At 47.3% G+C, this 144179-nt stretch overlaps 1 protein-coding gene and 1 long non-coding RNA gene across 5 annotated transcripts; one reads left to right on the top strand and one right to left on the bottom strand.

Annotated features, from left to right (window-relative positions):
- Positions 1 to 44210: 44210 nt before the first annotated feature.
- LOC142277317 (uncharacterized) lies at positions 44211 to 45956 on the bottom strand. Its single transcript, XR_012740493.1, has 2 exons — positions 45871 to 45956; positions 44211 to 44513 (listed from the first exon to the last, which is right to left on the bottom strand). It is a non-coding gene; the product is annotated as an uncharacterized LOC142277317 (long non-coding RNA).
- A 31-nt stretch (positions 45957 to 45987) lies between these two features.
- On the top strand, positions 45988 to 90403 carry LOC142277315 (uncharacterized). Of its 4 annotated transcripts, none has more exons than XM_075332624.1 (4): positions 45988 to 46069; positions 70245 to 70307; positions 79440 to 79540; positions 88680 to 90403. In XM_075332624.1, exons 3-4 carry the CDS (start codon positions 79462 to 79464, stop codon positions 90341 to 90343), a joined length of 1743 nt encoding a protein of 580 aa, XP_075188739.1. In that variant the 5' UTR covers positions 45988 to 46069; positions 70245 to 70307; positions 79440 to 79461; the 3' UTR covers positions 90344 to 90403. The 4 variants fall into 4 exon arrangements, with proteins under 4 accessions (XP_075188739.1, XP_075188742.1, XP_075188741.1 ...); XM_075332626.1 differs by lacking the exon at positions 45988 to 46069 and adding an exon at positions 48619 to 48680; XM_075332625.1 differs by lacking the exon at positions 45988 to 46069 and adding an exon at positions 48704 to 48776.
- Positions 90404 to 144179: the final 53776 nt, after the last annotated feature.

Below are 144179 nucleotides of genomic sequence, written 5' to 3'. Positions count from 1 at the left end.
TTCTGTGGCACATAAAAAAAATAAACGTTTATACTCCCCTCACCTTACCTCACTCCCTGCAGCATCGCTCGTCCTCCCGTCTGTGTCAGCGGCAGCGCCACTGAATGGAGCCGTCCCCGTTACCCTGCTGCATCGCGATCATCTCCTGTGTCTGTGCCGGCGGCTGCGTGTGGATGCGTGCGCACAATGATGACGTGATCACTGTGCTAGTCTCCACCCAGCCGCCGGCACAGACACAGGAGATGATCGCGATGCAGCAGGGTAACGGGGACGGCTTCATTCAGCGGCGCTGCCGCTGACACAGACGGGAGGACGAGCAATGCTGCAGGGGATTGGTGAGTACTGTACACTGATTCACTGCTCCCCGCGCTGATGATGATGCACGGGGAGCAGTGAATACAGCCGCACATGATCACTCCAGGCCGTAGTTGCCAGGGGTGATAATGCGGGCCGGCTGTTTATCCCCCGCCCATCATCCCGCCCACCTGTCAGTGCCTGCTTCAGCGCTGAGGGATGATGGGCGGGGGATGGGCGTGCATATTAAATGAGCGGGTCCACGTGGTCACGGCAGGCTGCTACAGCCTGCTCGTGCCCCCGATGACCCGCTCCACCGCAGCACCCACATTCCCCGCAGCCCCCATCAGACCATAAGATGCACCCCCACTTTCCCCCAACATTTGGGGGGAAAAAAGTGCGTCTTATGGTCCGAAAAATACGGTAAATGATATGTGAGTGTGATCAGTGAGTGGTGATATATGAGAAGGTCACTGCTCAGGTCTCAGACATCAGACTGAGAATTGGCTAGACTGCTGAGACCATACTACCCTCAAACCAAACCCTTCCATGTCCGATTAACCACTCCGAGACAAGTTAACCAAAAATACAAACTTTATTAGGAGAGCTTTATAAAATCAGTAAACAACTCTCATCTTTTGTTGTGGATGGAGGTCGGTCACAGCACAATTAACCATTATAAATAACCACTTTCAAAACGAAACTTTGTGCCAGGCCGGACTTACGGCGCACTTTAGCTTTCGTAATTTAACTGTGTTCCTTGAAACCGCTGTGACTGTAAAAGAATAACCAAAAACTAGGGAGGGAGGATGGGACAGCACCGTCCGGATCTCACAAGGTGAGGAGAGACCGGATACAGGAAAAGAGGGAATATTTATAGGGGGAAAGAAAGGGATTATGGGAACATCCCCATTGGATAAACCCCTTGGAAGGGGAGGAGGGAGAATCGGACATGAGAGGGGAACATTAACCCCTTACTAACCGGGCACAGCAGTCAGGGTGCATTCAGTAAAACACTGACATGCCCCTGAAGACTGCTGAGACCATACTACCCTCAAACCAAACCCTCCCATGTCCGATTAACCACTCCGAGACAAGTTAACCAAAAATACAAACTTTATTAGGAGAGCTTTATAAAATCAGTAAACAACTCTCATCTTTTGTTGTGGATGGAGGTCGGTCACAGCACAATTAACCATTATAAATAACCAGTTTCAAAACGAAACTTTGTGCCAGGCCGGACTTCCGGCGCACTTTAGCTTTCGTAATTGAACTGTGTTCCTTGAAACCGCCACGGAGGAGCAGAGGCCCTAGACTGTGCTCCGACCCCCACCCATAATGAACAAGGCCTGCTCAATACCATCTTGCAGGCCTGATAAAAATATGTCTAGGCCAATGTTATTCAAATGAACGCCATCGTTCAACATCAGGGAGGAATTATCCCCTTCCAATTGCCAGTGTCTAACGACGATCCCTGCCTTAAAGCGGACAAAACGCGAAATACGTGAGTTGAGTGTCCGCCTCGAACGCTCCAGAGCCGCAGCTCCTTGAGCCCCTCGCCAAACAGGCCGGGAAATGACCTCGGACCAAACAAGGACAAGTTCAGGAAAAAAGGCATGAAACTTGTCCACGTCAGACCTCATTGTGGTGATAAGCTCCGCCAAACGGCGGGCACCGAGGTCATTACCCCCAGCGTGAATGACGAGGACCACTGGAGCTAAAGCAGACCTCGCAATGTCCACAACCTCCGGTATAACTTGAGGCCATATGAGACCCCTGACGCCTCTCCAATTGACTTCGAAGCCACGAAAGCCAAGGGCACGTCCTCCAGGTCGATTCTCAGCCCGCTGTCCTGCCCAGAAAATATAGGAGTGTCCCAATAGCCAAATGACAGGCTTGGCAGCTCCTAGAAGAAGAAAACTGTCAGTGACACATGTACAAGAAGGCAAACCTGTGCAAAAGAAATGGATTAATGAAGCAGTAATTCTGGTCTAATATATCTCGCAAAACACGCAGAACGCCACCGGCCTATGCGTTGAATGACTTCATTAGGCAATCCTGCCCGGGCGGCCTCAGTTGCCGCCTCAATCCGGAAGGAGTGAGTACCAAATTCGCCGGCAGGAAAGCCGAGGAACCTTAAACATTTACGGAAAACAGCTAAAAATTGGAATCTCGTCAGAGGGGAACCATCTTCATGTACTAGGAAGGAAGAACTACCATGGCGCAAAGCGATATAGTTAAGCGTCAATGTAACAGGGCACACTGGGCCATGAATGGCAAACAAAGATATCCAGAAGCCATTTCCGGTTTGATCGGTCTTAGATTTCCGAATTATAATCCTTAAACCCCCATTACACAATGCGACGTCGTCGTGCCGAAGGCCCCCATGAGTGCCTCTGGCAGGAGAAACCAACTCGCTAATGCGCAATGCGCCAAAAAAGGCAATAGCAAAAGAGGCGGAGAAAAGAGCAGACTCAAAAGGAGGGGGACAAACAGCAGAGATATGTCCGATGATACGAGAAAGAAGGCTAAAAGAAACCGGCCTTCTACACTCCCTTCTGGGCTGCCCCCTACCCCACCCCTTAACTGCTTGCTGGACTATAAAAAACTTAGTAACGTCCGACCAACCTCGAAGCTTGAAATGAAAGGCAAGTCCAGACAATCGGTTCCGCGCTACCGCGCAGGAAGCACCTTTATTATACAGATGATACAAATACCGGCAGGTAACGTCCAGTCTGGCAGAATCAGAGGTGGAAACCGGATAATTAGCTGCAACAGATAGCCATTCCTCCCATGCCTTACCGTAAGCCAGCCAAGTCCTCGGGGCCAGTGAAGACGTCACCAAAGGCATCAGCTGCATTCCAGCAGGTCCCATATGCTGGGTGGACACGACATTCCCTCTGGTTGTGCCCGAGGACACAGCTGTCGAAATTTCTGAAATTGAAAACGGGAAAGTGAGTCAGCGATAGCGTTGTACCTGCCAGGCACATGGCGAGCCCTAAACCACATATTGAGCTCGAGGCAATGCAGCACAAAAAATCTAAGTAACTTTAGGACTGGCAAAGAGGATGAAGTCAGATGGTTTATCGCGTGAACCACGGACATATTATCAGTCCAAAATAAAATCCGTTTATTTCTGAAAGCTGGGCCCCAGATCACAACAGCTGTTACAATGGGAAACAATTCAAGGAGGGCCAGGTTGGACACGAAACCTCTAGCGTGCCAAGATTGAGGCCATTGCTCAGCACACCACTGATCGCCAAAAATAACGCCAAAACCCAAAGATCCCGATGCATCGGAAAAAAGTGATAGTTCTTCATTGGAAATAACGTTATCCTGAAAACAAGTTTGACCATTATACCTGGATAGAAAATCATTCCAGATAAACAAATCAGCTTTCAAGCAGGGGGTAAGCCTGATGCGGTGATGAGGAAGGCGAACCCCTTTAGTGGCAAGTGATAACCTCCGGGAAAAAACTCGTCCCATTGGCATGACACGACAGGCAAATACAAGAAGGCCCAGCAAAGATTGCATCTGACGAAGGGTCACACTACGAACTGAACAGAAACCCATAATCAGCGAGCGCAGCTTTTCTACTTTGTCATCCGGAAGGCGAAATAGCATTGCATTGAATCTATTTCAATACCGAGGAAGGAAAGAACCTGGGAGGGGCCGACTGTTTTCTCCCTCGACAAAGGGACACCAAATCTGGACATCAAACTGCAAAACGTATCCAATAGAAGCTGGCAATGAGTGGAATCTTGAGGGCCAACAAAAAGGAAGTCGTCAAGATAATGAATAATAGATTGGGAACCAGATTCAACCTTCATGACCCATTCTAAGAAAGAACTGAATAGCTCAAAATAGGAGCAAGAGATCGAACAACCCATGGGAAGGCATGTATCGTAATAATAAAAACCATCTACGAAACATCCCAACAGATGGTAGCAATCCGGGTGGACCGGGAGTAGGCGGAAAGCCGACTCAATATTTGACTTGGCCATCAAAGCCCCCGGTCCCGCTCGCCTAACTAACGCAACAGCTTTGTCAAAAGAGACATACGTGACAGACGCATCCGATTCGGGTATACCATCATTGACGGATAAACCCTTCGGATGGGAAAGGTGATGAATTAATCGAAATTTCCCAGGCTCCTTCTTCGGAACAACCCCCAGCGGGGACACCCGTAAGTTGTAAAAAGGAATCGAATCAAAGGGTCCCTTTAATCTGCCTTTTGCTAACTCACAGGTTATTTTATCCAATAAAACTTCGTGAAGCTCCGTCGCAGACTTTAGGTTACGGGCAAAAAGGGGGTGTCTATTAAGTTTAAAAGGTATAAAGAAACCAAAAGAGAAGCCGAAGCGCAGATGCGCGGCCGCATCCTTATTGGGGTACCGGTCGAGCCATGGCCCCATCTCGGCCACGCTCACCGGCGTCCCGATTCTCAGGTGGGTTTGACTGCTTTGTTGGCAATTTCGCCGAAGGGCGGGGGCATTTGGCCGCTGCATGGGAGCCTCCGCAAGCAGAACATTCATGTTTATATCTGCAGAGACCAAAGAATCGGCAGTGCCCTTCGTTGAATTGCCAACATGTGCCGGGTCTACGAACGGCCACTGAACTGGAACCGGCGGAGTTGCCAGGGGCCGCGGCATGAAAGGGGGCTTTAGGAGTCATCATGAGACGCAACCAGGAATCAGTAGCTTTAACCCCCCACCCTAAGTGAGGTTGTAGGGCCAAACGACGCCTGAAATCCTCATCATAACGCCACCACGCAGATCCGCCGTGTGCTTTGTATGCGTTATAAATGGAATCAACATATATAAAAAGTTCCGAACAGCGTTCGGGATGTTTCTGACCCATAACACCTCCCAATACAAAAAAGGCTTGCAGCCAGTTATTGATAGTTTTTGCGACCCTGTGTTTTTTGTCAAAGGGGCGTTCAGCGGAGCGCCTCTCTTTGTCAATCGTAAATTGGTCAGTGGAAACCAGTGACCAAATGTCTACGTAATCATTAGCCCATATCTTGTTAACCGTCTCTGGGTCAAGGTGGGATCCTAAAGGGGACATACCACAAAAGAATGTGTCCTTATGTATATCAGCCCGAGGAGGAGGCTGAAATCTCTTCTCGGGCTGATTTCCAAGTAAGAGAGGGTTAACCAGAATTTTATTACCCGGGGTATTTAAATGAGCTAACAGAGCTTTTAACGACATAGCAGTATTATCAGCGGCTCCCCACACCCCAGAATAGTTGTACTCACCGACCGCTGGAGCATCTGTGGGAGTCACCGATACTTGTGGAGCCGGTACCGAGTCGGCAGCCTGCGGTTGAACCAAATAGGGTTCGGCATCTCTCCGGCGGCGTAATGTGCGACGAGAGCGCCTGCTGGATGTCATGGAGTCACCGGATGACTCAGCCGTGGTTGATGGCGAACGCCATCTTGATGAGTGAGACCTAAGGCTTCTTCGCGATGAACGTGACCGCCGCTCAGGATAAGCTGAGCGGCGACTGCGGTCCCTACTGTATCTCCTGCGCCTATATGGGCTGCGAGAGCGTGAGGAGGAGTCGGAGGCAGCGGAGCGGTTTCCGCGCCCGCGGCGTCGCCTACCGTGGGCCGTGCTTCCAGCATCCGCTGCATCCTGAACAGGGAGGACCCGTGGTAGGTTCTGCAGCTCAGGGGGCACAGCCATCGCCGGTTGTACTGCGGCTGGTAATGCCATCGCCGGAGGCGCAGCCGTCTGGAACGGCAGCACCTGCGGAGCCACAGGAGGCAACGCCATACCCACCTGAGCTGCAAAAGGCAAGGCCATCACTCCAGGGGCTGCAGGAGGCGCAGCCGTCACTGCAGCCGCTGCCGGAGGCAAAGCCATCACCGCGGCAGCCGCAGGAGGTAAGGCCATCACTGCAGCTGCGGCAGGAGGCAAAGCCATTCCCCCCCCCCGGGTCCATGGACAGTTGAGATATATGGGAAGGTATGAAACTGTTGGAGGGAGCAGCAGCCCCCACCCTGCACACTTCTGAAGTAATGCAGTGTGACAGGGAAGGTGACATATTAGATGGTGGGGGCTGCAGAATGTCAGCAGGCTCCTCAGCCGATGAGGAGCTGCGGCTCTGATTCCCTCCCATCAGATAAGGTGCGGGCGCTAAGCAGAGAGGAGGGGTAAGCTGGAGCAGCAGGGCTGGGGGTGCAGGTTGGTTTTGGCGCGCAGGGATGGCGTGATTTGAAACAAGCGGCGCCGCTTTGCCTGAGGGACATGAAAGGCTTGCGGCCGCCGCGTTCACTGTTGGGGGCGTGTGTAGGGACGTTGCAAGGCGATTCGCGCGCGCCCGTCGTGCACGAGGGTCGCGCGCGCGCCCCGCGCGCATGCGCAGTAGGGAGTTATATGCTGGGCTGAGACGCTCCGGAGGGCGGATTGTGCGAGCAGGCCTCCTGCCGACCGGAGCCTGTGGTTGAGCCTCAGGGGGAGGGGAACGCTGCTCACCTAATATAGCAGCAAGCCACACGTCTCCCTCCCTCCTGATTCTGTCCCTGACAGCTTGGTGTAGTGTGTCGGTCATCTCTCACCGGGAAGGCTAAGGACAGCACCGTCCGGATCTCACAAGGTGAGGAGAGACCGGATACAGGAAAAGAGGGAATATTTATAGGGGGAAAGAAAGGGATTATGGGAACATCCCCATTGGATAAACCCCTTGGAAGGGGAGGAGGGAGAATCGGACATGAGAGGGGAACATTAACCCCTTACTAACCGGGCACAGCAGTCAGGGTGCATTCAGTAAAACACTGACATGCCCCTGAAGAGCAGAATATTTGCTTGGTTAATCTCATAAGGCAAGAAAGCCTCCCCCATGTCTCCAGGGAATGGCGAGGGGTAAAGTTGCTGCCTCTGGAGAGTGGTTCCTCGGTTCCATCCCAGGAGTGGAAAAATAAAATGTAACTCTTTTTAAATTCTCCTGTTTGTGTGGATCTGCAGTAATGGCTGATCTGTGCCCGTGCAGAAGTCACATCTCACACAGCAGAGTGACTTATACACAGTGTTTGCATGTTTATCCTCATAACTAGGGAAAATCACATTCTCGTATCGCTTTGTCCTGTGGAGCAGTGGTTAAGGGCACAGGGTGGAAAGTGTCCAGAGAATCTTGTTTACATCTGTGCAGGAGTCTTCTGCGCATGCACAGAGCGAGTCTGAAGCAGAGACGTGAGCACCATAATGACGACTGCAGGAATGGTGAGTGCGCACGCGCGGGATCTGCAGATGCTGATGGTGACGTCGCACATGTAAATCCATTGTATCACGCACACAGGGGCATGATACCATGGAATACATGCAAATGCCCACAGGGCGATGTGACGCCCATGGAGCTAGAGACCCTGCTCATTTACATAGCAAATATGTAAGTAATAAAACGTTTATTACTTTCATATTCCACAATATTACAAGAAAGGGATGGGTAGGAAGGAGGTATTAGGCTACAGGACACCCTGCTTATAGGTCACAATGCATATGAGACCTGACAGGTTCCCTTTAAGATGGCAGAATGACAATCAGAATGTCAGATATTACATGGGAGACATTACTGGACTTTGTGTGCAGCAGAATATAAACAATTAAAAGCTCCGGCTTCTGGGATTTGAACCCAGAAAACAAGATTCTCTGGAGACTTTCCACCCTGTGCCCTTAACCACTGCTCCACAGGACACAGCGATATGAGAATGTGATTTTCCCTAGTTATGAGGTTAAACATGCAAACACTGTGTATAAGTCACTCTGCTGTGTGAGATGTGACTTCTGCACGGGCACAGATCAGCCATTACTGCAGATCCACACAAACAGGAGAATTTAAAAAGAGTTACATTTTATTTTTCCACTCCTGGGATGGAACCGAGGAACCACTCTCCAGAGGCAGCAACTTTACCCCTCGCCATTCCCTGGAGACACGGGGGAGGCTTTCTTGCCTTATTACATTAACCGAGAAAATATTCTGCTCTAGTCCTGATTGTCAGTCTGATGTCTGAGACCTGAGCAGTGATTATCTCATACATCACCACTCACTGATCACACTCACATATCATTACATTTGGCTGGAGGAGGGCAGTGGGAAAGGCCAGAGCTCTGGGTTCTAGCCCCCCTAGTGGATGGGGGTATTTTTTTTTTTTATTTGAAAGTATAATGCTGTGTGTGACACAGATGCCTTACCATTAAGCTATAGGTTCATTATTTATAGGATTTCATTTTTAAGGAAGAAATATATCATAGGAATAAAAAAGTCAGGTATCAGAAGTCAGTGATCAGGTGTCAGTGATCAGGTATCAGTTGTCAGTGATCTGGTATCAGTTGTCAGTGATCTGGTATCAGTTGTCAGTGATCTGGTATCAGTTGTCAGTGATCTGGTATCAGTTGTCAGTGATCTGGTATCAGTTGTCAGTGATCAGGTATCAGTTGTCAGTGATCTGGTATCAGTTGTCAGTGATCAGGTATCAGTTGTCAGTGATCAGGTATCAGTTGTCAGTGATCAGGTATCAGTTGTCAGTGATCAGGTATCAGTTGTCAGTGATCTGGTATCAGTTGTCAGTGATCTGGTATCAGTTGTCAGTGATCTGGTATCAGTTGTCAGTGATCTGGTATCAGTTGTCAGTGATCAGGTATCAGTTGTCAGTGATCTGGTATCAGTTGTCAGTGATCTGGTATCAGTTGTCAGTGATCTGGTATCAGTTGTCAGTGATCAGGTATCAGTTGTCAGTGATCAGGTATCAGTTGTCAGTGATCTGGTATCAGTTGTCAGTGATCAGGTATCAGTTGTCAGTGATTAGGTATCAGTTGTCAGTTCTCAGTGATCAAACAAGGTATTTCTGATGTTTGACACTGATATATGATCATGTCCTAAAATGAACACTGTATATTTGAACGCAGCTCAAAAAAGCTACAAGTAGCGTTTTTGAAAAAAGTTAAAAAAACTGCAAGTCGCTGGATCCTCACTAAACTGCACACAAACGCATGTGAATGCATGTTGACGCGAGTCCATTGCAAATGCATTGAAATGAAAACGCATTTGCACTGGATCCGTTTTTGCATTAAAAAAACGTACAGGACACATGTTAAAAAAAACGTAGTGTGAAAGCAGCCTAAGGCCTAAGAGAGAGAGAGAAAGAGAACAAGAGAGAGGAAGAGAGAGAGAGAGAAAGAGAGAGAGAAAGAGAGAGAGAAAGAGAGAGAGAAAGAGAGGGAGAGAGAGGAAGAGAGAGAGAGCGAAAGAAAGAACGAGAGAGGAAGAGGGAGAGAGAGAAAGAGAACAAGAGAGAGGAAGAGGGAGAGAGAGAAAGAGAGGGAGAGAGAGGAAGAGAGAGAGAGAAAGAGGGAGAGAGAGGAAGAGGGAGAGAGAGAAAGAGAGGGAGAGAGAGGAAGAGGGAGAGAGAGAAAGAGAGGGAGAGAAAGAGAACAAGAGAGAGGAAGAGAGAGAGAAAGAAAGAGAGAACGAAAGAGAGAGAAAGAGAGAGAGAAAGAAAGAGAGAAATAAAGAAAGAAACAAACTCACTCTCTGGTGTACTGAGCATGCCCAGAAACCACAAACAGGATCCTGTTTATCAGTATACCACCGTTCACATGCGTTTGCGTGCAGTTTTGTCAGAATCCAGCGTCTTGCAGTATTTGGACGCAGCTCAAAAATGCTACAAGTAGCGTTTTTGAACAATGATAAAAAACTACAAGTCGCTGGATTCTGACAAAACTGCACGAAAACACATGTGAACGCATGTTGACGCAAGTCCATTGCAAATGCATTGAAATGAAAACGCATTTGCACTGGATCCGCTTTTGCAGCAAAAAAGCGTTCAGGACGCATGTTAGAAAAACCTAGTATGAAAGCCGCCTTAGAGAAGACATTCACCGAATTGATTGGGACAATGTCCTCAAAAATAGGAGCACAGAAAATAAATGGGAGATGTTTAAATCGGTATTAAACACCCACTGCGAGCGAGCCATACCGTACGGAAATAAAAGGGCTAGGAACAGGAGAAAACCAATGTGGCTAAATAAGGATGTAAAAGGGGCAATAAATAATAAGAACAAGGCATTTAAGAAGCTAAAACAAGAAGGCAGCGAAGAAGCATTAAAAAGATATAGAGAAAAATAAAATGTGTAAAAAACAAATACATTTAGCAAAAGTGGAAACTGAGAGCCTCATTGCTAAGGAAGGCAAAAGAAATCCCAAACTATTCTTTAATTATATAAACAGAAAAAAGATTAAAATTGATGGTGTCGGCCCTTTAAAGAACAATGAGGGTAAAATCATAGAGAGCGATGTGGGAAAAGCAAATGTTTTAAATACTTTTTTCTCAACTGTGTTCACACAGGAAAAGGATAATCCAGGGGAAATGCAGAGTGATAATGTAAACGCCCCATTAAGTATGACCTGCCTAACCCAGGAAGAAGTGCAGAACCGACTTAGTAACATTAAAAGTGACAAATCACCAGGCCCTGATGGCATTCACCCTCGGGTATTAAGGGAGTTAAGTAATGTGGTAGACAGGCCTCTATTCCTTATATTTAAAGACTCTGCAGAAACCGTGTCTGTTCCACTGGATTGGCGGCTAGCAAATGTGGTACCAATATTCAAAAAGGGGTCTAAAAGGGAACCTGGAAACTATAGGCCGGTAAGCTTAACATCTGTTGTGGTTAAATGTTTGAAGGGTTTTTAAGGGATGCTATTATGCAATATCTCAATGTTAATAAATGTTTAACTCCATATCAGCATGGATTTATGAAGGATCGCTCCTGTCACACTAACCCGATCAGCTTCTATGAGGATGTAAGCTCTCAAATGGACCGAGGAGAATCATTGGATGTCATTTATCTCGACTTCGGTAAAGCATTTGACACTGTCCCACATAAAAGATTGATAAGTAAAATGAGAAAGCTTGGGCTCGGGGAAAATAAGTGTAGATGGGTAGGTAGCTGCTTAGTGATAGAAAACAAAGAGTGGTTATTAATGGTGCATTCTCAGATTGGGCCACAGTTACTAGTGGGGTGCCACAGGGGTCTGTATTGGGCCTCCTACTATTTAATATATTTATTAATGATCTGGAGGATGAGTTACAGAGTAAAATATCAGTATTTGCAGATGATACAAAACTATGTAAGATAGTTAACACAAAGGAGGACAGTTTGTAACTACAGATGGATTTGAGTAAATTGGAGAATTGGGCTGAAAAATGGCAGCTGAGGTGTAACACAGATAAGTGTAAGGTTCTGCACATGGGAAGGAGAAACAGATGCTACGATTACTTACTAAATGGGAAACCGCTGGGGAAATCAGACATGGAAAAAGGCTTAGGCATCTTAGTCCATAAGAAGCTAAATTGGAGTGCCCAGTGTCAGGCAGCTGCCACCAAAGCAAATAGGGTCATGGGATGTATCAGAAGAGATCTGGGGGCACGAGATGAAAACATCATTCTCCCTCTGTATAAATCACTCATCAGACCACACTTGGAGTATTGTGTGCAATTTTGGGCGCCGGTGCTCAAGAAAGACATAACTGAACTTGAAAGGGTTCAGAGGCGGGCTACTAAAATAATAAATGGAGTAGGAGCATTACAATACCCAGAAAGGTTATCAAAATTAGGTCTATTTACTCTAGAAAAGAGAAGACTTAGAGGAGACCTAATAAATATGTACAAGTGTATCAGAGGGCAATACAGAGATCTCTCCCATGATCTTTTTGTACCAAGGACTGTGACAAGAACAAGGGGGCATTCTCTTCGTTTGGAGGAAAGAAAATGTCTACATCAGCATAGAAGAGGGTTCTTCACGGTAAGAGCAGTGAGGCTCTGGAACTCTCTTCCTGAGGAAGTGGTTATGGACAACTCACTGAATGAATTTAAGAGAGGAATGGATGCTTTTCTTGAAAGCAACAGTATAGAAGGTTATGAATAACATAATATTACAGGTAGATAGTTGACTCAGCTTAGGAGTCGGGAAAGAATATTTTCCCTATGAAGAAAATTGGCTCCTACGCTGTGGGTTTTTACCTTCCCTGGTTCAGCACTGCAGAATAGCTGCACTAAAAATAGGCTGAACTAGATGGACATAATGTCTTCCTTCCGCCTTACAAACTATGTTACTATGTTAACGCAAAAGGCCTCAACACACCAGAGAAGCGAGCGCAAATCCTCTACCACTTTCACACATTGTAAGGTTCAATTGATATGCTTCCAAGAAACTCACTTTAAACAGGGACACCCACCCGCAATCAAGAACAAATATTACACAACCTAGTTTTTAACAAACAACCCTAATTCCCATTCCAAGGGTGTAGCGATAGCCAAACACAAATTACTACCCCACCAGGTGCTGGATTGTAGGGTGGACAGTGAGGCCAGATACATTATCCTCTCTTTAATTGTTGGTAGCCAAACTTCCAATTATTAATACCTACGCTCCCAACCAACACCAAGATCATTTTATCTCCAAATTAGTAGGCACCGTAACCCCCCCCCCCCGGTACGAGGCTTAGTCTTACTATGCGGGGACCTAAATGTTACCCTAGACCCAAGGCTTGACAACTCCAAAGGTGAATCCAGCACCCCTTACACGACCATCAAGCGCATCAAAAAAGCATAATTGCAACTACAACTCTATGACACATGGAGAATCCAGCACCCATCTGATAAAGACTACAGTTTTTACTCACCCCCAGGACTCGTACAGTCGATTAGATTACATCCTTATACAGCACAGTGCACTCCCTTGGCTCTCATCCACTGGGATTGGTAACATTATATTATCTGATCACGCGCCAGCCTATTGTGCCATTAAAGTCCCCTCCCTGCCAAAAATGAGGGGGTCGTGGCAACTCAATGAGTCCTTGCTCCTGGATGAACTCTGTATGGTGGATGTCCACGCTACAATTGACCACTTTATCACTGATCACTCGCGGCATGACATGGCGCATGCTTATAAATGGGTGGCTCTTAAATGCGTCCTTCATGGTACGTTTATCAAACATGGATCACGTATTAAGAAGGACAGGGCTGTTGCCCTTAAGGTGGCTCTACAATTGGTCACCAACCTAGAGCTGCTCCATAAAAAAGCCTTGTTGCCCGCAACCATACAAGCAAACAGCTGCTGGACTCCTCCTATCAGCGCCTACTCCAGTCGGGAAGGGGTAAATGTTATGAGTTTGGGGACAAACCGGGCAGTATGCTGGCTGATGCCTTGAGGTCCAAAAGAACCCAGACCCTGATACCCTGTATTAAAAATACACATGATAAACTGTCTTACACCACCCCTGACATTTCAGACACCTTCCACTCATATTACACTAAACTTTAGAATTTGTCCCCCAGACCCCCTACCAACCCAAATATAATTCCTGCCCCATCCTCCCCCTTCAAAAAGCTCAATGGGGTCCTGGTGGATGAGCTGGAGAGTCCTTTTACATTGGAGGAACTTCAGTCTGCAACCCGTGACTCACCCAGAAACAAAAGCCCTGGTCCAGATGGCTTCCTGGCCAAGTTTTATAAATCTTTTTCTGAACAATTAGCGCTCATCATGCTTTAAATTTTTAATTCTATCTCAGAATCCACACTCTTCCCAGCTGACTCTACATTAGCACACATAGCTCTAATTCTTAAACCCGGGAAGGACCCCAACTGCTGCAGCAGCTACAGGCCAATTTCTTTGCTTAATGAAGATTAAACTCTATGCCAAACTCCTCGCTAATAGATTGAACCCTCTCCTCCCTGGTCTGATACACCCGGATCAAGTGGGTTTTCTCGCTGGCAGGGAGGCCAGACACAACACTCTGAAAACTATCGATCTGGTCCAACACGCACGCACTCAGAAAATCCCCATGATGATCCTGTCGTTTGACGCTGAAAAGGCTTTTGACAGGATATCTTGGAGCTCGGTTTTACAGGCACTGCACAATATAGGACTGGGTCCTATTTTCAGGTCAAAAATCCTCGCCCTCTACCGCTTGCCATCTGCACAATTAAAAATCATTGGTTGACTCAACCTCTGTCGTGTGTCCTTGTGTGTACCACATTGAGCATGGAGAAAAGAAAGAAGACCAAAGAACTGTCTGAGGACTTGAGAATCCAAATTGTGAGGAAGCATGAGCAATCTCAAGGCTACAAGTCCATCTCCAAAGACCTGAGAGTTCCTGTGTCTACGGTGCGCAGTGTCATCAAGAAGTTTAAAGCCCATGGCACTGTGGCTAACCTCCCTAGATGTGGAAGGAAAAGAAAAATTGACGAGATATTTCAACGCACGATTGTGCAGATGGTGGATAAAGAACCTCGACTAACATCCAAACAAGCTCAAGCTGCCCTGGAGTCCGAGGGTACAACAGTGTCAACCCGTACTCTCCATCGGCGTCTGAATGAAAAGGGTCTCTATGGTAGGATACCCAGGAAGACCCCACTTCTTACTCCGAGACATAAAAAAGCCAGGCTGGAGTTTGCCAACACTTGCCTGAGAAAGCCTAAAACGTTTTGGAAGAATGTTCTCTGGTGAGATGAGACAAAAGTAGAGCTTTTTGGGAAAAGCCATCAACATAGAGTTTACAGGGGGAAAAAAAGAGGCATTTAAAAAAAAGAACACGGTCCCTACAGTCAAACATGGAGGAGGTTCCCTGATGTTTTGGGGTTGCTTTGCTGCCTCTGGCACTGGACTGCTTGACCGTGTGCATTGTATTATGAAGTCTGAAGACTACCAACAAATTTTGCAGCATAATGTATTGCCCAGTGTAAAAAAGCTGGGTCTCCCTCAGAGGTCATGGGTCTTCCAGCAGGACAATGACCCAAAACACACTTCAAAAAGCACTAGAAAATGGTTTGAGAGAAAGCACTGGAGACTACTAAAGTGGCCAGCAATGAGTCCAGACCTGAACCCCATAGACCACCTGTGGAGAGATCTCAAAATGGCAGTTTGGAGAAGGCACCCTTCAAATCTCAGGGACCTGGAGCAGTTTGCCAAAGACGAATGGTGTAAAATTCCTGCAGAGCATTGTAAGAAACTCATTGATGGTTACCGGAAGCGGTTGTTCGCAGTTATTTTGGCTATAGGTTGTGCAACCAAGTATTAACCCCTTCACGACCGGCCGATTTTTCGCTTTCCGTTTTTTTTTTCGCCATTCTTTTTCTGAGAGACGTAACTTTTTTATTTTTCAATCAATATGGTCATGTGAGGGCTCATTTTTTGCATAACGAACTGTACTTTTAAATGAAATCCTCAGTTTTACCATGTAGTGTACTGGAAAACGGCAAAAAAATTCCAAATGCAGAAAAATTGCAAAAAAAGTGCAATAGCACTATGGTTTTTGAGATATTTTATTCACTGTGTTCATTATATGGTAAAACTGATGTGTGGGTGTGATGCCTCAGGTCAGTGCGAGTTCGTAGACACCAAACATGTATAGGTTTACTTTTATATAAGGGGTTAAAAAAAATCAGAAGTTTGTCCGAAAAAAGTGGAGCACGTTTTACGCCATATTCCGTGACCCGTAGCGTTCTCATTTTTTGGGATCTATGGCTCAGTGACGGCTTATTTTTTGCGTCTCAAGCTGGCGTTTTTAACGGTACCATTTTTGCGCAGATGCTACGTTTTGATCGCCTCTTATTGCATTTTGTGCAAAAGTTGTGGCGACAAAAAAACGTCGTTTTGGCGTTTGGAATTTTTTTGCCGCTACGCCGTATACTGATCAGATTAATTGATTTTATATTTAGATAGATCGGGCGTTTCTAAACGCGGCGATACCAAATGTGTGTATATTTTTTATTTTTTTAACCCTTTAATTTTCAATGGGGCAAATGGGGGGTGATTTTAACTTTTAGGTTTTTTTGTTTTTTTTTAATTTTTTAAAACTTTTTTTTAACTTTTTTTTTTTATTTTACTAGTACCCCTAGGGGGCTATTGCGATCAGCATTCCGATCGCTCTGCAGTATCTGCTGATCACAGCTACAAGGCTGTAAACAGCAGATACGCTCTCTTTCTCTTTAGCTGTGCCGCGGGCACAGCGAAAGTGAAAGCAAGTCAGGTGTAGTACAGGAGTCATCACATGACCCTGTGCTACCATGACAACTATTGGGAGTCACGTGATCGCGTCACGTGACTTCCGGTATCGGCGGTAAGTAAAATTTTACCGCGATCGTGCTTATAATGGCGCTGTCACATATTGACAGCGCCATATAAGGTGTTAAACGGCACGAGCAGATAACGATTCTGCTCGTGCCTAGCAGGCACACATCTCAGCTGTGAAAATCAGCTGAGATGTGTGCCGATCGCAGCATGATGCTGCCGGCAGACCGCGGGCAGTAAGGTTATGACATTTAGGACGTAATTTTACTGCCCGCGGTCGTGAAGGGGTTAAGCTAATGCGGGCGTCACACGAGAAGATCTATCGTCGGGGTCACGGTTTTCGTGACGCACATCCGACATAGTTTGCGACATCGTTTCGTGTGACACTTAAATCGGTCACAAATCGTGAGTCGTGTACACGTCGCTTATTTTTAAAAAAATGTTTATTTTTCATGGCGCCGGTTGTTCATCGTACCCGAGGCAGCACACATTGCTCCGTGTGACACCCCGGGAACGATGAACACAGCTTACCTGCGTCCCGTGGCACCCGCCGGTTATGCAGAAGGAAGGAGGTGGGCGGGATGTTTACGTCCCGCTCATCTCCGCCCCTCTGCTTCTATTGGCCGGCGACTGTGTGATGTCGCTGTGACGCCGAACTTTCCTCCCCCTTCAGGAAGAGGATGTTCACCGCCCACAGCGAGGTCGCTCAGCAGGTAAGTACGTATGATGGCGGTTTAACGACTTTGTGCGACACGAGCAGCGATTTGCCCGTGACGCACAAACGACGGGGGCGGGTACGATCGCTCGTGCAATCGCACGATAGATCGTATCGTGTGATGCCTGCATAAGGGTGCCAATACTTTTGTCTGGCCCATTTTTAGAGTTTTGTGTGACATGATCAATGATTTGATTTTTGTTTCATTCTCTTTTGTGTTTTTTTATTGCAAGCAAAATAAATGAAGATAATAATACCAAAGAATTTGTGATTGCAATCATTTTCAAGAAGAAACTGAGTATTCTCTGACAGAATTGCAGGGGTGCCAATACTTTTGGCCAGCACTGTACTTATTTTCCCCACTGTATATTTTTAGATAGCAATAAAACAAACTTTGCACAAATCTATAGTACAGATGACAAATATAGAGTTTGTAAAATATGTCATGAGATAGATTTACTTTGATTTTTCCCTTTCGCCCATGACAGCACCACCTGAGAGATAGGTTCCGCCCACATCAGGTCAGGAAACCCACTGATAAAAAGGCGGTACCTCTCCTCCACATCAGTTTGGTTTCCTGTGCTGATGGGACAACCCATGGATTCTCCCAGGTCTGACCCGGAGTGGAAGTTTGGTTTCTTACCAAAAGCCGGCATTCGGGCCTGGATGCACCTCCCCAGGGCTTCGGCTGTCTGCGGTGGTGGGGCGCGGGCGCTCGGCTCTGCGTCGCCCCAGGCTATGTGATCCTCACACGGAGCCCGCGAGACGGGCGCCCTGCTGACGGAACGCCGGGGTGAAAAGGAAGTGACGCGGCACCCGGAAGTTCATCACCTGTGCATGTGCAAGGTGTTCCAAGATGGGGGCGCCCAGTAAACGGATTTCAGGTGGGAAATTTGAACTAAGGAGGTATGAGGAGTCACCTTCGCTGCATTCTGGTGAGTATGACTTCTCCCCTATTCAGGATGGAAGACAACTCTCCTCCAGAGCAGGATGTGCTGGAACAGCATACAGATTCCCAGGGCAGCGAGGGGAGCGCTCCTCCGGCAGGGCTAGTCCGTCCAGTCCGGCAAGTCGACATTCCAGGGGATCTGAGAAATCCAAATCTGGAAGTCATAAACTGCCTCCGAAACTGGTACCAGATCTGCCATCTTGGGGGGTGAGTGTCTGCTGCAGCAGCATTTCATTGTTTAAAAGTCCCCCCTATGTTCCCTTCTTTCTTCAGGAGGTACCTCTAACAGGAATCCTAGGAATTGTGGGGTTTACAAGGACAGTCTATCCTCAGATTACCAAGGGGGCCTTGTCCCACCTGTCTCAGACCCGCAACACACATCCGTTTTTTTTGTACGTGTGCAGTACGTATTTGCACGTACCGGAGACACGTACACACGGAGACCCATGTTATTGAATGGTAGATGGCACACACACGTAAAATCACACGGAACATGTGTCCGTGTGATAAGTACGTGTGTGCACTTTTCTGCACGGACGACATGTCCGTTTTTGGCCGGCAGCACGCAAGCACGGACCCACTAAAGTCTATGGGTCCGTGCCTGCACGGACCGCACACGGAGTATGTCCGTGTTCAGCACGTTTCGTGCATGTGCGTTTTTACACTAGCGATCTTATTTTTATTTTTTTTTAAATTAAATTCCATATACTTACCTTTTTTTTCTGCTGTTCTCAGTCATACTTACATTGGCGCTCGGTTTTGTTCTTCCCCTGGCTCATACCGCTCCCCGATCACCAGCGCGGCGAGGAACAGCTGTGCAGAGAATACGCGGCAACAATTACATTGAATATGCCGGCCGCTCATTAATCAATCTCGTATTCCCTGCTTTCCCCACCCACAGACACCTGTGATTGGTTGCAGTCAGGCACGCCCCCCACACTGAGTGATAGGTGTCTCACTGCACCCAATCACAGCAGCCGGTGGGCGTGTCTATACTGTGCAGTAAAATAAATAAATAAATAAAAAAATGGCGTGCGGTCCCCCCCAATTTTAATACCAGCCAGATAAAGCCATACGGCAGAAAGCTGGTATTCTGAGGATGGGGAGCCCCACGTTATGGGGAGCACCCAGCCTAACAATATCAGTCAGCAGCCGCCCAGAATTGCCGCATACATTATAAGCGACAGTTCTGGGACTGTACCCGGCTCTTCCCGATTTGCCCTGGTGCATTGGCATTCGGGGTAATAAGGAGTTTTTGGCAGCCAATAGCTGCCAATAAGTCCTAGATTAATCATGTCAGGCGTCTCCCCGAGATACCTTCCATGATTAATCTGTAAATTACAGTAAATAAACACACACACCCGAACAATCCTTTATTAGAAAAAACCCCACTAACAAATTGCCTTGTTCACCAATTTTATAAGCCCGAAAAAGCCCTCCATGTCCGGCGTAATCCAGGATGGTCCAGCGTCGCTTCCAGCTGTGCTGCATGAAGGTGACCAGAGCTGCAGAAGACACCGCCGCTCCTGTCAGCTCCACGCAGCTGTCACTGAGGTTACTCGCGGCCAACGCTGAATACAGCTGATCGCGCTATTCCCTTCATTAGCTGCGTGGAGCTGACAGGAGCGGCAGTGTCTTCTGTTATAATATGGGGGAACCACATCCACTATTCTCTATTGTTAACCTTGCATACAAATCAGAGTGAAGAGGGGGTTAATGCCGCGCATCAGCCAAAATGAAGATGTAGCACGTTGATGTTATAAACGTATTCTTTTATTCCATCGGTCTACGTGTTTCGAGGATATACCTCTTCTTCAGGACCAGTGCATCAACATAGTATCTACTACTGTTACTATGTTGATGCACTGGTCCTGAAGAAGAGGTATATCCTCGAAACGCGTAGACCGATGGAATAAAAGAATACGTGCTACATCTTCATTTTGGCTGATGCGCGGCATTAACCCCCTCTTCACTCTGATTTGTATGCACATCCACGTGGGGCTGCAGCAGACGCCATCATCCTATGCTTTATCAGTGGTTGTGACTATCACAACCTTTTCAGGTGAGTGTATTTTTCCTGATCTACCTCACTGATCTGTTGGTATTACACTATCAGCGCTCCTTATTTTTCAGTTTCTATTGTCAACCTTAACAGGCTAGGTAAGAAACTATTGTAATATGGAAACTAACGTCTATTGTTCTCTGTTCTCAGCCATTCAAGCTGGGAAAAAAAACAACGGGGTAATCTTAGTAGAAGGAAACTGCATCTCTTACTCTTTGGTTTTGGCTTATGTATGGAAGCACCAAGCCTCAAGGCTGAGTTGAGAGATATTAGCCGTGCTGAAGTCAGGGAAACACATAAACAATCCACTAGGAATGATGGGGGAACTTCAGATAAATCAGGCGGCTCTGAACGGGGTTCCAGAAAATTTTCACCTGCCTCTTCCTCAGCCTTGGATTCCTCATCTTCCTCAGACGTGGACGGCAGACTATGCTTCCCATCCTCTGAGGTGACACCCCTAGTGGAAGCTGTCCACTCCACTATGGGGCTGGTGGATGATAAAGATCCTGAATCCACACAAGACCTCATGTTGGAGGCCTGGAATGCAGGTCCGTGGTACCTGGAAGGCTGCAGCAGGGGCTCTTCGCCCGGCGGTGGCAGGTACATGTGTAACAAGGTCCATAATGGTCTGGGTCCAACAATTAGAAGACTAACTTAAGGGTACCGTGTCTAGTAAGGACATTATTTCCTCATTTCCACGTATACAGGGGGCGGCAGACTTCTAGCGGATGCTTCCATCGACTCGCTCAAATTATCTGCAAAGGTAGCAGCTCTTTCCAATTCAGCGAGAAGGGCCCTCTAGTTGAAATGCTGGAAGGGAGACGTACAGTCCAGGAACAGACTATGCAGGATACCTTGTGAAGGAGACTTTTTGTTTGGATCACAACTGGATGACCTTTTGTCCAAAGTGGCAAACAATAAACAAGGATTTCCAGCTGTACAAACTCCATTCCATCGTAGCTGTCCGTTTCAGAGGAAGCAATTTTCCATAAGGAGCCTCCCAGAGACCAGAACTCCTGGAAGGATAGATGGAGGGGTCCTCAGGATTATGTTTGATCCATCATCCTCTACCAAGCCACGAGGCCTTCAATGACTCCACCATCCCAGTGGGGGGGAGGCTCTCCCTCTTCCTTGAGACTGTTTCCTCCAGCCCGTGAATTCTACAGCTCATTGCAAAAGGGCTGACATTACAACTGGAGTCGCCCCCTCGGGGGTATTTTATTGTAACATCTACAGTGCCTACAAGTAGTATTCAACCCCCTGCAGATTTAGCAGGTTTGATAAGATGCAAATAAGTTAGAGCCTGCAAACTTCAAACAAGAGCAGGATTTATTAACAGATGCATAAATCTTACAAACCAACAAGTTATGTTGCTCAGTTAAATTTTAATACATTTTCAACATAAAAGTGTGGGTCAATTATTATTCAACCCCTAGGTTTAATATTTTGTGGAATAACCCTTGTTTGCAATTACAGCTAATAATCGTCTTTTATAAGACCTGATCAGGCTGGCACAGGTCTCTGGAGTTATCTTGGCCCACTCCTCCATGCAGATCTTCTCCAAGTTATCTAGGTTCTTTGGGTGTCTCATGTGGACTTTAATCTTGAGCTCCTTCCACAAGTTTTCAATTGGGTTAAGGTCAGGAGACTGACTAGGCCACTGCAACACCTTGATTTTTTCCCTCTTGAACCTTGAACCTTGAACCAGGCCTTAGTTTTCTTGGCTGTGTGCTTTGGGTCGTTGTCTTGTTGGAAGATGAAATGACGACCCATCTTAAGATCCTTGATGGAGGAGCGGAGGTTCTTGGCCAAAATCTCCAGGTAGGCCGTGCTATCCATCTTCCCATGGATGCGGACCAGATGGCCAGGCCCCTTGGCTGAGAAAAAGCCCCACAGCATGATGCTGCCACCACCATGCTTGACTGTAGGGATGGTATTCTTGGGGTCATATGCAGTGCCATCCAGTCTCCAAACGTCACATGTGTGGTTGGCACCAAAGATCTCGATCTTGGTCTCATCAGACCAGAGAACCTTGAACCAGTCTGTCTCAGAGTCCTGCAAGTGATCATGAGCAAACTGTAGACGAGCCTTGACATGCTTTGAAAGTAAAGGTCCTTACGGGCTCGTCTGGAACGGAGACCATTGCGGTGGAGTACGTTACTTATGGTATTGACTGAAACCAATGTCCCCACTGCCATGAGATCTTCCCGGAGCTCCTTCCTTGTTGTCCTTGGGTTAGCCTTGACTCTTCGGACAAGCCTGGCCTCAGCACGGGTGGAAACTTTCAAAAGCTGTCCAGGCCGTGGAAGGCTAACAGTAGTTCCATAAGCCTTCCACTTCCGGATGATGCTCCCAACAGTGGAGACAGGTAGGCCCAACTCCTTGGAAAGGGTTTTGTACCCCTTGCCAGCCTTGTGACCCTCCACGATCTTGTCTCTGATGGCCTTGGAATGCTCCTTTGTCTTTCCCATGTTGACCAAGTATGAGTGCTGTTCACAAGTTTGGGGAGGGTCTTAATTAGTCAGAAAAGGCTGGAAAAAGAGATAATTAATCCAAACATGTGAAGCTCATTGTTCTTTGTGCCTGAAATACGTCTTAATACTTTAGGGGAACCAAACAGAATTCTTGTGGTTTGAGGGGTTGAATAATAAATGACCCTCTGAATAAACTTTTCACAATTTAAAAAAAAAATAAAAAAAGAAATAACATTCTTTTTTGCTGCAGTGCATTTCACACTTCCAGGCTGATCTACAGTCCAAATGTCACAATGCCAAGTTAATTCCGAATGTGTAAACCAGCTAAAACTGCAGGGGGTTGAATACTACTTGTAGGCACTGTATATGACAGGGAGAGAAAAGAATAGTGATCTCCATCTTAGAGCACTTAGGGTGGATCATAAAACAGGAAAATCTAGAACACAAACCTCAACAGTGTCGGTCTTTCTTGGGGCTGATCCTGGATTCAGTCGCTCAGAAGTCTTTTCTCCTGGAGGAGCAGATACTGAAGTCTCAATCCCTGGTCACCTTGGCGATTGAAAAACCAGTCATGACCCTCAGACAGGCTATGTCTCTTGTGGGGACCCTCACATCCTGCATCCCCACGGTTCTTTGGGCTCAGATAGATACGAGATCCCTTCAGATGGAGGTCCTGGTCTGACAGCAACAGTCAGGAGGCTTCTTGGATTTGAGACTCCGCTTGGATCCAAAGGTGTTGCTTTCTCTGTCCTGGTGGCAGGACTTAACTCTATTGTCCGCAGGGGTGTCCGGGTGTCCCAACATCACGGATATCATCCCAACAGATGCAGGTCACTTAGACTGGGGAGCTTACCTGAGAACTCACCTGTTACAAGGACTATGGGACGATCATGTGAGGACTCAGTCCTCAAACTTCAGTGAACTAACTGCAATAAAATCAGCCAGGGATCATCCCATGACAATAGATGCAATGCCGATCTCCTGGTCACAGGGTCTTCTATATGCCTTTCCACCCCTGGTTCTTCTTCCGGCGGTGCTTAGGAAGGTTCGGGAAGACAAGGCCCTCATTATCCTCATAGCTCACTTCTGGCCAAAAAGAGCCTGGTTCTGTTGGCTCCAAAGACTGGCAATATCAGACCCTTGGATACAACCGGACAGGACAGATCTACTAGTCCAGGGACCAATGTGCCAACCCAAGGCTCCTACCCTCCACTTGACAGCGTGGCATTTGCAAGGCGGCTGCTCCTAGCACAGGGATTCCCCTGAGAATTTAGTAAAACTCTCCTTAAAAGTAGGAATCCGGTCGCCACTGGTATTTATTGAAGGGTCTGGTGAAAAATCCAGCAAGTTTCCTGGGCACAGATTGGGGGTCCCCCTCTCTTCCCGGCCATCCTGGAAATCCTTCAGTAAGGGTTGGATTGAACTTATCCACTAGCACCTTGAAGGTACAAGTTTTGGCCCTAGGAGCCCTCTATAAACATAACCTCAGAGAATAGATGGATTAGCAGGTTCATTAAATCCTGTGCTAGAGCGACTCCTGTCCCTTCTCCTTGCATGCCTCCCTGGGATTAAATCTTGTCCTTGATGCCCTTATAGACACCCCATTGAGCCCCTTTCAGATGTTCCCTCCAAGACCCTGAAGGTGGTACTACTCATTGCTTGACGTCCTCTAGACGGGTGGGTGACCTACAGGCGCTCTCGATTGTCCATCCATATACCCAAATTTTGGTCGGTAAGGTGGTATTGCGTACAGATCCCTCATAGCCTAAAGTGGTCAAGCCCTTCACAGGTCCCAGAAATTTATACTGCCTTCCATTGTGACCCTCCTTCCAATGACAAAGTGGACAGGCTCCATAACTTGGATCCCCCGGACTTTCCCTAGAACGTATCTACAAGCACCTTGGCTAGGTGAGCCCGGGATGCTATGTCACTGCCCTACTCAGCTAAGGGGGTGCCAGTTCCCCTGCAGATTAGGGCCTTTCCACTGGGTCACTTTCTACTACTTGGGCTGAGCGGGCAGAGGTGTCTATTGATCATATATGCAGGGCCGCCACTTGGTCCTCTTCCTCTACCTTTTTCTGTCACTATAGACTTGACTTGTCCTCCACGGCCGACCCTTCTTGGTAGACGGGTATTACAGGCGGTGGTCCCTCCCTTAGGTGATTGGTCTCTAGAATCTCTCAGGTGGTGCTGTCATGGGCGAAAGGGAAAAATCTTAATTACTTACCGGTAATGGGATTTTCAGAAGCCCATGACAGCACCCTTAGTTCCCCCCTATGCACTGGTTATGGGAACCCTTCGGGGAGTGTTAGAGTTAATGGTGTATTCCTTTGGTGGTGGTGTGATTAACATTTTTGTTTGTGTTTTGCTGGTCCTCTCTGGCTCCGTAAACCTACTGATGTGGAGGAGAGGTACCGCCTTTTTATAAGTGGGTTTCCTGTCCTGGTGTGGGCGGAACCTATCTCTCAGGTGGTGCTGTCATGGGCTTCTGAAAATCCCATTACCGGTAAGTAATTAAGATTTTCCAATCTCAGGCTTTTCTTAGGTACAGCTCACTAAATGTTTCACATCAGATTGCTTCAGTCTATGAAGAGGGGGGGAGGGAGGGAGCAAGTTTGTGGTGTATCATATATGCTCCAGGGACAAAGAAACTGATAACAGAGCTAATAACTTGATGTTTTGGCTTCTATACCTATACAAGTCCTCATATAAGTCCTCATCAATCCTGTTGATGTATTTTCCCTGTATATTGTATGTATATTGTATAGAAGCTATCCTCCCAAAAGTACATGCGCTCAAAGAAAAAACAAGCATCAAGCATACAGAGGACATACAGTATACTGGACTATTTATTTATGCACAGTTTATTGAAAGTTTAAATATGCTTTAAGAAGTAATGACCTTAATCTTGTTATCCCGTTCACTCTAGCAGTCCTGAGATGAGTGCGGCCTTCCTTCTTTCTGAGTGTGGTTACTTTTTAGCCTTGCCTGTAGAGGAGGAGCTTCACTGGTGCTCAAGTGCAGCACAGACTTATCTCAGCTGAGACAAAGCCTAGATCCTCAGGCTACATACATTCACACACAGCGGTTTTGCGGATCCGTTTTTTGCAGTGAAATGCAGTGACTCTGGGCATCCCAGCAAAGTCAATGGGTTTCAAGATATGACATTCAGACACATCGTTTTGTGAGGATCTGTTTTTGGGCTCAAAAATGGATCCTCACAAAAAATGAGCATGTCAGATTGTGTGGCGTTTTTCTAATCTGCTTTTGCTATTGAAAACATTATCTATGAGCTCAAAAACTTTTCAGGTGATGCAGTTTTTTAAAAAGCTGATCTGCTTTTGCAGCTGAAAAACATATCCTCAAAAAACACAGCAAAAGCGCTGTGTGAATGTAGCCTTAAGGCTGCTTTACACGGTACGACCGATTGTAAACCAATTGTGACCAATTTCACAATCGATCGTACCCGCCCCCGTCCTTTTTGCGTCACGGGCAAATCGCTGCCCGTGGCGCACAAAGTCGGTAACCCCCCATCACACATACCTCCCGTCCGACCTCGCTGTGGGCAGCGAACGTCCACTTCCTGAAGGGGAAGGGACGTTCGGCGTCACAGCGACGTCACGCGGCAGCCGGCCAATAGAAGCGGAGGGGCGGAGATGAGCGGGATGTAAACATCCCGCCCACCTCCTTCCTTCCACATAGCCGGCGAGAGCCGCGGGTCGCAGGTGAGCTGCTGTTCATCGTTCCCGGGGTGTCACACGGAGCGGCGTGTGCTACTCCGGGAACGATGAACAATTAAATTAAACGATATTATGAAACCTAGCGACCAGTACACGACTCACGATTTGTGAGCGATACTGCGTCGCTAGGAGGTGTCACACAGGCCGGCATCGCAAGCAATGCCGGATGTGCGTCACAAAAACCGTGACCCCGACGATCTATCGCACGATAGATGATCTGGTGTAAAGCAGCCTTTAGATTAGGAATAGAACAGCCATTTATAGGACATTTCATAACTTTCCCAAATTCCTATGAAAAAATATTCAGCACATTCTGCATTGAACTACAGTACCAAATTTATTATATATTTTACGAGTCTGAGTCGGTCCATTTTATACAGATTCCACCAAAATGAACACCAACTCCGACTCCACAGCCCTGGGTGCATATCCCGGCATCCTTCTGGGTGAGGGTGCAGAAGTCATTTAACCAATTTGTTTGGTTCAAGGTTCGCTCCTGGCTTCGCAGTGGCATTCTCTCCAGACCAAAAGATGCGGGGGGGGGGGGGCTGACGGACTGTAGATGTTGCGCCCTGGCAGCCGCTCACGCAAGGATCCTGGACCTAATGCTCAATTTGGAGTGTAAACTATGGGTCCGACATGCTTGGGACTTATGTTCCCTTTCTGTGCCAACTCTCCCATGGACATGGCCCGTGCTCCCCCGTCACAACATTGCAATGTCCTACGCCACTGAGCAGACCTTGTTAACTGTCCATTCCCCCCAAACTAATAGGCCTTTGCTGCACCCTCTTGGGCCCCTGATGCCGATCACGGACAACCCGGGGTTTCTGCCTGGGGCTTCATCTAATTCTTTTTTGGGTGGCTCCAGACAGAACCCCTTACGTCTGCTTCATGTGGCCCCAGACGGGGTCCTACTCCCGCTCTCCATAATTATTGTGGTAAGATACCCAAAATGCATTATCATTTTGAATATGCTCAACTTCGACATTTCTGAAACTCACAGGTTTGGGCTGAGTCACCGGTGTCCACCATCTCCACCATCGAATCTCTGTGGTTGACACAACTTAGAACAACCAACATACACGGACATTTAAACCGTGCCATGATTTGTACATGGATCGAGCCATATACAGAACATAAATGCAAAGAAAGAAAAACTGTACAAAGGCAATTTATGAAAATTGTATAAATTTATTAAACAATTCAGAATAGACATACATAAATATAATCAAAAGATTAAAATAGAACTTTGGTGAGAGGACCAGCAGGTGGCGCACTCACTCCACAGCTCCGTGACCAAAGGTAACTAGATAGAGGTATTGAGAGGGGAAAATAGCTGCAGTAAAACACTACACAGAGATGTCCACTGATTACCAAATAAACAGATAAATAACTAAATATAGCTAGCTGCCTTAGTGCATAAAGCAAAAAGGGCAAAGTGTCCATACAGCAGCAAAGCATATAATAATCACTCCACGACTCAGGTATTATATATATATATATATCTTTTTTCTGTTTTGAGGAGTTTTTTTTGCTGCTGTGATTGCACTTACCTTTGTGTCCCCTGGCCCTGGTTATTATATGCTTTGCTGCTGTATGGACACTTTGCCCTTTTTGATGAGAATAATGGGGTTGGGGGAAAATATGTGTAACTGGGTTAAAAACTGGCTCAGTGATGGGAAACAAAGGGTGGTTATTAATGGTACGTACTTGGACTGGGTCTCAGTTCATAGTGGGGTACCACAGGGGTCAGTATTGGGCCCGCTTCTTTTCAACATATTTATTAATGACCTTGTTGGGGGCATGCGGAGTAGAATTTCAATATTTGCAGATGATACTAAACTCTGCAGGGTAATCAATACAGAGGAGGATAATTTTATATTACCGGGAGATTTATGTAAATTGGAGGATTGGGCTGAGAAGTGGCAATTGAAGGTTAATGTAGATAAATGTAAGGTCATGCACTTGGGTAGAGGAAATAACATTTATGATTATGTACTTAATTGTAGAACACTGGGTAAAATAGACACAGAAAAAGACTTGGGTGTATGGGTGGATGGTAAACTTAACTTTAGTGGCCAGTGTCAGGCAGCTGCTGCCAGGGCTAATAAAATAATGGGATGTATTAAAAGAGGTAGAAGTGTTCATGAAAAAAATATAGTTCTACCTCTGTACAAGTCACTAGTGCGACCGCACTTATATACTGTGTACAATTCTGGTCACCGATATATAAGAAGGACATAGCTGAACTGGAGAGGGTGCAGAGAAGAGCCACCAAGATTATTAGAGGAATGGGGGGGCTGCAATACCAAGACAGGTTATTAAACTTGGGGTTATTTAGTTTGGAAAAACGAAGGCTTAGGGGGGATCTAATCACAATGTATAAATATATGAGGGGACAGTACAGAGACCTTTCCATAGATCTTTTTACACCTAGGCCTGCGACTGGAACACGGGGGCATCCGCTACGTCTTGAGGAAAGAAGGTTTAATCATAATCACACACGAGGATTCTTTACTGTACGAGCAGTGAGACTGTGGAACTCTCTGCCGCATGATGCTGTAATGAGTGATTCACTACTAACATTTAAGCAGAGCCTGGATGCCTTTCTTGAAAAATTTAATATTACCAGTTATGTATATTAGATTTTATGACAGGGTGTTGATCCAAGGAACTAGTCTGATTGCCGGATGTGGACGAAGGAAGGAATTTTTTTCCCAATTGGAGCTTGTTTGCCACATTTTTTTTTTTTGCCTTCCTCTGGATCAACATGTTAAGCTATGGGTTGAACTAGATGGACTTTAGAGTCTCCCTTCAACGTTAAAAAACTATGGTACTGTGGCACTCCATTGCAGCCTTGAATATTGGGTTCCCTGGCGGTGTAAAGGTTAATCTCTGTGACACTCCACTCACTGCAGTCTTGAAAATTGTCGGGTTTCGCGGTGGGTGCATGACAGGCGGCGGGTGCGCGAAGCTCGGAAACGCAGCCAGGAGCAGGCGGGCTGATTAACAGGAGAGGAGGCGTGGCAGGAGAGGAGGAGGCAGTAGCGGCGCATGCGTAGTAAGCGATGCGAATTCTGGCCTGTCGATCATTTAGCCGCTAGTAGTGGCCAGAGGGTAGCGTCTACAATAGTTGATTTTTTTGAGGGAATGATGTCACCAGAAGGGGCGGGTTCTCCTCGTGCCGTGAAGATCTGTGAGCAGGAAGCAGCAGTGCTCGGGCTCGGTTGCGTCTAGTTCAGAGTTGATGTTTTGTGCTCCTCTGATCTAGCTGCTTCAGCAGTGAGCTGGCTATATCGGAGTTGATTTTTGGAGGTCTCATTTTCTCCACTCTGATCTAGTCGGTCACTACTGAAGTGTCTAGATCAGAGTGGGGTTTTTTGTGGTCCTCATTTTCTCCACTCTGCTATAGACGGTTCAGTGCTGAGGTGACTAGATCAGAGTGGATTTCTTGAGGCCTCGCTGTAGTCACATGTGTTTGATCACCTCATTTTATCCACTCTGTTCTAGCTGATTCACCAGTGAGGTGGCTAGATCAGAGTGGATTTTTTGATGATCTCTCTGATCTTTTCTCCATTCTACACAGTTCAGTTTCTACAGCGGGGTCTCCAGGCCTCAGAGCCGCACGCACTGCAGGTCTTCAGGATTTCCTCAGCATTGCACAGGGGCTGGAATCAGATTTATAATTGGAATGATTTCATGTTTTTATTTATTAGATAAACTGTTATATTTATTATTTTTTTTTCCAAAGGGCAAATTTTTATTTTCATTATTATTAAAACTTACATTGTATTATTGCTTTTTACAATATAAATAATGACACACAGCGCCGATTGTTCAGTTTTGGTAGAATTTTAATTTTACTATATTTCCACGAGTCGTGGCCGCAGGACTGACATTGAAAGAGTGGGCGGAGCCTCACAATGAAAAACGGAACCGCGCAGCTGACAGTCTTCATAACTTACCATATTGGGTCAGAGTGGATTTTTTGAGGATCTCCCTGTAGCCTTCATTCTGTACAGTTTGGTACTGAGGTGACTGGAATGGATTTTTTCAAAGAGTGGGAGGAGCCTCAAAGCAAAAAACGTAACAGAGCGCAGCCGAAAGTACTCATAATATACACATTGTATCGGAGTGGATTTTTTGAGGACCTCATCATAGCCTCCACTATGGACAGGTCGGTGCTAAGGTGACTAGAATGGATGTTTTTCTGAAGATTGGGCAGAGCCTCACAGGGAGAAGAGTACAGAGCGCAGCAGAGTCTTCACAATCTACAATATTGAATTGTAGTTGCTTTTTGAGGACCTCATTTTAGCAACTCCATTCTAGATGACTCACTAGTGAGCTGTCTAGATTGGAGTGGATTTTTTGATGATCTCCCTGTAGCCTCCACCAGGGGCATACCACCAATAGAGGCACCGCTATAAGGCCCGTGAGTCACTGGGGCCCGATGCCAGTGCTGGCATCGATTCCCCCCCTCCCGCGGGCCCCCTGCCGAGGATCGCACTTTCATTTATATCGGCATCACAGATGCCAATACAATTGAAAGGAATGATGAGAGAAGGAGCAGAGCACTCCCTTTCTCATCATTCTCCCGCTGTGTGTCTGTGACACTCTGATGTGTCAGCACAGAGGAGCGCGGTGACGTCACTACTGCGCGCTGATGTGCTAAAATGTCAGAGCGGCAGAACAGTGGACACACGCTGAGGAGACCGGGGCAGTGGCTGAATGAAAAGAAGTGAGTATATTTTTGTATTTAAAAAGGACAGCCAGAGGACTATGGGGAAGCATACTATTATATGGGGGTTGCAAAATAGTATATGGGGGTTGGATATAACTATATGTTGGTGCACAATATTATATTGGGGCACCCAATATGGTGGTACACTATATGGGGCTTGCATACTAGTATATGGTGGAATGTAAGGGGTGCATACTATTATATGGAGGAATATAAGGGGTGTATACTACTATATGGAGGAATATTAGGGGTGCATACTACTATATGGAGGAATATTAGGGGTGCATACTACTATATGGAGGAATATAAGGGGTGCATAATACTATATGGAGGAATATAAGGGGTACATAATACTATATGAAGGATCCCTTTTACATGGACTATAGGGGTACATTATAAATTGAGGACTATGGGGTTGGATAATCCAATATGAAGGACTATGGGGTGCTTTATAATATATATAGGACTATGGGGTTTGCATTATATGGAGAACTAATGGGGTTACCTTATACATGGACTATAGGGGTGCATTATATGTAGAGGATTATGGGGCTACAAAATACAATATGAAGGACACCTTATACATACAATGTGAAGGTGCATTAAACATGGAAAACTATGGGGCTGCATAATACCATATGAAGAACTATGGGGCTGCATTATAATACATATACAGTCAGGGCCAGAAATATTTGGACAGTGACACAAGTTTTGTTATTTTAGCTGTTTACAAAAACATGTTCAGAAATACAATTATATATATAATATGGGCTGGAAGTGCACACTCCCAGCTGCAATATGAGAGTTTTCACATCCTAATCGGAGAAAGGGTTTAGGAATCATAGCTCTGTAATGCATAGCCTCCTCTTTTTCAAGGGACCAAAAGTAATTGGACAAGTGACTCTAAGGGCTGCAATTAACTCTGAAGGCGTCTCCCTCGTTAACCTGTAATCAATTAAGTAGTTAAAAGGTCTGGGGTTGATTACAGGTGTGTGGTTTTGCATTTGGAAGCTGTTGCTGTGACCAGACAACATGCGGTCTAAGGAACTCTCAATTGAGGTGAAGCAGAACATCCTGAGGCTGAAAAAAAAGAAAAAATCCATCAGAGAGATAGCAGACATGCTTGGAGTAGCAAAATCAACAGTCGGGTACATTCTGAGAAAAAAGGAATTGACTGGTGAGCTTGGGAACTCAAAAAGGCCTGGGCGTCCACGGATGACAACAGTGGTGGATGATCGCCGCATACTTTCTTTGGTGAAGAAGAACCCGTTCACAACATCAACTGAAGTCCAGAACACTCTCAGTGAAGTAGGTGTATCTGTCTCTAAGTCAACAGTAAAGAGAAGACTCCATGAAAGTAAATACAAAGGGTTCACATCTAGATGCAAACCATTAATCAATTCCAAAAATAGACAGGCCAGAGTTAAATTTGCTGAAAAACACCTCATGAAGCCAGCTCAGTTCTGGAAAAGTATTCTATGGACAGATGAGACAAAGATCAACCTGTACCAGAATGATGGGAAGAAAAAAGTTTGGAGAAGAAAGGGAACGGCACATGATCCAAGGCACACCACATCCTCTGTAAAACATGGTGGAGGCAACGTGATGGCATGGGCATGCATGGCTTTCAATGGCACTGGGCCACTTGTGTTTATTGATGACATAACAGCAGACAAGAGTAGCCGGATGAATTCTGAAGTGTACCGGGATATACTTTCAGCCCAGATTCAGCCAAATGCCGCAAAGTTGATCGGACGGCGCTTCATAGTACAGATGGACAATGACCCCAAGCATACAGCCAAAGCTACCCAGGAGTTCATGAGTGCAAAAAAGTGGAACATTCTGCAATGGCCAAGTCAATCACCAGATCTTAACCCAATTGAGCATGCATTTCACTTGCTCAAATCCAGACTTAAGACGGAAAGACCCACAAACAAGCAAGACCTGAAGGCTGCGGCTGTAAAGGCCTGGCAAAGCATTAAGAAGGAGGAAACCCAGCGTTTGGTGATGTCCATGGGTTCCAGACTTAAGGCAGTGATTGCCTCCAAAGGATTGGCAACAAAATATTGAAAATAAAAATATTTTGTTTGGGTTTGGTTTATTTGTCCAATTACTTTTGACCTCCTAAAACGTGGAGTGTTTGTAAAGAAATGTGACAATTCCTACAATTTCTATCAGATATTTTTGTTCAAACCTTCAAATTAAACGTTACAATCTGCACTTGAATTCTGTTGTAGAGGTTTCATTTCAAATCCAATGTGGTGGCATGCAGAGCCCAACTCGCGAAAATTGTGTCACTGTCCAAATATTTCTGGACCTAACTGTAGGACTATGGGGGCTGCATTATATAAGGATTAATGGCGTTACCTTATACATGGACCATAGGGCTGCATTAGAATACATGAAAGACTGCCGAGACCCACCCACCGGTTCCCCCTCCCCACGGCGCAATGAATGAGACCACACATGGATTACCTTTTCTTTTGTACTTTATTGAAGGTATCCACCATTCAATGTTGATATAAAAGGGGGTTGCTTGTTATTTTGGCCACAGCTCTAAACACAGGCACAAATCCACCTTAAACCTGAGGGAGGAGGCTCGATACCTAAGGCCAACCGTGGCAGGTTGGCTCTCACCAAATCCTTCTTCCACCGGCTGTGACTTCTGAACTTGTAACAAAACCTTAATGGAGGGAGGGCGGGCGATGCTCACCCTGAGGGCAGATTGTTGTAAGAGGAAGGAGGGACTCCGGAGGCTGCTTATATGACCTGGAGGAGGTCCCAGCAAGGAAGGGGGGCATTGCACAGTGGGGAGGAGGGAGAGGTGACCGTGGAAGGACATAGCAAGGGGCTCAGCAGTAAGGGGCAGCGCCATCAGCCGCAGTGCCCTGCAGATTGCCGAGACCCACCCACCGGTTCTCCCTCCCCACCGTGCAATGAAGGAGACCACACATGGATTATCTTTTCTTTTGTACTTTATTGAAGGTATCCACCATTCAATGTTGATATAAAAGGGGGTTGCTTGTTATTTTGGCCACAGCTCTAAACACAGGCACAAATCCGCCTTAAACCTGAGGGAGGAGGCCCGATGCCTACGGCCGTCCGTGGCAGCTTGGCTCTCACCAAATCCCTCTTCCACCGGCCACGGAGTGGCGAAGGCCCAAGCCTGAGCTGCGACCCCCACACAGGGCCCTTATGGCCTGTTCGACCCCGTCCTGAATGTCCGACAGGAAAATATCTAGGCCTATATCATTGAGGCTAAAACCATCCTCTAACACCAATCGGCTGATATCTGACTCCAACATCTCGTGTTCCAGCACTATATCTCTTCCTACCGCTACAAATTTGGCGATCCGCATATTAACGTGCCGCTTTGACCGCTCCACAGCTGCTATATTCCTTGCCCCTGTCCAACTCAATCTCGGTAATATACTGGACCATACCACCACTGCGTTGCTGAAGAAACTGCTAAACCTATCCAGGTCCGCTTGCACGACCGCAAGCAGCTCCTGGATCCTTACGTTTACTAGGTCATTTCTACCCGCGTGAATAGCCAGCACTGCCGGGCCCGTGGCTATCCTTGATATGCTCACCACCTCGTGCAGGACCTGTGTCCAGGCCAGGCCCCGAACTCCTCTCCAGTGAAACTTGAGGTGACTAAATCCTAGCACGCTTCCACCCGATCTCGACTCGGCCCGCCGTGCTGCCCACAATATGTGGGAGTGACCTAGGATCCAGATGCTAGGTCTCGACGGATCTAGGAAGAAAACTGTTAGCTACTGTATCCAGCATTTTTTTTTTTTTTTTGCATAATGTCAGCGACCATCTTTGTATTTTATCTATTTATTTTTTGTGTACCATGACGTGATAAACAGTGCAAACCTGGTGGCGGGAACGAACGATTAGATATGATTAAAAATTGTTTAAAAAGAACTGAAGTCCTCAGTGGTTGATACCTTTCAATGGCTAACTGAAAAGTGGTAATAGCAGCTTTCGAGACTACTCAGGTCTCTTCATCAGGCATGGTATACATACGGTACAAAGATATATTTTACCTGTATTAGATATGATTAGTTATCTGATGGATGGGGGAAAAGGTATAGCAACGACCGTGACCGGTTCAAGGGTAAACTTTGTGGTTGGCATGGATCGGGGGTTAAATTAGATCTGGTCTGATATAGCGGAAGAAACAGTCGGATTTCCAACGCCCTATCTGCTGTATCTCCTCATTCGTGAAGCCGGCCCTCGCTGCCTCGGTTGCAGCGCCGATGCGGAAGGAGTGCGTGCTATAATCCCCTGGCTGTAAGCCCAGGCTGGAAAGTGACATTTTGAGCAAGGCCGAAAACTGTGTTGCCGTGAGCGTGGATCCATCCGCATGCTCTAAAAAGAATTTGTTGGGAACCCGAGACTCTAGGTAACGCTGCAAGATAAGGATGGGACAGAGGGGGCCGGGAAACGGGAAAATAGGGAACCAAACTCCTCGTCCGAGCTGATCTTTTTGCAGCGCCCTATGCGAACCCGTAACCATCATTGCAGATTATAACATTGTCGCGTAGCAGACCGCCGGGACAAACTGAGGATCTGCTGACTAATATGCAAATCCCCGAAGAATGCGAGCGATAAGGCCGCCAAGAGCAAGAGGACCTCGCTGTCATTGGTGCATACGTCGCCTAGCTGGTTTTTTATGCCTGAAAAGATGGCGAATGAAATGGGCCTCCCGCTTTCCGTGCACCGACGCTTCCGCTTCCAGCCTTTAACAGCCTGCGTGAACGGAAAGGCCTTGGTGACATAGGGCCATCTGCGAACCCGAAAGTGAAAGGCTATGCCTGCGAGCCGCTGCTGCGCTACTGTACCAGACACGCCGTTAGTATGCAAATTGCGCTATATACCGAGCAACGGCATTGCTGAGAAAAACGCGGTCACCAGGCTAGGCAGCGGTTGAGCTAGATTTAACCATTCTTTCCAAGCCTTACCGTACGAACGCCACGTTGATGGAGCTAGGGATGCCTGGACCAAAGGCATCAGCTGTTCTCGGGGACCGTCCAGAGGAACTGTGGACACTTTTGGCCATTGCTGTCCGCTTCTGGGTGCAATGCTTGGAACGTCTGAAATTCAAAACGCGATAAGGCATCAGCAATACTGTTATCGATCCCTGGCACGTGACGGGCCCTTAACCAGATGTTATGCTCGAGGCACTTGAGAACTGAGTACTGTAGTAAGCTGATCACTGAATATGAAGGACTATGGGGACTGCATTATAATACATGGAGGACTATGCGGTGCAGTATATGGAGGACTATGCGGTGCAGTATAATATACGGAGGACTATGCGGTGCACTATAATATACGGAGGACTATGGGGTGCAGTGTAATACATGGAGGACTATGGGGTGCAGTATAAAATATATGGAGTACTATGGGGTGAATTATACATAGATGACTATGGGGTGCAGTATATATAGGACTATGGGGTTCAGTATAATATACGGAGGACTTTGTAGGCTGCATTATAATACATGGAGTACTATGGGGAGTTCATTATACAGTAATGCATGGAGTACTATGGGGGCTGCATTATAATATATGCAGGATTATGGGGACTGCATTGTTATACATGGAGGCCTATGGGGTCTGCATTATAATACATGATGAGCTGTGGGGTGCATTATAATACATGCATGACTGGGGGCCTCATTATAATATATGAAGGTCTATGAGGGCTACCTTATCCATGGACTACAGGGGTGCATTATAAAACATGACGGACTATGGCGGTGCAGTATAATACATGCAGGACTATGGTGGCTGCATTATAATATATGGAGGACTATGTCATGCAGTATAATATATGGAGGACTATGGGAGTTGTATTATAATATATGGAGGGCTATGAGAGCTACCTTATACATGGAGGACTATGGGAAATGCATTATAATACATGGAGGACTATGGGGTGCATTCTAATAAAATGAAGGGTTACATGGGACCCAATACACTATATGGAAGGCTATGTGGGGGCCAATATAATATTTGGAGAACTATACAGTCATATGGAAAAGTTTGGGCACCTCTATTAATGTTAACCTTTTTTCTTTATAACAATTTGGGTTTTTGCTATTTCAGTTTCATATATCTAATAACTGATGGACTGAGTAATATTTCTGGATTGAAATGAGGTTTATTGTACTAACAGAAAATGTGCAATCCGCATTTAAACAAAATTTGACCGGTGCAAAAGTATGGGCACCTCAACATAAAAGTGACATTGATATTTTGTAGATCCTCCTTTTGCAAAAATAACAGCCTCTAGTCGCTTCCTGTAGCTTTTAATGAGTTCCTGGATGAAGGAATATTTGACCATTCCTGTTTACAAAACAATTCCAGTTCAGTTAAGCTTGATGGTCGCTGAGCATGGACAGCCGCTTCACATCATCCCACAGATGTTCAATGATATTCAGGTCTGGGGACTGAGATGGCCATTCCAGAACATTGAAATTGTTCCTCTGCATGAATGCCTGAGTAGATTTGGAGCAGTGTTTTGGATCATTGTCTTGCTGAAATATCCATCCCCTGCGTAACTTCAACTTCGTCACTGATTCTTGCACATTGTCAAGAATCTGCTGATACTGAGTTGAATCCATGCGACCCTCAACTGTAACAAGATTCCCGGTGCCGGCATTGGCCACACACCCCCAAAGTATGATGGGGCTCCACCAAATTTTACTGTGGGTAGCAAGTGCTTTTCTTGGAATGCCGTGTTTTTTTGCCTCCATGCATAATGCCTTTTTGTATGACCTAACAACTCAATCTTTGTTTCATCAGTCCACAGGACCTTCTTCCAAAATGTAACTGGCTTGTACAATTGTGCATTTGCATACCTCAGGCGACTCTGTTTGTGGTGTGCTTGCAGAAACGGCTTCTTTCCCATCACTCTCCCATACAGCTTCTCCTTGTGCAACGTGCGCTGTATTGTTGACCGATGCACATTGACACCATCTGCAGCAAGATGAAGCTGCAGGTCTTTGGAGGTGGTCTGTGGATTGTCCTTGACTGTTCTCACCATTCTTCTTCTCTGCCTTTCTGATATTTTTCTTGGCCTGCCACTTCTGGGCTTAACAAGAACTGTCCCTGTGTTCCTCATTTCCTTACTATGTTCCTCACAGTGGAAACTGACAGTTTAAATCTCTGAGACAACTTTTTGTACCTTCCCCTGAACAACTATGTTGAATAATCTTTGTTTTCAGATCATTTGAGAGTTGTTTTGAGGAGCTCATGATGCCACTCTTCATAGGAGAGTCACATAGGAGAACAACTTGCAAGTGGCCACCTTAAATACCTTTTCTCATGATTGGATACACCGGCCTATGAAGTTCAAAGCTCAATGAGGTTACAAAACCAATTTAGTGCTTTAGTAAGTCAGAAAAAAGTAGTTAGGAGTGTTCAAATCAAGACATTGATAAGGGTGCCCATACTTTTGCACCAGTCAAATTTTGTTTAAATGCGGATTGCACATTTTCTGTTAGTACAATAAACCTCATTTCAATCCAGAATTATTACTCAGTTCATCAGTTATTAGATATATGAAACTGAAATAGCAAAAACTCAAATTGTTATAAAGAAAAAAGGTTAACATTAATAGGGTGCCCAAACTTTTTCATATGACTGTACATACAAGGGGGCACAAAGACACAAGCTTGGGATGGGAAAGTTTTGTGCTCATGGAAAGAGGCTCTTTCCCGCAGCACCCAGCTTTCCAATGCTCTGATATGGGAAAGCTGGGTGCTGAGGACAAGATGGATAACAGAACATAGTAAAGCTGGGTGATTATAGAAAGAAGGATTTCAGATCATGGGAAACCTGGGTGCTGAGGGAAAGATCCAAGCGTTAACGTCATTATCCCATACCCCGAGTGTTAGCGTCATTATTCCATACCCCAAGTGTCTGTGCATTATCCCGTACCCCGTGTGTCTATGTTGGGGGGGGGGGGGCCCAGGTCCAAACTTTGCACTGGGGCCCATCAAACTCTAGTTACACCACTGCTCAGTACAGAGATGACTAGATTGCAGTTATTTCACTGAGGTTCAAGATTTCTGGGCACTGTACTGTCTATAAGGCCAGAGTCACACTGGCGTATGACTCGAGAAAATCTCGCATTGACCTCGGCTTCATGTTAGACAATGCTGTAGCACAGATCTGCGATCTTTTCTTCAGTCCCAATCGGACTGAGGAAAAAATGGCAGCATGCTGCGATTGCAGGGAGTCTGGACTCACTTGCACTCATACAAGTCTATGGGTGCGTGTGAAACATCGCACTGCGCTCGGATGACATCTGGATATTCGCAGAGAAAAGTAATGAAAAAGATGGAGAGATTAATTCCTCCCTCTCCCCTGCACCTGTGATCCGATCACTGGATAGGATCACAGTATAATGACACTCGACTCACACTCACAGCAGAACCTGATCCGAGTGCCATTAGCATATCTCATATGATGCCTTAAGCGGGATTTACACGCTACAATATATCTAACAAGATGTCGGCGGGGTCACGTCGTAAGTGACGCACATCCGGCATCGTTAGTGATATCGTAGCGTGTGACAGCTATGAACGAGCAGAAATACTCACCTTGTTGTTCATCGTTGACACGTCGCTCATTTTCTAAATATTGAACGTCCAGTTGTTCAATGTTCCCGAGGCAGCACACATCGCTCCGTGTGACACCCCGGGAACGATGAACACAGCATACCTGCGTCCCACAGCTCCCGTCGCCAATGCGGAAGGAAGGAGGTGGACGGGATGTTTACGTCCCACTCATCTCCGCCCCTCCGCTTCTATTGGCCGTCCGCTGTGTGATGTCGCTGTGACGCCGAACGTCCCTCCCACTTCAGGGAAGTGGATGTTCGTCGCCCACAGCGAGGTCGTTTGGAAGGTATGTATGTGTGACGGGGGGTAACAACATTGTGCGACACGGGAAACAAATTGCCCGTGCCGCAAAAACGATGGAGGCGGGTGCGATCGCACGACACATCGACACGTGTAAAGCAGGCTTTATGCTAGTGTGGCTCTTGCCTAAGGAAAACCCTCTGAACAGTAACTCCATTCTATCTCACTACAGAGGTGACTAGATCAGAGTTGCTGCACTGAGGCTCATGATTTCTGAGCCCACTGTACTGTCTATAAGGACGTCTGGTGTACATCAACTCCATTATAGATGTTTCAGTAGAGATGACAAGATCGGAGTTGTTGCAACGAGGTCCATGATTTCTGGGTACTGTCTATAAGGACGTCCTCCCTGCAGCAACTCCATTCTAGCTGTCTCACTACAGAGGTGACTAGAGCGACCTAGGTCCATCATTTCTGGGTACTGTCTATAAGGACATCCTCTGTACAGTAACTCCATTCTAGCTGTCTCACTACAGAGGTGACTAGAGCGACCTAGGTCCATGATTTCTGGGTACTGTTTATAAGGACGTCCTCTGTACAGTAACTCCATTCTATCGAACTACAGAGGTGACTAGATCGGAGTTGCTGCAGTGAGGTTCATGATTTCTGAGCTCACAGCACTGACTATAAGGACGGCCTCAGCCAGTCCATGCATTGTGTTCCGAGATTGTACTGACGTTCATAGATGTTTGAAAAAGCCCTTATACAGATTACATGAAAGCTCCCATACACATAGGGATAAAGTCGCCCGGATCAGACATCAATCCGATGAGTATTGGGGCTTCCCGACTTACCTCAAGAATGGATGTAAAGGGAGGGAAGGAACCAGCGTGTTGGAATTCCACTTGTTGATCCTTTTGTTCTCTTGAAAGATAATCCACCCCCAGAGGAGGCAACATCTGCTCTCAGAGAAGAAAAGATCATTTGACCGAGCACTCCTGTATGTGATAGGAGAGAGCTGTCAGCCAAATGACTGTAGGGATTGTTTACAGGCCTTAAAGGGATTGTTTAGTGAAAACAAGTTATCACCTATCCATGGGCCAGGTGATCACCTGCTGATCAGTGTCCAATCACTGGGACCCGCACTGATTGGGAAAACAGGGAATTTTTATCCATGTTTCAGGTATGTGTGACATCCATTTTTAACATGGATGCCACACGTACCCATGTTATCTATGGTGTTTCTCACACATGCATGTTTTTACATGGACCGTGTGGCCCCACATTTCGCTGCACGCAGACATGTCCGTTTTTTCTCCAGCAGCACGGGGGTCACACACTGATGTGATCCGTATGACACGTATGGGAGAAAATACGTGTCTATGAAATAAAATTATTTTTTTATACTCCCTTGTCTTCAGCCCTGCTGTCTTCGACTTCGGCTCTGCTGTCACTTGCTTCGGATCCCCGCTCATTATACTCAATGAATATGCACTGCACGGATTACCTAGAAGCAGCAGCACCAGAGACATCAGTGCCAGGGACAGCATCACTGGGGGCAGGTGAGTATCCAGCAGTGTGTGCGCAGTGAGGTCAGGAGTATTCAAGGAACTCTGATGATATCTTGACGATACCCACCCTACTGCAGGTGTAGTGACAGTGACTTCACGGGTTCATCAAAGTTCATTGGGTACTCCGATGAACCCATGACCTTACTGCCGCGACACCCACAGTACCACGGACGTCACAGGGATGTCATCCGAATTCATTGTGAACTCGGATTAACCCGTGACATCACTGCCGCGCCCGCACACATACTGCTGAGGTCGTCCCTGCGGTGACCTGAGCTCACCTTAGGATATCCAGGTCACCGAACGGAAGCATACACAGCAGTGTGTGCGCTCTCAAAATCAATGAGGAACGTTCTGTTCTCCATTGAATGAGACAGCAGTGTGGGATTGACGTGGCCACCCCAATTGGATTTTGGCAGACCAGGATTAGGGCTTTGATAGAGATTAATTTGAAAAAGAGGGTGTCTCGTCTTTATTTATTGAATGATTCTTTTTATGTCTTTCCAGGTTTGCTTTTGGGGAATGTCATGGGACCTCACCATGGATTACGGCGGAATTTTTATTTTTAAAAATCAAATAAATTGGTGAATGAGGGCCGAGTTGGAGGTTTTTTGCTCAAATAAACTTTGTTATTCCTATTTCAACTACTGGATTAGTAATGGCAGTGTCTGCTAGACGCCACCCATTACTAATACCAAGGCTTGATGCCAGCTGCAGCTGGCATCAATCCTACAATTACGCCATTTGCCATTGCACCAGAGCAACGGGAAGAGCAGAGTCCAGCACCAGAATTGGCGCCTCTAATGGATGTTCAACTTCTCAGGCGTTTGTGGGCTGCTATTGTAAGGGCTCATGCGCACGTAACTGCTGAATATTCGGCAGCGATTTGACAGCACATGTGCGCTTCAAATCGCTGCAGAAACACTGCATAATGTACGCCATTTTTTTGTTAAAAAAAGACTATTTCATGCGCACGGGGGATGCTGCCCCCACCATAGACAGAGCGGGAGCTGCATCCATAGCACACGGAATAATTGACATGCTGCTTTTATGAACGCACGGATTTGGGTCAAAATTTTAGCAACCAAATCGCGGCATTCAAAAAAGCAATGTGCGCACGTATCATGCACAATCTACATAGATTGTGCAGGCGACGCAGGACACATGCATTTACGCTGCAGTGCTATACGCAGCGTAAATGCATGTAAGTACGCAACGTGCGCATGAGTCCTTAGGCTGGAAAGGGCCAAAAAACCAAGGCCATTTCCACCCTAATAATATCATCCCACAGTTGTCTGCTGTACCATGGGCTGGTTTTTAATAAAATGGAGGGGACCCCACAACATTTTTTAAAATCTAAAAATTTAATAAATAAGCATGGGATCCTCTCTATTTTTCATAACCAGCCAAAAGGTACAGCAGACAACTGAGGGTTGCAGCCTGCAGCTGCTGCTGTTCCTGTGCTAGACATGAAAATTGGGGTACCTTGCGTCTTTTTTTTTTTTTAATTAAAAAATAAAAATGGTGTAAAACAGCTGGTCAAGCTAACTATCTCTATATCACTATTCTATCTGTTCTATTTATCTTTATATATGTATTTATAATTTTTCAGGCTTTACACATTAAAAAAAAAACCCCAAAAAAACACATTCATTTCAGTATGTTACTTTTTTTTACCAATACCACACGGACGACCATACCGGCACGTGTGACTTGCACCTGTTTAAACACGGACATCTGAAAGGGGCCTTATAGATACCCATCTACTGTATGTACTATCGTTTTGAGTTGCTGCAAATTATGATGTTCTCCTCCTTGGCTAAAAATACTTCTCAAAATTTCTAAGGAGTATTGTTACCCCTCTAAAATATGTAGTGTGACCTCTGCCAGAGCCTGTCCTATGGAACAGCGGTGGCACCAGCTTCAGACGCTCAGCAAAATGCAACTTACGTCCCTTTAAATAAAATAAAAGGTTTCGCCCCAAATGACCTGAATCAGGCGGTGTGAGCCTCATGGAGTTATGTCACCACAAAAGGAGGGAAACACCGAGAAACAGGACTGGGGCCTAATAAATGGGGGGCATAATAGGATCAGGGGGCTATTAAACACAAAATAAACTGTCAGCGAGATCTGAACAGTTTACTGTGGGTCTACATGTGAGGACTGGAAACTACCTCCAGCAATGTGTGACCGCAGCCCGATACAGATCCAACCGGCAATGTGTGACCGCAGCCCGATACAGATCCAACCGGCAATGTGTGACCGCAGCCCGATACAGATCCAACCGGCAATGTGTGACCGCAGCCCGATACAGATCCAACCGGCAATGTGTGACCGCAGCCCGATACAGATCCAACCGGCAATGTGTGACCGCAGCCCGATACAGATCCAACCGGCAATGTGTGACCGCAGCCCGATACAGATCCAACCGGCAATGTGTGACCGCAGCCCGATACAGATCCAACCGGCAATGTGTGACCGCAGCCCGATACAGATCCAACCGGCAATGTGTGACCGCAGCCCGATACAGATCCAACCGGCAATGTGTGACCGCAGCCCGATACAGATCCAACCGGCAATGTGTGACCGCAGCCCGATACAGATCCAACCGGCAGTGACTGATCACTAATGTCACACCGAGCGTTATCATTATAGAGATGAACATTCAGCCCATACGTCTACAACAGTTTTATTAAAACAAGTATCAATAATTCTAAGAGAAATATTTATAGTTTTATTTTTATAGAGAACCATAGATTCCATGCTGCACAAGTGAAGGGGTAACACAAAATACAGATATAAATTACAGTGAATAAACCAATCCTCACAGACGGGTGCTGAGGGGAGCCGTGCGTTTTAGGTGTAAAAATTGTATTTCTGCAGTTACCATAAAAATCCTCTTGTTGAATACATTGGAGGACACAGAAGGGTGACGTGGATTAGACCACACTGTTCTCTCCGTCTCTAAGGTGGGACGACGGGGGGCAATTACACCCAGTGCCGATAGCCACAAGCTGTATATGAAAAACAAAGGGAGAAGATTAATAACACACATAGTTCCCTGTGCGAGCCTCACCCCCCCCCCCACGTGCAACACGGCCCTCTGCAAGCCCCCGAAAGTGCTGCGTCACCCCCTACCTAGTGCGAGCCCCACTAAAATGTGCAGCCTCCCCCTGCGAGCCCCACACTACGCGCAGCCTCGCCCCGCTGCCCAGGGCGAGCCCCACACTACGCGCAGCCTCGCTCCGCTGCCCAGGGCGAGCCCTCACAACTCGCACCAACGCCCCGTGCGAGTCCCCCAAACGTGCAGCGTCACCCCCTGCGAGCTTAACCAAACATGCAGTATAGCCCCCTGCAAGCACTTTCAAACGTACAGTCCACCCCCTGCCCAGTGTGAGCTCCCCCCCCAAACGTGCAGTGTCACCACCTGCAAGCCCCCCCCCCCCCAAACGTGCAGTGTCACCCCCTGCCAGCCACCCCCCCAAACGTGCAGCGTCACCTCCTGCCAGCCCCCCCCAAAAGTGCAGCGTCACCCCGTCAGCCCCCCCCCCAAAACGTGCAGCGTCACCCCCTGCAGTGCCAGCCCCCCCAAAAACCGTGCAGCGTCACCCCCTGCCAGCCCCCCCCCAAAAAACGTGCAGCGTCACCCCCTGCCAGCCCCCCCCCAAAACGTGCAGCGTCACCCCCTGCAGTGCCAGCCCCCCCAAAAACCGTGCAGCGTCACCCCCTGCCAGCCCCCCCCCAAAAAAACGTGCAGCGTCACCCCCTGCCAGCCCCCCCCCAAAAAAACGTGCAGTGTCACCCCTGCCAGCCCCCCCCCCAAAACGTGCAGTGTCAACCCCTGCCAGCCCCCCCAAAACGTGCAGCGTCACCCCCTGCCAGCCCCCCCAAAACATGCAGCGTCACCCCCTGCCAGCCCCCCCAAGACGTGCAGTATAGCCCCCTGCAAGCCCCCCCAAACGTGCAGCGTCACCCCCTGCCAGACCCCAAACGTGCAGTATAGCCCCCTGCCCAGTTCCAGCCCCCACCAAACGTGCAGAGTCACTCCCTGGCAAGTGCAAGCCCCCCAAAACATTCCACATTGCCTCCTGCAAGCCTCACCCCAAACATACAGCGTCGCCTCCTGCCTAGTGTAACCCCCACACATTATGGAACCCGCCACAGCCTCGCCCCCTGCCCTGTGTAGCCCCCCATATCCCCCTTCCTTATGGAAGCCTCCACAGCCCTGTGCTGCAGCTTCAGCCCCTTCCCTGTGATATATACACGAGCTGCAGCCCCCGAGTAGTGACAGGAGACACTTTTATTTCTTCCCCCAAAATCCAGTGTGACCTCAGCTCTATAACTAATGAGGAAAAGCTGAATCTTCCCCACCTCAGGGTCAGGATCCGTCCGCTCTGCACAGGAGCCCGAGCACTGCTGCTTCCGGTCACAGATCAGGGGAGATGCTAGAGAATACAGGCTGCTTGCAGATTATGACGTCACTTCCGGGGCGTATTCAGGTACTGTTAGGGGGCGTGTCCTTTATTCAGCGCGGCCTGTAGCTCTAGGCTCAACCGATCTGGATTTTGGGGTAAGAAATAAAAGTGTCTCCTGTCACTACTGGGGGCTGCAGCTCGTGTATATATCACAGGGAAGGGGCTGAAGCTGCAGCACAGGGCTGTGGAGGCTTCCATAAGGAAGGGGGATATGGGGGGGCTACACAGGGCAGGGGGCGATGCTGTATATTGGGGGGCTACACAGGGCAGGGGGCGATGCTGTATATTGGGGGGGCTACACAGGGCAGGGGGCGATGCTGTATATTGGGGGGGCTACACAGGGCAGAGGGCGATGCTGTATATTGGGGGGCTACACAGGGCAGGGGGCGATGCTGTATATTGGGGGGCTACACAGGGCAGGGGGCGATGCTGTATATTGGGGGGGCTACACAGGGCAGAGGGCGATGCTGTATATTGGGGGCTACACAGGGCAGGGGGCGATGCTGTATATTGGGGGGGCTACACAGGGCAGAGGGCGATGCTGTATATTGGGGGCTACACAGGGCAGGGGGCGATGCTGTATATTGGGGGGGCTACACAGGGCAGGGGGCGATGCTGTATATTGGGGGACTACACAGGGCAGGGGGCGATGCTGTATATTGGGGGGCTACACAGGGCAGGGGGCGATGCTGTATATTGGGGGGCTACACAGGGCAGGGGGCGATGCTGTATATTGGGGGGCTACACAGGGCAGGGGGCGATGCTGTATATTGGGGGGCTACACAGGGCAGGGGGCGATGCTGTATATTGGGGGCTACACAGGGCAGGGGGCGATGCTGTGGAGGCTTTCATAAGGAATGTGAGAATAAAGGCCCTGTCACACACAGGTAAATCTGCGGCAGATCTGTGGTTGCAGTGAAATTGTGGACAATCAGTGGCAGGTTTGTGGCTGTGCACAAATGGAACAATATGTCCATGATTTCACTGCAACCACAGATCTGCCAAAGATTTATCTGTGTGTGACGGGGCCTTAACACTAGGCAGGAGGCGACGCTGCACGTTTGGGGGGCTTACACTGGGCAGGGGGCTATACTGCACATTTGGGGGGGCTCGCAGGGGGCGACGCACGTTTGGGGGGCTCACTGTGCATGGGGCTACGCTGCTTGTTTGAGGGGCTCGTAGGGGGGTGACTGTATGTTTGGGGGAGCTTGCACTGGACGGGGCGACACTGCACGTTTGGGGGACTCGCAAGGGGGTGGTGCTGCATGTTTGGGGGCTTGCAGGGGGTGACGCTGCAGTTTAGGGGGGGCTCACTCTGGCCAGGGGGTGACGCTGCACATTTGGGGGGTTTGGACTGGGCAGGGGGCAACGCTACATGTTTGGGGGACTCGCAAGGGGGTGGCGCTGCACGTTTGGGGGACTCGCAAGGGGGCAACGCTGCACGTTTGGGTGGATCGCAGGTGGCGACGCTGCACTTTCGGGGTGCTCGCAGGGGCGACGCTGCACGTTTGAGAGGATCGCACTGGGCAGAGGGCGATGCATGTTTTGGGGGGGCTCGCACTAGGCAGGGGGCGACTGCATGTTTGGGGGGGCTCACACTGGGCAGGGGGCGACTGCATGTTTGGGGGGGCTCGCACTGGGCAGGGGGCGACTCTGCACGTTTGGGGGGGCTCGCACTGGGCAGGGAGCGACGCTGCACGTTTTGGGGGGCTCGCACTGGACAGGGGGCGATGCTGCATGTTTGGGTGCGACGCTGCACTTTGGGGGTGTGCAGGGTGTGCTGAGCAGTTCGCCATGTTGCACGCTGGGGGGCTTACACTGGGCGATGCATGTTGTAGGGGGCTTACACTGGGCGATACTGAACATTGAGGGGCGTACACTGGCTGATGCTGCATGATGGGACCACATCGGGGGTGGGGAGTGTAGGAAGGATGGATGGGGCACATCGGGGGTGGGGACTGTAGGAAGGATGGATGGGGCACATCGGGGGTGGGGACTGTAGGAAGGATGGATGGGGCACATCGGGGGTGGGGGCTATAGAAGTCCATGGCTTATAGGGAACCTGTCACCACTTTTTTGGCGAATAAGCTGCGGCCACCACCGGGCTCTTATATACAGGATTCTACCATGCTGTATATAAGAGCCCAGGCCGCTGTGAGAACATAAACACTTTATAATACTTACCTAACGGTCGTGCGGTCGGCCATATGGGTGTCTCCGTTCTCCGGTGCCGGTGCCGCCTCTATCAGTCATCTTCGTCGTCTTTCTGAAGCCTGTGTGCTTGACGCGTCTACGTCATACACACTCGCCGATCCTGCGCAGGCGCACTACAATACTTTGATCTGCCCTGCTCAGGACCTGAATGCCGGCGAGTGTGGATGATGTTGGACGCGTCATGCACCGCGGCTAGAGAAGGAGGACGAAGATGGCCGAAAGGGGCGGCACCAGAGAACGGAAACACCCATATGGCCCACCGCACGACCGTTAGGTAAGTATTATAAAGTGTTTTTTATGTTCTCATAACGGCCTGGGCTCTTATATACAGCATGGTAGAATCCTGTATATAAGAGCCCGGTGGTGGCCACAGCTTATACGCCAAAAAAGTGCTGACAGGTTCCCTTTATCATATTTCCTCCAGCAGGATATATATTTTCTCTTCCTCCTTTATGGACCTGAAATCCCGGGAAGATATCATAGTCTCCTGAAGTGAGTGTCCCTCACTGCTGAGTGTCCCTCACTGCTGAGTGTCCGTCACTGCTGAGTGTCCCTCACTGCTGAGTGTTTGGTGCAGTGTAGCAGGAGGTGGGTTTCATCCTTCCTTGGCCTCCAGGTCAGTGTTGGCACAGTCTGTCCTCCCTGGGCTTGTAGCTCTGCTTGTGTGGGAATTGATGGCTAGACTGTGGGCACTGAGTCTATATTGGCTCATAGTCCTGCGGTCTCTGGGGTCTGGGGGTTTCTCCAGATATGGGGTCAGTCTGTAGTCTCTGGTACGTGGTCAGTTTCTGTGAGGTGTAGACATCGGTCCTCCAGTCACTGACACCTCTCCTGGCCCTCGTCTACCATCTTCCTGATTCTGGCTTTTGTCAGGCTGCTGTGATTGGTCATTTTGTCCTGTTGGGTTTGGGAGAGCTGTGCCAGGGGTCCTGGTCCATCTGGACCACCTATATGTATCAGGGCTTTATGGTGATGGGAGCGTGGATTGTTATTCTGTAGGTGAGACTGACATGACAGTGCCCTCTTCAGAACTGCTAGGTGTAGAGGGAATCTGCCCAGCTCGGCCTGACAGGCGCTGTTGGAGGTGCTTTGATGGACGTGGAGAAGGCGCCTACAAAATTCCAGGTTGAATATTTATGTTGGGCTGGAATCCCACCTTGATCAATCTGGGTAAGCCCGGTTTCACACATCCTTCTTTTTGCCGGTTTTGCGGATGCGGCGAACTCCCTACAGTGTATACAGTATAATGACAGCGCTGTAACGTCCGGGTCACATGCGCCGGTTACATGACAGCATGTGACCGGCGCTTGTCGCACTGCCACTGTACTGTATACACTGTACTGGCGTGCGCTGCATCCGCCAAACCAGCGAAAAGCCGGATGTGTGAAATCGGGCCAAGTGTGAGGGCCCCAGACTTCACTGCCGTACAGGAGGATTTCGGTGATGATGGAATTGAAGATTTTTAGCCAGACCCTCACTGGTGGCTTCAGATGATAGTTTCCTTCGGATGGCATAGCAATCTCTATTGCTTGTTTGAAGCTCCCTGACTGGTGAATTTCCAGGCCCAGGTAGGTGTATGTGTCCGTTCCTGTATGAATGCAGTTTTAAGACAAATGAAGGTGCTGGTCCGATCTTCATTTTTCTCTTCTGGAACTCTCTGATGTTGGCCTCTTTTTAGGTTGATTGGTAGCGTCCATGTAGAGCTGAATTTCTCCAAGATTTGTAGGTTGTCTTGGAGGCCTTTCTCAGTTGGTGTCAGCAGCAGGAGGTCATCTGCATAGAGAAAATGTCACCTGGGCGTCATGGAGTGTGAGACCTGAAGCTGTGGAACATTCCAGAGCAGTGTACGCTCATTGATAGAGATATTAAAGAGCGTTAAGGTGGCTTTACAGGCTACGACATCGCTAAAGTGATCTTGTTGGGGTCACGGAATTTGTGACACACATATGGCCGCTTTAGCGATGTCGTTGCGTGTGACACCTATGAGCAATTTTGAATCGTCGCAAAAACGTTCAAAATCGCTCATCGGTGACATCACCCCCTATTCCCAATTATCGTTGCTGCTGCAGTAACAATGTTGTTTGTCGTTCCTGCGGCAGCACACATCGCTACTTGTGACACCTCAGGAACGAGGAACATCTCCTTACCCACGTCCCGCCAGCAATGAGGAAGGAAGGAGCTGGGCGGGATGTTCGTCCTGCTCATCTCCGCCCCTCTGTTTTGATTGGGCGGCCGCTTAGTGACGTTGCTGTGACGCCGCACGAATCGCCCCTTAGAAAGGAGGCGGTTCGCTGGTCACAGCGACGTCGCTAGGCAGGTAAGTAGTGTGACTGTTCCTAGAGATGTTGTGCGCCACGGGCAGCGATTTGCCCGTGTCACACAACCGGTGGGGGTGGGTACGCACGCTACCGATATCGGTAACGATATCGCAGCGTGTAAAGCGGGCCTAAAGGCTGCTTTACACGAGTCGATCTATTGTGCGATGCATCGTTGGGGTCACGGATTTTGTGACGCTCTTCCGTCATTCGTAACGACATTTTCTCATGTGACAGCTCCTTGCGAGTCCAACCGATGCCTAATCGTTTGAAATTCGGCCATCGTGTACTCATCGTTTAATTCCATAAAATCGGTCAGTTTAGTCTTAATGAACGACACGTTGCAAAGTGTGACACCGTGTAATCGGCCATCCTCGTAGTTGTTTGTGACGTCAGTAAACGTTCAGGGCGTATTTGTGGTTTTAAATAATCACGCCTAATCTAATCGGATTGGTTGTAGCAGATGCGTTTTGATTGGTTATTACTGTTATAAAATACGGAGCTGTAGTCATGATGTCAACATTCAGCCTTGGCGTCATGCACAGTGTTTTATAGTGCATTACTCCTAATTTTTCTTACGTTTGTTTGTTCGCTGCCAATCGCCCCATTTTGTGACTCCTGAATGGAAAGCATACTTGTTGATGACCTTGGAATCTCATGATCTCTTGTGAAGTCAAGTAGATCAAAATACCACAGCCGTGGGACATAAAGATCGGCAGTCGCAGCCCCTGAACGTCGTGACTCCTCGACTTTATTGAGTTCCTTTTTATATACAGTGCGTATTCCTTGTATTTTTTTCTTGATAAGATTTACATCCACAGGCTCATTAGGAAAATGTTTTTATAGATAGTAATCGGATCCGCATAAGCTGCTTGTTTGATGCGTTTGTTACTATATTCAGGCGATTTAATTTTCAAAAGACAGGTTAATGTGCGATATTTTTCAATGAAATCACGCAAAAATAATTCGTTTTGATGAGCCGTCATCTGGGAATGAATATATGAGAACATTTTATTTGACACTGTTATAATAAACATGTAATCTTTTTTCTTTTTAAAAGAACAAAAAAGAAAAAAAAAAAAAAAAAAACATTGTGAACGGCTAAATGACAATAAATAAACCATACAAAACCAAATTTAACCCACCTTTGGAAGATAGATACTCTGAATTCGTCATAAACCAGACCACAAACAACAAACAAGATTGATGCTAAGGACACACGAGGCAACAAAGACAGACGCAGAAGAGAAACTATATATATGGTATGTAACCAATCAACCACATTAGCAGAACTGGATTGAGCAGGTCAGAAGAATTCAGGGCGTGCAACAATCCAGACAACGTCACGGAGGGCTGTATAGCGCCTAATTACGCCCATACAAAAGACAGATTGACCAAAGGAAAACATGTGTGAAGCCTTTTGGACATCCGCCATGGCCAATCAATATATCGATGAGCGCTTTGTGGTCGTTTTACAACACTCAACGTGTGACACATGGACAACTACCTATCAGCGATACAAACCAAAAAAAAAAATGACTTTGCCAAATAAATCGCACGATGGATTGACTCGTGTAAAGCAGCCTTTATACTTAGGCTGCAGCCCTGTCTGACTCCTCGGCTCTGCTGGAAATAAGCCATTCTTCTACCATTCACACTCACACTGCAGGGGTTCTCGGTTTAGGAGCTTTTGATGACATCGTAGGACTTTCCTACTATTCCGCTCTCCAGAAATTTCAAGAACAAGCCCGGGTGCCACACGGAGTAAAAAGCCTTTTTAACCCCTTCACGACCATGGACGGATATATCCGTCATGGAGCGTGTCCCGTTAAGCCCCGCCCCCTGCCTCGGGCAGGCGGCGGCGGTCGGCACACATATCAGCTGTTTTCAACAGCTGACATGTGTGCCTGCTAGCCGCTGGTGGAATCGCTTCCATCCGCGGCCATTAACCCCTTAAATCTTGCTGCCAAAGTCTGGCAGCAAGATCTAAATGCGCGCGGCCATGTTTTATACTTACCGCCGCCCCCACCGGAAGTCACGTGCGTGATCACGTGACTATCGGTGGTTGCCATCGTAGCACAGGGTCATGTGATGACGCCTGCAGCTATGATGTTTCAGTTTCGTTTTCCCTCGGCACGGATCAGAGGGAAAAAGAAAGTGACTGTATCTGCTGTTTACAGCTGTATAGCTGTGATCAGCAGATAGATAATAGCGATCGGATTGCTGATCGCTATAGCCCCCTAGGGGGACTAGTAAAATAAAAAAAAAAAGTTTTAAAAAATAAAAAAAACACAAAAAACCTAAAAGTTCAAATCACCCCCCTTTCCCCCCATTGAAAATTAAAGGGTTAAAAAATAAATAAATATACACATATTTGGTATTGCCGCGTTCAGAAATGCCCGATCTGTCAAAATATAAAATCAATTAATCTGATTGGTAAACGGCGTAGTGGCAAAAAAAATTCCAAACGCCAAAATTGCAAAAATGCAATAACAAGCGATCAAAATGTAGCATCTGCGCAAAAATGGTACCATTAGAAACGTCAGCTCGAGACGCAAAAAATAAGCCATCACTGAGCCATAGATCCCAAAAAATAAGAACGCTATGTGTTTCGGAAAATGGCGCAAAACGTGCACCACTTTTATTGGACAAACTTGTGAATTTTTTTAACCCCTTAGATACAAGTAAACTTATACATGTTTGGTGTCTACAAACTCGCACCGACCTCAGGCATCACACCCACACATCAGTTTTACCATATAGTGAACACCGTGAATAAAATATCCCAAAAACTATTGTGCCATCACACTTTTTTTGCAATTTTTCCGCATTTGGAATTTTTTTGCTGTTTTCCAGTACACCATATGGTAAAACTTATGGTTTCATTTAAAAGTACAACTTGTCCCGCAAAAAACAAGCCCTCATATGGCAAGATTGACGGAAAAATAAAAATATTACGGCTCTCGGAAGAAGGGGAGCAAAAAACAAAAACGGAAAGTGCCCCGGGGCTGAAGGGGTTAAAGTCCACAAAACAGGTGTATAACTTCACGTACTTTGTTTTGTGGATGTGGTTCTGAATGAGACTGTGCAGGGTGTAGATGTGATCCGTGGTGCGGTGGTTTGGCACGAAGCCTGGTTGGCTCTTGCTTAGGACATTGTGCTCGGTGAGGAAACTGAGGATCCTCTTGTTCAGGAGGCTGGTGAACAGTTTTCCCAGGTTCCTGCTGACACGTCTTCCTCTGTAGTTGGCAGGGTCATACCTGTCCGCACTCTTGTGGATGGGTGTGATAGACGCTTGCTTCCAGGTACGAGGGAAGAAACCGGCACTGAGCACAATATTGAACAGTTTAACCAATTCAGCTTGTATTTCCGGTGGGCTTTATTTCAGCATCTCTGGGGGGGTTTCCATCCGGACCACTGTTTTTTTTTTACACCTTATGGAAGAGATTCTTTCTGCAACTTCCTGTAATGTAATTGGTGTATCCAGAGGGTTTTAGGAAATTTTTTACTTTCTCCTCCATCGCCTTTAGTTTTTAAAACTTTGAATTTTTATTGAGATTTTCAATTTACGTTTTTCATACATAAAATAAAACATAAAATTCACAATTCTTATCGAACCTAGACAAACAATGACAGGACAGGTGAGGAGGGTTAGGAGGGGAGAGGAGAAATAGGAGGGAAGAGGGAAGGGTTTCAAGAGTCCATGCTCCTTCCATAGGACCCATAGGCCTCAGTCTCACAGATCCTCCTGTCCCGCAAAGTAGTCCCATGGTGCCCACACGGCCTGGAAACAGTCAACTGTGTCATGCAATAGTGCCGTGAGATGTTCCATGCGTCTAACGTCCAGTAATCTATACTTGAGGCTCTGGAGTGAGGGTGTCCCTGGCTGCCTCCAATTCTTTGCAATTAAGCATCTGGCCGCCGTAAGGATGTGGGACAAAAGCTTAGAGGCCGTTTTTCCCAATCCCCCATTCCCAAGACCCAGAACATAGATCAGGGGATCAAGATCAACCTCTATATATAGTACTTTATGGATCAACCCTCTAACCCGCTCCCAGAAGGGGACTATCCCTGGACAGGACCAGAATATGTGCAGAATGGTGCCCCTGCCTCCCCCGCATCTCCAGCAACAAGCCGGTATGGAGGGGTCTATGCCATGAAGGAAATCTGGAGTGTGGTACTAAAATAGCTAAATTTTATTGATATTTTCCTTATATAGTGTGCATATTGACGTCTTGGTGGCGTTTCCCCAGATTGCTGCCCATTCCTGAGGAAGTATCCGCCTTCCCAATAGAGACTCCCATTTCCGCATGTATGGAAAAGACCCCTCGGTCCCCTCCCGTGACTCAGAAAGCAAAATGTAAATTTCCGAAATCAGCCCCTTAGTATCAGTGCCCCTTCTGCAAATTTTCTCAAAATCTGTGGGAATCGAGGCCCCTTCCCTGCCAAACAAGGAGCCAGCCAAGTCTCTGATCTGCATATATTGGAAAAACTCTCGATTAGACAGAGAGAATTTATCTCTAAGGTACTCAAAGGAATGGATCTACATTGTACTTCCATCTATAATGTCTGCAAATCTGAATAGACCTGCCTTGAGCCAGGGGTGCACCATGTCCGACTCCAGACTGCTTGGGAGCAAGGGTTGGTATATGAAGGACACCAGAGGGGAGCAGGGGGATGCCAAAGGAAATCTTCTAATGCAAAATGCCCAGAGGTCCCTAGTGAACTGCATCGGTCCAAGAAGAGGGGGGGGCGAATCACACCGGGCCGGGGGCCACAGGAGCGCGTTTGGATGTATAGGCGCCAGCCAAAGTTTTTCAATCTCAGTCCACCTGTTTTATGCCCAAAGGGACACCCAACAGGGGATCCTCCTAAGATGGGCCGCCCAATAGTATTTTAGGATGTCCGGGACAGAAAGCCCCCCCCTGTTTCTCCGAGCCATCAACACCTCCCTGGCCACCCTATGAGATTTATTTGGTGTAACAAACGTAAGGATAGCCGCCTGAAGGGACTTCAGCTCCTTTATTGGTACCTTAACTGGGAGGGTTTCAAAGAAATATAATAATTTTGGGAGCAAGCTCATTTTAACCGCCGCAATGCGCCCCATCCACGAAAGAGGGAGGGGCAACCACTTGCTCAAAAGAGTTCTCAGCTCTCGGAAAAGGGGGGGGAAGTTAAGGTTATAGAGGGAATCATAAGTAGATGTGAGGTTAACCCCCAGTAACTTGACCGCATCCAACGAAACTTAAAATTCAAACGCAGGTAATCCAGGGCCACCGGGTCGAGATTCAAGGGCATTGCCTCCGTTTTGCTAGAGTTGATCTTATACCCCGAAAGGCTCCCGTACCTACCCAAGGTGCACATTAAAATTGGAAGGGACACATGGATGTTAGTAAGTGTAATGAGCACATCGTCGGCAAAAAGCGAGATTTTAAACTGTTTATTCCTGACCAGGACCCCCGAGATGTCTGGGTTGCTCCTGACCGAGGCCGCGAGGGGCTCTATGCATAGCGCAAAAAGGAGGGGGGACAGGGGGCACCCCTGCCTGGTGCCATTGGAGATGAGAAAAGGCTTAGAGATGTGGAGGGGGAGTTTGATAGAGGCCGTAGGAGCGCTATACAGGGACTTCAAGGCCCGCATAAAGCCACCCGAGATCCCAAACACCTCCATTGTCTTGAAGAGAAAAGGCCACGCAAGGCGGTCAAAAGCCTTCTCTGCATCTAGACTCAACACCAACGCTGTTGCTTCGTCCGATTTGCCACATCCACCAGGTCTATGACCTTCCTGGTGTTGTCCCCCCCCGACGGCAAGGGACAAAACCCACATGGTCTTTGTACACTAGTTGGGGCAACCATCGATTAAGCCTGGCCGCCAAGAGCTTGGTGAACATCTTCAAATCGGAGTTCAAAAGGGCTATTGGTCTATAATTAGCACAGTCCAATGGGTCCCTGGGTGGCTTGGGCAGGAGGATTAAATGGGAGTGTAGCATGGATGGAGGGATAGGGTCACCCTGAAGGAAAGAGTTAAACAAGGCGGCCATGTGTGGGAGGAGCTCCGCCGCAAACACCTTGTAATAAAAATAAGTAAAGCCGTCCGGGCCCGGTGACTTCCCGCCAGGCAGGGCTTCCAGAACTTGCTCCAGTTCCTCTGTAGTAATCTCTTCATTCAAAGCCGCGGCTGCTCCGCAAGGCAGTGAAGGGAGCTCAAGGGCCGAAAAATAGTCCCCAAGTGCCCCAGCCCCGCGCGAAGCCATGCCCGGGGGAACCGGAAGGTTATAAAGCTTGTTGTAGTAATTGAAAAAACTGTCAGCTATTGAAGCGGGGTGATAGTGGATAGTGCCCTTTTCGTCGCGCAGAGCCTGAGGGCTTGAGGATGTAGCACGCTCCTTAAGCTGCCTGGCGAGTAAGGTATGAGCCTTATTACTCCTTTCATAGTATCTTTGTTTGGAAAAGGTTAGCAATTTTTCTGCTCTGCCAATTGCCAAGTCTCTCAACTTTTCCCTAAGGCTGATGACTCTCCTAAGAATAGTCAGTGATGGGGCAGCCGCCAGTCTCCCCTCCTGTAGCTTAAGATGGGCCGTTATAGAGTCCCGCTGGCTTGTGGCATTCTTTTTAGCCCTGGCGCCCTTTCTAATGCATAGTCCCCTCATCACTGCCTTGTGAGCTTCCCAGAGTGTTGCCGGCGACGTGACCGTGCCCGTGTTCAACTGAAAGAATTCGACCAGTTGCTAATTTAAAAAGGCCCTAGTGTCGGGATTTTTGATCAGAGATTCATTAAGGCGCCAATGCTGAGGCCTAGGTCGAGGACCATCTTTCTTGAAGTCCATTATGAGTGGGGAATGGTCTGACCACGTAATGGATCCCATTTCCACCCTCTCAAGACGCCCCAGCAGCTGTGAGTCAATGAAAAAATAGTCTATTCTGGTGTGCGTCTGATGCGGATGCGAGTAGAAGGAAAAGGCCTTCTCTCCCGGGTGGTCCACCCTCCAAGCGTCGTATAAAGCCCCTGATCTAATGAGCCTACGAAAGTCCCGGGACAAATTTTTCAAAGCACCCGATGGAGGGTGTCCACCCACAGAGAGTCTGTCGGCCACCTCCGAAAAAGGGATGTTAAAGTCTCCCCCCAACACCGTAGAGGCCGGTGCCAGTCCGCCTATCAGATCGAGTATTTTCTTAAGAAAGCGTATCTGCCCTTCATTAGGTGCATAAATGTTGGCCAGTATGTGCGGGGATCCCCCCAGTTGGCCCTCCAGAATCACATATCTACCCTCTGGATCGCAGTGAGAACCCGTAATTTGTAGAGGACAACTGGAGGATATTAAAATAGCAACTCCCCCCCTCTTGGAGCCCGAGTAAGCCGAGTAATGGATGGGAAAGCGGTGGGACGCAAATTTGAAAGTGTTTGATTCCACAAAATGTGTTTCTTGGATAAAGGCTATGTCTGCACCTGATGTTTTCAGTTCCTGTAGCAGCAATTTCCTCTTACGGGGTGAATTCAGACCTTTTACGTTAAGAGAGATAATGCGGGTCATATCTAAAACTTAGAAGTAAGAAAAAGCTAATGGCACACCTATACCGTCGGGGGCATGACTTCCCCTGTGAAGCCGGCCAGAGGAGACGGTCCATACGACAAAGGGCCGCAGCTCCCAGGGACTCTAGAAGGGGTGGTACCTGAAAGGACACATAAGGAAAAAACATCGGGGAGGGGGGAAGACAAGGACAAACATAGAAATGAACATGAATTAAGAACATTAACCAAAATGCATAAACCTTACGCATAGATTCCCAGGGGGTCAACCCGGAAGGAAGAGACCTAGAGGGAGGTTCCCCAACCCGTCTGAGCTAGGAGAGCCACCCACCTCACTCCCCAGTAGCCCTCCCACGGGGGTCAGTCCAGTGGGCACGGGCCCGTGCCAAAAGGAAACAAGGAAAAAAAAAACCAAAAAACCTCAACCACTAACTCCAAGTAAGGGGACCGGGCTCCCGCCAACCCCCCTACCCCCCACGGCATCATTGTGGCTACAGCCCCCCCCCCTATGCAGCTTAACAGACCCAGAGGGCCGCAGATGACACAATGGACAGTCAGAGGCTTGCTGTAGAGAGAGTCACAGTATCACAAAGCATGCTCAGCCACTGGAACTCAGAGGGTATAAGAAATAGGCACCAACCAGGTTAAGAAGTGTCCTCAACGGTGAGCCGGGGAGGGGAGAGACCCGCGGCCCCTACCTCCTCTCCCCCCCAAAGCCCCACGCCCTCCACCCCTCACCTTGGACCACACGGGAGGGGGCGGCCCTTCCAACCTTTGCAAGTCCCAATCTGGGATACAGACCGCTGGAATGGCCAGTGCTTCACAGAACAGAGTGGTATCTGCTGGAGTGCGAAGGGTCGCCGATTTACACCCTCTGCGCGCTGTTAGTGCAAACGGGTAACCCCAGCGGTATGGAACCTGGTGCTCCTTCAGGCTCGTGAGGAGGGGTTTGAGGTGCCGCCTTTTCTGGAGTGTGATGCGAGAAAGATCCGGGAAAAGCTGGATTTCCTTGCCATTGAACACAGGTGCCGTGCGCCTCATTGTAGCCTTAGGCTATGTGCGCACGTTGCGTAAATTCATGCAGTTACGCTGCGCTTTGTAGCGCAGCGTAACTGCATGCGTCCTGCGTCCCCTGCACAGTCTATGGAGATTGTGCAGGGGCCGTGCGCACGTGGCGTTTTAGAGCGCAGCGCTTCGGCTAGTGCCGAAGCACTGCGCAAAAAGAAGTGACATGTCACTTCTTCCGTGCGCTTTGCCGGCAGCTCCTGCTCTGTCTATGGCAGGAGCTGCAGGCATAGCGCACGTTCTCGCCGGCACCATGCGCTTCAGAACGGAGCTTTTCAGCTGCGCTCTGAAGCGCACCTTTTACGGTGCTGGGCTAGTACGCAACGTGCGCACATACCCTTAGCCATGATCAATTCTTTGGTGGAGAAGTCGTGAATGCAACAAATGATGTCCCGGGGTTGGGTGGATAAATTCTTCGGCTGTAAAGCCCTGTGTGCCCTGTCCAGCTTGATGATGTTAGAAGGGGGAGCGTCCAACACTTCATTAACCCCTTAACGACCCATGACGTACTAGATACGTCATGGATCGTGTGCCGGTAAGCCCCGCCCCCTGCCGCCGGCGGGCGGCGGCGATCGGCGCACATATCAGCTGTTATCAACAGCTGATATGTGTGCCTGCTAGCCGCGGGTGGAATCGCTTCCACCCGCGGCCATTAACCCCTTACATTTCGCTGCCAAAGTCTTGGCAGCGATATGTACATGGGCGCCGCCATGACAGTGACTTACCCCGCCCCCACCGGAAGTCACGTGACATGATCACGTGACTTTCGGCGGTTGCCATGGTAGCACTGGGTCATGTGATGACGCCTGTAGCTAACATGAGTCACTTCCTCTCAATGCCGGAATACAGCCGGCATTGAAAGTGAAGCAGCAAATCTGCAGTTCTCAGCTCTGTAGCTGAGATCTGCAGATAGTGCAGAGCGATCGGATTGCTGATCGCAATAGCCCCCTAGGGGGACTAGTAAAATAAAAAAAAAAGTAAAAAAAAAAGTTTTAAAAAATTAAAAAAAAATAAAAAAACCTAAAAGTTTAAATCACCCCCCTTTCACCCCATTGAAAATTAAAGGGTTAAAAAAATAAAAAATACACACATATTTGGTATCGCCGCGTTCAGAAATGCCCGATCTATCAAAATATAAAATCAATGAATCTGATCAGTAAACGGCGTAGCGGCAAAAAAATTCCAAACGCCAAAATTACGTTTTTTGGTCGCCGCAAATTTTGCGCAAAATGCAATAACAGGCGATCAAAACGTAGCATCTGCGCAAAAATGGTACCGTTAAGAACGTCAGGTCGAGACGCAAAAAATAAGCCATCACTGAGCCTCAGATCCTGAAAAATGAGAACGCTACGGGTTTTGGAAAATGGCGCAAAACGTGCGCCACGTTTTTTGGCAAGCTTGTGAATTTTTTTTAACCCCTTAGATACAAGTAAACCTATACATGTTTGGTGTCTACGAACTCGCACCGACCTGAGGCATCATACCCACACATCAGTTTTACCATATAGTGAACACGGTGAATAAAATATCCCAAAAACTATTGTATTGTACAATCCCACTTTTTTTGCAATTTTTCCGCACTTGGAATTTTTTTGCCGTTTTCCAGTACACTATATGGTAAAACTTATGGTTTCATTTAAAAGTACAATTCGTCCCGCAAAAAACAAGCCCTCATATGGCAAGATTGATGGAAAAATAAAAAAGTTACGCCTCTCGGAAGAAGGGGAGCAAAAAACAAAAACGGAAAGTGCCCGGGGGCTGAAGGGGTTAAAGATGGATTGTAGTATGGAGTTTGTGTCCTCGGGCCCATCTGACTCTGGGACCCCCCTCACACGGACATTGCAACGGCGTCCTCTGTTGTCGAGATCCTCTATGTGAGACTGCATATCCTCCATAATTTTTTGTTGCGATGTTGCCAGTTTGTGTAATTCTGATACATGGGATCTGGTGATGTCATGCTCTTCCTCCAGGGATTCAATTCTGCCAGACAATTGCTGCAAATCTCTCCTCACTTCAGCTATTTCTGACCTGCAAGTTGCTTTAACCTCATGTATGAGGCATTGAAAGTCCTCTTTAGAAGGAAGTTTACTTATGAAATCATGCATGTCCTTATAGGAGGTGTCTGGCCCTTTAAGGTGAGCACCTGCAGTAATAGACGCTGGAGTTTTAGTCTGGTGCTGGGGAAGCTGGGGAGGTTGATCTCCACACCGAGGCCCAGAGGGGGGAAGCAGGCTGCTCTGTTCCCTGATATTACCAGCTTTGGCTGCAGTCCCTTCTTCTCCTGGCAGTGGGGAGGGCTGCCCCCCGACCTCCACCTTATCTCCCACCGCCACTATGTGCTCCTGGGCCTGCTGCTGCTGTGCCTGAGGATCCGATGCAGTGCAGGGCTGCTGAGCCAAGGCATCCCCTGTTGCAACTGCTGCAGGGACTCCTCCACTCCCCCCTGTGTCCCCGCTCACCCACTCCTCCTTCTCTTGCTGCTTAGCAGGCCGGGCCGTTGCCTCCATTTCCCCTCCATGCTCCTGGAAAGATGGCGTCCGGGCCTCCCCTGGACCCTGTTCCTGGTGTGCAGCGGGGGGGCCACCGATGCCTGCTGCGACGGTTTAATCCTCCGTGGTCCGATCCTGAGAGCCGGTGAGTAGGTTTGTGCTTATGATAAGTGCTGATTTAGCTGAGGGTCAACAGGAGCTCCTCTTCCCCACGTCCACTCAGCTCAGCATCCTGGACACGCCCCCCGCCTTTAGTTTTGATGTTCTGTTTTCCTGTTCTTGGCTTAGTCCTTCTTTTGGGACGTCTTTGTAGAGGTCTCTGAAGTAACCGGAGTGATGTCATCACAGCTCAGTCATTCTCTGCCTGAGGCTGGAGTCACACTTGCGTATGATTGCGTCCGATTCTCATGCCGGAGATTAGGACGATTGTTTGCCACTTGTCATCCTTGTGCTGTCCGTGTGCAATCTGTTTGTTTTCTCAGCAGCTTTTAGTCATTTACAGGACCTTTTATAGGAGCATTAAGGCCTTGTGCGCACGCTGCGGTTTTTGCTGCGGTTTTGCTGCATGAATTGCTGCAAAAAATGTTCATAACCTTTCTGCAGTCATTCCCCAGTAAAACCTATGGTAAAAAAAAAAAAAAGATGTGCGCACACTGCGTTTTTTCCCCTTCAGGTTCTGCTGCAGAATTTCTGCAGCAAAAAGAATGTGCATGTCACTCCTTTTCCGCAGATACCTGCGGTTTTTGCCATAGATAATGCTACAAAACCGCAGGGAACAACCTGCAGAAAATTCACAGCAATACCGCAACCAAACCGTGGTAAAACCGCATGCGGTTTTCAGGTGCGGTTTGCTGCGTTTTTTTTTACCACAGGTGCGGTAATCTTTCAGAAGGTGCAGAATTTGCTTAAGAATATTCCATTTTCTAGTGCGCACAGGGCAGTGTTTTCTGCTACATGATAGAATTGTATCCAGAAAAACGGATGTCACTAGGACGGTCCGTGTGACATTGTTTTTTTTTCTTGCACCCACAGATTTGCATTGGAGAGTCTCGAGCGAGATACCTGTGCAATCGCAGCATTCTGTGATTTTTTTTTTTTTTTTTTTATTTATTTATTTTATTTTTTTTCAGTCCAATTGGAGCTGAGAAAAAAAACGCAGATTGGAGCTGCCTTATTGATTAACTTTGTTTTGAGGCCAATGCGAGATTTTCTCACATTGCACTTGTGCGATTCATATGCATTCAGCATGAAGCCATGTTCTATGGCCACACGCTGTGATTTCAGATGTAGCAGAGATGCAATCGTCGTGGGACCTTGTGTGGATTATGTCGGTCCTGGGTGTATTGGGGGTTAATAAAGGGGTGCTTTTTTGTATTTTATTTTAGATAAAGGATTTTTTTGGTGTTTGTGTTTTTCTTTTCACCTACATATTACTAATGAGGGGTCTCATAAACACCTCCCCATTACTAATCCAGGCCCTAGTGGCAGCTCTGGGCTGCCATTAACCCCTGATTACATTGATTGTCAACAAACCAGGGCAATCGGGATGAGATGGGTAAAGTGCCAGGACTGGCGCATCTAATGGATCCAGCAATTCCAGGCGGCTACAGCCTATATTTAGGCCGAGGGGGCCCAATAAACATGAGTCTCCCCAGCCTGAAAATACCGGCTTCCAGCTGTGAGGTTTATCATGGCCGGGTATCAAAATTTGGGGGGAGGGGGCAGATTTTTTTTTTTTTTTAAATTTATATAATTTTAAATAAGCTGCATGCGGTTCTTCTTTTTTTTTTTTTTAAATTCACAGCCAATGTAAGGGTACGGCTGGGGGCTGCAGCCTGTAGCTGTATGCTTTATCTGTACTGGGTTTCATAATGAGTTGATGCTACACCAATTTTTTCTTATTTTTTTTATATATATTGCAGTCAGACACACTGTTACACAGGCTGGGGGCGCGTCTGACTGCAACCAATCAGAGACGTGGGGACTGGCAGTGGGCGGAGAAGCAGTGAATGTGTGTGAGGTTAATGAGGTTATTGCTGCATGGAAACTCACAGTATAATGTGTCTGCTCCAATGCCACTATCCCTTCTACCACCATTTTAAAGCACAGGACTCTGGTCCCCATAGACTTATATGGGGACCGCCATCCGGCCAGATATCTGGGATCAATTCCGGGTCCGAATCAGGTTTTTTATGTTAATCCCATATGGACCTGCTGTTACGGTTGCTGCGAGCACTGGAGACTATGTCCAGATTTCTTGCTACTGCACATGTGCGAGCGCTGGAGACTAAGTCCAGATTTCTTGCTACTGCACATGTGCGAGCGCTGGAGACTAAGTCCAGATTTCTTGCTACTGCACATGTGCGAGCGCCGGAGACTAAGTCCAATCTTGGAGCCATTGCACATGTGCGGGTGACATCATCGCTGACACGAGGTCACATGTCTCTGACACCTTCTATGCCGATTGGTCGCTGGTCATGTGCTTGTGACGGCTTGCTCGGTGATAGGCCAGCATGACGTCACTCCTGTCGTTCTGGCAGCGGATTGGCTCTGGTGTCCTCCATCTTGGATGAGGCACAGAGTCTATATAAGACCCTGACACACGCCGCATGGTGCTCAGTCCTCTTGGTTCATGCATATGAGTAGACGCTCTGTGCGCGTTCCTCTAGGCATTCCTCTGTCTATGCTAGGTGAGCGCTACCGGCAGGGTAGCGTTCTTATACCTTACAGCTTCGGCTGCTGTCCGTATCCTTACCTCTTAGGGGAGCGGACATAGGCAGGTGCCTGAGGCACATGGTCTGGCTGGGCCTTGTGATTCTACTCGTAGGTGGACGTTGCCGCTAGGGTAACGTTCCTTATACTGCGTCTGGCAGTTGTTCGTATCCTCGCACACTAGGGGAGCGAACAGAGGTAGGAGCTTTGTGCGGCTTACGCTGCTGTTCGTCTCTTTTGCACCACTAGAAGAGCGGACCTAGGCAGGTGCCATATCTAGTGGTTCGTGTCCTCGCACACTAGTGGAGCGAACGCAGGTAGGAGCTTTGTGCGGCTTACGCTGCTGTTCGTCTCTTTTGCACCACTAGAAGAGCGGACCTAGGTAGGTGCCATTTTGCACACATTGCATTTGTCTCTGTGATTATTAACAGAGATCATTCCACACACCCTCCAAGTAAGGGAGGAATTGCTTTACTTACTTATTATATCCTTCTGTGAGTTAACAGAGGTATTGCACTCTGCCATAGTCTGCAGCAGAGTCTTTGCACGGTGGACCCTGACTGTCTGATACTCCTTTAGGTTCTTATCAGATAGCCCCCCGTAACATTAGGACTGAGCCAAGGGTCTGGCAGTTATGGCAGAATATCAGCAGTTACACCGTTACATACAAGTACTTGAGTCACGGCTCAAGAGTATAGAGGATAAACCTCAGACCATGGTGACATCTGCACATGATCCTCGACTTGCTCTGCCAAACAGATATTCTGGCGATGCCAGATCATGTCGTGGTTTCATTAGTCAGTGTCAGATACACCTAGAGGTCAACTCTTCTCGCTTCTCTACGGAGAGGTCCAGAGTAGGCTTTATCATCTCCTTACTTCAGGACAAAGCCTTAGAATGGGCGACTCCCCTATGGGAGCGCTCTGATGTGGTTACTCTGAGACATCAAGACTTTCTTGATGCTCTTAAGGCGGTATTCATGGGTCCGCAGGTTACCCATGATGCGGCCCTGAGACTGTTAGATCTATCTCAGGGTTCGTTATCCACTAGTTCTTATGCCATTGCTTTTAGAACTCTGGTGGCAGAACTAGATTGGCCAGAGAAGGTGTTGATTCCTATCTTCTGGAGAGGGTTGGCAGGCTATGTCAAGGATGCCCTTGCTACTCGTGAGGTCCCTGCTTCTCTGGAGGACTTGATCACAGTAGCAACGAGGATCGATGTACGCCATAAGGAACGTAGACTCGAGGTCTCTTCCTCACGCCCTAAGCATCGGGCTATTCCAGTTGTTGAGGGTCCACTACCATCTTCCTCAGCATCTGAAACATCTCCCACTCCTATGGAGTTAGGTCATACGTTCTCCAGACTACGCAAGTCTGGTCCTCCTATATGTTACGTATGTCGTCAGGCTGGGCACTATGCCAACAAGTGTCCTAGTCATCAGGGAAACTCCCTGGCCTAGTAACCATTAGAGGGGGGTTACTAGAGACGTCTTCTGCACCCTCTAAGTGTTGTATCCCAGGTCAGCTCTCGTTATCTGAGAATACATGGCCTATTATGGCTTTTGTGGATTCCGGAGCTGACGGGATTTTTGTGTCCTCAGGATTTGTAAAGGGACACAATATTCCCTCTATCATGTTAGATGCGCCTATTCCTGTCCGTGTTGTTAATGGAACTATGTTGTCTGACTCCATTACATTGAGGACAGTTCCCTTGCGCCTTTCCCTGTCTCAGGGTCACATAGAGGAGATTTCTTTTCTTGTTTTGCCTGAGGGTATAGACGACGTCCTTCTGGGCCTTCCATGGCTTCGGACTCATGCTCCTCACATTGACTGGGAGTCTGACAGCATTATTAGTTGGGGTTCGAAATGTCAGTCCCGATGTCTTCCCTTACCACCTAAGGTCGTTGCGGTTGCATCAACTGATCTCTCTCCCATACCTACACCCTATTTGGATTTCGCTGACGTGTTCTCCAAACAGGGTGCTGAGGTTCTTCCACCCCATAGGCCGTATGACTGTGCCATAGACCTTATCCCAGGTTCGGTTCCACCTAAAGGCAGGGTTTACCCCCTGTCGATACCTGAGTCGGAGGCCATGTCGACCTATATAAGAGAGAGCTTAGAGAAGGGGTTCATTCGTAAGTCTGTCTCTCCCGCGGGAGCTGGGTTTTTCTTTGTTCGGAAGAAAGAGGGTGATTTGCGTCCCTGCATAGATTACAGGGGTCTCAACGCAATCACAATAAAGAACAAATACCCATTACCTTTAATTTCGGAGCTCTTTGACAGACTGAGAGGAGCTCAAGTTTTTACGAAGTTGGATCTGCGGGGTGCGTATAACTTGGTACGAATTCGAAGGGGTGACGAATGGAAGACCGCTTTTAACACCCGAGACGGTCACTATGAATACCTCGTCATGCCTTTTGGGTTATGTAATGCACCCGCAGTATTTCAGGACTTCGTAAACGATGTGTTCAGGGATTTACTGTTATCCTCAGTAGTGGTGTATCTGGACGACATCCTGATTTTTTCTCCTGATCTGGAGACTCATCGTCAGGATGTCGTTCGTGTCCTTTCCCGTTTAAGGGAGCACTCATTGTTTGCTAAACTCGAGAAATGTGTATTCGAGCAGTCCTCATTGCCTTTTTTGGGTTACATTATCTCACAAGAGGGTCTGGCTATGGATCCTGCGAAGCTCTCTGCTGTCCTGCAATGGTCCGAACCTCATTCCTTGAAGGCGGTGCAACGCTTCTTAGGATTCATAAATTATTACAGGCAGTTCATACCCCATTTTTCTACTTTGGTGGCCCCTTTGGTGGCCTTGACTAAGAAAGGTGCTAATCCCAAAGCCTGGTCTACTGAGACATCTCAGGCTTTTGAGGCAGTAAAAAGACACTTTTCAACTGCTCCCGTTCTTCAAAGACCCGATGAGAGTAAGCCCTTCCTCTTAGAGGTTGATGCCTCTTCAGTGGGTGCTGGTGCGGTCTTGTATCAAAAGAACGGTGCAGGTAGAAAAAGGCCGTGTTTCTTCTTTGCTAAAACCTTTTCACCGGCAGAGAGAAACTATACCATTGGGGATAGGGAACTGCTCGCCTTGAGATTAGCCTTGGAGGAGTGGCGTCACTTGCTGGAAGGAGCGAAACATCCTTTCCAGGTCTATACAGACCATAAGAATCTGACGTACTTACAAACCGCTCAGCGTCTGAATCCTCGCCAAGCCCGCTGGTCCTTGTTTTTCTCCCGCTTTCACTTCTCCATCAACTATTTGTCTGGGAGTAAGAATAACAAGGCAGACGCCCTGTCTCGCTCTATGCTTTCTACCCAGGAAGAGATTGACGAACCTCGTCTTATCCTTCCCTCCAGGGTTTTTCATACGCTCTCCCCTGTGACGTTAGACCAAATCCCACCGGGCAAGACCTTTGTTCCGCCTGATCGACAGAATGATATACTGTCATGGGCCCACACCTCAAAGGTGGGTGGGCATTTTGGTATTAGGCGGACACGAGAGTTACTGGAGAGGTGGTATTGGTGGCCACACTTAGCCAGCCACGTCAAGAGATATGTCGGTTCCTGCTACTCGTGTGCTCGCAACCGTCCATTACGGCAGAGACCGGCTGGGCTCTTGCATCCTTTACCAGTGCCAGATAGACCATGGGAGGTGGTAGGCATGGACTTTGTAGGTGATCTTCCATGTTCACAGGGACATAGATTTGTGTGGGTCATTACGGACCATTTCTCCCGGATGGTTCATCTCGTACCGTTATCGAGAATCCCATCTTCCAGGGTACTAGCCAAACTATTCCTCAAGCATGTCTTTAGGCTTCACGGGATGCCAGATCGTATCATTTGTGATAGAGGCCCACAATTTACTTCCCGTTTCTGGCGAGATCTTTGTAGCCTTCTGCAAATTGAGTTGAATCTCTCTTCGGCATACCATCCGGAGACTAATGGTTTGGTTGAACGTACCAATCAATCTATGATTATATACCTTCGACACTTTGTTGCTGAGAACCACGATAACTGGTCCTCCCTCCTACCCTGGGCAGAATTTGCCCTTAACAATTCGCTGGCTGAGGCCACTGGGCAGACACCGTTCGTACTCAATAATGGGCAACACCCTAGGGTACCGGTACCGTTTCCCGCCGCTGCACCTCCTCCTCTTGTGGCCGACTGGGCAACTAATGCCAGAGAGGTTTGGGATCGGACTCAAGAGTCGATCCAAGCAGCTAAGGACCGTATGAAGACGGTGTCCGATCGGTTTCGTCGCCCGGCTCCTGTCTTTTCTCCAGGGGACTTTGTGTGGCTCTCTGCAAAACACGTGAGACTTAGAGTGAGCTCTGTCAAATTTGCTCCTCGCTTCCTGGGTCCTTATGAGGTTCTTCGACAGGTAACTCCTGTAGTCTATCAATTGAAGTTACCTGTCCATCTTAGGATTCATGACAAATTCCATGTCTCACTGCTAAAGCCGGCTATTTTACCTCACGCTCGTGAAGTGCACTCTCCTGCCTCTGATTCCTCTCGCTCTAGCTATGAGGTACGAGCCATAGTTGGTTCTAAGATGGTTAGAGGACGCAGGTTCTTCTTGATAGATTGGGAGGGCTATGGCCCGGAACATCGCTCTTGGGAGCCTGAGGAGGCTGTCCATGCTCCCGACTTAGTTGCCAATTACCTGCGTCGCCGGGAGGGGGGCCCTTGAGGGGGAGGTACTGTTACGGTTGCTGCGAGCACTGGAGACTATGTCCAGATTTCTTGCTACTGCACATGTGCGAGCGCTGGAGACTAAGTCCAGATTTCTTGCTACTGCACATGTGCGAGCGCCGGAGACTAAGTCCAATCTTGGAGCCATTGCACATGTGCGGGTGACATCATCGCTGACACGAGGTCACATGTCTCTGACACCTTCTATGCCGATTGGTCGCTGGTCATGTGCTTGTGACGGCTTGCTCGGTGATAGGCCAGCATGACGTCACTCCTGTCGTTCTGGCAGCGGATTGGCTCTGGTGTCCTCCATCTTGGATGAGGCACAGAGTCTATATAAGACCCTGACACACGCCGCATGGTGCTCAGTCCTCTTGGTTCATGCATATGAGTAGACGCTCTGTGCGCGTTCCTCTAGGCATTCCTCTGTCTATGCTAGGTGAGCGCTACCGGCAGGGTAGCGTTCTTATACCTTACAGCTTCGGCTGCTGTCCGTATCCTTACCTCTTAGGGGAGCGGACATAGGCAGGTGCCTGAGGCACATGGTCTGGCTGGGCCTTGTGATTCTACTCGTAGGTGGACGTTGCCGCTAGGGTAACGTTCCTTATACTGCGTCTGGCAGTTGTTCGTATCCTCGCACACTAGGGGAGCGAACAGAGGTAGGAGCTTTGTGCGGCTTACGCTGCTGTTCGTCTCTTTTGCACCACTAGAAGAGCGGACCTAGGCAGGTGCCATATCTAGTGGTTCGTGTCCTCGCACACTAGTGGAGCGAACGCAGGTAGGAGCTTTGTGCGGCTTACGCTGCTGTTCGTCTCTTTTGCACCACTAGAAGAGCGGACCTAGGTAGGTGCCATTTTGCACACATTGCATTTGTCTCTGTGATTATTAACAGAGATCATTCCACACACCCTCCAAGTAAGGGAGGAATTGCTTTACTTACTTATTATATCCTTCTGTGACTTAACAGAGGTATTGCACTCTGCCATAGTCTGCAGCAGAGTCTTTGCACGGTGGACCCTGACTGTCTGATACTCCTTTAGGTTCTTATCAGATAGCCCCCCGTAACACCTGCCTCCCGGGTATCTGAGAGTCCGCTCATCACTATCTCTCCATCTATCTATCTATCATCTATCTGTATTATCTATCACATATCCATCTATCATCGATCTGTCTATCTCTATTAACTATTATCTAATTATCTGTCTATTTTCTATCCAAATCTATCACTATTCACTCTCCATCTAATTTATCTATCAGACAGCTGGTATAAATCCTTGAGGAGGACGAGGCCGAAGATCAGCGCAGAACACAGGAGAAAGGGTCAGTGCAGTGATCTATCTATTATCTGTCTGTATTATCTATCACATATCTATCTATTATCTATCACTATTATCTGTCTATCTATATATCTATCTATTATATATCTGTCTATTGACTTCCACTATACTCAGTAAACAAGTCGATCCCGTCCGAGCATCAAAATGCTTGTTCCAAGCACCGGAGCATGGTCGCACTCGCCGGAGTCTATGAAGCGGTGTGCACATACGAGGTCTACACTGATAGACAAATAATCACAATACAGAGCCCAGTGTATTATATCAGCGAGCAGAGCATCTCAGGACTAGAGATGAGTGAACCCGATGTTTGGTGTTTTGTTTTTTTTACTTGTTTTTTTTTGAGCCAAATGCCGACTTTCAAAAAAACAAAAAACAGAGTTCGGATGCTTTATGTAAGCTGAGCAATGGCGCCAGCATCGCTGTGCTCAGGTACGCTCGGTGCTCAGCCCGGTGCGAGCCTCTTGCAGTGTTTAAACTGCTCACACTGAGGGTAACAACAGCGGGATCACATGTAATGTGCAACCCCCTCCCCCCCCTCATAAAAGATAAAAATGGAAAAACTCCGCCCACCCTCTCCCGGACGTATTCTGCTTATAACTGGCATTATGTGGGCGGAGACTCGAACGGCCAATCAGTGACTTCCATTGGGGTTCGGGTCAATTTCCAACTAGTGGAGGTACGACTGCTGCCGCCGAACCGAACGTTCACAGGTTCCCTCATCTCTACTCAACACCCCAAACTGGGAGAAAAGAAAGTGAATAAGAAGATGAAAAAGATTTTATATAAATCAAAAAAATGTTTCATACAAAAAATCCAAAGAAAACATAAAAAAAATTATACATTTGAAACAGGTTTTTGATGTTTTTGCAGCCGCCCAGTGTGGTGTAAAATAAAAGATAAAGCAGAGATCCGGGGGGAGGGGGGATGATGTCAGCGCTGGCACCATTCGTTCCCCTGCTCAGCATTGCAGATGTCGCCACAGTTGAAAGCAATGATGAAAGATGGATCTCTCTGCTTCCTCCTCAATCGTTCTGCTTCGGTGTCTGAGATCTGGCGTCTCAGCACAGGGGGGCGCGATGACGTCACTACTGTGTGCCCGCTGTGCCGAGATGTGCAGAGCTGCAGAACACGCACCACTGCAGAGACCGGAGCAGTGCGGGAGAGAGGAGAGTTTTGTCTTTTTTTTTTTTTTTTTTATATATATATATATATATATATATATATATATATATATATATATATATATAAATAAGTGAGTATATTGGTGGCCAATGGCCGTAATACTATGTGGAGGACTATGGGGGTGCATTATATGCTATGGAGGACTATGGCGGGTGCATTATATTATATGGCGGACTATAGGGATGAATTATAATATAGAAAAAGTGCATTGTAATATATGGAGGACTATGAGGGCTGAATTATACTATATTGAGGACTATGGGGTGTATTACAATATATGAAGGAATATGGGTATGTATTATATATGGAAGACTATGGGGTGCATTATAGTATATAGTAATATATGGAAGGCAGTGTGAAGCCCATTATACTAAATGAAGAGCTAATGGGTGCGCATTATATATAGCGGAATATGGGGGTTGCATTCATGGCCGGCTTTAGGTATGTGCGATTAGTGCGGTCACACGGGGCTCCAGCCGGCAGACAGCACAGGGGGTGCTGGAGGGAGCATCAATTCACTTTCATTTGCTGCTCCTGCGGTGCACAGGCTCCAGCAGAGGGTGCCCTCCCATCCTGTGTGCTCTGCGTCCTGTCTTCACCAGAGAGAGGGGGTAGGGCCGCCTGCACTGCTGCAGCTGGAGAAGCTGCTTCTAAAGAACCTCTGAACTCCAGGAGGCCAGGAAGGCAGTGAGTATAATGTGAATCATGTATTATGTGCCGTCTGTCTGTGTTATGTATAAGATATGTTTGTCCTGTATAGTGTGCAATATGTAGCTGTGTTTCTGTGTATACATTCTGTCTGTCTGTCTGTCTATTTATACATCCATCCTATTATCTGTCTGTCTATCATCTATTAAGCATCAATCTGGCGCACAGACACAGCCAATGCCCCGGTACGCCCCAAAACTGGACACAGAGGGGACCCGGCGGCAGGGGCGTTGCTGGCATCCAAGACTCGGAGCTTCGGCTCCGAACTTCTTGCCTGCAGCCCTGAATCTTCTGCCATTACCGCATTGAACTGTTTTAGCTTCACATTGCCCCCAATACAGTTCAATCCTGTAACAGAGCAAGAGTTTCATGCTCTATCATTGCCAGTCTCCTAAGCTGCAAACCGCTACAGGTCTATGGCTTAGGAGATGTCATCGTGTCACAAGTGCAGCGCGGGGAAGTCATCGCATAGCACTGCCTCTGCAGGCCGCCATAGAAGAGGAGACGGAGGCCTCGGTATTGGGAATCGGGATTAGGTGAGTGTAATTTTTTTTTTTTGTGCACAGGAGGCTGTGTGGGGGGGCTCCTGCCGTGCACAGGAGGCTGTGTGGGGGGGCTCCTGCCGTGCACAGGAGGCTGTGTGGGGGGGCTCCTGCCGTGCACAGGAGGCTGTGTGGGGGGGCTCCTGCCGTGCACAGGAGGCTGTGTGGGGGGGCTCCTGCCGTGCACAGGAGGCTGTGTGGGGGCTCCTGCCGTGCACAGGAGGCTGTGTGGGGGGGGCTCCTGCCGTGCACAGGAGGCTGTGTGGGGGGGGCTCCTGCCGTGCACAGGAGGCTGTGTGGGGGGGGCTCCTGCCGTGCACAGGAGGCTGTGTGGGGGGGGCTCCTGCCGTGCACAGGAGGCTGTGTGGGGGGGGCTCCTGCCGTGCACAGGAGGCTGTGTGGGGGGGCTCCTGCCGTGCACAGGAGGCTGTGTGGGGGGGCTCCTGCCGTGCACAGGAGGCTGTGTGGGGGGGGCTCCTGCCGTGCACAGGAGGCTGTGTGGGGGGGGCTCCTGCCGTGCACAGGAGGCTGTGTGGGGGGGGCTCCTGCCGTGCACAGGAGGCTGTGTGGGGGGGGGGCTCCTGCCGTGCACAGGAGGCTGTGTGGGGGGGCTCCTGCCGTGCACAGGAGGCTGTGTGGGGGGGCTCCTGCCGTGCATAGGAGGCTGTGGGGAAGCTCCTGCCGTGCATATGAGGCTGTGGGGGGGCTCCTGCCGTGCACAGGAGGCTGTGGGGGGGCTCCTGCCGTGCACAGGAGGCTGTGTGGGGGGCCCCTGCAGGTATTTGCATATATTTGGTGTGGCCCCTAGAGTTACCTCCTCCTTTGGACCCCAGACACCCCAGTCTGACCCTGCATCCATCTATCTAATCTATCCATCTATCTTTCATATAGTATCTATGTGTGTGTCATGTATATGGTGTAATTTATGCAGGAGCACAACGACCAGGCCTGTGAGTGATGGGGCCATTACTGTTTCCTCGGATGCAGGTTAAACACCATTGAGGAGCAGATGGGCACTGGCTCCCTGTTCCGCACTTGCTCTGCAGCTGTGGGCCCCTGATAGGCGTAATGACATCAGGGGGAGCCTGTGTATGACATTACCCTCTCTTCTGTCTCTCTCTCATTATTCCGCCTTTTGCAAATAGAAATAATTTTGGTTCCTAAACGACCTAAAACGGGAAAGATTTATTCTGATTTCATGTCATATAGAGAGAAAAACCTGCAGATGTGTCTCTATAGAGAGCGGAGGGAAAAACCTGCAGATGTGTCTGTATAGAGAGCGGAGGGAAAAACCTGCAGATGTGTCTCTATAGATAGTGGATGGAAACTTCTGGTGTGAACTGTATGAAGGAGTTGTAGAGTCAGAGTTGGAATCGGTGACATTGAGGAGTCGGAGGTTTTTCTTAGCGACTCCTCAGCCCTGGTGTGGAGGGTGCTGTGGAGGAGTCGCTGTGGAGGGATCATACACTGCTTGTGGGACACTTTTGTTGGTATTATACATTATGGGGCAGTGAAAGGGGAATCTTTGGGCTTCATTAGGAGGAAAATTACTTTGTAAGGGCTGTAAAGTTGTGAGAGAGGTTCTTATATGACCCAGCTGAATATTAATTACATTTTTATTTTTTGGGGGGGGGTACCAATTAGAACTTCCGCTATGGGGTCCCATGATTTCTATGTACGCCTCTGTTCACCCTCTTAAAGGGGTTATCCGGCTTATTTTGCTTTTTTTTTTATTTCACTATTGGGCTACATTAGGGCAGGTAAGTAGACAGTAACTCCCTACCTGCCCTGCTGTCAGCCCCTCTCCTCCGGCTCAGTGCGGTCTTGTGACGGCTCCTGTCGTGATTTTGCTGCTTCCTGTGATGTCACAACGACAAGTGCAGGAGCTTATGTTCTGCCTTGTCGATGGGCAGAACAGTCGACGTCATGTAGTCGCCCTGCTGGGCAGGTACAGTGCATGGAGTCCCCACCCCCCTTCCCCCACACCCTCCCACACATTCTCCCCTACTCTCCCCACACTCCGTACTCTCCCCTTCCACTGCTATGGGGCCGTGAGCTGGGGGGAGGGGCCTGGCGGCGGCTACCGCGGGGTCATCTCCAGCACCGGGCCCCCTGCTCAGGATTGCATGTTCAAATGTATCGGCATCACAGATGTTAATACATTTGAAAGCACAGATGACAGGAAGCATCTCGCTGCTTCTCATCACTGTCCCGCTGTCTGCTCTGACAGTTCAGGACAGCGGTGGCATCACTACTGTGCTGATATGTCCCGAGCACAGACAGCGGGCGAACGAGGAGCAACGGCGGGGACCAAGGAGAGGTAAGTGTGTATACCCTACACGGTGGGGGTGCAGAGCGTCGTAGGGGGGTGCAGAGCCCAATGTGTGGGAAGGGGTGCAGAGTCTGATGTGTGGGGAGGGGTGCAGGGCCCGATGTGTATGGGCGGTGCAGGGCCTGATGTGTATGGGGGGTGCAGGGCCCCATATGTATGCAGCCTGCAGAGCCCGATGTATGGGGGGGGTGCAGAGCCCGATGTGTGTGGGGGGGGGGCAGGGCCGGATGTGTGTGGGGGGTGCAGGGCTGGATGTGTGTGTATGGAGGGTTCAGGGCCCCATATGTATGCAGCCTGCAGAGCCCGATGTATGGGGGGGTGCAGAGCCCGATGTGTGTGTGTGTGTGGGGGTGCAGAGCCCGATGTGTGTGTGTGTGTGTGTGGGGTGCAAGGCCCGATGTGTGTGTGGGAGGGTGCAGGGCCCGATGTGGGGGGGTGCAGAGCCTGATGTGTGTGGGGGGGTGCAGAGCCCGATGTGTGGGGGGGTGCAGAGCCCGATGTGTGTGGGGAATGCAGGGCCTGATGTGTGTGTGTGGGGGGTGCATGGCCCGATGTGTATGGGGGGTGCAGGGCCCCATATGTATGCAGCCTGCAGAGCCCGATGTGTGTGTGGGGGGTGCAGAGCCCGATGTGTATGGAGGTGCAGGGCCTGATGTGTATGGGAGGTGCAGGGCCTCATATGTATGCAGCCTGCAGAGCCCGATGTATGGGGAGGTGCAGAGCCCGATGTGTGTGTGGGGGGGTGCAGGGCCCGATGTGTGGGGGGGGTGCAGGGCCCGATGTGTGTGTGTGTGTGTGTGGGGAGGGGGTGCAGGGCCCAGTGTGTGTGTGTGTGTGTGTGTGTGTGTGTGTGTGTGGGGTGCAGAGCCCGGTGGGGGGGAGGGGGGTGCGGAGCCCGGTGTGTGTGTGTGGTGGGGGCAGAGCCCGGTGTGTGTGCGTGTGGGGGGGGGTGCAGAGCCCGATATGGGGCTGTTATTTCTAATGCTAGAGTGATAACAGGTCAGTGCTGGGCCGAATACTGACAGCTAAGGCTATGTTCACACGTCCGTTGTTTTGCATCTGTCACAATCACTTGTGTGACTGATGCAACGGATGCGTTGCAGATAGTGGCACAACTGATGTGACTGATTGCAAAACAACGATACGTTTTGTTTATTTTTTTCTTTTTCTTTTTTTTTTACTGTTTAACCAGCGGCCCGGCTATTATGAATGATCAGCTGATCGCTCACAGTAGCCGGACGCCGGGTGATCAGCTGATCGCTCACAATAGTCGGCAGCCGGGTGATCAGCTGATCGCTCACAATAGTCGGCAGCCGGGTGATCAGCTGATCGCTCACAGAAGCCGGCTGCCGGGTGATCAGCTGATCGCTCACAGAAGCCGGCAGCCGGGTGATCAGCTGATCGCTCACAGTAGCCGGCTGCCGGGTGATCAGCTGATCGCTCACAGTAGCCGGCTGCCGGGTGATCAGCTGATCGCTCACAGTAGCCGGCTGCCGGGTGATCAGCTGATCGCTCACAGAAGGCGGCTGCCGGGTGATCAGCTGATCGCTCGACCGCCGAGAGCGAGAGAGAGATTGATTTGAATAATTAAACACAAGATTTGACCATGCGCGGTGAAATCAAAAGGATTCCGCTGCTCAAAAAAACATTACATGCTGTGTTCCTGCCACCCGATGGTCAGTCGTTCCACCACTGATTAGTCGCGTGGCGGATGCAACGCAATGGCATCAGTCACAATCCGACGCTCATACAAGTCTACGGGAAACAACGGAATCCGCCAAACAAATTGCGTTGTTTATCAGAGCGGTGGATTGTGATGGATACTAAATAGCGGAAATGTGAACATAGCCTAATGAGTGTGCAGAGGGTGGGAAGAGGGCGGGGCTGGACAGTGAGGCCGGGTGGGGCCAGCTCTGACTGTGAGGTTCGGCATAGGAAGTTTTCATGTTTGGTTGAGCTGAAGGTAAATAACCTGTCTGCAGAGAATGAAGGAATAATTCAAGAGGAACAACAGTTAGGAAACAAAAAAAATGTAGGGGTGATTTAGTACATGCGCACGCTGCGTTTTTGTCGCGTTTTTGCTGCATTTTTTTGGTGCAGTTTTGTTGTCAGAACTTTCTGACCTCTGACTTTCCAGCAAAGTCTATGAGAAGTCAGATTTGTAATGTGCACCTTGCAGTTTGTCAACATTTTTTTTGTCAAAAGTTTGTGACAAGAAAGATGCAGCATGTTTTATTCTTTCTTGCGTTTTTGTCAACATTTGTCACCCGTTGAAGTCAATGAGGACATCAAAAAGGCAAGGAAAAATGCATGCTATCAAATTGGTGTATTTTGCATGCGTTTTACCTGCGGTTTTGTCAACAGAAACGCAGCTCACCAACTTAGTTCCAGAATGACAAAATCAATGCTGGAGTGAATTTGACATGTCGGAGCCTGTGTTGGTTTCTCTGTCTCTCTTGCAATCTCTCTTTCTCCCCAAGCAGTAGATACTCACCGATCACGGCTGTCACACTGCTCCCCCGCCTCTCATCTTCTTTCGGACCTGCTCATTAGCCTCATACATATTGACTCCTCCCCCCGTCTGTGATTGGCTGGTTGCAGTCAGACGAGCCCCCATGCTGAGTGACAGCTGTCTGACTGCAACCAATCACAGCTGCGGTGGACGTCTCTACATAGAGCGACTCTCTTCAGTGCTGTACTATCAGCGGAGGAGTACTCGAACTGTGACAGCAAACACCTGAGTGATGGCACCGCTGACACTCGGGTGGTTTGCTGTGACAGCTGGAGGACATCAGGCTTGAACCGCAGTGAACCCGTGATGTCATTGCTGCGACACCCGCCGTACTGCGGGAACCGTAGCTGTGATGTCAGGAATTCACCCTAGTTTATTCTGATCGCTGCGGCTCTGTACACACTCAACATTCACAGCTAGCAGCCATGCTGTATGAGCGCTGGCTGTGACAGGACAGGGATGTAGCAGAGCTGGAAGCGTCGTGGGACTTCGTGTGGATTACTTTGGACCTCGAGGGGTGTTTTGGGGGTTAATAAAGTGGTGAAAGAGGGTGGCTTTTTATTTCAAATAAAGGATTTTTTTGGTTGTTTTGATGTGATGTGGGGTGTCTCATAGACGCATAACATCACTAACCTAGGGCTTAGTGGCAGCTATGGTCTGCCATTAACCCCTTATTACCCCTATAGCCACCGCACCAGGGCAACGGGAAGAGCCGGATCCAGCTCCAGAATTGGCGCATCTTATGGATATGACACTTCTAGAACGGCTGTGGGCTGCTATTGTTAGGCTGGAAAGGACCAAATAACGATGGCCCTTTCCACCCTAATATTATCAGCCCCCAGTTGTCTGCTGCACCTTGGCTGGTATTAAAAAAAATGAGGGGATCCCACGTCATTTTTTTTAATAAATCAAATCATTAAAAAAAACAACGTGTGGGATCCCCTCTATTTTTCATAACTAGCCAAGGTACAGCAGACAGCTGAGGATTGCAGCTGCTGCTGTTCCTGTACTGTATATGAAAAATGTGGGGACCCCATGTTATTTTTACCCCCAGCCTCCCCAACAAAAAAAAAACAGCTAACCAAGCTGGCTATTCCTCTATCAAGCTATTCTGTTATTTCTTTCTATGTATTCTTTCTGTTCTTTCTTATTATCTAATCTATATGTTCTTATTATCTATCTATCCATCTAGCTATTCTTTCTATTTTTTACTATCTATCATCTATTCTAGCTATCTATCCATTATCCTTTCCTATCATATTTCGTTTCTCCTTCAAAAAAAGCTGTGAGAAAAAAACGCACTAAAAACGCACCTACATTTCAAGCGTTTTTGGGACATTTCCAGGCTCACTCTGACAAGGTGCAGGTTTGGTTGCAGTTTGTGTGCAGAAAAAACTGCAGCGTGCGCATGTAGCCTTATATTACAATACAGCACAGAATAGCTTGCAAAAAATGTTTGCGCTTATGTCGGACAACGCCTTTAAAGAAAAAAAATTGAATAAAACTAATGTACCTCAAAAAGAAAGCTTTCAAAAATATAACATTGACTAAAACAATTCTAAAATGACGGAAAAATAAGCATTAGGGCGTCCAAATTGTGAAGACAAAACAATGAAGGAAATCCCAATGTCATAATGTACCACACTAAGTGGATCCTGCCACGTCTGCTTCTATCCCTGCTGAACTGACTCTGGGGCCGCACGGGCGATATAGGAGGCGTAGAGGCCATGCATGGATTGGTCTCAGGGGCCACACGGCTCTGGTAGCAGAAGCGTCCATCTAGAACCTTCCACATGACTTTTCCTTCTGTCCGTGACTTTTACATTATTTATTTTACAGCTTTGAAATTCAGGGAAAAAATATGCAGAACGCAGCAGACACAATGGAAAAAGGAGAAATGGATGTGCGGAGTGATGAACGGAGTAGAGACCTTTCCACAGGTAACCCTCCTCAGTGAAGAGTCACCATTAAATAACAAGGAGAACACTCACATTCCCAGCTGCAAGGAGAAAATGAAGTTACATTCTCCCTGCTGCTGCTCGTATACAGTCACCAATGCAGTGCGGGAAACAGTAACAGTTACCGCTCACGGGCTGTCAGCCAAGGAACAAGAGGGTTGATTACTGGGCGCTCAGTATCTAGTGAGTGGTGACTGTTACAGCCTCTCCCACTGTGCTGGTGACTGGAAGTGAGCAGCTGCTGGGAGAATGTAACTGCATTTTCTCCTTGCAGACACTGTCACAATTTCTCCGCTGTCTTGGACGCAGTGAGTGACAATTTTGCCTCCCTATGGAATCAGGGCCGTGCCAAGCTGTTAGTTTATTGAGCGTCAGCTCAACTGTCCAATCTGAAACTGGGAGGTGCTTGGTTTCTTCAGGGGTTCCCTGTTCTGAGTGATTGATCAGTTACTTAGCTGAGTAGTTAGTCCCAAAACCATGGTATCACGGAGGTGCCAGGGTAACTGGAGAAGGGACCCCCCGAAATGGGCCCTCAGACTAGGGATCTTGTGCTGTCCCTTTTCCCAGGTGTAGGCTTGATGGTATCCAAGTCTGGACTGCCAGCGTAACACTAACTCCTATCCAAAACCTGATCTAACACCCCCTCTCCCCCCCACTGGGAAAGGAGATGCAAACCCCACAATGGATCGCCACAAAGACCGGAATCACAGGAGCATAAATTGAAGGTATCATCTGCAGTAACAAGTAATATCTCAAACCTTAAATAGGGAGAAGACAGCTGAATAGAAAGTAGCCCCCCCTCTCAAGGAGCCACAAACCACTCCACAGGACTGGAAAACAGTGTAAAAGACTCAGCTGAAGCTGAGCAGCTAGTTTCAGGTTGCTTGTGAACAGAGTCCGTCGCCACCGCGGCTCCCTGCGAATGTGGGCCTCGGTTATCTGTGCTGTGTTCTGATCTATAGCTGCCAGACCTTGGACCTCCTCTGACCATCCATTTGTCCATATCCGCTATCCCCCTGATATTCTGACCCCAGAGCTGACTACGCCTTTGTCTTTCCCCTTAGTTCACGGCATGTTCTCTTTGAACGTTTGATAACCCTGCCTCACGGCTTGTCCATGCAGTGACTAACGTCACACACTGTTCTAATAAACCAGATAGATATCATTTAAATGCTAGGTACTCAGATTACCACTATATCTGCAGGTAAACAGTGTTTTTGTAGCTGCCAGGTTTTCTTTAACTCCTTCTCGATATGTAACATATTATTACATCCTATTACTTTTTGCGGGCTCAAAAGCTGAGTCTCCATTATTGCCAGCAGATGATGCCTGAGTTATTCAGTGGAGGTAAGCTTCACCCACTGCTGTTAACTTTTCGATCTTTGACAGCAGCATTTGCAGCACGCAGCCTATGGGGTACAATGTTCCACATATCCAACACCCCCAGCAACATTTATCATTGGGTGTATATGGATCGCCATAATAGCTGGGGGTCTGCTAAAGACCCCTTGCCCTATATAAGGGTACTCCTATGATCTCCACACTTAGATACATTCCTTCAGTGGTGTAGATTTCAAAATGACATAATTTTTGGGGTGTTTCCACTGTTTAGGCACATCAAGGGCTTTACAAACGTGACATGACATCCTCTATTTCAGCCAATTTTGTTCTCCAAAAGTCAAATTGTGCTTCTTCCCTTCCGAGCCCTGCCGTTGACCCAAGCAATAGTTTTCCACCACATATGGGGTATCAGCGTACACATGAGAAATTGCACAACAGAATTACCGTATATGGTCCATTTTCTCATCTTACCCTTGGGAAAATGAAAATTTGTGGTTAAAGCAACACTTTTGTGGGAAAAATTAAAATCTTTATTTTTTTCCTTCCACATTGCTTTAATTTCTGTGATGCATCTAAAGTGTACTTTGGCATTGCATTACTGCTGTAGGAATATTACAAAAAGGGGATAAATGCATTGCTAACGTGAAAAATGAGCAAAAAGACATAGGTACTGCGTTACTGCTTCAGAGATATTTGCAAAGAGAGATTCTTAGCTTATGTATTGGCAAATCCATGTGAGCCCGATAACCTCGACAAGGTGATCTCATTATATTGGGAACCTAACCTTAAATGACTCTGTGTGATTAAAAATCTGCATGTCTGCTTCCTGGCTAAATAAAATGGTGGACACACCCTAGCTATAGGGCAGAGTGCTTGGTCAGGTGCTTGTCAAGGTTATCGGGCTCACATAGATTGGTCAATACATAAACTAAAAAATTGTTTAAAAGAACTGAAGTCTTCAGTGGTTGATACCTTTTTAATGGCTAACTGAAAAGATGGAACTAAAGACACTTCTGAAGAAACGTGCACAACTGGACAGTGACATATTTTTCTTATCCAAATGCAAAAAGGAGAATCTGATCCTCAAAGGACTCTGGATTACAAACCCAATTCTACATACCTACAATACCCATTATGCACAAAACCTTTGTCACAGCACTTCTGAGAGACTTTAGCCTGCTTTACACGTTGCAATTTCGCATACGATATCGTATGCAATTTGCAACGCCCCCACGTTCAGTTTGTTGAACGTGCCACACAAACGATTAACCCCTGTCACACATACTTACCTTCCATACGACCTCGATGTGGGCGGCAAATGTCCACTTCCTGGAGTGGGAGGGACGTTCGGCGTCACATCGACGTCACGCGGCAGCCGGCCAATAGATGCGGAGGGGTGGAGCTGAGCGAGACGTAAATGTCGCGGGCGGAGGGGCGCGCTCGCTACGCTCGGGTCCGGGGCTTCTGCTGCAGCTGCTCGGTGGCTCGAGCGGTGGGCCGGACCCGGGGACTCGAGCAGCGCTCCTCGCCCACGAGTGAAAAGGGGTGGTTTGTTTGGGGAGATAGTTCGTGACGCCACCCACGGGTCGTGGTGATGATGGCACCACCGCTGCTGGTGACGGGGATTCTGGGAGCGATGGTAGGGAGCAGCTAGGATGTCGTCCCCTTCGTGGGTAGGGGTTGGTGTTCCCGGGGCCCGGTGGTGATACGGGGAGGTTGGATAGCTGGGGTGCAGGGTTGCAGGGACAGCGCGGCGTGGTGCCGGATGGCACTGTTGTACTCACTTAGACAGAAAGTCACAAAGTCTCTGGTAAACCAAACGGCTGGATGGACGGGTCTCGCAGCCGGCTGCAGTGTTTTTCCCCTGACCCCGGGTTGGTATTGTGAGTCCTTTCCTGCACCTTCTTGTACGCTCCTCCTGTGCTCCGGTTTCCAGCTGGCTCCTCTGTTCGGTACCGGACGGGCCACCACCCTGTCCCGGCTATCTACGGTTCCACCAAGACTGTCTTCCTTGCCCCTGCAGACGGCCACTACCGTTGATTTCACATTACATTTGTTGATCTCCCTAAGGTCAACAATGCTTGCTTAAGTAGTCTTTTACTAGGCATTGCCCCCACTAGCCAGATTCCTACTCCACACTGATGAGGGGCAAATACCCCGAAACGGCTGTCTGTGGATGGATACCATGTTTGGTATAGGTGGTCTCCTTGACTGGAGACTGCCCTTCCCGTGGTTGTTCCTTCCCAATGAAAGACCTGGCTAGTTTCCTGCCAGCGTTGAGAAACACGTGATGGTGTCTCCGCGGCTTTCTTATTTGCATACTACCGTCTGCCTGACTGGCTACACGAGGGTCCTAGGCTCCAACCTAGGCCCCAGTCTGCGTCTGCCTCTCTGCACACCTCCTCACCCTTCCTCTGCCTGGACTTGTCTGAACTTGTTTTCTGCCTCAGGCCAGCTAGACTCCTCGGTGGGCGTGCCCATCTGCCTGACTCCGCCCACCTGGTGTGTCTGTCTGAACCCGAGGGAAGAAATCAGGTCTCACTGGGGATGACTTCTGTGAACTGCTGGGGGTGGGGGTGTGTGTGTGTTGTTACCTGTGACCCCTGGCTAGTCCAGGGCGTCACATAAACATCCCACCCACCTCCTTCCTTCCGCATTGCTGGCCGGGAGCCGCAGGACGCAGGTAAGATCTGTTCATCGTTTCCGGGGTGTCAAACACTGCGATGTGTGCTAACCCAGGTACGATGAACAATCTGACGTTCAATTCTAGAGAAATGAATGACGTGCGTGCGATGAACGTTTTAACGTTCAATCACAATCGCACATACCTGTCACGCTACAACATACCTTATGATGCCGGATGTGCGTCACTTAAGATGTGACCCCAACGACACATTGTAAGATATATTGTAGCATGTAAAGCGGGCTTAAGGAACCACCTTTTGCATGTCTTCTACAGCATCAAGAGTAAAATCCAGAGGGAATTTGAAACACAAAGGAAGACACTTCCAGAAAGCACAGAGCAAAAAGTACAACAATACTACTACAGACTACAAACTCTTCTGATCCACAACAAGGAAAAGAAACTACATAGACTGCGCCTCAATTCTGGACTTAATACAAACAGGTTGATAATAAAGCTAAAACCTGACAACTTGGACAACCACTCCATTCAAGACACAAAAGCATGTAACTGTATTATCAATCTCTCGGATTATAAACGAAAGAAAGTGGAACTTGCTGTGCTTTCTAGGGGATTCTCATTTTGTCCTAATAAAGCTCTAGACAAAACTGAACTCTGCAGCGACATGGAAGATTACTTCAGGAGACTACGTCTGAGGGAACATTTTAACGATGCAGATCTTTCAGAATCCACCCAGACTGAAGGAAGACGGATCTTGACAACCATGAACAGGTCAGATTGGACACCTCCACCAGGATGCAACCCTTATTTGGATAACTATATAGACACTTTCAGACATTTGGTAAAATCCACTATCCTAGACACACACAGGAGGCAACCATCCAACATCAGTGCCCAGGAGAGAAGGGCCATAAAATCTTTGAAAACCAACAAAGAAATCATCATTAAACCTGCAGACAAGGGGGGTGCAATAGTCATGATGAACAAATCAGACTACATGAATGAAGCACGCAGACAACTGATGGACACACGCTACTATAAAAAATTGGAGTCTGACCCTACACAGGACTATTATAAGGAACTTAAGAAGTTGGTCTCTTGTCTGCATGACATATCCTCAACAGCTGATGAACTGAAACCGGTAAGTCCAAGAATAGGCACATTCTACATGCTTCCGAAAATTCACAAATCTGGAAACCCAGGAAGACCCATCATTTCATGTGTGGGCACTGGGCACCCTCAATGAACAAGTCTCTGGATGGTAGAGGGTATCCTTAAACCCTTGGTAAGGGATACATCCAGGACACTACTGACCTATTGAGAAAACTATCAGCAATAGGTTCTCTACCACAGGGAACCATCCTTGCCACCATGGATGTGGAATCCTTGTATTCTAATATTCCACACCAGGATGGATTGAATGCCTGCAAAGTCTTCCTGGAAAATACAGGAACTGATGCCGATTCTGTAGTGAAGCTTACAAAATTCATCCTCACCCATAATTAGTTTGCATTTGACAATAACATATATCTACAGGAGACTGGGACTGTAATGGGAAGCAAAATGGCACCACAATATGCAAATCTTTTCATGGCCAAGCTTGAGAGTGACTTTTTATCCTCTTGTCCTATCAGGCCTCTGGCCTACTACCGTTACATTAACGATATTTTAATCATCTAGACAGTCTGAGGAGCAGCTGAAGACCTTCCATGAACACTTTAATCCGTTTTATCCCACCATCAACCTAACACTCAACTACTCCTGCACTGAAATCAACTTCTTGGACACCATCATTAAACTACGGAACAATGAAATAGAGACATCCCTGTACATGAAGCCAATTGACCGTCCAACATACCTGAAATGGGACAGTTTTCATCCAAAACACATAAACTATTGTATACAGCCAGGCTATCAGGTACAATCGGATATGTTCCAACAGTACAGATAAGCTGGGTTCACACACAGCGACAACGACGTCGCTGTTACGTCACCATTTTCTGTGACGCAACAGCGATTTAGTAAGTCGTTGTTATGATCGCTGCTTAGCTGTCAAACACAGCAGACGAAGCAGCGATCATAACGACACGCGTCGCTGTGGAAGCCATCCTGCACTTGGTAACTAAGGTAAATATCAGGTAACCATTACCCGATATTTACCTTGGTTACCAGCGCACACGCTTAGCGCTGGCTCCCTGCTCTCCTAGCCAGGGTACACATCGGGTTAATTACCCGATGTGTATTCCGGCTACGTGTGCAGGGAGCCAGCGCTAAGCGGTGTGCTCTCATGCTGCCAGTGCCGGCTCCCTGCTCACGTAGCTGGAGTTCACATCGGTTAATTAACCCGATGTGTACTCTGGCTGTGTGCAGGGAGCCGGCACTGGCAGCGTGATAGCGGCGGTGCTAGTAACTAATGTAAATATCGGGTAACCATGGAAAGGGCTTCTTGGTTACCCGATGTTTATCTTGGTTACAGCTTACTGCAGGCTGCCAGACGCCGGCTCCTGCTCCCTGCTCGCTTCAGTTCGTCGCTCTCTCGCTGTCACACACAGCGATGTGTGTTTCACAGCGGGAGAGCGACGAGCAAAAAATGAAGCAGGACATTCAGCAACGAGCGGCGACCTCACAGCAGGGGCCAGCTCATTGCTGGATGTCACACACAGCGACAGCGACGGAAGTCGCTGCCACATCACAGAAAATGGTGACGTAGCAGCGACGTCGTCTCCATCGCTGTGTGTGACACCACCTATAGAGACAATCACCTTGAGGGCCTCAGAAAGACCTTTATGAATCAAGGCTACCACCCAAGAACAATTGAAAACCAGATTACAAGAGCCACGAGAATATCAAGAAACCATCTCCTACATTATAAAACTAAAGAAGAAAACAACCGGGTCGCTCTTGCAATCACAATCCACATCTGGAGGTGTTAAGAGGAGCTACACGGAAACCACAACTATTACTGCAAAAAGATGCCCAGTTAAAATCTATTTTTCCAGCCCCCCCACTTCTGTGTTTTAGACAGCCCCCAAATCGAAGAAGCTTCATTGTCAGAAGCTCCCTGTCTTCTCCAACAACTACAAGAACACTTCCCTTCAACCAGAAAAAATGTAAGACCTGTCAATTTATATTGACAACGGACAAGATAGATTCCCAGATCACATCAGGACTACAAGATCCCAGGTACCTTCAGCTGCACCACAACCAATGTGGTGCACTTAATTATATGTACTAAATGTAAACAATAAATAGCTACTGGGTAACAATTCACTGGGAAATGAACAATGGTAGCAAAGTGAAAAATAGTCAATACGCCTAAAACATAGCCTTTAATATTCCATTAGTAAAAAGGTCAGAAAAGGACCTAATGTTAAAAAAGGACAATACAAAAATCAATAAGAAAAATATAGCCAGAGAAATATATAATGATCCTATAATCAGACCAACTGACTAATCTTAAATTCACCTTATAAAAAATGATGTGAATATTGTATCCAATACTGGAACATACCGCGAAAACAGCGGTGATAAGAACATAGGCGCGCTCTGCCCAGGCTTTTCCTGGTCTTGATGGAATAATTGTGCCATATTGTGTGGGTCATTTTTTGACCGGAAATTTGGAGTTTATCTCTCCCCTGATGATATAAGAAACGCGTTGGGAGAACTATGCACATCGCTGGATACATGTTTGGAACCTGTGGGGATCCTGAGTCATGTAGTTAAGGACCAGGTTATCTTGCCTTTGGTAGCCATTACAACCCAGCACTAGTGCTTCATCAAATAGGGAAAGGGTGACACGGCAGATGGGGTAAGACCGTTCCTTTTCCTATGTTCTTATCACCGCTGTTTTCGCGGTATGTTTCAGTATTGGATACAATATTCACATCATTTTTTATAAGGTGAATTTAAGATTAGTCAGTTGGTCTGATTATAGGATCATTATATATTTCTCTGGCTATATTTTTCTTATTGATTTTTGTATTGTCCTTTTTTAACATTAGGTCCTTTTCTGACCTTTTTACTAATGGAATATTACAGGCTATGTTTTAGGCGTATTGACTATTTTTCACTTTGCTACCATTGTTTATGTACTAAATGTCCAACTGGGGTCTGTATGTAGGGGAGACAGGACAACAGCTCAGGACAAGGATGAATTCTCACCGCCACATTATTAGAGAAAAAAGGATAGATCTACCTGTGGCCAAACATTTTTGTAACCCAGACCACAGCATCATGGACATGAAATTGCTGGTATTGAAAGGTAACTTCAAGTCCCAGAGAGATAGGAGACTATGGGAGTACAAACGTATGCTGACCTTTGACACATTCAGAGCAGGAATGATGAATGTGTCTCATGGATTCATGTCTTTTTACATCAATTAAGAGATGTGCTCCTCAGACCATCCAGGGGCATCACAGCCCTGGACCAGACCTCAATCAGAGGTCAATAAAACTTTCACACTGAACTGCAACAATATTTATGGCCACAGCAGTTTGTCCTCTTGCCATAGTGATAGTTCTGCTTCACATAACTTGTTTTATTTACTGCCCCATTCTATGTCCTGTTGTGTATAAATATGTGACTCTTCACATTTTGTGTTATATTGAGCCTGAAGAAGAGACCTGAGTAGTCTCGAAAGCTTGCTATTATTACCATCTTTTCAGTTAGCCATTAAAAGGTATCAAGCACTGAGGACTTCAGTTCTTTTAAACAATTTTTTTCTCTACTGGCTAACACGGTACAAAGATCTATTTTACCTGTACATAAACGAAGAATCTCACTTTGCAAATATCTCTAAAGCAGTAATGCAATGCCTATGTCGTTTTACTCGTTTTTCTCATTACCTATGTAATAATCCCTTTTTTCTAATATTTCTACAGCAGTAATGCAATGCCAAAGTATCCTTATATTATAGAGTGCCACTGGATATACTTTTGTAGATATGTTTTATTGAATGTCGTTTTGAGCACTTCGAAGGGTGCAGTTTTTAAAATGTCATTTTGGGTATTTACTGTCACATAGGCCTTTTAAAGTAGAACACTACACACTTTAGAATTTGTATGGATTTATGTGTGTCTGTGTATGTTTGAGGTTATATTATTAAAAGCTTATAACTTCAATTTTATTTATGGCAGATGACGGTACCAGGAGTTCCAAACAGAATGCTAAGGGAAGTGAAAGTAACAAAGAAGCAAAGCCATATTCATGTTCAGAATGTGAGAAATGTTTTACTCAGAAATCAAAACTCATTACACATGAGAGAATTCACACAGGAGAGAAGCCTTATTCATGTGCAGAATGTGGGAAATGTTTTACTCAGAAATCAAATCTTATTACACATGAGAGAATTCACACAGGAGAGAAGCCTTATTCATGTTCAGAATGTGAAAAATGTTTTGTTCAGAAATCAGGTCTTGTTAAACATGAGAGAATTCACACAGGAGAGAAGATATATTTATGTTCAGAATGTGAAAAATGTTTTGTTCAGAAATCAGGTGTTGTTACACATGAGAGAATTCACACAGGAGAGAAGCCATATTCATGTTCAGAATGTGGGAAATGTTTTGCTCAGAAATCAGATCTTGTTACACATGAGAGAATTCACACTGGAGAGAAGCCATATTCATGTTCAGAATGTGGGAAATGTTTTGCTCAGAAATCAGATCTTGTTACACATGAGAGAATTCACACAGGAGAGAAGCCATATTCATGTTCAGAATGTGGGAAATGTTTTGATCGGAAATCAAATTTTGTTACACATGAGAGAATTCACACAGGAGTGAAGCCATATTCATGTTCAGAATGTGGGAAATGTTTTGCTTTAAAACCAAATCTTGTTAAACATTTGAGAATTCACACAGGAGAGAAGCCATATTCATGTTCAGAATGTGGGAAATGTTTTGCTGACAAATCAGATCTTATTACACATGAGAGAAATCACACAGGAGAGAAGCCATATTCATGTTCAGAATGTGGGAAATGCTTTGCTCAGAAATCAGATCTTTTTACACATGAGAGAATTCACACAGGAGAGAAGCCATATTCATGTTCAGAATGTGGGAAATGTTTTGATCGGAAATCAAATCTTATTACACATGAGAGAATTCACACAGGAGTGAAGCCATATTCATGTTCAGAATGTGGGAAATGTTTTGCTTTAAAACCAAATCTTGTTAAACATTTGAGAATTCACACAGGAGAGAAGCCATATTCATGTTCAGAATGTGGGAAATGTTTTGCTCAGAAATCAGATCTTGTTACACATGAGAGAATTCACACAGGAGAGAAGCCATATTTATGTTCAGAATGTGGGAAATGTTTTGATCGGAAATCAAATCTTATTACACATGAGAGAATTCACACAGGAGTGAAGCCATATTCGTGTTCAGAATGTGGGAAATGTTTTGCTTTAAAACCAAATCTTGTTAAACATTTGAGAATTCACACAGGAGAGAAGCCATATTCATGTTCAGAATGTGGGAAATGTTTTGATCGGAAATCAAATCTTGTTACACATGAGAGAATTCACACAGGAGAGAAGCCATATTCATGTTCAGAATGTGGGAAATGTTTTGATCAGAAATCAAATCTTATTACTCATGAGAGAATTCACACAGGAGTGAAGCCATATTCATGTTCAGAATGTGGGAAATGTTTTGCTTTAAAACCAAATCTTGTTAAACATTTGAGAATTCACACAGGAGTGAAGCCATATTCATGTTCAGAATGTGGGAAATGTTTTGCTTGGAAATCACTTCTTATTAGACATGAGAGAATTCACACAGGAGTGAAGCCATAGTCATTAATAGATTGTCTGTTTTAGTAAATAGTGAAAGTCTATTAATATCTGTTAATAAAGAGTTCATTTTATGTAATTACGGTTGTGTACTTTTTATAATGGATCATTTAAAAATAAAATAAAAAATAAATTTTTATTTTTATATAGCGCTAACATATTCCGCAGCGCTTTACATACATCAGAAACACTGTCCCCATTGGGGATCCCAATCTAAGGTCCCTGTATGTCTTTGGAATGTGGGAGGAAACCGGACTACCCGGAGGAAACCCACGCAAACACGGGGAGAACATACAAACTCCTTGCTGTTGTCCTTGGTGGGATTCGAACCAAGGACCCCAGCGCTGCAAGACTGCAGTCTTAACCACTGAGCCACCGTGCCGCCTGTTTCCAAAAAATTCATCTTTTTACACATTTTTAATTTGATGGAGAAATTTATTTTTTTTTGGTATAGCCAAGCTGTACGCTTTATTCATCCATTTGTATATTGCTTGAATGAGAGCAGAATCCATTTAGTTAAATCTACACTCCTTTTTGTTTTTGTGTAAGAGCCTGTACTGTGTCTCCCCTGGTGTAATGCAGCAGAGACCCCTCTGTTTACTTTGGATAAGGGCTTATATAGTTTCAGTTTCTTTGTTAAAAGTGAAGTTCAGGAATGTGAAACTAAAAGTTTATATAGTCTTATAGAAATTAGTGATGATGATGTAATCTTTTATTTGTTTGAAACAAAGGGAGAGCTACTTCTGATACTTTATTGTCTCAGAGGGGTGTCTTCTATACATACATACATGATCTTTATAATTTAATTAGGACCACTCGCACAAAATCTTATATGTCCCATGCTGACTGGCAACAATAAATCTGGTGCCTGAACAGCGACCCCCTATTTCTGAGAACCGCTGATCCAACCACCTTGCCTTCCTCAGAAAGACAACTCAAGCTGTATCAAAAGGTAAGAAGCTTATTCTCACAATATTCGAATTTGATACGTGGACAGTTTAGCAAATTTTACCACCTGCAAAGAATGGAGAGGCTGTAATTTTTATTGTAGGTAACTTCAACTGTGACAGAATAAAGAAACAATACAGAAAATTACATTGCATGAACTTTAAATAATGAATTTAGATTTTATTACGTTAAATAAGTATTTGATACAATGGAAATACAGCACTTAGCAATTGGTACAGAAACCTTTGTTTGCAGTTAGGCTAGTTTCACACTTGCGTTGAACGGCATCCGTTGCATTGCGTTGTGTGACGGATGCCTTGCAAATAGTGTGATATAAAGGGCAACGGATTCCTGTGAAATAACGCGTTGCGTTAACTTTTCTAGCTGAGAGAGCGCCCCCATCATGACGGCACACGCAGGCACTATCGCACTTATCACGGCACACGCAGGCACTACCGCACTCATCATCTCCAACACGCAGGCACTATCGCACCCATCATCACCGCACACACACAGGCATTACCTCAGTGATGTCCCTGCTGACAGCGCGACTCAGTTCAGTTACTGCGTGGAGCTGACAGAGAGCGGTCGTGTTCTACGGCTGCTCCTGTCAGCTTCATGTAGCAGAGCTGGATGCATCGCAGGACCTCATGGATTACGCTGGACCTGGAAGGGTATTTGGGGATTTTAATAAAGTGGGGAAAAAGGGTGTTTTTTGTCTTTTATTCCAAATAAAGTATTTTTTCGGGTTTATGTGTTTATTTACTTTCACTTACAGGCTAATTATGGAATGTGTCTCATAGACGCCTGCCATGATTAACCCAGGACTTAATGGCAGCTATGGGCTGCTGCCATTAACTCCTTATTACCCCAATTGCTACAGCACCAGGGCAATTCGTGATAAGCCGGGTAGAGTCCCAGGACTGTCGCATCTAAGGAATGCGGAAATTCCGGGCGGCTGCTGGCTGTTATTTTTAGGCTGGGGGGCTCCCCATAACGTGGGGCTCCTCATCCTGAGAATACCAGCCTTCAGCTGTGTGGCTGGTATCAAAATTGGGGGAGGGGGGACTGCTCACCGGCTTTTAAATTTTTTTTTTTTTATTTATTGGACTGCACGATATAGACCCGCCCACTGATGGCTGTGATTGGTTGCAGTGAGACAGCTGTCGCTCAGCGTGGGGGCGTGACTGACTGCAACCAATCGTAGGCACCAGTGGGCGGGGGAAGCAGTGAATACTAAATGGAATAATAAGCGGCTGGCATTTTCAAAAGAGGAGAAGCCGCCAGAGAAGTGTGACAGCCGTGCAGCGCCACACCGGTGATCGGTGAGTATGAGAGAGGGAGAGACAGACCGACAGAGAGTTGGAGACCGAGAGAGAGAGCGAGATCAGGAGTGCTTTTAAACTATTTATAATGTTCTGTTGGACATGCTGAGCATGCTCCGTAGAACGTGACTGAGTTGTGAGTGACTGAGCCAAACCCATGGCGACAGAATCCAGCACCATAGACATTCATTATGCCTCGTAACGGATCCCAACGGAATCCTGCGGAGTTTTTTTTTTTTTTTTTTTTTTTTACCAGCAATAAAAAGCGCTACATTCAGCGTTCCCTCCGCTCGACGATCACTGACGGTCAGTGACAAAACAACTGATGCATCGCAGAACGGATGCAACGCAAGACCATCCGTTGCTATCCGTAGCTAATGGAAGTCTATGAGGGATAAACTGTTTCCTGCAACGGTTACTGTAATTCCTCAAGGCGGAGGATAGCAACGGATGCCATTCAACACAAATGTGAAACTAGCCTTACAGAGGTCAGATGTTTCCTACAGTTCTTGACCCAGTTAGCACACACTGCAGCAGGGATTTTGATTCACTCCTCCATATAGATCTCCAGATCTTTTAGGTTTCTGAGCTGCATTGAGTTTCAGTTCCTTCCAAAGATTTTCTATTAGGCTCAGGTCCTTAGTTGCCCTGTCTGTGTGTTTCGGGAAATCGTCATGCTGTATGGGGTACTTTGCACGCTGCGACATCGCTACTGCCATATCGTCGGGGTGAAATCGAAAATGACACACATCCGGCGCCGGTAACGATGTCGCAACATGTAAAGCCTAGATGCGCCGATAAACGATCGCAAAAGCGTCATAAATCGGTGATCTGTGTAGTGTTGGACATTTTCATATTGTCGCACCAATAGGAGATACCATGTTGTTCCTCATTCCTGCGGCAGCACACATCGCTGTGTGTGAAGCCGCAGGAGCGAGGAACATCTCCTTACCTGCCTCCACCGGCTATGCGGAAGGAAGGAGGTGGGCGGGATGTTTACGGGGGCGGGTACTATCGCGCTTGGCATCACTAGCATTGGCTAGCGATGTCGCAGCGTGCAAAGTACCCCTAAGACTCAGCCACGATCCATCTTCAATGCTCTAATACTAATTCTAGTTTGGTCTCACTTGACCACATGACCGTCTCCCATGCCTCTCTGGATCATCCAGATAGTCATTGGAAAGATTCAAATGAGCCTGGATATGCTGGCATGAGCAGGGGGACTCTATGTGCCCTGCAGAATTTTAATCCATGAAGGCATAGTATGTTACAGTAATATTTGATAACAGAGAGAAATGGAGAAGGGTGATAATACCGCGCCAAAGATCACTTCTGGAACCGTAAGATTAACGTATCTTTATTGGCATAGGTCTACGCGTTTCCGGAGCTCCTCTCCCTCAGGACCGTAGAGAACCAAGAGACATCAAATCTAAAATTGTGCCTACTGACATACATTAAATAGCCATATTGACGTCATAAGGACCATCCCTCTTGAAAAAAACGAGCGGGAAAACAAGTTGCATTAAAACATAACGTATTACAAGCATTTGCATATACAAGATAATGAAATATGTGTGTAAAAATCATATGAAGAAAATAAACCAAAAATAAACTAATATGCACAAAATAAAGCAAAAATGTGATGTGAAATAAAATCGATGTGTACTATATTCAGGGTTGAATCCCACTATGCATATGTGTGGGGGCTAGAACTCCCCCATATTTGTAGTAGTGCAGAACATTAGAGGTTACCAGAGAGGTACACCATAGCCACCACGGTGTGTGTGAGTTGTCTGTTTAAATAAAGAAGTGGGAAGCTTTTATTAGAGAATAAAAATATATAAGAGTAAGGGTAAGGCAACCCATAAAAGACTGTGAAAAAAACTTAATACGTGTATATTGTGAAACTAAAACCGAAGTGACATGAGTGGGATCGGTATGTGAAATCGCTGCAGATCTTCACATACTGACGGCAGTTCACAAGAGTTCAATAGCGTGAGAAAAAATGAAACCGCGCCTGCGCCAAGGAGCCGGCAGGTTACAGAAGTTCAAGACCGTGGGAAATTAACACAGAGCGCATGCGTCCCCTCCAAACATAGAAACTAGTGTTAGTGCTAATATGTAGAAGCTCACATACATATATGAAAAAAGTATGGGATCAAGTGAAAGTGGAGATAATATTTACAAGGAGTGATGTCTCTAATCAAGAAAAAAACCAAAGAGAAAATTGCATGAAAAATACCCTGACTATAAATAAATAAATTGCAAGTGCTTAATAACAGGGTACTTAGTGTATACATTTTTGCAAAAAGGTAAAAAGCTGTCTCACCTCGTCAAGGTGTACCCATCTGAGACAGTCCCTAACCTACTGAAGTTAAAAACATTATCAATACCTGACTTGTGTCATGTCAAACTCCAATATGAATGGTGGCAAGTGGTCAGCTGTGTCCCAGATTAAATACACAGTGAAGTGAGACGCAATTAGTTGTTCAGTCTCAGTATTAGGAGGGCTGCGCCCCCAACTTGCAAAAAAGCAAGATAACATACAAAAAACACAAAAAACCTGAGCTGAAACAATGTTCAGTAAACATGCAACATTAAGCATGTGAATTGCAGCCTTAAAGCTGGTGTCACACACAACGACAACGACGTCGCTGCTACGTCACCATTTTCTGTGACGTTGCAGCGACGTCCCGTCGCTGTCGCTGTGTGTGACATCCAGCAACGACCTGGCCCCTGCTGTGAGGTCGCCGGTCGTTGCTGAATGTCCAGCTTCATTTTTTGGTCGTCACTCTCCCGCTGTGACACACACATCGCTGTGTGTGACAGCGAGAGAGCGACGAAATGAAGCGAGCAGGAGCCGGCACTGGCAGCTGCGGTAAGCTGTAACCAGCGTAAACATCTGGTAACCAAGGGAAGACCTTTCCCTGGTTACCCGATGTTTACGCTGGTTACCAGCCTCCGCCGCTCTTGCTGCCAGCGCCGGCTCCTGCACTGACATGTGGCTGCAGTATGCATCGGGTAATTAACCCGATGTATACTGTAGCAAGGAGAGCAAGGAGCCAGCGCTAAGCAGTGCGCGCGGCTCCCTGCTCTCTGAACTGTGACATGTAGCTGCAGCACACATCGGGTTAATTAACCCGATGTGTGCTGCAGGAGAGCAAGGAGCCAGCGCTAAGCGCGGCTCCCTGCTCTCTGAACATGTAGCACAGCGACCTTATGATCGCTGCTTCTGCTGTGTTTGACAGCTAAGCAGCGATCATAACAGCGACTTACAAGGTCGCTGTTACGTCACCGAAAATGGTGACGTAACAGCGACGTCGTTGTCGCTGTCGTTTAGTGTGAACCCAGCTTAAGACTAGAAAAAAAACAAAGAGAAAATTTCATGAAAAATACCCTGACTATAAATAAATAAATTGCAAGTGCTTAATAACAGGGTACTTAATGTATACATTTTTTCAAAAAGGTAAAAAGCTGTCTCACCTCGTCAAGGTGTACCCATCTGAGACAGTCCCTAACCTACTGAAGTTAAAAACATTATCAATACCTGACTTGTGTCATGTCAAACTCCAATATGAATGGTGGCAATGGTGGGTATTTTTCATGCAATTTTCTCTTTGTTTTTTTTCTAGTCTTAAGGCTGCAATTCACATGCTTAATGTTGCATGTTTACTGAACATTGTTTCAGCTCAGGTTTTTTGTGTTTTATGTCTCTAATCAAGCCTGTATTGGTGGACAAGAACCATCAACCCAGTAAAACGGCCTGAATTACGGGAAAGTGTATGCGATTACCCTGCTGGACGTGAACACAGAAGAAACCGCTAGTCCAATCCAGGGAGCAAAGATGTAAAATAAAAGAAATGTACATATACCGTCTAAGAGGAATAAAAACATTAACATATAAGATAAGAACCTATTCAATAAAAACATAGCTCATAAGGGAATATAAAAAAAGACGGGGGTACAATAAAAATTGTAATAATAAATATCAGAATGTATAAAAATATATTATTATATATATATATACTTTAAACTAAAATCATAATGTAGCCTATGTACTGCCAATTATAAATAGCTAAAACCAGATAGGGAATATATAAAAAACAGTTTTTAGATTATATATATATATAAAAAAAGGGTTTTTTTTTAATAAATATATGAAAACGCATAATACATCCTATTCAATGAAATAAATCTGTAATCTCATTAAGCCCCCGGGGTTTGAGAGTATTAAGTCTATATATCCAAAATATCTCTTTTTTGTTGAGTACCCCTATTCTGTCAGGAACACGTGGAGGTATCTGTTCAATGGGGGTAACTTTGAGTTTTATTTTCTTCCCATGCACTAGAGTGGCGTGCCGTGATAGACCATGGAGCATGAACCCCACCTTAATGTTGTGTCTGTGGGAGTTCATGCGATTATGTAACGGTTGTGTCGTCCTCCCTATATAGCGTTTTCCACAGTCACATTCTATTAAATAAATTACAAAGTCAGACTGACAGGTAAGGTGCCCTTTTATCATACAATCTGTGTCACCCGGGGTTGAGCCAAAGTAAACCCTTCCATGTTGGATATTACTGCAACAAATACAATTCCTAGTACAGCATCTATAAGATCCTATAATCTTGTTCTTGGTATTAGTGGCTGGAAAAACCTGATTTCTTAATCTACTGGGGGCCAATTGATTCCTTATGGAAGCTCTGCGGAATGTAATCCCTGGGTGCATAGGCAATAATTCTTTTAGATAGGGATCATTATGTAGTACGGACCAGTGTTTTTTTAGGATCTTCCTAATCAGTTCGCCATCACAACTAAAAGTAGTGAGAAAATTTGAAGAAAACTTGTCATTATTCTGGTCATCTCTTTTTTGCAGGGTACCCATTTTTCTGATAAGATCAGTTTGTCTAAGATCCTTATTAACCCGATAGGCTCTCTTAATCGTGGCCAAAGGATATTTTTTGTCAAGAAACCTCTCTCTCAAAATGGAAGCTTGATTCTTAAAATCCTCGTCCAACGTGCAATTTCTTCTAATTCTTTGGTATTGATTTTTGGGTATATTCCGCAACCACTTGTCATAATGATTACTGGTGAAATTAATATAACCATTACTATCCACCTTTTTAAAGAATGTTTTGGTGAAAATGGCATTATTATTAGGTGTAATGGACAAATCAAGAAAATCAATGGAGACACGATCTATTGTGGGTGAGAAGTTCAAGCCCCAGGTATTATTTCCTATATCCTCTAGAAACAGTGAACAATTATTGTCAACGTTATCCCAAATAATGAATAAATCATCGATGTATCTTTTGTAGATGACCACATGTTTATAAAATTTTGATGAGTATATATACTGTATTTCAAAGAGCCCCATCACCAGATTAGCAAAGGTGGGTGCACGTTGGACGAGGATTTTAAGAATCAAGCTTCCATTTTGAGAGAGAGGTTTCTTGACAAAAAATATCCTTTGGCCACGATTAAGAGAGCCTATCGGGTTAATAAGGATCTTAGACAAACTGATCTTATCAGAAAAATGGGTACCCTGCAAAAAAGAGATGACCAGAATAATGACAAGTTTTCTTCAAATTTTTTCACTACTTTTAGTTGTGATGGCGAACTGATTAGGAAGATCCTAAAAAAACACTGGTCCGTACTACATAATGATCCCTATCTAAAAGAAGTATTGCCTATGCACCCAGGGATTACATTCCGCAGAGCTTCCAACCTAAGGAATCAATTGGCCCCCAGTAGATTAAGAAATCAGGTTTTTCCAGCCACTAATAACAAGATTATAGGATCTTATAGATGCTGTACTAGGAATTGTATTTGTTGCAGTAATATCCAACATGGAAGGGTTTACTTTGGCTCAACCCCGGGTGACACAGATTGTATGATAAAAGGGCACCTTACCTGTCAGTCTGACTTTGTAATTTATTTAATAGAATGTGACTGTGGAAAACGCTATATAGGGAGGACGACACAACCGTTACATAATCGCATGAACTCCCACAGACACAACATTAAGGTGGGGTTCATGCTCCATGGTCTATCACGGCACGCCACTCTAGTGCATGGGAAGAAAATAAAACTCAAAGTTACCCCCATTGAACAGATACCTCCACGTGTTCCTGACAGAATAGGAGTACTCAACAAAAAAGAGACATTTTGGATATATAGACTTAATACTCTCAAACCCCGGGGGCTTAATGAGATTACAGATTTATTTCATTGAATAGGATGTATTATGCGTTTTCATATATTTATTAAAAAAAAACCCTTTTTTTATATATATATATAGTATAAAAATTTTTTTTATATATTCCCTATCTGGTTTTAGCTATTTATAATTGGCAGTACATAGGCTACATTATGATTTTAGTTTAAAGTATATATATATATATATATATAATATATTTTTATACATTCTGATATTTATTATTACAATTTTTATTGTACCCCCGTCTTTTTTTATATTCCCTTATGAGCTATGTTTTTATTGAATAGGTTCTTATCATATATGTTAATGTTTTTATTCCTCTTAGACGGTATATGTACATTTCTTTTATTTTACATCTTTGCTCCCTGGATTGGACTAGCGGTTTCTTCTGTGTTCACGTCCAGCAGGGTAATCGCATATACTTTCCCGTAATTCAGGCCGTTTTACTGGGTTGATGGTTCTTGTCCACCAATACAGGCTTGATTAGAGACATCACTACTTGTAAATATTATCTCCACTTTCACTTGATCCCATACTTTTTTCATATATGTATGTGAGCTTCTACATATTAGCACTAACACTAGTTTCTATGTTTGGAGGGGACGCATGCGCTCTGTGTTAATTTCCCACGGTCTTGAACTTTCTGTAACCTGCCGGCTCCTTGGCGCAGGCGCGGTTTCATTTTTTCTCACGCTATTGAACTCTTGTGAACTGCCGTCAGTATGTGAAGATCTGCAGCGATTTCACATACCGATCCCACTCATGTCACTTCGGTTTTAGTTTCACAATATATACGTATTAACTTTTTTTCACAGTCTTTTATGGGTTGCCTTACCCTTACTCTTATATATTTTTATTCTCTAATAAAAGCTTCCCACTTCTTTATTTAAACAGACAACTCACACACACCGTGGTGGCTATGGTGTACCTCTCTGGTAACCTCTAATGTTCTGCACTACTACAAATATGGGGGAGTTCTAGCCCCCACACATATGCATAGTGGGATTCAACCCTGAATATAGTACACATAGATTTTATTTCACATCACATTTTTGCTTTATTTTGTGCATATTAGTTTATTTTTGGTTTATTTTCTTCATATGATTTTTACACACATATTTCATTATCTTGTATATGCAAATGCTTGTAATACGTTATGTTTTAATGCAACTTGTTTTCCCGCTCGTTTTTTTCAAGAGGGATGGTCCTTATGACGTCAATATGGCTATTTAATGTATGTCAGTAGGCACAATTTTAGATTTGATGTCTCTTGGTTCTCTACAGTCCTGAGGAAGGGAGACGAGCTCCTGAAACGCGTAGACCTATGCCAATAAAGATACGTTAATCTTACGGTTCCAGAAGTGATCTTTGGCGCGGTATTATCACCCTTCTCCATTTCTCTCTGTTATCTGCCATCGGGTGGCTGCAGCCGGGATCAATACTATACATGCGATTAAAAGGGTTGTGACTTGCACAACTTTATCTGGTGAGTATTCACTCACCCCTCCTCACCCCACATTATTGGCGTAATACCCTATCTGCGCTTCCTTTCCACAGCTTCGTACACAGTAATATTTGAGAATGTGGTCCCAGTTCTCTTCAGGTCATTGACCAGATCCTCCTGCGTAATTCTAGGCTGATTCTTGACCTTTCTCAGAATGATACTTACCCCCAAGAGGCGAGATCTTGCATGGAGCCCCAAACCGAGTAAGATTGACAGTTATTGAGGGACGTGCATGCAGCAGAGCATTGGGAGATGTGCGCGCTGCAGAGCATTGGGTGCCTGCATGCGACAGAGCATTGGGGCAAGCGTGCGGCAAAGCATTGGGGGTGGGGCATGCGTGTGGCAGAGCATTGGGGGGTGGACATGTGGCAGAGCATTGAGGGCGGGCATGCGGCAGAAATTTGCGGGCTGGTATGCATGCAGCAGATCATTGAAGGCGGGCATGCAGCAGAGCATTGCTGGTATGGGTTGTGCAGAGCGCTATGTAAGGAGCACTATGCAGCTGTCCTTGGTGACACTAGATATTAGGATCACTTTGCGCTCACTAACAAAATGGCTCCGCACTGTGATCCTTAACTTCATTCTCTGTTATCCTTTTGGAAACACGCAGAACAGAAGGCGGAGGTGACATCACACACATGAACAGATTCCACCCACTTTTACTGCAGTTGTAATGTGAGCTAGTTATACAGTACAGTAGGTCTACAGTAGGATTTCAGCAGCTGCTCCCCCTAGTGCTTAAAAGTAAAATATCAAACATTTTATTTTTCTCTAGTCACCTTCCACGACAGCACACAGGAGGTTACCTCTCTACCCTAATAGGGACAGAAAACAGAGGTTAAATAACCCCTTTTCCACCTCCCATCTCCAGTGTTGTTTCCTGTCCCTATGGGGCACGAAAAGGTGACCTGCGGTGCTTCCGTGGCTAGTGATGAGAACGTCGCATACATACTTCCTTACCAATCGGGCAGCTGAGGTCTGAGCCAACCCGCTTCCTCCTCCATTGCTGCCTCTGTTTCATTTGGATTTGGGACCCGCCTGCCCCTCCTGCACCTCAGAGCTAAAGCTGGGTAGGCTGACTCACCAGGGGCCTCCTTTAGCTCCTCTGCACCTCCTCTCTCATGGACGATGGCTTTGGGGCGAGTAGAAAGTGACGTCATCAGGGGTTCCTTGCCAGCGTCACTTTCAGATTTCATACATTGCACTGTGGAACACATGCGTGATTACAGCACCGTGGCGGTAAACCAGGCACTCGCCCCGTTAGATGGCCTGCGTTCCTCCCGACCGATGGTAGAGGTGGAATCACCCCACAGTGGGAAGCTGGGATATCATCCGGACTGCAAAAAGATCCCTGTCAAAGCACTCTCCAGGCTGGACTGAGGATGGAGGGAGATCGCTCTACCCACTCTGCTTCAGTGGAGCCCAACACAGCCCTCGGTTCAGTGAGTATACTGCAACTTGGGGGAATAGAAAAGTAAAGAATCTGGCTCAACTGTGATAATTGGTGCTCAGAAGTCAAAATTTAACCAAAAGAGAGAAAAGAACTTCAGCACTCAAAAGGAAAACAGTGGCAAATGTGTTTCTTTTGAAAAAGATTGTTTTTATTAATGGCTCTTCATATGAAAAAAGAAAAGCGAAAAAACAGTTGTTGACGTTTTGGCTAATACAATAGCCTTTCTCAATAAACTGTCTATATATACAGGGTATAATCAAAAAAATATATGCATGGAAAACCTAGTCACCAGTTTAACAATTCCGTGGAATGTTATGAGAAGGATAGCAAGAGTCTGCTTTTGAAATCAGTCGATGATAATCATGCAGTAGTGATATATATGCGGTCAGGAAATTACCTGTTATGAGAAAGATAGCAAGAGTCTGCTCTTGAATCCAGTCAATGGTAATACCAGTGATGGTATCTAGTGAGCACCTGATCCAAGGACAGAGTGAAGAAGACTGGTGACGAGGTTTTCCATGCATATTTTGTTTTATTATACCCTGTATACATAGACAGTTTACTGAGAGGCTATTGTATTAGCCAAAACGTCAACAACTATTTTTTTTCTCTTTTCGTTTTTCATATGAAGAACCATTAAAAAAAGCAATCTTTTTCAAAAGAAACACATTTTCCACTGTTTCCTTTTGAGTGATGAAGTTTTTTTCTCTCTCGCAACTTGGGTGAAGGTCGGAAGAGATAAGAATGTGGCATCCAAGAAGGAGAAGACCTCCAGCCGTAAATGTGTTGTGTAGCAAGAGGCTTCCTTCGGGCCATAATAAGAGACTATGCCAACCCTGTACTGACTGAGTAGTTAGAGAGGAACAACCCTCCCTCATTGAAGAGTTAAGAAGCCTGGTACGTCAGGAGGTTCAGTTTTCCCTAGCATCCCTCTCTCAGCCTCTTCCCATTGCAGCCCCTGCACCCAAGAAGAGGAAACAGCCTCATGGAGGAGTCTCAGAGTCAGACTCTTTAGACGGTCCATCATCACTACCAGATGAGGTCATAGAGGAGAATGAAGGTATCTCTTCAGTGGATAAAGTCGAGAACAAATATTTCTTCTCCATGGATGATATGGATGAACTACTGGGAGCGGTGCGGGATACTATGGGGGTTGAGGAAAAAAAAACTGCCATGTCAGTACAGGAGGAAATGTTTGGGGGTTTAAGAACCCAAAATAAAGTAGGATTTCCCGGTGCATGAGATCATCAGAGATATGATTCTCTAGGAGTGGGACGCCCCAGAGAAGCGCCTTATCATTCCTCGGGAATTGAGGAACTGGTTCCTGCTAGAAGACAATCCTGCCTGCTACTGGGAGGTGCATAAGGTGGATGTACAAGTAGCCAGAGTGGCCAGAAGGACTACTCTTCCCTTTTGGGGATTCATCACAATTTAAGGATCCCATGGACTGTAAGATTGACCGCGTTCTTAAGAAGTCCTGGGAGACCTCCGCGGTACTACATAGGACCGTGGTGGCCTCTAAATGTGTAGCCAGATCACTGTTCAGGAGCATCTCGCCCAAGACACACCAAAGGAAGATCTCTTGGCTTCCCTTCCACCTCTACAGATGGCGACAGGATGTCTTGCAGATTCATCGGCCGAGTCAGTCCAGGTGACAGCAAGAAGTGGGGTTCTTTCAAATTCTGCAAAACGAGCCATTTGGCTTAAACTTTGGAGCTGCAAAGCGGCTTCTAAAGTTAAGCTATGCTCTATCCCCTTTCGGGGAGAATATGTTTTTGGCCTAGCCCTGGATGACATCCTGGAGACGGCAACAGATAAAATGAAGCTGTTGCCAGAGGAGAAGCAAAGGATAAAATTTTTTCGTCCCCCCCCCAGAGTCAGCGTACCCAGTACCAAGGGAAAGATAAAACGGGTCAGTGGAGTTATCAAAAAGGGGGCAAAGGTAGTAACATCTTTAAGTTCCGGATTCCGAAGATCGGAGCCATCATCAAGAGAAGCAATGACTCCATCAGAAGAGGGGTTCATCTATCCAGGTTTCTTCATCAGTGCCAAGAGATTTCGTCAAATCAGTGGGTCATAAACACCATCAGGGATGGCCTAAAAATCGAATTTGCCACATACCTACCACCTGTCTAAGGACACCCTTATGCTAAGCATTCAAAATCTCCAAAATGTAGGAGTAATATCTTCAGTACCAGAGACAGAGGTGGGTCACGATCATTATTCCGGTCTGTTCTTAATAAAAAAAAACGGCGCCCCCAGGCTGATTATAAATCTGAAACCATTAAATCGTCATATCGTCCACAGACGTTTCAAAATGAAGTCCGTGAAATCCACCATACCTCTTATCAGTCACTGGTTTTTCATGGCTACTATCAATTTAAAGAATGCATATTATCACATCCCAATCTGTCACGCTCACAAAAAATCTTCCGTTTTGCGGTTCGTCACAACGGGTTTCTCCATCACTACCAATTCAACGCCCTCCCGTTTGGTCTCTTTTCAGCCCCTCGGGTGTCCACCAAGCTAATGGGGGAGGTAGTGGTGTTCATACGAAGTCAGAACATTTGTATCATTCCTTACCTCGACAACAGGTATCGATGACCCTTAAAATCCTACAGAGATAGGATAGAATTGGTGATAAATCCTCAAAAAATTGGACCTACTTCCCTCTACAAGGAAGGTCTTCCTCAGAGTTACCATCAAACAAATGTCCTTTCTGCCCATAGACAAACAAGTGAGGATGAAAAACAAAGTTTTTGCCCTGCATCATCAGCGATGGATAACCCTAAGATTCGCAATGTCAGTGTTAGGATCTATGACGTCATGTCTCCCAGCAGTGTCCTTGGCTCAAGCTCACTACAAGCTCACATCCTAGCTTCTTGGAACGGTTCTCAGAGGTCCCTGAACAAAAAGATATCTTTGCCAGGTCCAGTAAAAACATCTTTGCTGTGGTGAATGATTCCAACTCATCTACAAAGGGGAGTCTGCTGCAATCTGGAATCACTGATGACGAATACAACGAATGCCAGCCAGAGAGGCTGGGGAGCGATAGTCTCTCAAGTTCCCTTTCAAGGTCTCTGGTCCCAGGAGGTCAACCGCAGATACACAAATTACTGAGAGCTAGAAGCTGTGGACCAAGCTGTCAGAGCAGCATCCCCCATGATCCAAGGGGCACACGTGATAGTCTACTCGGACAATATGACGTCTGTAGCACACCTTCGTCATCAAGGAAGCACACGCCTCATGAGTAGAGATTAGCGAACCGGTCGCGGTTCGGCTCGAGCTCGGTTCGCCGAACGGAGGTCTCGTTCGAGTTCGGTTCGGCGAACCGGTTCGGCGAACCACTCGAACCGCATAGGAAACAATGGGAGGCAATCACAAACACATAAAAACACCTAGAAAACACCCTCAAAGGTGTCCAAAAGGTGACAACCAACTCACAACACAACACAAACACATGGGAAAGTGACAAGGACATATACTCATGCGAAAACAAAAGAGCAGGACAAGGAAAAAGAGGAGGAGACACAGATATATGAGTATATGCAAGGAAACATCAATTCCACTACTGTGCAACTTGAGCCCTGCTCATTTTAGGCTTCCAATCTGGATAAATTGCCTGAGCTTGCAACGTACGCCTTGGGGATCTTGTCGTGTCCTGCAGCCAGCGTTCTCTCGGAACCTGTCTTCAGTGCTGCTGGGGGTCTGCTGGCAGATAAGCACACGTGTCTGTCCACTGACAATGTGGACATGGCTCTCAGAGGACTTTTCTTCCCCTGGGTCAGCCAGGGGAGGCGAAAGGCACGCGTATTTTTGAGAGTGCTTCATGCAAAGCATCTGTTTCATTTTGAAAAGGGGCATCAACTGATGCCAGTCAAGTGGAGTGTGTGTGGCCCAATTAGTGGCAACGAGGGAGACTGTGGTTGGAGTCCCCTCGCTGTGTTTCTAAAAGAACCAAGATGAACAAGTCATGGCTCTCAGAGGACTTTTCTTCCCCTGGGTCAGCAAGGGGAGGCGAAAGGCACGCGTATTTTTGAGAGTGCTTCATGCAAAGCATCTGTTTCATTTTGAAAAGGGGCATCAACTGATGCCAGTCAAGTGGGGTGTGTGTGGCCCAATTAGTGGCAACGAGGGAGACTGTGGTTGGAGTCCCCTCGCTGTGTTTTACATGCTTTTCGAAGGGCATCACATGCATAAGAGGTTGAGTTTCAGCATCTGCAACTTGTTGGCTACAGAAAGGCTGCCGTTACACCCTTTTGAGACCGAGGATTTTCGAGACCTTATGCCCATTGCAGTGCCCCAAGAGCCGATGGCCATTCGCCACTCCTTCTCCAAGAAAGGCGTGCCCGTGCTACCACAGCAGGTCACACACAACATCACCGATTCCTTGAGAAACTCTGTGTGTGACAGGGTGCATTTCACCACAGATACTTGGACCAGTAAGCATGGACAGGGGAGTTACATGTTGCTGACTGGGCACTGGGTAACTATGGTGAGAGATGAAGAAGGGTCTGCTGCACAAGTCTTTCCGTCCCCACGAGTTGTGTGTTTTAATCCTTCCTCTGTATGTACAAGTTCCTCCACTGCTTCTGCCTCATCAACCTCGTGTTGTTCCTGCACCTCAGCCCAAACCCTGTGTGGTCAGGCCACCCTTCCTTGTAACTGCGCCCAAGTAATCCCACACACCTCCTTACTATGCTGGCAGCAGAGCTCAAGGCCATCAGGCGGTCAAATGTTTACTTTGAAATGTAGGGGAAATGTGAGACACCGCTGAGGAATTGTGGACGGTTAGCTCTGTAGAGTGAGAGAGAGTTTCATCAATGGTTGTCTCCACTCAACCAGCAGCCAGGGAATGCCGGGTGCGACAATGATGCTAAACAGTCTGCGGCCCTTCTTCAGGGCAATGTGACACACGTGCCTTGTATGGCTCACGTGTTGAATCCGAATCTGCAGCAATTTTGAAAACACTATCCCGGCCTACATGTCCTTCTGTCGAGGGCATGGTGTAACGCCTGCCTGGATTTACACACTCAGACGGGCTGTAAAGGATAGGCTAGAGGGAACCCACTCACCAAGCTGGACCCCCAGAACCCTGAAACCCTTTAATCCCTATACAGTGATGTTGAATGACACAGGGCCCAAGTTGATCAATACCTGTGGAAGGCTGCAGTTCCAGAGAATAGTAGTCATGCAGGGTCAAAACATAAATTGAGGAAGAGGAACAGAATGGGAGGGACAGGACTTAATCAGAAAACAAGCAGAGGTGAAATGCAAAACGGCCAACGAGGTACCTAAACAGCAAGCAGGAAAAGTAGTCAGGTAACAAGCACACAAACTCATAAAACTAAACTGGGGGTAACAGTAACCAGAGGTTCATAGCTTTGTCTGGCAGTGGTCTGCAGACATGAGGGGCCTAAAAAAGGGTGTTGTGTCTTCCCATTGGTTGTAGCTGCATGATGGTGCTTCATCTGTGAGATACCCACCACCTGCATTCAGCCTGTGGTTCTGCATCTGTCAAGGTAACGCAACCCAGTGGGTGACCATAACCTGCGTCCACCTGCGCCGCTGGCATCGACTCCTCTCCCATCATCAGCACTATGCACGAAAGGAACACGTTGTCACCTTGCGACAGGAGTACAAATTGACGTAGCGGACTACGGTGGCGACTTAACAGCTGTGTGCGGCAATGATGCAAACATGGCAGCGTGCCTTCGTCAGGCCCATGTGACACACGTGACTTGTATGGCTCACGGGTTTAATCTGATTCTCCAGCAATTTTTAAAACAACATCCCGGCCTACATGGCCTTGTACAGCGGGCACGCTCGCTATGTGCTCACTTCCATCGTTCGCACTCAGTAGCTCAACAACTTTCATCACTCCTGAAGTCTTAAGGTCTGGCGGTTAAACGTCAGAAATGCGATGTTTCGACATGCAGGAATTTTAATCTGCACATGTTGCAGCGTCTGTGGCAGCACCGCAGAGCCCAGCTGAAATACGTTATTATGACGTATACCCTGGGCTAACTTGATCCAGAGGTGATGCAGATAACGCTGCTGGAGTGGTGTCAGATCAAGGACTTATGCACCGTTCTACAGTTTACAAATGTCGACGCAGATGTTTAACACTGGCGATGACATTCTCAGCGTGACAATTTTGGTCATCTACATGATGGAACACACTGTAAGTATTATTCGGAGTCAGGTGTTGGTCCAAGAGGAAGGGAGGAAGTACTGGAGGAGTCATATGCGGAAGGGATAACAAGATCTACAAGGTCCAGACGGTCAGCGGCACCTTGGCGGCAGTCATGGTACGGTGGGGGAGAGGGATTATCAAGGGAGCATAGTATCAGCAAAACAGTTGAGGAAGGTGCAGGAGCCCAGGAAGAAATGGAGGACGAACTGGCGATGGGCATGGAAGACTCAGCAGATTAGTGAGAGCTTGCTCACATTTTGGTTGTGCGAGGTTGTGGGGAGAGGGCAGAGGAAGGAGGCACGATTCTCACCTCTCCGCCACCAACACACCAAGGACTTGGTCCTCCTGGATGCTCAAGACACATGAGCGCCTTCTTGCTGCACTACCTACAACATGACCCTCGGATTGTACGAATTCCAAGTCATGCTGACTACTGGGTTGCCACACTGTTAGATCCCCGGTACAACACAACATTTTGCGAAATAACTCCTGCCATAGAAAGGGACGCACGTATGCAGGAGTATCAGCAGAAGGTGGTACGCAATCTTATATCTGCTTTTCCACTAAACACCAGTGGTGCACAGAGTGAATCTCAACGCTTTTTCATCGATAGGAGGAAATGGTCTTACTTGTCCACATCTGAGGGACTGAGGGCTGGCTGCTGTGCTGAGACGGCGTTGAGTACGGTGTCTCTGCAGAGTTGCATTTTTGGTCATATACAAACTGAATTGAAAAAGGACAGATGCTGGTGGAAAGGGGAACAGGTGTGTTGGAAAGGGTAAAAAAGTTTGTGTCCGTGGGTTTGGTGGTTAAGCAACATTAACATTTGCTGAAGAAACAACATCTGGTATGGTGGGACTGGCAGATTTGGATAAGGTGGTATATACTATGTTACCGCTATATCAAAAATATTAAGAAGAAAAGAAAGAGAAAGGTAGATATCCCAATCGCCATTTGGTGTCCACCGTGCTCACAGATGGAAAAGGAGAGGTTGGCAACTGGAAGGTTAGGTGGAGGATACAGAGCAGGTTGACTCTCAAACAAATAGTAGCCTGAACCGAGTTAGACGCAACTCGGATGTGGAGACTTGGAGCCCTGTTAGTGTGACAGGGTCCACACGACCACCCAGCCCCATAACTCCCTGTTAACAACACAGGGGCCATTGGTTATCCAGTCCGTCTGCGTAGGGGACACACCTGTGGACAGCAGCAGGCCTGTTTATGCCACTGGGCTGCACTAGCAGGACTGGTAGGACAGGAGCTGTTCTTAAACGTTCTGCGTTACCAACTGTGGTGGCGGCCTGCATCGATGACCTATCCCTGCCTACCTCTGGCCTAAAGCCGCAATGGGTTCAACACATGGAGGTGTGCTCTTTCGGAGCATAATAGAAGACTGGGCACCTTCTTCTTGGCTCCAGCCCCTTTTATAACCTGGGTCCGTCCCAAACTAGGGTGGACCACAATGCACCTCCTGGAGACAAAAGCAGAGTGACACGTCATCATGAGTGGCATAACTAGCGTCCTATTTTGAACCGCCACTTGAATGATGACCTCATGGCTGCCACAACCAAAACACCTCAACAGTCATCGTCTGACCAACAACAATGAGGTGACAAGTCATAGGGACGGCCCTCTGCAAGCCTGTTGGGAGTAGCCTGGCCAAATTGTCAGGACACCTGATTCCCTGTGGTCTATATGTGCTCCCCACATCAGGGGCAGGGCCAAAGAGTTCATTACCCGACCTAGCCTCTGATTCAGTAAGTGCCTGAGCATGCTCAGTAGCATGAAATACAGTTTCTGAAAAAAAGACTATCCGCTTCAGCATGCTGTCTAGGCACAACACAGGACTTAGACCCGACACGGAGTGCAAGTACCTGTGCAAAGAGGCTTTTCTCAGTCAGTGTGAAGCCCCACAGGTGTTGTGTTGGTGCATTACCTTCAGGGACGCCACGTGGAGGAAGAGTCTGGTCACACTTAGGATGCTTCTTTATATGTATTTTCGTGATGCCACTCTCAGTATTGCGGTCAGTGGGGACCGCCACTGCAGTGTAAGGGGACACCTGGGGCTGATGTTGGGTGCAGTTAGTTTTAGTGGCCTCCCGAGAGTGAGTCAAGCACCAGGGCCCTGTGTAAGTGTGTTGAGCCGCAGGTCGCAGAATGACTCAGGCACAGTCCAAACGAGCATGCGCTGTAGCCCAAAATTAAGACATTGCCTCAGGAATGACACAGTCAGGCAGAGCATGCTCAGTTGGCGAAACACTGGAGTTAGGCTGCGGCTGGGTTAAATCGGCACACAGGAAGGAGCAACTGCGGAAACACTTCGTTCAATTGTGAGGGGAGTCATGTTGTACTTTGATGATGAGCACCGTAACGCCAGTGAGCAGCATCCTGTGCCACAGACCAACATTCTTACGGTGCGGTCTATACTGATTACCGTGAGAGGAGGGTTAAGTCTGTATTTCTGGCAACTGGACATCACAGTACCCGGGTACGGTAGGCTGTGCCCAGACAATAATGCGGGCAAGCAACACTTTGTTTTATTATGAAAACACATATCTGTTCTGGGTAGGACGACTATATAGACAATCACACCTGCTGCCTCTCCACTGTCAAATTGTCATGTACAGTTTAAATCATAGAGGGACAGCGACACATGTTTGCATTGAATGTTGCTTTTCAATATTTACATGACTGTGTTGCAAAGCTGTGTGGTTTGCATTCACACTGTTATCATCTGCCTTATCTGTGAGGCTTCAGCTAACAAGGGTATTCAGGGTGGGTGATGTGTTTTGTCTATGTTTAGGTAGATAACTGGGAAGCTCTTGTGATGCGCCATTAGTAAGTTGTCTTCGCACACACACACACACACACACACAGAAACACACAATTACTGCTGCTACGCAGAGGGCTTAGCAAGCAGTAGGCAACTGAATAGATTGTTCTATTATTTCAATTTAATGCATGGTTCTTATTGTTTGTTTTGGGAAAGTGAAAGAATCATTTATGAACCCAACTGCAAACAGTGCTTTTCATGTTGCGTGGTTTTGCTGCATACTGTGGATCCCACCAAATACAAAACTTAAAATGAAGCATAAGTCGCAAAGGGAATTTCACTGTGCTACAATGCGGCCTAGCGGGGCTGTGCAACCACTGCCTGCCCCATCACGTGCATCTGCGTGCTCTTCATCTTCTGTGACTGTGGGGACAGCAGTCACACATGCTTTTTCACACTGAACTTCCACCCCGTTACCCGTAAGCTGGAGTGTGATTGGCAGGTCGTCACTTGTTTTTTTAAGTGCAAACAGATGGTATTGTTGAGCAGTCAGACATCGAGAGACCCACCATTGGATGAAGGAAACATTATATCCACACCTGCACCTTCGTGAAAGATTGGCTGGACTACCTGCAGTTAATTATTGCGTTCCAGAAATGGAAAGGAGTGTAGAATGCACAGGTGTTGTACCTTGCTTGGCAGCAAAGGAACAATATCTTAGTATTCCAGACAATTTTAGGATGGCAGAAAAAGTGTCAGCTCTTTGGGCAAATTAAATAGCGTGGCAAAAGTGGGCAGGTGGGTACAGTGGCCGTGTTCTGTGTGTACTAGGACAGTAAAGAAAGCCTCACTTTCTATCCCTCCTAATGATGAAATGCAGTAAGGAATTCCCTGAGTTTGCTATAAAAATAGCGTTGCAAAATGTGCATGAGGGTGTCATGCAGAGGTGCTAGAAATAGCTTGGGACCATTGGGGCACAAATGGAGTACAACAGACACTTTTTGTATGCCACTAAATGGCAGCATTTTTTGCTATTATTACAGCTTATTAAAAACAGAGCAGGAGGGTGTCATGCAGAGGTGCTGGAAATAGCTTGGCACCAGTGGGGCACAAATGGAGTACAACAGCCACTTTTTGTATGCCACTAAATGGCAGCATTTTTCGCTATTATTATAGCTTATTAAAAACAGAGCAGGAGGGTGTAATGCAGAGGTGCTAGAAATAGCTTGGCACCATTGGGGCACAAATGGAGTACAACAGCCACTTTTTGTATGCCACTAAATGGCAGCATTTTTTGTTATTATTATAGCTTATTAAAAACAGAGCAGGAGGGTGTCATGCAGAGGTGCTAGAAATAGCTTGGCACTATTGGGGCACAAATGGAGAACAACAGCCACTTTTTGTATGCCACTAAATGGCAGCATTTTTTGCTATTATTATAGCTTATTAAAAACAGAGCAGGAGGGTGTCATGCAGAGGTGCTGGAAATAGCTTGGCACCAGTGGGGCACAAATGGAGTACAACAGCCACTTTTTGTATGCCACTAAATGGCAGCATTTTTGCTATTATTATAGCTTATTAAAAACAGAGCAGGAGGGTGTCATGCAGAGGTGCTGGAAATAGCTTGGCACCAGTGGGGCACAAATGGAGAACAACAGCCACTTTTTGTATGCCACTAAATGGCAGCATTTTTGCTATTATTATAGCTTATTAAAAACAGAGCAGGAGGGTGTCATGCAGAGGTGCTGGAAATAGCTTGGCACCAGTGGGGCACAAATGGAGTCCAACAGCCACTTTTAGGATGCCACTAAGTTTACTCAGTGTTTGCTAGTATAATGGCTTAGTAACAATAAGTTTGAGTGTGCAATGCAGTGGTGCTGCAAATAGCTTTGCACCAGTGGGACACTAATGGAAGTCCAACAGCCACTTTTAGGATGCCACTAAGTTTACTCAGTGTTTGCTAGTATAATGGCTTAGTAACAATGAGTTTGAGTGTGCAAAGGGCAGGAGGGTACAGTGGTAGGGTTGTGGGTCTGGGTAGAGGAAAGGAAGCCTCCCTTTCTATCCCTCCTAATGGGAAAATGCAGTGAGGAAATCCCTGACCTTAGCTACACAGACGCTGTCATCTTGTGTAGCTGTTAAAATGTTTTCACGGACCTGACTGTCACCTATGGCTCTGACCCTGCCGGTATTAGCCCTTAAAAGGACTAATAGAAACATCTATCCCTATTCTGTATAGCGCTGTGTATAGAGCGTACACAGCAGTATCGGAGACAGGAGCTACGCCAGCGGTGACTGACACCAAGACGCAGAAGGCAGATAATGGCGTGCTGGAGGAAAATGTCCGTTTTTATAATGCATGGACATGTGACATGGACATCCTATCACACATGCCGAGGCTTCTCTGGCTAAAAGTCCACTTAGCTGTGTGTGTGTCTGGGATTGGCTGACATGCTGGCCCGCCCCACTACACGCGCGCTTAGGGAAGGAAGACAAGGAAAAAGAAAAAAAAATGGCGATCGCCATTATCCAAACAGCAGTGATCTGAATGCGCTGTTCCCGCACACTATACGCTGAAATTTCATAATAGTGTGAGTCAGAGTGACTTACACTATTACAGCGGAAAGGCAGCTAGTAATTAGCTGGTCTTTTTGCTGCTAGAACCGTTCTCGAACGTATCTAGAACTATCGAGCTTTAGCAAAAAGTTCGAGTTCTAGTTCGATCTAGAACAGCCCCCAAAATCACTCGAGCCGCGAACTGGAGAACCTCGAACCGCGAACCGCGCTCAACTCTACTCATGAGCCTTCAAAGGATTTCCGCAAAAATATTTTTTTGGGCAGAAAGACATCTATCTCTGTCGGCCGTCCATCTGAAGGGTTCCGAAAATACCCAGGCGGATTATCTCAGCAGGAAGGACATTCATCCTGGGGAATGGTCTTTGAAGGCAGACGTATTCCACATCTTAGTCCTGAGGTGGGGCCATCCAGAGGTGGATCTCTTTGCGAACAAGCAGAACGCAAAAGGTAAATCAACTTTTTTCCCTGAATCCCAACGATCAGGCTCTAGCAGTGGATGCCTTCTCCCTCCCTTGGAGGTTTCCACTAGCCTATGCTTTTCCACCAATACAACTACTGGCAAGGACTCTGCAAAAGAAAACAGACAAAACACCTACCATAATGGTCGCACCAATATGGCTCAGGAGAAGTTCGTTTGGGGCCCTCATAAACTTGTCTCAGGACGGGCCCTTCATATTGCCTCAAGTCCACGACTTTCTCCATCAAGGTCCACCCTTCCACCAAGATCTCAGGAGACTGAACTTGGCAGCGTGGCTTCTGAAGCCATAATTCTGATAGCCATTGGCCTGTCAGAGAGAGTAATTGAGACGCTTCAAAAAAGCCGTAAGCCAGTCACCAACCTCATATATTTCAAGATATGGAAAACCTTTACCGCCTGGTGCAAACCTCAGGTTCCTGACCTATTTCATCTGAATGTGGCTCACATCCTGGACTTCTTACAAAACGGCCTTGAAAAAGGTCTGTCCCAGCACTTTTAAGGTCCAGGTATTGGCATTGAGTGCTTATTTTGATCAAGACCTAGCAAACCATCACTGGGTAAAAAGATTTCTCTCTTCGGTGTTCAGGTCTTGTTGTAGACAACTAGCTATACACCATGTTCCAAATTATTATGCAAATTTATATTTTTCTCTGATTTTTCTAAACGGTCGGTGCAAATGACAGTCAGTCAAATTAGTCATCACCCGTTAGAGTATACATCAAATTTTATTGAAGAAACCTCCCAATGATAACAGTATAATGTTCAAAATTAAAAAAAAACAAAAAAAATTAAAATGCACTGTCCCAAATTATTAGGCACAGTAGAGTGTCTAAACATTTTTATATGTTTTAAAGAACTGAAAATGCAGCATTGTTAGGTCACATTCACTAAAATAAAAAGCTATTTAACTCCAAAACATCCTAACAGGCCAAGTGTTACGTCACCGCCGGAGTCCGCTCCATCGACTTCTGCTCCGATCGCCAGGCGACGCCGTGTTCCTGCCGCGGATGGTGCTGGTGATGGGAGAGGAGTCGATGCCAGCGGCACCGGTGGCCGCAGGCTCCGTTCATCCACTGGTCTGGGTTTCCTGGGGATCTTCATCTGCCACTGGCTGACTGTAGGTGGCGGGTGTCTCCCAGGTGAGATACCATCATTCAGCTACAGCCTATGGGAAGACACCACACCCTTTTTAATGCCCCTCCTGTCTGCTGACCTCTGCCAGAGATAGTTCTGAGAATTCTGGTGCCTGGTTCGTCCTGTGATTTCGTGTGCTGATTACCGCTTGTTTCCTGACTACCCTCCTGCCTGCTGTTTTTGTACCTCGCTGCCCGATCCGGTTTTGACCTCTGCTTGTTTCTGATTACATCCTTTGCCTACTGATTCTGTCCCTGTTCCGCAATTCCTTGTTTGACCCTGCCTGATGACTACTCTCTCAGACTGCAGCCTTCAACAGGTAGTGATCTCCAGGGTCCTGTGTAACTCCAAATACCTGTATAGGGGTTAAAGGGTTTCAGGGTTCTGGGGGTCCTGCTTGGTGAGTGGCTTCCCTCTAGCCTGTACATTACAGCCTGTCTGAGTCTGTGGATCCAGGCAGGCGTTACACCAATTTATATGTTAACATAGGAACCTTTCTTTGATATCACCTTCACAATTCTTGCATCCATTGAATTTGTGAGTTTTTGGAGAATTTGTTTAAATTTCTTTGCATGATGTCAGAATAGCCTCCCTGACCTGCTGTTTTGATGTGAACTGCCTCCCACGCTCATAGATCTTTTGCTTGATGATACTCCAAAGGTTCTCTATAGGGTTGAGGTCACGGGAAGATGGTGGCCACACCATGAGTTTATCTCCTTTTATGCGCATAGCAGCCAATGACACAGAGGTATTCTTTGCAGCATGAGATGGTGCATTGTCATGCATGAAGATGATTTTGCTCCAGAAGCCACGTTTCTGCTTTTTGTACCATGGAAGAAAGTTGTCAGTTAAAAACTCTATATAGTTTGCAGAGGTCATTTTCGCACCTTTACGAACCTTAAAATGGCCTACCAGCTATCCCCCCATGATTCCAGCGCAAAACATGACTCCTCCACCTCCTTGCTGACGTCGCAGCCTTGTTGGGACATGGTGGCCATCTACCAACCATCCACTACTCCATCCATCTGGACCATCCAGGGTTGCTTGACACTTATCAGTAAACAAGACTGTTAGAAAATTAGTCTTCATATATGTCTGGGCCCACGGCAACCATTTCTGCTTGTGAGCACTGGTTAGGGGTGGCCGAATAGAAGGTTTATGCACCAAAGCAAGTCTTTGAAGGATGCTACACCTTAAGGTTCGAGGGACTCCAGAGGCATCAGCAGCTTCAGATATGTTTGCTGGTTTATAATGGCTTTTTAGCAGCTGCTCTCTTAATCCAATGAACTTGCCTGGCAGAAACCTTCCTCATTCTGCCTTTATCAGCACGAACACATATGTGCTCAGAATCAGCCACAAATCTCTTCACAGTACGATGATCACGCTTAGGTTTTCGTGAAATATCAACCTACATATGACCATTGGTCACTTCTTAATATAATAATGTCCAAAAATAGACAGACAGGTATTTTATGTCAAATTATTATAACAAACTTTATATTTTCTGGGACATTTAGTGAAGACAGTGTTAGATAAAAACAATGTGCAAACCCGTGCATAAAACTAGACAGGGCAGTGTGGTCAAATGTACAATATCCTCATATGAAAAATGGCTGAATGGGGGAATATATAATACTTAAATGAATACAATAAATTATGAAAATATCCTTATATTAATATATATCGCAATATTCGTATGGTCCATTACAGTTAGTTATTTTACTATATTGTAAAGATCACCATGTGTGGTGTCATAAATAAATAACCAATAGAAACTATTGCTGATAGAGTCGTCACTATTAAGGCATATGACCTATATTGTTCTATAATAAGACAGGTAAGCTGTTATAAATATGGGTGTCACCATGTAAATATACACGTTTATACAGATCAAAATAAATACCGCATAGATGTCAAACTTGTATTCTATATACAGAATGTCATAAAGGACCATGTATATAGAGAGTATATAAAAGTTAGTGACACTTTAGATCAGAGATACCTTTTACAATATATCAAATAACACCATACACGTATAAGATATTAACATATAAGAATCACCACGGCCAGGCGTGTGGATGAACTTCAGGTTCTTTCCATACTTGAATCTTATATGAAGATTCTTGATGATCGGTTTGTCTTCCGTCTGGATCCATCGTTTCTTCCAAAAGTGGTGTCAGACGTTTATAGAAACCAGGACATTATCCTACCATCTTTTTTGCCAGAACGCGGCTAACCAGAAAGAGATGGAGTTCCATTCACTCGATGTGCGTAGAACGTTGGTACTCTACCTACAGAAGGCCGAATCCTTCAGGAAGGATTCCAATCTTTTTATCCATATTGTGGGTCAGAATGCTGGGAAAAAGGCAGCCAAAAGCGCGTTATCCAACTGGATAAAAAACGCTATCAAAGAAGCATACACTAACCAGGGCCTCCTTCCTCCGCATCGCCTAACCACTCATTCCACACGATCAATGTCAGTTTCCTGGGCCGAGAGGGCGGATGCTTCCATCAAACAGATTTGCAGAGTCGCTACATGGTCGTCTGTCCATACTTTTACCAAACATTACAGGCTAGACTTGCTCTCCAATAAGCACCTGGCCTTTGGTCGTAAAGTCCTCCAAGGTGTGTCCCTCCCCAACTTTTTTGTTGGTACTCCTCCTGTGTCCTGTCATGGAGGGTGACTAGAGAAAATAGAATTTATCTTACCGTTAATTCAGTTTCTAGGAAACCCTCCTTGACAGCACAGTTATTCCCTCCCTATCATTTTCTTTTGTTCTGCATTTTAATGGCATATTTCTGGAATAAAGATTTAGACCATTCATGCATTTGTGGTTACTTTGGAAAAAACTGGAGATGGAGGTGGGGAGGGGTTATTTAACCTCTTTGTGTTTCCTGTCCCTATTAGGGTGGAGAGTAAACCTCCTGTGTGCTGTCGTGGAGGGTTTCCTAGAAATCGAATTCACGGTAAGATAAATTCTATTTTTTTTTATATTTTGCTTATTAAAACTAATAATAATATAAACAAAACATTACAGCATTAATACTTTACATTTTTTTCAGTTATTGAATTTTTTTTTTTTGATGACACCTTCCCTTTTAGTACAGAGATGACTAGATTGGAGTTGTTGCACCTAGGTCCATGATTTCTGGTTACTGTACTGTCCATAAGGATGTGCTCCCTGCATCAACACCATTCTAGCTGTCTCACTACAGAGATGACAAGATAGGAGTTGCTGCACGGAGGTTCATGACTTAAGAACTCCCAGTATTGTCTATAAGGATGGCCTCTGCCAGTCCATGCATTGGGATCTGAGATTGTACCAATGTGCATAGATGTCTAAATAAGCCCTTATATAGATTACATGAAAGCTCCCTGTAAGGATGCAACCGGCAATGTGGCAGATGGCCGGTACGTGTCACAGAGGTGGAAATACTCTGCGATCTGAACCTGGAATGTTTCTCTGGAACTTGTAGTTCCATGAGGATTGTTGTACACATTCAGGGCTGGGTTCATGGGATGGTCAGAAGTGATGGGCGGGACTGACCATCCACATACCTCCCGTACGTAGGTGTGTCTCATGGGATTTAATGGAGTTGTCGTTTGTCACATGGTCTCTGTGTGCTGGTGGGAGCCATCTTGGTTGGAGCACATGTGCAGGAGATCCTGTGCATACAGAGCTAGTGAGGGCTCTGAAATGTCAGGGAGCTGCAGAATCCACTGAGGCTTTGAGGAATTGGAACGTGTACAAGGGCCGGGATGTTGAGCCCAGTGTGAGAGTCTCCCTGGACTGGATGGAGGCAGACTGACAGACTGCAAACCTACTGGCAGGTAACACCCCACAAAGGTGGACTTTACTGGCTGATGCCAGAGGATAAACTGTATGAACAATCGGCAGTTTAAACAGACAGTGAGACATTGTCCTGCGGGAAAGTGGCTGTGGCCCATTACACTGCGTGGTTTATGAGGATGTGAATAAATCACCGAGATTGTTTAAGTGACAAAGTGCTTGTGTGTGTCTTGATCCCGCTGCCAGACGTGTGCCCCAAGACGTTCAGGGCCCAGGTCGTCACACTCCCATATATAGGGCTAAAGTCGCCAGGATCAGACAACAATCCGATGTGTATGGGGCCTCCCAACTTACCTCAAGAATGGATGTCAAGGAAGAGTAGGAGCTGGCGTGTTGGAATTCCACTTGTTGATCCTTTTGTTCTCTTCAAAGATAATCCACCAACAGAGGAGGCCAACATCTCTCTAATAGAGAACACAAGTACATTTGGCCAAGCATTCCTGTATGTGATAGTCATGAAAGAGCTGTCAGCCAAACAGTTGAAGGGATTGGTTGTGTATGGGCCTTAAAGGGTTTGTGTAGTGAAAACAAGTTGGCACCTCTCCTTGGCCTAGATGATAATTTGCTGATCAGAGTGCCCGGTCACCAGGACCTGCACTGATTGGGAAAATGAGGAATTTTTATCCATTACAGAATGGAACAATGAGATGGATGTCCAACCACTGCTCTACTCATTCTCAATGTGGCTGCAGAAAAAGAAAAAGAAATACAGAGAGAAAGAAAACTGGAGAAAAATGCGCCAATAGGGTCTTATCCAGTAAAACAATCCGCAAGTACAGGTGTATACACTCACCTGGTAGGGTTGTGAAAGTCACAACCCCTAGAAGTAACTTAGTAGAATGGCGAACAGCCGCAGCCCGGAGGTAATCAATAGGAGCGTGAAACACGAGAATCGGATTTTTTGCCGCGCTATCACCAGGAGATAAACGATGTTGATATTACAGCATCTCTTTATTCTATGAACAGGTCAGGTCAACGCATTTCAGAGATCACAGTCTCCTTCATCAGGACATCAGAGAAAAATCAACATTGAAGTATGGCCGGGGTGAACACTTATATATACAAGTACATACACGCCAGAGGACCGTCCGCTGTATTTCAAATACTGGCGGGAGCTCTGACAGTTACAATAACGGATGTACAAATAACAGAACATATGCATCAAAACAAAGTGTATAATCGCCTTAATAAATAAAATGTAAAAACGCAACATTTGTGAATATTTAATAACCAAAATTGAGAAAAAATTTATGAAAAAATAATTAAAGAGAAAATCGCTGTGAAAATTAAAATATATGGATCTTGGGAGATGTCATAAACGGGTCTAGAACTTAGCATCATAGAGTAGGGCATATATATCGAGTAAGGAGGTTAGTACGCGGCACTATAGTGGCATATGAATTAGGTGCCTGTGAGTTATGGGTATAACGATAAAAATGGAATAAAGAAAAAATGTATGTGAAAAAAATAAGACATTACCCATTGTCTTGAGAATACTCATGTAGAATATTCCTAGTTGGTGATATTTTAAGTGAAACAGCGTGTATAAAGGAAATTTAGAGTAATTAAATAAAGTGTGTGTTGAAATGAAATGTAAAGAAACGGTTCTGTTTGCTGAATTTGTGAACATTGAAAAATAATTAAATTAATGAATAAAAATTTAATGGTGTAAATAGTAAAAATAAACGGGACATGTGTCATTGGGATAGAACTCTACGATGACGTGGGAGATCATCACGTACACCATTAGTATTAGTCTCCACCAGAAGGTATGGAGTAAAGGGAAAGCAAACACTGAGAAATGCCCAAGGTGCCAATGAAATGTATATTTGTATCATAATAGAATAGTGTGTGTTAGAGACACTATGAATGGTGATTCCATGTGAACGTGAAAAGAAGAGACCAGGTAATAACAGTCGTTTCACATGGAAGCAAGTGCCAGAGTAAAGGCCAAGTGCGCATGCGTCACCACAGTGCAACAGTCCAACACGCCAGTTCCTACCCTTCCTTGACATCCATTCTTGAGGTAAGTCAGGAAGCCCCCATACTCATCGCATTGTTGTCTGATCCTGCCAACTGTAGCCCTATGTCTATGGGAGCCTTCATGTAATATGTATAAGGGCTTATTCAAACATCTATTTTCGTCGGTACAGTCTAAAGCTGGTGTCACACATAACGACAACGACGTCGCTGCAACGTCACCATATTCTGTGACGTTGCAGCGACCTCAACAGCAACGTCGCTGTGTGTGACACATAACAACGATCAGACCCCTGCTGCGAAATCGTTGCTCGCTCCTGAATGCTCCAGGTCATTTTTTGATCGCTGCTATCCCGCTGCGCCATGCTGATAAGCTGATAATCCTTGTGTTTGACACCGCAGCAGGGACGCTACGCTACGTCTGAAACCACACAACGACCGTCGACGTCGCTATGATCGCTGCTCCGTCGCTGCTTTTTATAACATGTTTGACAGCTTACTAACGATCATCTATGGTGGCTGCTACGTCACAGAATATGGTGACGTTGCAGCGACGTCGTTGTCGTTGTCGTTATGTGTGACCCCAGCTTAAGAACGCAATGCATGGACTGGCTGAGGCCGTCCTTATAGACAATACTGGAAGCTCTGAAATCATGAACCTCAGTGCAGCAACTCTGATCTTGTCATCTCTGTAGTGAGACAGCTAGAATGGCGTTGCTACAGGGAGGACGTCCTTATAGAAAGTACAGTACCCAGAAATCATGGACCTAGGTGCAACAACTCCGATCTAGTCATCTCTGTCCTGAAACATCTATAGTGGAGTTGCTGTACACAGGATGTCATTATAGACAGTACAGTAAGCTCAGAAATCATGAGCCTTATTGCAGTATCTTCAATTTAGTCACCTCTGTAGTGAGCTAGAATGGAGTTACTGTACAGAGGACGTTCCTTATAGATGGTGCTGGAAGATAAGACATGAGCCTCAGTGCAGCAACTCTGATCTAGAGCCTCTGTGGTGAGACAGCTAGAATGGAGTTTCTGTACAGAGGGTTTTCCTTAGGCCAGAGCCACACTAGCATAAGGCATCGGATGCGATATGCTAATGGCACTCGGATCAGGCTCTGCTGTGAGTGTGAGTTGAGTGTCATTATACAGTGATCCAATCAGTGATCGGATCACAGGGGCAAAGGAGCAGGAAGGATTAAACTCTCCATCTTCTCTATTGCTTGTCTCTGCGTATATCTAGATGTCATCCAAGCGCAGTGTAATGTTTCACACGCACCCATAGACTTGTATGGGTGCAAGTGAGTCAAGACTCCCTGCAATCGCAGTATGCTGCCATTTTTACTCAGTTCAATTGGGGCTGAAGAAAAGATCGCAGATCTGAGCTGCAGCATTGTCTAACATTAGGCAGAATACAATGCGAGATTTTCTCGAATCATACGCCAGTGTGACTCTGGCCTTATAGACAGTACAGTGCCCAGAAATCATGAACCTCAGTGTAACAACTGCAATCTAGTCATCTCTATACCGATCAGTGGTGTAACTAGAGTTTGATGGGCCCCAGTGCAAAGTTTGGACCTGCTCCCACCCCTGAACACACAGACACACGGGGTACAGGATGATGTGGCGCCCCTGACCTGGTCAGGCACCACTGAGTACTGCACCCATGCTGGGGACAGTACAATACAGGTAATCCAGAAGGCTGACCGAGGTGTGACTACACAGGCGCATAGTGATCAGGTCTCACAAATGTACCTTTGAGAGGACCCCTGGGGATCCCAGGAGGGGGCAAAAGCCTTCACCTCCACTGGAATAGTGGAGGGGGTAAAGCCTCCATCTCCACTCAAGGGGTGTGGTGGAGAGCCTGGTTGCTAGGTGGCGTAGGCAAGAACAGGAGAGGAGGAGCAGTGAGCCAGTTCAGTGTAGAGTTCAGGGGAGAGCAGGAGCAGACCCCTGGAGCTGTGCAGTCTGACAGCGTCCGCGCAGTGGCTACCGACGGGGGAGAACGGTCAACTAGGAGGGCTACCCGAAACCCATCTTCAGCCAGAGAGAGGGCAACGGAGTGGGAAGTAAGGAGACTGCTAGGGAGTACCAGGCCCAAACGGGCGGCAGATCCCGGAGCGAAGATAGATCCAGCTTTCTTTTGCTAAACCTGCCGGTGTGGGGCCCTCAAAGCCCACACCACCACACTACAAAAGCCGCAGCCACGTAGCCACAGTTAGGGCCCATAGGTCACAGGAGGCAAGTAGCTGGAGTGACCTGGTCCAGGCGACAAGCACACGGCGAACGAAGGGGAGCAGTTACTTCCCTGGGTGACCCCCATAGGGACTCAAAGTCGGGGTTACCCCAAACCACCAAGGGCTAAGGAAGGCGAGTTGGTAGTCACCATCAGAAGTCAGCCGGAAGGATACCTGGTTCCAACCTGGTTCATCCCAGCTTCGCCCGGGTTACTCACTCTGCCACCTTCCGTGAGTAAAACCCCTGAAAGACATCCTGCTTGTGTGAAGTTATTCTGCGCCTTGTGGTTCTACACACCTACACAGGGCCCTGGGGCTAGCCTCACTCTCAGGAGGCCACCACATCTGACTGCACCCTCCATCAGCCCCAGGCATCCCTTAACCTGCAGTGGCGGTCCCCGCTGACCGCAATACTGAGAGTGGCGTCACGACAAACTACAAAGAAGGTTTCCTACCTGTGACCAGACTGTTCCATCTACGTGGAGTCCCTGAAGGTAATGCAGCGACACAGCGTTTGCGGGGCTTCACATCTGGCGTCACGAACAGGATGTCTTTCAGGGGTTTTACTCACGGAAGGTGGCAGAGTGAGTAACCCGGGCGAAGCTGGGATGAACCAGGTTGGAACCAGGTATCCTTCCGGCTGACTTCTGATGGTGACTACCAACTCGCCTTCCTTAGCCCTTGGTGGTTTGGGGTAACCCCGACTTTGAGTCCCTATGGGGGTCACCCAGGGAAGTAACTGCTCCCCTTCGTTCGCCGTGTGCTTGTCGCCTGGACCAGGTCACTCCAGCTACTTGCCTCCTGTGACCTATGGGCCCTAACTGTGGCTACGTGGCTGCGGCTTTTGTAGTGTGGTGGTGTGGGCTTTGAGGGCCCCACACCGGCAGGTTTAGCAAAAGAAAGCTGGATCTATCTTCGCTCCGGGATCTGCCGCCCGTTTGGGCCTGGTACTCCCTAGCAGTCTCCTTACTTCCCACTCCGTTGCCCTCTCTCTGGCTGAAGATGGGTTTCGGGTAGCCCTCCTAGTTGACCGTTCTCCCCCGTCGGTAGCCACTGCGCGGACGCTGTCAGACTGCACAGCTCCAGGGGTCTGCTCCTGCTCTCCCCTGAACTCTACACTGAACTGGCTCACTGCTCCTCCTCTCCTGTTCTTGCCTACGCCACCTAGCAACCAGGCTCTCCACCACACCCCTTGAGTGGAGATGGAGGCTTTACCCCCTCCACTATTCCAGTGGAGGTGAAGGCTTTTGCCCCCTCCTGGGATCCCCAGGGGTCCTCTCAAAGGTACATGTGTGAGACCTGATCACTATGCGCCTGTGTAGTCACACCTCGGTCAGCCTTCTGGATTACCTGTATTGTACTGTCCCCAGCATGGGTGCAGTACTCAGTGGTGCCTGACCAGGTCAGGGGCGCCACAATGACACCGACACTCGGAGTATGGGATATTGACGCTGACACTCAGGGTATGGTAAAATGACGTTGACATTTGGCGCTTTCCCTCAGCACCCAGGTTTTCCATGATCTGAACTTCCTCTATCAGCACCCAGCTTTCCTATGTTCTGATATCCATCTTGTCCTCAGTACCCAAATTCCCCATGCTCTGCTATACATCTTTCCCTCAGCACACAGGTTTCCCATATCAGACCATGGAAAAGCTGGGTGCTGAGGGAAAGAGCCTCTTTCCCTCAGCACAAAACTTTCCAATCCCAAGCTTGTGTGTTTGTCCCCCCTCTTATATAGTTCTCCAAATACTATAATAGCCCCCACATAGCCTTCCATATAGAATAAAGGTTCCCACGTAACCCTTCATATTATTAGAATGCACTCCATAGCCCTCCATGTATTATAATGCATTTCCCATAATCCTCCATGTATAAGGTAGCTCTCATAGTCCTCCATATATTATAATGCAGCCACCATAGTCCTCCATGTTTTCTAATGAACTCCCATAATCCATGTATAAGATAGCCCTCATAGTCCTGCATGTATTATAATGCAGCCTCCATAGTCCATCATATTGTAATATTCACCCAATAGTCCTCCATGTATTATAATGCAGTAGCATAGTCCATGTATAAGATAACCCCATTAGTCCTCATACAATGCAGCCCCCATACTCCTATGGGTATTATAATACAATAGTCCTTCATATTGTATTATGCAGCCCCATAGTCCTCCATGTATAATGCACCCCTATAGTCCATGTAAAAGGTATCTTTCATATAGCATTATGCACCCCTTATATTCCTCCATATACTATTATGCACCCCTTATATTCCTCTATATAGTATTATACACCCCTTATATTCCTCCATATACAGCAGTAGTATATGACGCGCCCACAAGTTCTTGGGGGTTACTCTTCACTTGGCCGGTGTAGGAATGGGGATGTCGCAGCGGCCAGGCCCAGTTCCATGACCCCAGCGGTGTCTATAAAAGGGATTGATGGAGTTGATTTAGTGATTTTTTTGTGACGCCACCTGTGGTATGCGGCCATTATGTGCCGCTGCTGTGGGAGGTGCTCGCTGGGGCAGATGGTGTGATGCAGCATAGTTGGTGCAGCTCTCCACAGGCAGAGCTGTGCTGCAGTGATGCGCTGGAGCGCGAGGGCAACAACCCCGGCAGTGATTGGACGACACAGTGGTTGCACTTAAAATTCGTTACTCACTGAGGTGTCACCGCCTTTGTAGTGCTGAGCTCCGCTGTTATGGGCTCCAGTTGATCCCGGATAGAATGGAGGTTAAGACCGGTGTTCCCTTCTGTGTGTCCTTTCTTGTGGTATTCCCTCCACCCCAGCTCCTGGGCCGTGGAACAGGTCACGGGTGCCCGCTGCACTCCCCGCGAACCCTGGGATCCCCCTTCTTCCTAAGAGCCTGGGTAGAGCACTCCAGCTCCAGACCACGGGCCCCTTGCTGTGTGCTCTCTCCTGTTGTCTGCTGTTGCTTGGAGTGGAGGTCCTGACTTGACTGACTTGAGTGTGTGATGGCCACTAACTTCCCCTGAAGGTGCCCCGCCTCCCGGGTTGCTGAACTCATGGGCAGGAGGTCCCATACCTCATGATTGCCAGCCCCCAGTCCCAGTGGGAGGACTCCTGTACTGAGTGTTGTATATATTATGATGTACACCGGTGAATGACCTCCTCCTTACCCAGAATGAATACTGCACCTCAGCTGAGGTGTAGTACCCTGTGGCGCCCGAAGCCGCAGGGGGCCCCACATATACACCCCTTATATTCCTCCATATAGTATTATGCATCCCTTATAGTCCTCCATATAGTATTATACACCCCTTATATTACTACATATAATAGTATGCACCCCTATATTCTGCCATATACTAGTATGCAGCCCTCATATACTGCACCACCATATTGTGTACCCCAATATAGTATTGTGCACAACATATAGTTATATGCAGCCCCCATGTACTTTTTTGCAACCCCCATATAGTAGTATGCACCCTCATAGTCCTCTGGATATCCTGATTAAATACACAAATATACTCACTTATCCTCATTCCCCCACTGCTCCGGTCTCCTCAGCGTGTGTCCACTGTTCTGCCACTCTGACATTTTAGCACAGCGGCGTGCAGTAGTGACGTCACCGTACTGCTTTCTGCTGACACATCAGAGTGTCACAGACACACAGCGGGAGAATGATGAGAAAGGGAATGCTCTGCTGCTCCTCTCATCATTGCTTTCAATTGTATTGGCATCTGTGATGCTGATATAAATGTAATAATGAAGAACCAAGAGAGGAAAGGGAATACCAAAAATTGGGATCACCACATTACAATATAAAGAATAAATATTTTATTATTGGTATAAGCAGAGAACAAAAGAGAAACACATATCTCCACACTTAGAGTGCGGACACACAATAACACGGTTAAAAACACTTAAAAAGCCAAAGGCATGTAAACCTACACGCCAGGAAGTAAATCCATATAATGAATACACTACATGTAGAGGAAAGTACTCTATAATATATTAACACAAAGCCCGGTCCCAATGCTAATCCGTAGTATCCAGATGTGCATGTAGTACAAGATATGGGATACCGCCGTGCAGATTTGATATGATAACACCCGATATGCAGACAGTTGAATAAGTCCTAGATTACACAGTACGTTACCCCTATGTGCAGTGAACACAGAGGACAGTAAGTCATGCAACAGGGAACCTAACCATGCACTATGTGCAGTAGGAATCAAGAGCTGACAAAATATATACAAGACACTGTAGGTGCAGGTAGATCTACACAGTATATTAGCAAAATACTAGTGTATCAGTAGAGGCAGCACAGCAAGTACCAGTATAGAAATAGCTAATAATAAACTATCCAGATGTACATGTAGTACCAAATGTGGAATACTGCCCTGCAGATACAATCAGATATGTTAACACCTGATGTGTGACCAGATGGATAAGTCCTAGATTGCACAGTATGTTGCCCCTATGTGCAAAGGACAAGTCATGCTACAGAGGACCCAGCTATGCACTATATGCAGTAAGAACCAGTAGCTGACAAAATATATAAAGGACACTGCGGGTGCAAATAGAGATTAACACAGAATATTAGCGTAATACAAGTGTATCAACAGAGGCAGCACAACAAATATTAGTATAGAAATAGCTAGCAAAGTATATATAAGTGCATATGAAGGTTTAAGTGCATCTGCACAGTATATTACCACAATGCAAGTGGATCATCAGCACAGCAAGTATCAGTCTAAAGATGCCACATGCAACCAAAAAATCCCTAGTATATGAGGGATGTCTGTCATGCCTAACGCCTATATGGTACAGGCAGGGCCGATAGGCCAGGCAGAGAGGCCAAGGCAGGGATTAGACTAAAAATACTACGGGAGCGGGACCAAACTGACTACCTCAGACCAGCAGATAGCAGCCATAAGGATGGTATAAATAAGCAGGGTAGCCAGCAAAGTTCCTGGCGTGGAACCCCACACGTATCGCCACCTGTGCAGTGGCTTCCTCAGGGGAAAGAAAGGCCTTGCACTTGCATTGTGGTAATATACTGTGCAGATGCACTTAAACCTTCATATGCACTTATATATACTTTGCTAGCTATTTCTATACTAATATTTGTTGTGCTGCCTCTGTTGATACACTTGTATTACGCTAATATTCTGTGTAGATCTACCTTAATCTCTATTTGCACCCGCAGTGTCCTTTATATATTTTGTCAGCTGCATATAGTGCATAGCTGGGTCCTCTGTAGCATGACTTGTCCTTTGCACATAGGGGCAACATACTGTGCAATCTAGGACTTATCCATCTGGTCACACATCAGGTGTTAACATATTTGATTGTATCTGCAGGGCAGTATTCCACATTTGGTACTACATGTACATCTGGATAGTTTATTATTAGCTATTTCTATACTGGTACTTGCTGTGCTGCCTCTACTGATACACTAGTATTTTGCTAATATACTGTGTAGATCTACCTGCACCTACAGTGTCTTGCATATATTTTGTCAGCTCTTGATTCCTACTGCACATAGTGCATGGTTAGGTTCCCTGTTGCATGACTTACTGTCCTCTGTGTTCACTGCACATAGGGGTAACGTACTGTGTAATCTAGGACTTATTCAACTGTCTGCATATCGGGTGTTATCATATCAAATCTGCACGGCGGTATCCCATATCTTGTACTACATGCACATCTGGATACTACGGATTAGCATTGGGACCGGGCTTTGTGTTAATATATTATAGAGTACTTTCCTCTACATGTAGTGTATTCATTATATGGATTTACTTCCTGGCGTGTAGGTTTCCATGCCTTTGGCTTTTTAAGTGTTTTTAACCGTGTGTGTGTCCGCACTCTAAAGCGGGCTTTACACGCTGCGACATCGCTAATGCGGAGTCGTTGGGGTCACGGAATTTGTGACGCACATCCGGCCGCATTAGCGATGCCGTTGCGTGTGACATCGATAAGCAATTTTGCATCGTTGCAAAAACGTGCAAAATCGCTAATCGGCGACACAGGGGTCCATTCTCAAATCTCGTTACTGCAGCAGTAACGAGATTGTTCCTCGTTCCTGCAGCAGCACACATCGCTCCGTGTGACGCCGCAGGAACGGGGAAGCTCCCCTTACCTGCCTCCCGGCCGCTATGCGGAAGGAAGGAGGTGGGCGGGATGTTACATCTCGCTCATCTCCGCCCCTCCGCTGCTATTGGGCGGCGGTTCAGTGACGTTTCAGTGACGTTGCTGTGACGCCGCACGGACCGCCCCCTTAGAAAGGAGGCGGTTCGCAGGTCACAGCGACGTCGCCGGACAGGTAAGTATGTGTGACGGCTCTGGGCGATGTTGTGCGGCACAGGCAGCGATATGCCCGTGTCGCGCAACAGATGGGGGCGGGTACCCACACTAGCGATATCGGGACCGATATCACAGTGTGTAAAGTAGCCTTTAGTGTGGAGATATGTGTTTCTCTTTTGTTCTCTGCTTATACCAATAATAAAATATTTATTCTTTATATTGTAATGTGGTGATCCCAATTTTTGGTATTCCCTTTCCTCTCTTGGGTCTTCATTATTACTTGTTTGGTATACCAGGAGATCCCACTGGGTGGTGCCCTTCCCTTTTGTTTCTTGTTCGCTGATATAAATGTAAGTGCGATCCTTGGCAGGGGGCCTGTGGAATGTGAGGGGGGCCTGTGGAAGGGGAGGGGGCTGGTGCCAGCGCTGGCATCGGGCCCCCCCTTACTCACGGGCCCCATAGCGGTTGTATGGCCTGCCTCTATTGGTGGTATGCCACTGCTGGAGGCTACAGGGAGATCATCTAAAATTCCACTCCAATCCAATGTTGTAAATTATGACGACTCTGTTGGCGTCGCTCTGTTGGGCTATGGGCGCATTTTGCAGATTTGGTGCAGAAATGTTCTCCATGAAATCTGCATCTTCTGACAGAAAAATGCACCAAAAAACACATGCGTTTTGGTAGGTTTTTGTGCCATACGTGTTTCTCAATGTAATCAATGGGTTGAAAAGCTAAAAAGTGCAGGAAAAACCGCACTAACAATTCACAAGATGTAGATTATTTTCTGCACCAAATCTGCAAAAAAAAATAACGTGCGCGCAGCACATCAGCATTTACACTGACTTTGCTGCCATAGCTGGTGTAAAGATAGACATATAGACCTGTGCTACAAACTGCACCAAATCTGCAACAAAAACGCACTGTGTGCACACAGCCTTACACTTCTCCCCGTGAGGCTCCACCCACTCTTCAAAAATGCGCTGTCGACTGGAGGGCGTAAAGTAAAAGCCAAAATGGAATTTTACCCTATAGAAATACATAGAAAATATAAGTGTAAAAAAACATTAATGTATGACTTCTGCTCAATGAAAAACTTGAGCAATTCCCAAAAAAAAGCATTAAAATAGTAGTTATGAAATCATTACAATTATAAAGTGTGTGTGTATGAATGAATGACCGGCTTGGTTGATGGGCGTGACCGTTTGGGTTAGGGGCGTAGCGATGTTTTCCTGTCCTCTATAATCCTGCAGGCTCCGCCCCCTGCACCCCCCATCTGGAGCTGTTACCCCCAGACCCCGCCTCTATTATAATCACCTCTGTGCCCACGTGGTCTTAGAATAAACATTGCTTTTCTGTCTGGAAAGTTCGGGCTGGAAACATCAGGCTGCATTGTGACCACGCCCCATCACATGACCAGTGACGTCATACCTGTCAGGAGCCCGTACATTCTAGCATCTCACCTGTGCAGAGCGGACGGATCCTGACCCTGAGGGTAGGGTAGAGGCTAGATCGGAGTTGATTTTTTGAGGTGGGAGGAGTGATTTCATGAAATCATGATGTCACCGGAAGGGGCGCGGTCTCCTCAGTGCCGTGCTGATCTGTGGGCGGGAAGCTGCAGTGCCCGGGCTACTCTGTGCTGAGCGGACGGATCCTGACCCTGAGGTGGGGAAGATTCAGCGTTTCCTCATTAGTTATAGCTCTGGGGTCTCAGCCTGGATGTTGGGGGCACAGAGCAGCGTCTCCTGTCTGTGTTGGGGGCTGGACGTTTGGGGGGGCTCGCACTGGCCGGGGGGGCGACGCTGCACGTTTGGGGGGGCTCGCACTGGCCGGGGGGCGACGCTGCACGTTTGGGGGGGCTCGCACTGGCCGGGGGACGACGCTACACGTTTGGGGGGGCTCGCACTGGCCGGGGGGCGACGCTGCACGTTTGGGGGGGGCTCGTACTGGCCGGGGAGCGACGCTGCACGTTTGGGGGGGCTCGCACTGGCCGGGGAGCGACGCTGCACGTTTGGGGGGGCTCGCACTGGCTGGGGAGCGACGCTGCACGTTTGGGGGGGCTCGCACTGGCTGGGGAGCGACGCTGCACGTTTGGGGGGGCTCGCACTTGCCGGGGGGCGACGCTGCACGTTTGGGGGGGCTCGCACTGGCCGGGGGGCAACGCTGCACGTTTGGGGGGCTCGCACTGGCCGGGGAGCGACGCTGCACGTTTGGGGGGGCTCGCACTGGCCGGGGGGACGACGCTGCACGTTTGGGGGGGCTCGCAGTGGCCGGGGGGCGATGCTGCACGTTTGGGAGGGCTCGCACTGGCCGGGGAGCGACGCTGCACGTTTGGGGGGGCTCGCACTGGCCGGGGAGCGACGCTGCACGTTTGGGGGGGCTCGCACTGGCCGGGGGGGCGACGCTGCACGTTTGGGGGGGCTCGCACTGGCCGGGGGCGACGCTACACGTTTGGGGGGGCTCGCACTGGCCGGGGGACGACGCTGCACGTTTGGGGGGGCTCGCACTGGCCAGGGGGCGACGCTGCACGTTTGGGGGGGCTCGCACTGGCCGGGGGGCGACGCTGCACGTTTGGGGGGCTCGCACTGGCCGGGGGGCGACGCTGCACGTTTGGGGGGGCTCGCACTGGCCGGGGAGCGACGCTGCACGTTTGGGGGGGCTCGCACTTGCCGGGGGGCGACGCTGCACGTTTGGGGGGGCTCGCACTGGCCGGGGGGCGACGCTGCACGTTTGGGGGGCTCGCACTGGCCGGGGGGCGACGCTGCACGTTTGGGGGGGCTCGCAGTGGCCGGGGGGCAACGCTGCAAGTTTGGGGGGGGGGGGGGGGCTCGCAGTGGCCGGGGAGATGACGCTGCACGTTTGGGGGGCTTGCAGGGGGCGACGCATGTTTGGGGGGCTCGCACTGGCCAAGGGGTGAGGCTGCATGTTTGGGGGGCATGTAGGGGGCGACATTGCACGTTTGGGGGGGGCTCGCACTGGCCAGGGGGCGACGCTGCACGTTTGGGGGGGCTCGCACTGGCCGGGGAGCGATGCTGCACGTTTGGGGGGGCTCGCACTGGCCGGGGAGCGACGCTGCACGTTTGGGGGGGCTCGCACTGGCCGGGGAGCGACGCTGCACGTTTGGGGGGGCTCGCACTGGCCGGGGAGCGACGCTGCACGTTTGGGGGGGCTCGCACTGGCCGGGGAGCGACGCTGCATGTTTGGGGGGCTTGCAGGGGGCGACGCATGTTTGGGGGCCTCGCACTGGCCGGGGGGATGACGCTGCATGTTTGGGGGGCTTGCAGGGGGCGACGCATGTTTGGGGGGCTCGCACTGGCCGGGGGGGTGAGGCTGCATGTTTGGGGGGAATGTAGGGGGTGACGCATGTTTTAGGGGCTCGCAGTGGCTAGGGGGTGCCCTACATGTTTGGGGGGGCTCGCAGTGGCCAGGGGTGACGCATGTTTGGGGGCTCGCAGTTGCCAGGGGGTGACGCTGCACGTTTGTGGGAGGGGGCTCGCGGAGGGCGACCCTGCACGTTTGTGGGGGGGGGGGCTCGCGGAGGGCGACCCTGCACGTCTGTGGGGGGGGAGGGGCTCGCGGAGGGCGACCCTGCACGTCTGTGGGGGGGGGGGGCTCGCGGAGGGCGACCCTGCACGTCTGTGGTGGGAGGGGGCTCGCGGGGCCCTGTGTGTGTGTGTGTGTGTGGGGGCCCTGTGTGTGTGGGGGCCCTGTGTGTGTGGGGGCCCTGTGTGTGTGGGGGCCCTGTGTGTGTGGGGGCCCTGTGTGTGTGGGGGCCCTGTGTGTGTGGGGGCCCTGTGTGTGTGGGGGCCTTGTGTGTGTGTGTGTGTGTGTGTGTGTGTGTGTGGGGGCCTTGTGTGTGTGTGTGTGTGTGTGTGTGTGTGGGGGGGGGCCCTGTGTGTGTGTGTGTGTGTGTGGGGGGGGCCCTGTGTGTGTGTGTGTGTGTGTGCCCTGTGTGTGTGGGGGCCCTGTGTGTGTGTGTGGGGGGGCCCTGTGTGTGTGTGTGTGGGGGGGCCCTTTGTGTGTGTGTGTGTGTGTGTGGGGGCCCTATGTGTGTGTGTGTGGGGGCCCTGTGTGTGTGTGTGTGTGTGTGTGTATGTGTGTGTGGGGGGGCCCTGTGTGTGTGTGTGTGGGGGCCCTGTGTGTGTGTGTGTGGGGGCCCTGTGTGTGTGTGTGTGGGGGCCCTGTGTGTGTGTGTGTGTGGGGGCCCTGTGTGTGTGTGTGTGTGTGTGTGTGTGGGGGCCCTGTGTGTGTGTGTGTGTGGGGGCCCTGTGTGTGTGTGTGTGTGGGGGCCCTGTGTGTGTGTGTGTGTGTGGGGGCCCTGTGTGTGTGTGTGTGTGGGGGCCCTGTGTGTGTGTGTGGGGGCCCTGTGTGTGTGTGTGGGGGACCTTTGTGTGGGGGCCCTGTGTGTGTGTGGGGGGGCCCTGTGTGTGTGTGTGTGGGACCTTTGTGTGGGCCGTGTGTGTGGGCGTGTGTGTGTGGGCGTGTGGGGGGGGGCCCTGTGTGTGTGTGTGTGGGCCCTGTGTGTGTGGGGGCCGTGTGTGCGTGTGTGGGGGCCGTGTGTGTGTGTGGGGGGGCCGTGTGTGTGTGTGGGGGGGCCGTGTGTGTGTGTGGGGGGGCCGTGTGTGTGTGTGTGTGTGTGTGGGGGCCGTGTGTGGGGGGCGTGTGTGTGGGCGTGTGTGTGTGTTGTGTGGGGCTCGCAGGGAGAAGAGAGGCTGCACGTTGGGAGGGGGACTGCACGTTGGGTGGGGGCTCGCAGGGGGAGGGTGCTTGTTTTAGTGGGGCTCGCACTAGGCAGGGTGTGATGCACGTTGGGGGGCTCGCAGGGGCAATGCTGCACGTTGGGGGGGCTCGCAGGGGCAATGCTGCACGTTGGGGGGGCTCGCAGGGAGAGCGGCTGCACGTTGGGCGGGCTCGCAGGGAGAGTGGCTGCACGTTGGGGGGGAGCTTGCAGGGGGAGAGAGGCTGCACGTGGGGGGCTCGTGCTGGGCAGGGGGCCGTGTTGCACTTTGTGGGAGGGGGCTCGCCTGTGTGCTATTAATCTTCTCCCTTTGTTTTTCTAATACAGTTTGTGACTACTGGCATCTGGGTGTAATTGATCCCCGTCGTCCCACCTTAGAGACTGAGAGAACAGTGTGGTCTAATGCACATCCTCCTCCTGTGTCCTCCAATGTATTCAACAAGAGGATTTTTATGGTAAATGGAGAAATACAATTTTTACACCTAAAACGCACGGGACTCCGATACAAAAGTTTTTTTTTCTTTCATTGTCGCCAATGTCCAACATGGCTTTATTCTACGGATTGATTTGTAAAGTTGATTGTTACAGTGTATATTTGTATCCCTGACCTACTGTCTCCCCCTCCCTAATTACCCTGTAGACTGTAAGCCCCCGAGAGCAGGGTCCGCTCCCCTCTGTACCCGTCTGTCAGTGTTATATATTTGTATCCCCGACCTTCTGTCTCCTCCCCATTACCCTGTAGACTGTAAGCCCCCGAGAGCAGGGTCCGCTCCCCTCTGTACCCGTCTGTCAGTGTTATATATTTGTATCCCCGACCTTCTGTCTCCTCCCCATTACCCTGTAGACTGTAGCCCCTGAGGGCAGGGTCCGCTCCCCTCTGTACCCGTCTCTCAGGATTGGTTTATTCACTGTAATTTATATCTGTATTTTGGGTGTTACCCGTTCCCATGTACAGCATGGAATAAATGTTCTCTATAAATATATTTCTCCTTTTTTTTTTTTTTTAATTGATATACTTATTTTAATAAAACTGTTCTAGAAGTTTGGGCTGAATGTTCCTTTCTATAATGATAAAGCTCGGTGTGACATTAGTGAGCAGTCACTGCCGGTCGGGCTGCGGTCACACATTGTTGTAGGTAGTTTCCAAAACATCTCAGTCCTCACATGTAGACCCACAGTAAACTAATCAGATCTCGCTGACAATTTATTTTCTGTCTTCAGCAGCCCCCTGATCCTCTCTCACGCCCCCCATTTATTAGGCCCTAGTCCTGTTTCACCCCTTTGGTGGCAACATAACTCCATGAGGCTCACACCGCCTGATTCCGGTCATATGGGGCAAAACATTTTTTTATTTTAAAGGGACGTAAGTTGCTTTTTGCTGAGCGTCTGAAGCTGTTGCCACCGCTGTTCCATAGGGCAGGCTCTGGCAGAGGTCACACTACATATTTTACAGAGGGGTAACAATACTCCTTAGAAATCTTGAGAAGTATTTTTAGCCAAGGAGGAGAACATAATTTGCAGCAACTCAAAATGATAGTACATACAGTAGATGGGTATCTATAAGGCCCCTTTCAGACGTCCGTGTTTAAACAGGTGCAAGCCACACGTACCAGTATGGTTGTCCGTGTGGTACCGGTAAAAAAAAAGTAAGATACTGAAATGAATGTTTTTGTTGTTTTTTTGTTTTTGTTTAATGTGGAAAGCCTGAAAATTTAAAGATATAGGGAGATAAATAGAGCTTATAGAATAGTGTTCTAGAGATAGTTAGCTTGACCAGCATTTTTACACCACTTTTATTTTTTAATTTTAAAAAAAAAAAAAGACGTGGGGTTCCCCCAACTTTCATGTCCAGCACAGGAACAGCAGCAGCTGTAGGCTGAAATCCTCAGCTCTCTGCTGTACCTTGGCTGGTTATGAAAAATAGAGGGGATCCCACGCTTATTTTTTACATTTTTAGATTAAAAAAAAATTACGTGTGGTCCCCTCCATTTTTACTAAAAAAAACAGCCATGGTACAGCAGACAACTGGGGGATGATATTCTTAGGGTGGAAAGGGTCATGGTTATTTGGCCCTTTCCAGCCTAACAATAGCAGCCCACAGACGCCCGAGAAGTGGCACATCAATTAGATGCAGCAATTGTGGTGCTGGACCTGGCTCTTCCCATTGCTTTGGTGCAATGGCAAACTGGGTAATATTTGTGGGGTTGATGCCAGCTCCAGCATACACCCCTACTACTAATCCAGTAGATGAAAGAAGAATAACAAACTTTTATTTGAACAAAAAACCTTCGACTCAGACCTCATTCACCAATTTATTTGATTTTTATAAATAAAAAACAGTTCTACCGTAATCTATGGTGAGGTCCCATGACATTCCCCAAAAGCAAACCTGGAAAGACATAAAAGAGAAAATCATTCAATAAATAAAGACAAAAGACACCCTCTTTTCCAATTTATTTCTCTATCAAAGCCCTAATCCTGGTCTGCCGAAAGCCAATTGGGGGCGGTCACGTCAATCCTATACTTGCTGTCACACTCAATGGAGAACCGAACATTCCTCATTGGTTGTGAGAGCACACACATACTGCTGTGTATGCTTCTGTTTGATGACCTTCATCTCATAAGGTGAGCTCAGGTTATTCAGGTCAGCAGTATGTGTGCGGGCGCGGCAGTGATGTTACAGGTTAATCAGAGTTCACAATGAACTCAGATGACATCCTGATGACACCCGCGCTACTGTGGGTGTCGCGGCAGTAACGTCATGGGTTCATCGGAGTTCCCAATGAACTTTGAAGAACCCGTGAAGTCACTGTCGCTACACCCGCAGTAGCGTAGGTGTCATCAGGATATCAGAGTTCCTTGGATACTCACCTGTCCCCAGCGATGCTGTCCCTGGCACTGATGTCTATGGTGCTGCTGCTTCCAGGTCCTCCGTTGAGTGCATATTCATTGAGTATAATGAGCGGGGATCGGAAGCAAGTGACAGCAGGGCTGGAGACAAGTAAGTATAAAAATTAATTTTATTTCAGAGACACGTGTTTTCTCCGGTTCTTGTCACACGGATCACATCAGTGTGACACCCGTGCTGCCTGAGAAAATAAAAACAATGTCTGCATGCAGGGAAATGTGGGGCAACACGGTCCATGTAAAAACATGCATGTGTGAGGAACACTATAGAATAACATGAGTACGTGTGGCATCCGTGTTAAAAATGGATGTCACACATACCTGAAACATATGGATAAAAATTCCCCGTTTTCCCAATCGGTGCGGGTTCCAGTGATCGGACACTGATCAGCAGGTGATCACCTTGCCCATGGATAGGTGATAACTTGTTTTCACTAAACAATCCCTACAATTATTTGTCCGACAGCTCTCTCCTATCACATACAGGAGTGCTCGGCCAAATGTTCTTGTGTTCTCTCTCTGAGAGCTGATGTCGCCTCCTCTGGGGGTGGATTATCTTTCAAGAGATCAAAAGCATCAACAAGTGGAATTCAAACACGCCGATTCCTTCACTCCCTTTACATCCATTCTCGAGGTAAGTCGGGAAGCCCCCATACACATCGGATTGTTGTCTGATCCAGGTGATTTTAGCCCTATGTTTATGGGAGCTTTCATGTAATCTGTATAAGGGCTTATTCAAATATCTATGAACGTCAGTACAATCTCTGAACACAATGCATTGACTGGCTGAGGCCGTCCTTATAGACAGTGCTGTGAGCTCAGAAATCATGAACCTCACTGCAGCAACTCCGCTCTAGTCACCTCTAGTGAGATAGAATGGAGTTACTGTACAGGGGACGTTCCTTATAGACAGTGCTGTGAGATCAGAAATCATGAGCCTTAGTGCAACAACTGCGATCTAGTCATCTCTGCGCTGGGCAGTGTTGTAACTAGAATTTGATGGGTCCCAGTGCAAAATTAGGACCTGCCCCCCCCCCCCAACACAGATACACTGGGTACAGGATAATGACGCTGACACTCAGGGTACGGGATAATGAAGTTAACACTTGGCGCTTTCCCTCAGCACTCAGGTTTCCCATGATCTGAAATCCCTCTTTCTATCATCATCCAGCTTTCCTATGTTCTGATATCCATCTTGTCCTCAGCACCCAGCTTCCCTAGGCTCTGCTATACATCTTTCCCTCAGCACTCAGGTTTCCCATGATCTGAAATCCCTCTTTCTATCATCATCCAGCTTTCCTATGTTCTGATATCCATCTTGTCCTCAGCACCCAGCTTCCCTAGGCTCTGCTATACATCTTTCCCTCAGCACCCAGCTTTCCCATATCATAGCATCGTAAAGCTGGGTGCTGCGGGTAAGAGCCTCTTTCCATCAGCACAAAACTTTCCTATCCCAAGCTTATGTCTTTGTCCCCCCTCGTATATATAGTTCTCCAAATACTATAATGGCCCCCACATAGCCTTCCATATAGCATATTGGGTCCCACGCAGGGGCGTAACTACCGCGGTCGCCATTGCGACCGGGCCCGGGAGCTTAGGGGCCCGGCGGCCGCCCGGCAGTTCAGCAGCCAGCTCCTGTCAGTGAGGGAGGAGCTGCGCTGATCTGTCACAAACCACGCGGCGGCTATATGACCCGCTGCCGCCGCCGACACCGGGCCCCCCTGCCTGGTGGCAGCGGGGCCCCCTCCTCCGTCACCGCGCACAGTAATGTTGAAGCATAGAGCTGCCGGCGGCACTCTATGCATCATCATTCACCTCTCCCCCCCCCTCCGTGCCTGCGCGGTGACGTCACTCCTGTGCGACTGCTGTGCACAGAGCGCAGGACGGGAGGACGCCGACCGGAGCACCGGGAGAACGAGAAGGGGGGAGGCCGAGCAGCGATGGAAGAGGAGAGCGGTGAGTTCGAGCAGTGGCTGGTGAATTAGGGGAGCAGTGAGGACGAGCAGTGGCTGGGGAATGAGGGGAGTAGTGAGGACGAGCAGTGGCTGGGGAATGAGGGGAGCAGTGAGGACGAGCAGCGGCTGGGGAATGAGGGGAGCAGTGAGGACAGCAGCAGTGGAATGAGGAGACGTGAAGACAGAGCAGGAAGAGAGAGGGTGAGTACTTGTTTTTTTTATTTTTATATATATAAATTAGTGAATACACGGTGGCCAGAGGCCTGGGGAGGCTCATTATACATGGAGGCCTGGAGAGGCTGGCTGCATTAGTATACATGGAGGCCTGGAGAGGCTGGCTGCATTAGTATACATGGAGGCCTGGAGAGGCTGGCTGCATTAGTATACATGCAGGCCTGGAGAGGCTGGCTGCATTAGTATACATGGAGGCCTGGCGAGGCTGTCTGCATTAGTATACATGGAGGCCTGGAGAGACTGGCTACATTAGTATACAGGGAGGCCTGGAGAGGCTGGCTGCTATATTATACATGTAGGCCTGGAGAGGCTGGCTGCTATATTATACATGGAGGCCTGGAGAGGCTGGCTGCTATATTATACATGGAGGCCTGGAGAGGCTGGCTGCTATATTATACATGGAGGCCTGGGGAGGCTGGCTGTATTATTATACATGGAGGCCTGGGGAGGCTGGCTGCTATATTATACATGGAGGCCTGGAGAGGCTGGCTGCTATATTATACATGGAGGCCTGGGGAGGGTAGCTGGTATATTATACATGGAGGCCTTTAGAGGTTGGCTGCATTATTCTATATGGAGGCCTGGAGAGGCTGCATAATAAACATGAAGGACACCTTATATATATGGTGTATTATACATAGAAGTTTATGAGGCTGCATTATACTGGAGGTCTATAGGGCTGCATTATAAATGGAGGTCTGGGGGGCTGTATAATACAAAATGAAGGACACCTTATACATGGAATATAGGGGTGCATTATACATGGAGGAGTATGGGGCTGCATAATACCATCTGAAGTTTTATGGGGTTGTGTTATAATCTATATAGGACTATGGGGGCTACATTATAATATATGGAGGACTATGGAGCCTACCTTACACATGGACTATGGGGGTGCATTACAAAACATGGAGGACTATGTGGTGCAGTATAATATATGGAGTACTATGGGGTGAATTATAATACATGGAGGACTATGTGGTGCAGTATAATACATGGAGGACTATGGGGTGTAGTATAATATATGGAGGATTATGTGGTGCAGTATAATACATGGAGGACTATGTGGTGCAGTATAATACATGGAGGACTATGGGGTGCATTATACTATATGGAGCACTATGTGGTGCAGCATAATATATGGAGGACTATGTGGTGCAGTATAATATATGGAGGACTATGGGGTGCAGTATAATATATGGAGGACTATGGGGTGCAGTATAATATATGGAGGACTATGGGGTGCAGTATAATATATGGAGGACTATGTGGTGCAGTATAATATATGGAGGACTATGTGGTGCAGTATAATATATGGAGGACTATGGGGTGCATTATACTATATGGAGCACTATGTGGTGCAGTATAATATATGGAGGACTATGTGGTGCAGTATAATATATGGAGGACTATGTGGTGCAGTATAATATATGGAGGACTATGTGGTGCAGCATAATATATGGAGGACTATGGGAAATGCATTATAATACATGGAGGACTATGTGGTGCAGTATAATATATGGAGGACTATGTGGTGCAGTATAATATATGGAGGACTATGTGGTGCAGTATAATATATGGAGGACTATGTGGTGCAGTATAATATATGGAGGACTATGTGGTGCAGCATAATATATGGAGGACTATGTGGTGCAGTATAATATATGGAGGACTATGTGGTGCAGTATAATATATGGAGGACTATGTGGTGCAGCATAATATATGGAGGACTATGGGAAATGCATTATAATACATGGAGGACTATGTGGTGCAGTATAATATATGGAGGACTATGTGGTGCAGTATAATATATGGAGGACTATGTGGTGCAGCATAATATATGGAGGACTATGTGGTGCAGTATAATATATGGAGGACTATGTGGTGCAGCATAATATATGGAGGACTATGTGGTGCAGCATAATATATGGAGGACTATGTGGTGCAGCATAATATATGGAGGACTATGTGGTGCAGTATAATATATGGAGGACTATGTGGTGCAGTATAATATATGGAGGACTATGGGGTGCAGTATAATATATGGAGGACTATGTGGTGCAGTATAATATATGGAGGACTGTGTGGTGCAGCATAATATATGGAGGACTATGTGGTGCAGCATAATATATGGAGGACTATGTGGTGCAGTATAATATATGGGAGGACTATGTGGTGCAGCATAATATATGGAGGACTATGTGGTGCAGTATAATATATGGAGGACTATGGGGTGCAGTATAATATATGGAGGACTATGTGGTGCAGTATAATATATGGAGGACTATGTGGTGCAGCATAATATATGGAGGACTATGTGGTGCAGCATAATATATGGAGGACTATGTGGTGCAGTATAATATGTGGAGGACTATGGTCAATGCATTATAATACATGGAGGACTATAGGGCTGAATTCTAATATATGAAGGATTATGTGGGACCCTTTATACTATTTGGAAGGCAATGTTGGGGCCATTTTTGTATTTAGAGAACTATGTACAAGGGGGGACAAAGATACAATCAGGGGATGGGAACGTTTTGTGCTGAGGGAAAAAGGCTCTTTCCCTCAGCACCCAGCTTTCCCATGCTCTGATATACATCTCTCAGCACCCAGCTTTCCCATGTTCTGCTATACATCTCTCAGCACCCAGCTTTCCCATGCTCTGATATACATCTCTCAGCACCCAGCTTTCCCATTTTCTGATATACATCTCTCAGCACCCAACTTTCCCATGTTCTGATATACATCTCTCAGCACCCAGCTTTCCCATGTTCTGATATACATCTCTCAGCACCCAGCTTTCTCATGCTCTGATATGGGAAAGCTGGGTGCTGAGGACAAGATAAATATCAGAACATAGGAAAGCTGGGTGCTGATAGAGGGATTTCAGGGTGCTGTGGGTGAGAGCCAAGTGTCAGCGTCATTATCCTGTACCCCGAGTGTCAGTGTCATTGTCCCCTACCCCAAGTGTCGGCGTATGTGAAGGGGGGGGGCCCAGGTCTGAACTTTGCACCGGGGCCCATCCAACTCTAGTTACGCCACTGGTCCCACGTAACCCTTCATTTTACTAGAATGCGCCCCATAGTCCTTGTATTATAATGCATTTCCCATAGTCCTCTATGTATAAGGTAGCTCTCATAGCCCTCCAATTATTATACTACAACTCCCATAGTCCTCCATGTATTATAATTCACTCCATAGTCCTCCATATATTATACTGCACCCCTTAGTCCTCCATGTATTATACTGCACCCCATAGTACTACATATATTATACTGCACCCCACAGTCCTGCGTATATTATACTGCACCCCATAGTTTTCCATATATTATAATGCACCCCCATAGTTCTATATGTATTATAATGCAGTCACCATAGTCCTTCATACACTGTGTGCAGAATTATTAGGCAAGTTGTATTTCAGAGGATTTGTTTCTATTATTGATCAACAACTATGTTCTCAATCACCCAAAAGACTCATAAATATCAAAGCTTAATATTTTTGGCAGTTGGAGTGGGGGTTTTTAGATTTGGCTATCTTAGGCTATGTGTCCACGCTGCGGAAAATGCACGGATTTTGCCGCGGATTTCTCGCGGAAAAGCCGCGGATTTCCCGAAAATCTGCAGCACCGGCACTTCCCAGCCATTTCTAGGGCATTTTGGAAATGCTGTGTCCATGCTGCGAATTTTTCCGCAGCGGATTTCGTGCGGATTTTGGTCCGGAAAAATCTGCAACATGTCAATTATTGTTGCGGATTTTCATCCGGATTTTGGCTTTAAAATTGGGGGAAAAAAAAAATCCGCACCAAAATCCGCATCAAATCCGCGGCAATTCCGCGGTAAATCCGCGGAAATTCCGCGGTAAATCCGCGGCAAATCCGCACCTTTGAAAAGGTGCGGATTTTGCGGGAAAGCTGCGGATTTTGATGCAGAAATATCCGCAGCTACATTCTCTCGTGGACACATAGCCTTAGGAGGATATCTGTCTGTGCGGGTAACTATTACTGTGCAGAATTATTAGGCAACTTAATAAAAACCAAATCTATTTCCATCTCACTTGTTTATTTTCACCAGGTAACCAATATAACTGCACAAAATGTAGAAATAAACATCTCTGACATGCAAAAACAAAACCCCAAAAAATTAGTGACCAATATAGCACCCTTTCTTTATGATGACACTTAACAGCCGACCATCCATAGATTCTGTCATTGCTTGATCTGTTTACACTCAACATTGCGTGCAGCAGCCGCCACAGCCTCCAGCCACCACAGCCTGCAGCCACCACAGCCTCCAGACACTGCTCCCAGAGGTGGACTGTTTTCTCTCCCTGTAGATCTCACATTTTATGAGGGACCACAGATTCTCTATGGGGTTCAGATCAGGTGAACAAGGGGGCCATGTCATTATTTTTTCATCTTTTAGACCTTTACTGGCCAGCCACGCTGTGGAGTAGTTGGATGCATGTGATGGAGCATTGTCCTGCATGAAAATCATGTTTTTCTTGAACGATACTGATTTCTTCCTGTACCACTGCTTGAAGAAGTTGTCTTCCAGAAACTGGCAGTAGGTCTGGGAGTTGAGCTTCACTCCATTCTCAACCCGAAAAGGTCACACAAGTTGATCTTTGATGATCCCAGCCCATACCAGTACCCACCTCCACCTTGCTGGCGTCTGAGTCGGAGTGGAGCTCTCTGCCCTTTACTGATCCAGCCTCTGGCCCATCCATCTGCCCATCAAGAGTCACTCTCATTTCATCAGTCCATAAAACCTTTGAAAAATCAGTCTTAAGATATTTCTTGGCCCAGCCTTGACATTTTATCTTATGTTTCTTGGTCAGAGGTGGTGGTTTTTCAGCCTTCCTTACCTTGGCCATGTCCCTGAGTATGGCACACCTTGTGCTTTTTGATACTCCAGTAACGTTGCAGCTGTGAAATATGGCCAAACTGGTGGCAAATGGCATCTTGGCAGCTTCACGCTTGATTTTCCTCAATTCATGGGCAGTTATTTTGTGCCTTTTTGTCCCGGAACGCTTCTTGCGAC

This window comes from Anomaloglossus baeobatrachus, unplaced genomic scaffold, assembly GCF_048569485.1.
Source record: "Anomaloglossus baeobatrachus isolate aAnoBae1 unplaced genomic scaffold, aAnoBae1.hap1 Scaffold_41, whole genome shotgun sequence".
NCBI lineage: Eukaryota > Metazoa > Chordata > Amphibia > Anura > Aromobatidae > Anomaloglossus > Anomaloglossus baeobatrachus.
This window is presented reverse-complemented; position numbering and strand designations above follow the sequence as displayed.

What these genes read in the sequence shown, in the direction of transcription:
- LOC142277315 (XM_075332624.1), top strand. Translation starts at nt 79,462, where the DNA reads ATGCAGAACGCAGCAGACACAATGGAAAAAGGAGAAATGGATGTGCGG. An exon ending in GAGTAGAGACCTTTCCACAG is followed by an intron (nt 79,541 to 88,679) that starts GTAACCCTCCTC and finishes TATTTATGGCAG; the next exon opens with ATGACGGTACCAGGAGTTCC.